Source organism: Cervus elaphus, chromosome 20 (assembly GCF_910594005.1).
Source record: "Cervus elaphus chromosome 20, mCerEla1.1, whole genome shotgun sequence".
Lineage (NCBI taxonomy): Eukaryota > Metazoa > Chordata > Mammalia > Artiodactyla > Cervidae > Cervus > Cervus elaphus.
In genome coordinates this window covers 118,937,949-119,043,794 of record NC_057834.1, presented here as the reverse complement: position 1 = coordinate 119,043,794, position 105,846 = coordinate 118,937,949, and the positions used below count along the sequence as shown (strand labels likewise).

The 105,846-nt window shown below is 46.8% G+C and overlaps 1 protein-coding gene across 2 annotated transcripts; it reads left to right on the top strand.

Annotated features, from left to right (window-relative positions):
- Positions 1-33,136: 33,136 nt before the first annotated feature.
- On the top strand, positions 33,137-81,829 carry LOC122677796 (myosin regulatory light chain 2, smooth muscle major isoform-like). 2 transcript variants are annotated; one of them, XM_043878057.1, is made up of 3 exons: positions 33,137-33,178; positions 60,860-60,944; positions 80,533-81,829. In XM_043878057.1, the coding sequence occupies exons 1-3, from the start codon at positions 33,152-33,154 to the stop codon at positions 81,162-81,164; spliced, it is 744 nt and encodes a 247-aa protein (XP_043733992.1). In that variant the 5' UTR covers positions 33,137-33,151; the 3' UTR covers positions 81,165-81,829. The 2 variants fall into 2 exon arrangements, with proteins under 2 accessions (XP_043733992.1, XP_043733991.1); XM_043878056.1 differs by lacking the exon at positions 33,137-33,178 and adding an exon at positions 59,733-59,831.
- The last annotated feature ends 24,017 nt before the right edge of the window (positions 81,830-105,846 follow it).

The window sequence follows — 105,846 nt, the reverse complement described above, 5'->3', positions numbered from 1 at the left end:
AGTAAGTGAAAGTCTATTTAGTGTTTTTCTGTTTACACTAATGCAGAGTTGAATGTGTTCATTATTTTCCCATGAACAATTACATAGGGAGGGCTTATTTCATGGAAATGGGTATGGGATGGGCATTACTAGCAGTCATGGAATATCCTCAGCCATTACCCTTGTAGTGTCTTGTGTGTTGATGACCACAGGGGTGTGAACTGGGTGTGTTGGGAATCTGTGACATGTGTCATGCGTGGGTTGGTGTGTCCTGAACAGTGAACTCAGATCACTTTGTGATGATAACTGTGCCTGTGAGGAAGCGTCTGTGTGTGATAGGGTATTTGGAATGTGTGTGTGTGTGTGTGTGTGTGTGTGTGTGTGTGCATGCCTGGGGCCTGCAGGAGAGGTGTGCAAGTGTCAGGAGAAGCTGAGAGGCAGCCAGCCTGGCTCTTGGGAGAGACACTCATTGTGAAGAGCTCAGCGCTCGAAAGCGGCTGTTTAACAGCTTGAGCATCAAATTATAGCCCACGTGTACAGAGGTGTCAGCGGTCGGTCGCTGGTTGCTGTAAATACTTCAGTGCAATTGACAACAGCTTGTGGAGGGCTAAGTGAGATGGGGAGTGGGGGGCCTCCTGCAGGGACCCTAGCCCTACAGTCCTGTCGCTGCTGGATGGACTGCCGGTGGGGAGAGGGTACCTGGCACAGAGCAGTGGGTCTGCAATGGGGTAGACTTCAGAGCTAGACTGATTCCAATAATCCATCATTTATAGCTGGGTAATCTTGGGCAAATGATTTACCTACTCTGTGCCTCTGTTTTTCTATCTGGGAAAAAAGAAAACAACCAACAGAGATCTTTGTGAGGAAGTATAAGAACTTTTTCATCTGAAAGCACTTGTAGTTATGCAGACATTAGCTTTTATCGCCTCGTGTAGGATAATGCACGGGAATTAACACAGAGGCTCTCCCATAGGAAGCTCTCAGTAAATGTTAACCAGTGCTGTTACCTTAGTGCTATTGTCTTCATAAGCCCGGATCCAGAGCTGGAGGTACCACAGTGCTTCCAAATATGCATGGAAAAAAGGCTTCCCAGAGGGCAGCCAGTGGGTCTTTGTGGGTTTTCAGAGAAGATGTTTTTTAGTTTCCTGTCTTTCAGAGAATCCTGCTGGACAGGATCTGAGAGATTCTGCCCAGGGACTCTCTCTGTAGATCTTCTTGCCTTCATTAGTGCCTTGGCTGCTGCGTTCTTGAAAAGTCCTGTGTAAATGGGTTTCTGCAAACTCAATCCCGTTTAAAATGCACTAGCAGGGCTAGGAGCTTAAAGGGACCCTGGGGTGAATTCTTTTGTAAAGCATAACATCTCCTGAATGTAACTATTTTATAAAGCACAAAGACTTACAAAGTAATAATAGCCAGGGTTCCTTGAGTGCCTACTATGTGTGGAATATTTAACATCTGTTATTTAATTATGGGCTCCCCTGATAGCTCAGTTGGTAAAGAATCTGCCTGCAATGCAGGAGACCCCGGTTTGATTCCTGGGTTGGGAAGATCCCCTGGAAAAGGGAAAGGCTACCCACTCCAGTATTCTGGCCTGGAGAATTCCATGGACTGTATAGTCCTTGGGGTCGCAAAGAGTCGGACATGACTGAGAAACTTTCACTTTACATTTAATTATTGCCCCAGAACAAGCCTATGGAGGACAGTATCCTAATTTTCAGGAAGAAGAAATAGATGCACAGAGAATACCACAAACCTACCTATGGTCACACATGGGAAGGTATGATGGGAACTTGGTCCTGCTCCTGTGGAAGCTCAGTCCTTTCAGCTGTGCCCTCCCCTGCTTCTTCCTGCCCTTCCCATCCCCCCCTCCCCTCTTCCTCCCTTTCCACAGCCTCTCTTCTTTCTTTTTTTCCTGCAATTACACAAGCATCTTTATTTTGTATGTACTACAAACAGGGTAGTTCTAAGAATCAACAGTCACCTGAACCACAAAGACTTCCACAGTGTTTAAGTGGTAGGACCAGTAGTTGTTACTTGTCTCTGAATTTTTGACAATTCTTGTTAAAAAAAAATTTTAATGCACATTTTCAGAGAGAAAAGTACAATGAACCTCCTACATACCCACCATTTAGATTCAACAATTATCAAGATTTTATTTCCTCTGTCCTCTACTTCTTTGAGATCCTGTTTTAATTTTGAGTCAGAGGAATTATTGCATCAGTTGTACTAGTTTCTGAGCATGCACTGAACTATGTATACCATTGGAGAGTTTTGTTTTTATTCAGAACAACTTGATATAATTATCATATACCATAGGCAATAGTGTTTCTATGTTATCACAATGACTGGGTAGCTTTTACTGTTGGGTTTCTCTTGCACCATGTTAGTTGTTTTCTGATGGAACCCCTCGAGGAAGGAGGTTCCCAGTGTGATGGAAGGGACCAGGCTCTCTAGCAGCCCATTCTCCATGGCTGAAGGCAGTTGATGGTCACCAGACTATTTGCTTTCTTTTGTAAGGATGCAGTGAAGCTCTCTCCTTCACCTCCTCCTCAAGTTAATAATTGTGATAATAATTAAAATAATAACTGTAATTTTCTACAGCTTTCCATTTTCCAGGACTGCTTTCTTTTTTAACTTTTTTTGAGGGGGAGAGCATGCTTTGTAGCTTTCGGGATCTTTTGTTCCCCCACCAGGAATTGAACCTTGGCTCTGACAGTGAAAGCTCTGAGAAGGACCACTTTCTTAATGCCCTGGTGAGTGGTCCTGCTTCTCTTCCAGTTTATTGGCTTTTGTGTGTTGAATTCACCCATGAGAGGTCCTGTCTGTGGTGATGGGGTCTTGGGCAGGTGTTTGACTGGAAGCAGCAGGAGAGAGTTCTTGCATCTTAGAGGAAGCCATGGCTTCCGTGTGTGTTCTACTCCACAGCATCTGGACTGTCAGTCACAGGTCTGTTGGATGAGTCTTGAACACTCTCTGCGTGTGGATGTGTATGTGGAGTGTTCCAAGGACGAGCTACTGAGGGAGGTGAGTCTTTGGACCATGAGACCTGTCCTTCTGATGTGGGATGCAGGTTTGCCACCTGGGACGGCGGCTTCTAAAGCAGTTGGCCGAGTAGAGCAGATCGTCCCCAGCGTGGCGGATGGCCGCCCGTGCACAGCCGCCCCGCGGCTGCCTGGGTGGTCATCTTGTGAGATCATCGTAGGAGAGTGTGGTGGGCTGGCAGCAACGCTGACACCACTTCACTCAGCAGCCAGGCCCCCCTGCTTTCCACCAGCTCACATTCCCATCCATCCTGTTTAACACAGGGCGGGGCACTGACATCCCCTGAGGAGCCAACACCCCAGGAAAGTGGAACACTTTCTCCAAGAATTTTGAGACGTGACTGCATCTCGGACTGGATTTTCATCACCTTTGTGAGAAACTGTTCCCTCTTCACTGCTTGTCTTAATTACAGAACTTGATTTAGTTTTTATCTCCTTTTACTTCACTATGAACACAGCCTTACCCTGATAAGGCCTTTTCCTCACTGAGTCTACCTTGTCCTACCAAATTATCTTTGGACAAGTCATTCATGAAAAGTTTTAATTGTTCCAATTCTGGAAAAATCTGGGGGACTGTCAATGGCAAGATGATTTTTGCTGGTTGATGCTGCCTCTGTTCGTCATATGGTGTTTTGTCTGTCAAGAGCCCCCTTACAAGCTATTGAAAAGATTTCAGAAAAACTACCCAAGATGATAATTTTGAGAAAAAATGAAAAAGACCATTAAATGATCTGACTTTAACCATAAGAATGGCACTGCTCGACACAGACTTCAATCTGGGCAGTCAGCATTAAAACGTTGTAGGCTTGCACGTTAGAGCATCAGATGGGCCTTATGAACATCCTGGCTTCACTGGATGCTTCCACACCTTGCCATGACATGGCACCCAGAGACTGTCCTCGTCTTTCTATGGCACACTGGTGTAAGTGGAAGGGGATTGTACTTGGTCAGAAGCCCCAGAGTGTAGGGTTCAGAGTTACACTCACTGTGTAAATGCAGTTGTCAGATTCAACACAGGGCTGCCCACAGAGGGGGGGCGGCGTCCACTGAAACCAACAAGGGGGTATGTTCTGAAGAGGAATGATTGCATCGACAGTGGGGTTTTCTGGAAGAGTCCCTGGAGGCAGTGGGCTTTGGTCAAAGGCCTTAAAGATTTAAGAGAATCTTTGTTAATTGCAGATGGTGGTGGAAGGAGACACTGATGTTATTTCTAAGCACTGCTAGGTGATGATGGCAGCACCCGGGGTGGAGGGGATGTGAGCACAGGTGTAGCAGTGAAGGCTTTTTACTATTTGCAATTAAATTGTACAGTTACTTTTTAATGACTGTCTTGAGAGCAGGGACCCTTCCTCCATTATTCATCTCTGTATCCCCAGCACAGCCTGGAAGGACGGTGGGTTTGGATATAGGGTGGGGAGAAGGGAGGGCATTCCTGGAGGGGAAGTAGTGTGGGCACAGGCACAGAGGTAGGAAAGCATGAAACATGGGTTGAGATCAATGAGGAATCTGGATCGGCTGGAAAAAAAAAAAAAAGACTGTGTGCTGGGGAGTTGTGGGCGATGAGGTTGGAAGGTGGGCAGGAATGCTACATTTTCCAAGTTGGGTCTGAGGCCACAGCAGTGATTCCCTGCGGAAGAGCAAGGGAAAGGATTGGACAGCAGTGGGGTTTGCTGTGTGGCCCATGGTGGGCTGGGGTGGGTGGCAAGAGGCTGCAACCGCCTCCTTGAGTTTCTGTCCAGCCCCTCGTCTCTTCCGGTGTTATGCAACTACAAGTTGAGGGAAGGGCCAAAAATGTCATTTTTCCTCTGTGGGCAGACACACAGACACACACACATCAATCCTGAGAATGATTTTTTTTTCCGTTTGTCAAGAGCCAGAAAAAGGCTGAAGGTATAAAGTTCAGAACTGGCAGGGCCGGAGGGCCGACAGGAGGGCCGAGGATCTTCAAGCTTCATAAGCTGCAGCAACTGTTGGGAGCTGGGGAGAAGAAAGGGATTTCCACGAAGCTTTGCGGTGGCCTGTGGGAGACCGTATGGAATGTCTGGAGAGGGCGGCGCTCTTTCCTGAGCCTGGGCTATGCTGGGGGTTGGCACCCATGCCCATCAAACACTTCTTTGGGCGTAGAGGGTAAGGCCTTACAGGTCGGGGCTGGAAGCACCTGGTCTCACTGCCAGAGCCATGCTGCCAGGATCCATATCCTGAGTCCCCAGCCTGCCAGCTCTGTGACCTTGAGGAAGTTACTCAACGTCTCAGTGCCTCCCTTTCTTTGTCTATAAAACAGATGTCACAGCATCCACCTTCTAGGGTTTGGACGATTATGTCAGTTCATGTTTACTTAGAACGGTGTATGTGGTAAGTGCCCAATAAATGTTAGTTGTTGTTGTTATTGAGCACATGGAGGTCAGAGAAGGGACATGATGAAGTTATTTATACTCCAGTCCCAGATGGGATTAGAATGGCTACCTTTAGCCTTTAAGAAAGGTTACATTACTTTCTGTATATGCTGATTAAGAAATCAGGGAAAGAGTACATATTTTTAGAGAACAGTTTCTAGAAATGATTAAAATTAAAAAGCAAAGTTGATGTTTAAATCTTTAGCTGTCTGAAAGCTTGGGTATCCGGAGAAATGCATTAATCAAAGGTTCTAGATAGCTGAATTTCACTGTATGTGTGTTTATTTTAATTCTATTTTTGTTTTCATATGTGAATTTAGATTTGTGGCAGCTAGACACACATGATATTTAAAAATTGAATGTAAGCATTGCCAACATTGGAAACAGGTCATGCAAAAATGTTTTGTGTTGTAATGTGAGGATCACTAGACATGGAGACCAAAGATCTGGATGTTGGCTCAGCCAGTAACTGACTATGTGTCTGGGCAACTAGTCTAGTCATCCTGAGACTCTGTTTCCTCATCTGCAAGATGAGGATAAAAATTAATTATTCATTCATTCATCAATGATGATGATGGAAACAATAACAATACCAATAAAAGAGAACAGTCACAAGAAACAGCAAAATAGGAAATGTCCCTGTATAATTTCAAAATGCTAAACTTTCCTCCACTTCTAAGTAGAATTTATTTTTTCAAACTTTAGTTTCCCCGAGTTATTAAATAAGTAATTTTTATTTACTGTAACAACATTAAAAACTACCATGAGCAGAGAGAAGGAAATTAAAAATCAGCCTAATATAATTATGTATTTGGTTTCTACTGAAACATTGAAAACCTGTGTATCTATAGCAGATGTTCAGTAGGTGACCATTTTCATTTCATTTCATTCTCAAAAGAGACCTGGGGGGGTGGGGCGCAGGCAAGGCTGGGAATTATTAATTTTGTTTTATAGGCAAAGAAATTGAGGCCCAGAGAGGTTTGTGATTGGATTAAAGTCACACAGCTAACCATGTTTCTTCTGGATGGAGGAGACAGGAATCCTTTCCAACTAAGTCGGAAGGGCTGGGCAATGTGGGTAGCTGGGCATATTGACAGGGAAAGAGAAAGAGGGGAAGGCGGCTGAGCTGCCCCAGACGTGCAGGAGGACATGTGAGCAGGCAGCAGCCGTGATGTGGGTGGAGATTACCCTTTCCAGCTGCGGGTTTGCTTTTCCAGGGCATCATTCCTGGTCACCCCCTTAACCAGGCCATCCTTACCCTTGGAATGCTCCAAGGCTGGGAATATTTTTAGGAGGATGGAGGACTTGGAAAGACGGAGACAGGGGTGGGCCTGTGATGTGGTAAGATCTGTGCAAGAGAAAGCACAGACAGAAAGACTTCAGGTCTCTAAACGAATTTATAATTTCCCAACTTTGTGTCCCTTTTCCAATCCACCAAACTGCTCCTCTTCTGGTGCCTGTGTCCCAGAAAAAGCCACTGTCTGTACCTTAGCTTAGGTGTTGCCTCCTCCAGGAAGCCTCCCCAGCTTGCTCTGCCCAGCTCCAGTCATGTCGGATTTACCAGGATTGTCATCTCTGAGTGGCCTTGATCTAGGGTGTGTGTGTGCTCCCATTTGCCCTGTCGTGTACCCTCATCACTCACTACCCTCCTTCCTTCTCCTACCACCTCCAGACCTAGAGAGTGCCTGTGGGTAGACCTTTGCTGTCATTGACCAGCTGTGAACTGGAACCACACTGACAGCCTCCACTACTCCCAGACTCCCCAGGATGATACCTATGTCACACATTCCATTCTGTTGTCGCTCTGTTCCTTAGAGGCTGGAGTTGGCCAGGTGTGCTGAATTTCAGTTCAGAAAATTCTGTCTCTGTGGTTGTACAATGTCACGAACCTCCGTCCATAGTTCTTCAGGCACTCTGTCTATCAGATCTATTCCCTTGAATCTATTTCTCACTTCCACTGTATAATCTTAAGGGATTTGATTTAGGTCATACCTGAATGGTCTAGTGGTTTTTGCTACTTTCTTCAATTTAAGTCTGAATTTGGCAATAACAAGCTCATGATATGAGCCACAGTCAGCTCCCGGTCTTGTTTTTGCTGACTGTATAGAGCTTCTCCATCTTCGCAAAGAATATATTGCAGAATATATTATATTCTGCAAAGAATATAATCAATCTGATTTCGGTATTGACCACGGGGTTGCAAAGAGTTGGACAAGACTGAGCGACTGAACTGAACTGAACTGAACTGATGGTTGTACAACCTCAGCTGACGGGGTCCTAAGGTATCAAACGTGAGCTTCATAGCTTTGAAAATTTTCAGTGACACAAAAATATGTAGGCATTCTTTTGCAAAATGAAGTATTGTTTTCAAAGGTAAACTTTCATAATCATTACTCAGCAGATATATCACTTTGCCGACAAAGGTCCATATAGTCAAAGCTATGGTTTTTTTTAGTAGGCATGTGTGGAGGTGAGAGTTGGACCATAAAGAAGTCTGAGCACTGAAAAATTGATGATTTTGAACTGTTTTGCTGGAGAAGACTCTTGAAAGTCACTTGGACAGCATGGAGATCAAGCCAGTCAATCCTAAAGGAAAGGAAATCAACCCTGAATATTCATTGGAAGTACTGATGCCGAAGCTCCAGTAATTTGGGCACCTAATGCGAAGAGTTGACTCATTGGAAAAGACCCTGATGCTGGTAAAGATTGAGGGCAAGAGGAGAAGAGGGCAACAGAGAATGCGATGGTTGGATGGCATCACTGACTCAATGGACATGAGTTTGAGCAAGCTCCGGGAGATAGTGAAGGACAGGGGAGCCTGGAGTGCTGCAGTTCATGGGGTCTCAAAGAGTTGGATATGACTTATTGACTGAAAAGATTACTAATAAGGTCTCTATATCTCTCTCAAGGGATAAATTACCTTCTCTACTACAATCTTCACTTTTCTCAGCTCTCTCTATGTATATACATCTCACAGTTTCTTTATCCATTTATCCATTCACTGATGAGCACTTAGATTGTTTCCATATCATGGTTATTATAAGTGTTACTACAATGAACATGGGGATGCAGATTTGTTAGTGTTGTTGTTTTCTTTGGGTAAATACCCAGAATTGAAACTGTGGGATCATACGGTAATTTTATGTTTAATTTTTTGAGGAACCTCCATACTGTTTTCCATTTACACCAATTTACATTCCCACCAACAGTGTAGGAGGGTCCCTTTTCTCCACATCCTCACCAACACTTGTTGTTTTCAGTCTTTTTGATAATGGGCATTCCAACAGGTATGGGGTGATATCTCGTTGTGATCCTGACCTGTGTTTTCCCAATGATGTAGGGCATCTTTTTATGTACCTGTCTTCCAAAGAAGCTATCTGTCTTCTTTGGAAAAATATCTATTCAGATCTTCTACCCAGTTTTTTTGTTTTCTGCCGAGTTTTTAGTCAGACTGGTTTTTTTTTTTTTTTTGCTGTTGAGTTGTATGAGTCCTTTATTATTTTGCATATTAGTCCCTTATCAGATATATGGTTTGCAAATATTTTCTCCTGTTTTGTAGGGTAGGTTGCCTTTTCATTTTGTTGATAGTTTCCTTTACTATGCAGAAGCTTTTAGTTTGGTGTAGTCCCACTTGTTTATTTTGCTTTTGGTATTGGATTAAAATAATCATCTCCAAGACCTCTTAATTCACCCACTGTTATAAAGATGGTATGCTAGATAATGAATTTAATTTTCCATCTATCCATCTATCCATCCTTCACCATTTTACTTACGTATCTTTTGTTTATTCATCTCAACTCCCTCAGTTCTCTGAGTAGCCTCCCCAGTATCTCAGCCTTCCAATTTAGAAATATCCCTTTGAAATCATAGATACCCTCTACAGAGTATCTATAACCACTTTTTCTAGCTCAAAGGGATTTTTCTGGAGACTCTTCAGTTGTCCTTCCACCAGGGACCTTCTTGGCCTGGTTTGTTTTCCAGAATTTCAGCCTATTGTCTCCTTCTTGAATTCTCCCCCTTTGCCTGGTCTTTTTGTAGTTTATCCAGACTTTCATGCCTTGCCTCTGATCGTTTCCTCTGCCTGGAATGCTTTTCCCTACATTGTCTCCTGTTGATGACTTTCTCTTTATCCTCCGGAACACTTAGTTCAAATGTCACTCTTTTGTGCCAGTCTCTCTTTCACATCTTTCGACATTACCTTTTCCAGCTGATTTAACAGTCCCCTCCCCTATGCTCCCTCAACAATTTGTACATCTCGCTAGCACAGCATTCACCACTCTGAATTTTAATTAATTGCTTGCTTCTCTGTCTCACCGGCTGGAGGGAGCATGCTTAACCCATCACTGCGCTTCTGGTACCTGGCTCAGAGCTGGGCTAGTAGTAGCATCTGTCTATCTATTTATTGATCTATCATGATCATCATCACCATCATCAACATCTATCCATCATTTATCATCTGTGTGTCTACTATCTGTCAATCATTTATCATCAATCGATCAGTCAGTCATTTACTTATTTTCTATCAATCATTTATCACCTATGTATTATCTATAGAAGAAGTTAGATGTGGTAGTCGCTTAGTTGTGTCTGATGCTTTGTGACCCCAGGGACTGGTCAGACTCCTCTGTTCACGGGATTCTCCGGGCATGAATACTGGAGTGGGTTGCCATTCCCTTCTCCAGGGGATCTTCCTGACCCAGGGATCAAAACTGGGTTTCCCACATTGCAGTCAGATTCTTTACCATCTGAGCCACCAGGGAAGCCCATCTCTGTTCATCTGTCACCTACCTATTTATCTATGTAGGGAATGAATAACTCACTCTGTGGATAAATGGGCTCTGTCCTTCACCACTGTGGTCTCCATTTACCTAACCACACTCTGCTCTTCCTTGAAAGCTTTGCTCATGTACTTGCTTCATGAAATCATCCTTGATTTCACTGCCCCAGTCAGAATTTCCACTCCCTATTCTAACTGTCCCAGCGCTTTGCTGAAGGGGAGATGGAGCGGGGAGTGGGAAGAGGTAGCATGTGGAGACTGATGACGCCTCTCCTCCCCTCCCGCTCCTCCTCTGCTTTAGCTGTGTGTCGTTATACAGGCCCCTGGCCAGCCTGGCATTCTTGATCCTTGAGAATCCAGCTTCCCCTCACCTCTACCCCAAGTCCCAGGTGACTTAGGCAGGCTGAGAGAGGAGCCTTCAGAGGTGCTAAGACAAAGCCAGCCCTTTCCAGGACGGGAGGGACATGTTCACCAAGAGAACTGTCTAAGAGGATGGGCCCATGCTAGGGGACTTATGTAAATCAGAAGGAAATTGAATGCAAATATTATGCAAATATACATGTGGTTCTCCTGATTGCTTCTTTCAGTGGGAGGGGTGTCCTTGGCAAGCCTCTTGCCTGGGTCACTGGGAACAGGATGAGCAGGGACCCTTCCCCCATCCATTTGTTCTCCTTCCCTCCTCCCACAAGGCCCATCATCTCTGTCTGTGACCATAGCTACAGCCAATGCTTCTGTCAGGAGTGTGTGGGGCTAGGATTTCCTATCACCCTCTCCTTAGGGGTGGGCTGGCTTGTGTCTCCCCTGTCAGACTGGGGAGTCCTGGAGGGAATGTGGTGGCAGGAATGCTGAGGTTGGCTTATCTCAAGCATGGCTAAATTCTGAGAGGATGAATATGGGAAAAGGTCCTTCTCCATGACTGTGTTAGCTTTACCTGAGTAATTCTGCCCCTCTGTCCCCGCTGTCCCCACAGACTAGGGACACCCGGGGAGAGGCTGGAATGAGACTTGACTTTCTTGGTTTGGAGTAAGGCAGAATCCTGTTTTGTTTACTCCACCAAAAAAGAAAAAAAAAGTTGTTTTTCCTGAGGGGAGAAAAGTTCCAGTCATTTCCATAAACAGGTCCACCTTCTTTCCTGAGCCAGAGAGTAGGCTCCTTAGCTGAGCCTGGCTCTTGGTCCGAGTGTGAATGAGTCAGTCCCCACAGGCTGCACCATGATCGAGGGCATGTCTTTAATTAAGGGGACAATTGCTTGGCTCAAGGATGGAGGCTTCTAGCCAACAGCCCGATCACTCCGTCCTGTGAATCTTCTCTCAGCCTGTCTGAGTCAAGCCTCTTTTTTTCTTACTAAAGAGACAAGATGTGGGCAAATTGGAATGAGAGATGGGGGAGCAGCCACCTTCTTTGATCATGTCTGGACTCTAGTGAGGGCTCCTCCAAGAATCTGGAGCCAGTAAGAGCAGAGACATGCTGGACCAGAGCCCTTGACATCTGTATCCTTCGGTATAGGGGGGTGAGAGCCAATCCCTCATTTTACAGGGGCCCAGGGATGGGAGACCTTTTTTAAGGTTATATAAAAAGGCAGTGGCAGAATTTGGATGCTAGAATCCTGAACTTGTGCTAAGTTTAGTTCACTGACTTCTTTATCCAGTGGGTATTGATCTGAGCAAGATGTGGACAAGTGAGATGATGGAGGCCTGAGTTGCTGGGTTCAGTACTTAGTAGGCTGTTTTCTCAGCAGTGATGTTTACACCTACAGATTAGCTTTTTTTTTTCCCCTTATTTTTTTAAACTGCTCCTTTTGTGGACAGAGCCTCTGTCTGCTGTTTGATTCCTTCAATTGGTCAAGTTCCTGAAAGAGTCCTAGAAATTCTTTGTCATTTACAAAGGTTGCTAGTGTTGGAGCTGCTGTGTTAAGTAAGGTTCCTGGGATGCTGAGGGTGGAGGGGAATGCTCTGAGGTGTGGATGCTGGAAGGATGGTGTGCTGGGCATTCCCTGGGCCTGCTTGGTTCTCAGAGTGTCCCTGGGAAAGAGGAATGGGGCCCAGACACTCAGGATCCGTGGGGAAAGGTGCAGGCTGAGAGGTTTGGAGTGCTTTTCTTTCCTCAAAGACAGCTGAAATCTGGAGATGTGTGCAGGGAGAGTTGTGGCCCCACACATCTGGTTCTCCAGCACCTCAGCCGGGACCGCCAAGTCCCCTCTAAAGGGTAACAGATGAACCGCAACTAGGGCTCTGGAAAGCAGCGCCAAGTCATCATATCAGAGCCCAGTCGGAGACCCATGGTATTTCATTAGTAGCAAGGCCTACAGGGAAGTGGGGCCCCGAGAGGATGGCTCCTTCCACAGTGGGCCTTGGGAACCTGGTGTCTTGAAACCGGGACGTGTACCTCTGTCCACAGATTCTTTATTTTATTTATTTTTTACTTTTTGCCCACATATTCTTATCTAAGGCATCCCCAATACAATGAAGTGGGAGGTGGGGTGGGGCCATAGGAGGTATGACCTGGATCACTGGGAATGCTATGTGTGTGTGTGTGTCTGTGTGTGTGTGTGTGTGTGTCTGTGTGTATCTGTGTGTGTGTGTGTCTGTGTGTGTGTCTGTGTCTGCGTGTGTCTGTGTGTGTGTCTGTGTGTATCTGTGTGTGTGTCTGTGTGTGTGTGTCTGTGTGTCTGTGTATGTGTGTGTGTGTCTATGTGTGTCTGTGTCTGTGTGTATGTGTGTGTGTGTCTGTGTATGTGTGTGTGTGTCTGTGTGTGTCTTTGTATGTGTGTGTGTGTCTGTGTATGTGTGTGTGTGTCTGTGTGTCTGTGTGTGTCTGTGTGTGACTGTGTGTGTCTCTCTGTGTCTGTGTCTGTGTGTGTCTGTGTGTGTGTGTGTGTCTGTGTGTCTGTGTGTGTCTGTGTGTGTATGTGTATATGGGGACATGTCTCATCTCTCAGTATCTCCTGTATTGTGTGTAGAAGTTAAGGTTAAGGGCACAAGGTCTGGAGCCAGTGTTCAGTTCAGTTCAGTTCAGTCACTCAGTCGTGTCTGACTCTTCACAACCCCATGAATCGCAGCATGCCAGGCCTCCCTGTCCATCACCAACTCCTGGAGTTCCCCCAGACTCATGTCCATTGAGTCGGTAATGCCATCCAGCCATCTCATCCTTTGTTGTCCCCTTCTCCTCCTGCCCTCAATCCCTCCCAGCATCAGGGTCTTTTCCAATGAGTCAGTGTACTCAGGTTCAAATACTGACTCTGTTGCTTACCAGTTGTATGATCTTGGGCAAGTCAATCCACCTCCCCGTGCCTCAGTTTCCCCATCAAGAAAATGGGGATAATGTAGGATTGCTGTGAGATTCACTTCATGAACACTGGCGTCTAGTAAGAGTTATTTGTATTATTTTGCACAACAACATTTCCAGTCAGTCTCTCTTATGAGTCTTAGGATTGGGGTTGGAGGCAGCTCAGCAGATGTTCACTGCTTTCTCTGTGTTTCAGAGGAGACCTGGGTCTGGAGGGCAGCATGGTTGATTAGAGCAAGTCCAGAGTTATATAGCTAGGTAGACTTGAGTTCAAAGCCATTTACAAGGTATGTGACCTTGGTTAGGAGACCTCGTGTCTTTGTACCTCAATTTTCCCATCTGTGAAATGGGGACAATTCTTATCTCATAGAGAAACTGTGAAAATTAGATGAGAAGACATATGAAATCTCTTAGCTCACTGCCTGCCAAGTGGTAGACTGTCAGTGATTAACGTGGTTTGTTCCTTTTTGCTGTTTAGAATGCCTACAACAGAACTGAACTTTTTTTTTTTTAATCAATAGCTTTATTTTTCCTCAATATACATTTAGAAAACCAGCCTGAGAAGAAGGTTCATGAGATAGACCAGAGGACTATATACAAACTCAGGAATTCCAGATCAGCAAGAAAAAGTACACAGACAACACACTCTTCCCCAGGGCCCTGGGGCCTAGGACTGTCCCAGCAGAGACGCGGCAGGCTTCTGGATGGCTTTTGAGTTCAGCTGAGGAATCGTACTGATCTTCAGGAGTTTGCTGCTTGCATACTTATTCTTGATGGCGTGAACTTGGTCATGCTCTCGATTCGCATGGCGTTTTTGGCCATGTGCCACATGACCACCAGCACCTCATTCTCTGTGTAGCTGGTGTAATACTGCTGCTTTAACAGAATTGAACTTTTTAAATAAGTTTATTTATTTATTTTTGGCTATGCTGGGTCTTCATTGCTGCACAAGCTTTTCTTTAGTTTTGGTGAGTGGGAGCTACTCTCTACTTGTGGTGCTTGGGCTTCTCATTGCAGAGGCTTCTCTTGTTGTGGAGCATGGGCTCTAGGGCATGTCGGCTCCAGTACTTGTGGTGTGTGGGCTCAGTAGTTGTGTCTCCCAGGCTGTAGAGCATGGGCTCAATAGTTGTGGTGCATGGGCCTTGCTGGTCCCCAGCATGTGGGTTCTTTCCAGATCAGGGATTGAACCCATTTCTCCTGCACTGGCAAGGGGATTCTTTACCACTGAGCCACCTGGGAAGCCCAGAACTGAACTTTTACACTATGTGTTTCTCTTTAATTGCAACAATTATTTGAATGGCAGTGATAAGGACATTCATAATAGTAATAACTCCCCTCCTCCTATATAGCTGTTTATTGATTTATACATTGTTCACATATATCATCACAGGTAATCATAACAACAGCCCAGTGAAGCATGTGGTATCATTATCCCCACTTAAAGATGAGGAAACTGAGGCACCTTGAGAAGGCAAGTAGCTTCCAAAAAGGCCCTGGCCAGGTTTTGCAGAGGGATCCCCTTTCCAGCTGTGCAGAGGCCAGGGCTCTCAGCTCTTGCTTGGGTCTAGGGAGCCCCTGTGCTTATGCAAATGGATGAGTGCTAATCGCTTTCCTAATGGGAAACACGCGGGGAGATAGGATCTGCAGCAAAGCGGAAAGGCCTTCCAGGAGAGCAGAGTTGCAAGAAATCCCAGAGAAATTTGGGAAGATAAGGCGCTGCCCTGGGAACTCGAGGGCGGGAGCCTGGCAGTGACTCCAAGGCAGGCTGGGATGTGTGTAGTTAACCGACTGCCTTGGGCCCAGAGCAGCTTGGAGAGCAGGGTCCCTCTCCCCACCAGGTCCACTTGCAGGGCAGCCGAGCACAGAATTCCTGGGCACCTTCTCCTCTTCACTTTGCTCTGTGATGGGTTCTGGTGTCATCCAGACACATCTAAACCCTGCCTCTTAGGAGAAGAGTTCAGCAGATTGAGCACCTGGACTCTAAAGCCAGATCCTCTGGGTTCAAATCGAATTTCTGCTAACTTACTTACTAGCTGTGTGACCTTGGGCGAATTACTCAACCTCTCTGTGCTGTAGTTTCCTCATCTGTGTACTGGGATACTATATGTTGGTGATGATCCTATACTGAGGATTAAGTGAATTAATCCATGTAGAATGATTAGAAGAGACATAACGAGTACCGGATAAATGGTAGATACTGTTGTTGTTGTCATTATTACTTTAGAAAGATAATAAAAATTCAGCCAAGGCCTTCCCTTGCTTGAAATATTTCCAGATTGTCCCACTGCCGTCAGGCTCCAGTGCATTCTCAGTGCTGTTGTCTGCGTGGAGCCCTTTCTCGTGTTCCGGCTTTATCACATTCCCTGACCCACTCCCCTGCAGCCACCCTGGATGACGTGTGTTTTCCTGAATGTTCCATACTCTTGCCGCTGGGCCTTTGCATATGCAAGTTTCTTGGCCTGGAGTTTTCCCCTCAAAGGATGTGCTGTCCTCCCATCTCCTGTGTTCGGCTCTTGCCAAGGAAGCTTTAAGTCTGATGCCCAGCAGATTTTTAAATGTATATATATATATATATATATATATATATATATATGTATGTATGTATGTATGTATGTATGTGCTCTGGGTCTTGGTTGTGGCATGTGGGATCTAGTTCCCTGCCCAGGGATCAAACCCGAGCCCCCTGCTCTGGGAGCACGGAGTCTTAGCCACTAGACCACCAAGCAAGTCCCTGCTTGTCAGATTTTGATGTCCATGCCTGCGTCCTCATGGCCTCTCGAGTCCCACTAACCCAGCACTTAACCACCGTGTCATGAATGCTCAAGATCTGTCCCCACACTGGGCTGGGTGGCCTCTCTGTCCCTAGTGCACAGAGCAAGCCCTGACCTGGAGGAGTTTCAAGTGTTTGTTGAACCAATCTGGAAGGGATCTCAGACAAGTACACCAAGCTAACTGCCCTGAGGTCCTACCTGGCTTCTGTAGACAGCACAACCTGAGAACATGACATCTTGATGGGTGGTGAGGCTGGTGGTTATAGAACAGGCTTTTGAAATAGACTGAGGTTTGAATCTTGATCCAGCTTCTTGTGAGCTGCGTGACTGTGGGCGAAATGTGTAACCTTTCTGACCTTCACTTTCTACCCTGGTAAATGGGAATAATAATAGAGACTGAGCATGAAGGGAAATCATGATGTAAAGTGCTTTACCCCATGTCTGGGACGTAGTCAAGGCTGTTAAATGGTGAGTGTATACTTCACCATCACCATGATCCATCCTAAAGCTGCCTATCCCACAGGCTGCCTTTACAGCTACTGCCTTTGACCTGGAGGCGGCAGCCGGGTGGGTGAAACTGCCTGGCAGTGGAAACTCTGGGCACTGCCTCTCACACTATCAGCAAGGAGAAACCACCTGGGAATCTAAGTGGAAAGAGGACTGGTTCGATGTTCAGACATCTGCCTGGTGGCCCTGCAGGACCCAGCCATTTCCAGAGATCTCCTCTGGCATTTGGATTCTAAGGTTTGGTCCCCTGGATTCTAGAATTTAAAATTGCCTTTCTCTACCTGGGGTTCTACTATATGAATAAAGCCACACTGTGTATGGTTGATGCTAGCATGCATTCATTTTTATTCATTCCACATTTACGGAGTACTTGCTCTGTGGTTGGAGTTGGCGATACCTAAGACTAGTATGGTATGGTGAACCTGCTCTCAAATCGCTCACAGCCTGGAGGGGCAAAAGTATAAATGAACAGTTAAAGACAAAGCTGTTAGGACTTCCCTGGTGGCCCAGTGGATAAGACTCTGCCCTTCCAAAGCAGGGGGTGCAGGTTTGATCCCTGGTTGGGAACTAACATCCCACGTGCCTTATGGTCTGTCCAAAAAATATGAAAAGGGGAAAAAAAAAACCAACAAGCTGTCAGGGACTGTGAAGGGATCAGGGGGCTATGGGAGCCCTAGTTCGGACACCTGACACTCCTGAGCCCGTTCTCTGTCCCAAGTGGTGTGCTAAGGGGTCTCCATGTGGAATGCTATTTGGTCTTTCAAGAGCCCAAAACTGAAGTTCCAATACTTTGGCCTCCTGATGCAAAGAACTGACTCATTGGAAAAGACCCTGATGCTGGGAAAGATTGAAGGCAGGAGGAGAAGGGGACGACAGAGGACGAAATGGTTGGATGGCATCACTGACTCAGTGGACATGAGTTTGAACAAGCTCTGAGGGATAGTGAAGGACAGGGAAGCCTGGTGCGCTGCAGTCCATGGGGTTGCAGAGTCGGACACGACTCAGTGACTAAACAACAGAGCCCAGCAGTTAGGCATGAATATTGTCTTTACCTGAATGTGTTTTCTGTTGCTGCTGTAACAGATTCCCACAAAACTGAGTGGTTTAAAACAACTCAAAACTACACTCTTATAATTCTGGAGACAGAAATCAGGAACCACTTTCACTGTTTTGGCAGGGCTGTTTTCTGCAGGCTGTTATGGCAAAATCCATTTCTCTGCCTTGTCAGCTTCCAGAGACTGCCTGTGTCCCTCAGCTCATGGCCCTTGCATCACTCCAGTCTCTGCTTCTGTCATCAAATTCCTTCCTCTTACTCGGACCCTCTGCCTCCCTAGGGTGGCAGGGACTCTTGTGGTTACACTGGGTCTGCCCAGATAATCCAGGATAATCTCCCCATTCTAAAACCCTCAACATAATCACACCTGCAATGCTCCTTTTACTACACAAGGTAACACATTCACAGGTTCCAGGGATTAGGATGTGGACATCTTTGGGAGGGGGTGTTATTTAGCCCACCCCACCATCTTCCAGATGAGAAAACTAGGGCGTCTGAATGTTAAGGAATTTCCGGAGTCATTTAGCCCCTAACTGGCCAATCCTGGGCTCCCTGGTCTTAGGCCTTGAGCTCTTGTCCTTGAAACAAGAAGACTGCTAGTGAACCAGGTTTTGAAGAATGAATTGGAGTTAACAAAAGGTGTGGCAGGTAGAGGAGCGGTGTGAGCCAAAGCATATTGGTGAATGTAAGCTTAGCTCCCGATGTGTTTTGGAGCCATAAATTGCTCAGAACGGCTGGAGTGTGACATGAGGGACAGGGAGCAGGTGGACAGGGTCTGGATGGTGGCGAGTCACAGAGTGTGGGCTGAGATGCCTGCCATTCAGCCTGAGAGATGTGAAGATCCCTGGGGTGGGGTTGGGGTTCCCTGTACGTCCTGGATCAAATCCCATTCTCTCTCTGAGCTCTGATTTCCAGGCAAGGGAAATGATGGGCCATGACTGGGTGAACCCACTGGCCTGCCCCCTCGTTGCCCCGCCTGGTCCCATCCATCTCTGGGCAGAAACGAGGGCTTGATGAACTGCCCCCTCCCCCCATACCAGGACAGTGACGGTTTCCAAATATCTGTCTGTTGAAATAATGTTCTCTGGGCGCTGGGCCTCCCTCCCGCCCTCACATTCCTGGGCGAGCCTGCCTGTTTGGCTTGCTCGGACAAATATTGACTTTCTCTGTCCTTCTCACTCTGGGTCTGTTTAAAAGGCATCAATCTTTGCCGGGGTGTGAGCTCCCTCTCCGTAACCTGTGGCCTCTGCGGTCCTGTCCGGGCAGGGAGTGGTGGGGAGGGGCTCGCAGGCCCCAGGGGACACCCCTTGGGCTGCCATAGAGAGGCTTTCATGGGATCGTCAAGTGCCTTCCATCCGGTCCCTGTAGCGTGGCATTCACGCGGAGACCCTCCGGTCACCTTCTTCCTAGCTTCATCACACCAAGCAGGGTAGCTGTGTGATCCTCTGTTAGAAAACCTTGCTGACACTACCTTCCAAGACCTACCCATGAGCCAACCACTTCTCAGCTTCCCCAACTACTGCCTGTGTCCAAGAACCATCATCTTGCTCTTGGGTTATTAAATTAGCCTCCTAACTGGTCTCTCTGCTCCTGCTCCTGCTCCCATCAGGCGGTTCTTAGTGTTGGAGCCAGACTGTAAATGGTCGTCAGATCCTGCCACTCCTGTGCCCCCAGGCCTCCAGTGACCTCCTGGTCACTCAGAGGAAAATGTCTTACAGTGACTTCAAATCCTCCATGGTCTGTCCCCGCCTTTCTTCCTTGAACTCCCTCCTCACTCACTCCTGGCCGCTCTGCTCCAGCCTCATTGGCCTCAGCCTGAGAAACTTTGCACTGACAGTTCCCTCTGCCAGCCTGGGGGGCTCGTCTCCCCGACGTCTGTATTGTTTTTGCTCAGATGTCACCTTTTCAGTGAGCCCTTTCCTGGACAGCACCCTCCTACCCTTCCCCGCCAGCACTCTGTCCCTACCTGCTTAATAGCGCTTCCTACATCTAACAGGCTATGTATTTTAATCACTGATTTTGTTTATCAGCTGTCTCTCCTGAGGGCAGGGATTTCTGTCTGTTTCATTTCACAGCTGCAGTGTCTGCACCTGGGATGGTGCTGTCCCACAGCAAAGAGCCTGACTGTCCGTGGAGTAAACGTGTGGCTTCCTGCTTTGTAGATGAGAGTTTGTGGGGTTGTTAGTGTAATAGCCAACGTTTATTATGTGCTTTCTGGGCACATCACGTACACAAGCTCACCAGATGCTCACAACAAGCAATCCATAAGCTGGGCACAGCTATTGACCCCTTTCGTGGGTGAAGGAAAAGAGGCATCAAGTAGCGTAGGGGTGGGGCGTGGCTGCCTCGCCCGGCTGTGTCCAGCCCTTGGTGCGTGCATGTGTGCATGTGCCGCAAAAGGCCAGCTGCGGGGTGAGCTGGTGTCCAAGCCTGTGATCCTCCATTCACCCCCTCCTGCCTTGGCCCTCCCACCTGTCATCAGGACACGAGTTTGCAGATTCATCTCAGTCCATCTCGCCCCATGGCACTTGGCCAGGCCCCTTCATTCAGCTCTGGCTTCCAGCCTCTCCCTCTATCTTTATCTGCCTCTCTGTTTCATGCGCCACCCAGCTTGCTGCCCACGCGCTGCCCTTAGACCTCATTCCCCTCTTCTCTTTGCCCTGAGCTCCGGGGGGACCAGTACTAACCCCCCTCCTGGATTTCTAAGCCCCATGGTATCTGGCTCAGGAAGCCCACCCCGACTCCCTCCCCTTCTCTAGTGATGAAGATCAGCCCCATGATTTTCCCCACCAGCCCTGCAGTCATGCACACCTCTGCTTTTGGGATGCCTTCTCCTGAATTTTGAAAAAAAAAAAAAAAAAATGAAGAACAGAGAAGTTGTAAGAATCATTCTAACAACATCGTACATCTCGAGTTACCTGTCTGAATACATTCTCCCCTTCCTCCCTCTGTCCAACTCACCTCTTTCCTCTCGGCCTCCCTCTCTTTCTCTTCCCCACCATCTGTCTCTCAGCATTTGTAAGTAAATAACAGCCCTCAGCCCTCAAACTTCAGTACATATCTCTCAAACAAGGATGTTTTCCTACATAACCACAATACGATTATTGCCCTGAGTTTAATTTGGATACTTTATTATTATCTAATACATAGTACCCATTCAAATTTTCCCAATTTTCTAAATAATGCCCTGTAAAACATTTATTTTAGTTGTCATGTCTCTGTAATCTCCTTTAATCTAGAGTAGTTTCCAAGTCTTTTTTGGTCATCTTTCATGACACTGACATTTTTGAAGGGTCTAGATTGGTCGTTCAGGGAGTTATCTCCTGACTTGGATTTGTCTCAATGGTTCCTCACGATTAGGTTCAGGTTAAGCATTTTTGGCAGGAGTACTCCCCTCCCTGCCCCCAGCCTCTCCCTCTCTCTCTGGATCTTCCCACCCACACTGCTGCCTCAGGCCTTGCCCTTGACCTCACCAAATCTTGCCAGTGCTTCTCCACCCATGCCTAGCCCCATTCCCAGCCCCAGCTGCCGGGTCAGAGAGAAGACCTGGCATCCAGGGACCGGAGTGGGAGGAGCAGAAAGGCCACCCTGCCCTGCTCACTCCGAAGACATGAGGGAGCTCAGGAGGTGAGGGCTTGCTCCTGAGATGGTTTTTAGCAGCTGAGTCTTCTGTTCAGATACATCGTACATGGGAAAGCAATGGAGACCGGCCCTGCCCCTGTTGAAGGATATGTGTGTGTAGGTGCATGTGTGTATGTACATCTGTGTGTGCATATCTGTGTGCACACACAGCTGTGTTCTTGGGCTTGGGTTCTGAAGCTTCAGCTCCAGGCCTTCCTTCTCTGCCCCAGGGAATTTTCATAGAGTCTTGGGGGTCCCACTGATCCAAGGAAGCTGAACCACACAAACGTCCATGAGATGTACTGTGCTGAGTCTGGTGCTAGGCCTGTTGAAGGTGGTGTGGCCCACTGGCTTTGGAATCACGTAGATCTGGCTTCCAAACCCTACCCTGTTTCATTTTGGTTCTGTGGTCCTGGGCAAGTTACTTAACCTCTTTAAGGTTTGGTTTCCTAATCTGTCAAATGGGATAATAATAGCATCTACCTCTGTATGACCCTGTGAAGTTGAAATACAGTAATGGCCTTGCAGGCCTGGCACATAATAGGTGGATGTCCCCAAGTGTAGTGAGGAGAGCAGGGAGGGGTCCACAGGCTGGGATGCTGAACCCCCTACCCGGCAGGCTGAGGCTCAGGAACTGATTGTCAGAACAGTTGTTTCTGATCCACAGAAGGCTCCTGACTTTCCGCTCTAAGCCTGTCATTCTGCGGTGGGTAATCAAGTGGGGCTTTGATGGTGGATGCAGTGGATTAGGGCTGGGAGGAGTTTCCAGGCCCAGCCCTTGGCAGTGACTGTGGGGAGGAGAGACCTTCAGAGCTGAGGGTGGGAGTGGGGAGGCGGGGAGCCCTAATTCACATCAGCCTCTGCTTGGCGCTTACCCCACCCTGTGCTTGGAGACCACTCCAGCTTGTCCAGATGTGGGAGAGGAATTGGTCCCCTGGCTCAGCAGATGGGGGTCTGAGTTCTAGTCCTGACTCAACCGCCTACTCTGTGTGGATCGGGGTGTCACTCCCTGATTCCCAGGCTATTTTCTTCATCTGTAAATTGTGCATGACCATGCATACGTGTGTGTGTGTGTGTGTGTGTGTGTATTGGATTCATTCACTAATTCATCAATATTAGTTGAACACTTACTGTGTACAAGATGTAAGGATATAGTGGTGAGCAATAAAGAACTGTGGTAAACGCTCAAGGAGAAGAGCAAAGTGCTCTAAGACTGATAGTGATGGTGGGGGGTAGTCAGGGAAGGCATTCCTGAGAAGGTGACATCTGAGTCAGGCATAGGGCAAGAGGGACCTCTAGAGGAAACAGTATTTGCAAAGGTCCTGGGGCAGAGAGAGCACAAATGCTCTACAAGGATTGTTTCAGCTCTGCCACCTGAGGGTACTTGACACGCACCTTCCTTCTCATTTGATTCATGCCTCCATTTGATTCATGCCTCTCACAGTAGATGGGATGTCCAGAACTGGCCTTCCTTCCCTCTGTTCTCTGTGGCCCCAAAGATTGGAGAAAACAGGGAGAAAACTGGAAAAGGGAAATTCTATTCCCTCTCCAAGCCTCATCAAGACATTCCTTGTATCTTGGGCCCGCTCTCCCATTTCCTCAATCTCAAAATGACATATGATGTTTGGGATTTTCGTATTTCTTATTTGCTCTCCTCTCCTGGTTTTTTCTCCACGCTTCCTATCAGTGTCTGCTCAGAGGAGAAAAACATGGAATTTTTGGTTTTGTTGTCAAAGTGACTCATTCTCCATGTAGGTGACCCAGATGAAGTATGAGTGTGAGAGAGTGTGTGTGTGTGCACACATGTGTGTGTGAGGCAGTGATAAGAGTGGGTGGTGGTGGTTGCTGTCAGGAGGCTCGAGGTTGGAGAACCCAGGCCTCAACCCTGCTCTGGCTTTGGGACTAATTAGTATGTGGGCAGCAGGAGAAGCGGGGTAAGAAGAGACTGTTCCAACCTCAAAGTCCCCTTGGCCAGACGTGGCTATGCTTTCGCTCAGGACTCTGCTGGGAGAGCAGCAGGTTGTTGTCTTGGGCCAGCTGCTTACAAGGCGCTGCTGCTGGTGCCCTGGAGTCACTGAGGGCAAACTGTTCTAGCAGGCCCCTGACAGCACTCGAGGTCTTGGGGGCTGCTGCCTGGAGCCCTCCTGTGTGCCTTACAAGGCCGAGGGGGCTGAGTGCACCCTGCGGCCAAGCCTCTCGAAGGCTCATGGCTACAGTCAAACAGTCTTCGGGGAGCTCCAGGGGAGGCTGAAGGGTAGGGAGGCATCTCTACTGTCTGCTAGTCTGTGAAAAGAGGATCCGGGTAGTGGAGGGTCCATGGATCTGTGTTCAGGGTTCTCCAGGAGACTGGTCTCAAATGCATGTATGAGAAAGTCGTCCGCATGGTTTCAGGTTGAGGGGCTGAAGGACTTGGCCTCCCCCAGCCTTGGGGGACAGCAGGTGGCCGTCGGAGGGCTATGGTGGGTTCCGGACATGCTGTGTGGAGAGAAGGAGTAACTTCTCCAGGCTGTCTGCATCTGTGATTTATTGGTGTCTGCATTATATTTTAGGTCCTGGCAGGCCCGGCAGCCTAACTTATCACTGGTCTGTTCAACCCTGGTTGGCTCAGCTGAGCCCAGCTTTGCATGCCTCCTCTCATCTGAGCTCCATCCAGGAGCTCAAGGAAACTGACTCAATATGACCCAACAACACAGCTTAGAAACTCAGCACAAGCCCTCTCCCTTCTCAATGAAGGCCTGTTTCATCCTACCTTACTCTGGACAATCCACCCCAACCACCAAAGTTAACTGAGCTCACCTATCTCACATTATTCAGCTAGGTGCTTGACTCAGTTCAGCATAAGAGCAAATGACATTTTCAACTTCTTTTTTTTTTGCTAGGTGTTCATTGTGGCTCGGTCTTTCTCTAGTTGGGGCACATGGACTCAGTTGCCCCATGGCATGTGGGATCTTCATTCCCTGATCAGGGATTGAACCCATGTCTTCTGCATTGAAAGGCAGATTCTTAACCCCTGGACCACCAGGGAAGTCCCTCAGCTTTTAAAAGACTTTTTATTTTATATTGGAGTCTAGCCAATTAACAATGTTTTGATAGTTTCAGGGGCACAGCAGAGTGACTCAGCATGTCAACATGCTGCAACATGTATCCATTCTCCCCCAAAGACACTTTCAACTTAGCTAGCTCCTTCTCCCCTCAGCTCAACCTAGCTTATATCAATACAACCCAACCTAATGCAGCCCGACAAAACTGAGTTTACCCTGGTGCAGGTTTATCCAGCCCAGTCCAAGCCAGCTGGGCCAAGACTAGCTGTGCACTGACCCATTATCCCAACCCGGTCTAAAACGACTTGGTCCAACTTGAATCAACCCAGTCTGACTCAAGTTCAACTAAAGTTTCCTTGCCTAGATTTGAGCTGATTGATCTCAACCCTTTAGCAACTCCTTCAGTAACTCAGACTATGAACTCCAAGGGCAGAGATTTTGTATTTTTTAGTCATCCAGGTATCCCAAAGAAGCAATATAGATACACAGTAGATGCTTGATAAATCTTTGTAAAATGAATTGTTGAATGAACCTTTTCTGGCCCAACTTAAATTGACTCCATTTAATTCCACTTTTAGCCTTAGTTTGAACTAGATTCTATAACCTCTTATATCAAACATCCAACTTATAAAAATTTCGTGTATTTATTCAATTATGTACTGGGAAGGGTTCCAGTGCTCTGAGTATCACGGTGACAAGGCTGTCAAAGTCTTTCCTTGAGTTTACATTAGCAGAGATGACAAGAATAAAATAAAAATATATAAACACATACATATGTGTGTGTGTGTGTTGTAATGCCACATAGTGAAAAGTGCAGTGAGGATGAACACAGCTGAGTAAAGGGGTAGAGGATGATGGGGGTGGAGCAGTGGTCTTCATGTGATGAAGAAATATGGTGGTCATAGAAAGCCTCTCTCAGATGATATTTGATCAGGGACCTGAACAAAAGAGCAAGCCCTTTGGTTATCTGGGGCATTTTCCAGGAATGGGATATAGCAAGTGCAAAGGCCCCGAGGCAGAAATGAACTAGGTTTTTCAAGAGACAGGAAGGCCAGGGCAACTAGAGCAGTGTGAGATCCAAGAGACTTCTATCCTGCTGGTCTCTTCGCTTCAAGTGTTGCGACTGACTTGTATGTGGCTGCATTCCCTGCTTCTGGCAAATGCTGACACAGAGAAGCCACTTAGAAAAACGTTTTTGATTGAATGGATTCAACTGAGCATAATGCCAATTGATTTAACCCTAATTAGTATATTTAACTCAAGGCACTTTATTTCAGTTGGACTCTGACAAGGCTTTTTTGGACCTTGGCAACCTTTGGAAAAGTGGGCTGCAATTCTAGGATTTGAAGAGTGAAAGAGTCTCTTTATTTTCCTAAGCCTCAATGAACTCGTCTATTAAAGAGGAACAGTAACATCTGCCTTGCCTCTTTTGTGGGTGTTTTGAGGATTAGTGAGATTGTGGGTGTGAAGGTGCTTTGCAGACAATCAAGCGCTCAGGTGACCTTCCTGACCTTGGAGGTATGTGAGTAAGGGGAGGGAGGGCGGACGTGTCATCTCTCTGGTCCCTTCTCTTTATAACATTCCACAAATCTCTTTTTCTATGACAGTATCTAAGACCCAGATTTGAGCAAATCCCTTCACAGTTTAAAACCCTCCCAGGGAACTTCCTAGTGGTCCAGTGCTTAAGAATCCACCTGCCAATGCAGGGGACATGGGTGCGATCCCTGGTCTGGAACGATCCCACATACGTTGGGGCAACTAAGGCTGTATGCCACAACTACTGAGCCCGTGCTCTAGGGCCCTTGAGCCACTACTTCTGAAGCCCTCGCACCTGGAGTCCTGGGCTCTGCAACAAGAGAAGTCACCGCAATGAGAAGCCTGCGAGCCACTACAAATAGAGAAAGCCAGTGATCAGCAGCAAAGAACCAACACAGCCAAAAATAAACAAAGGCAACAATAATAACAACAAAAATCTCTCCTAGGGATGCCTGTGAATGTGAGATGAAGTTCAAAGTCCTCACCATGGACCCACCACCTACCACAGCCTCCCCTGACCTGCCAGGCCTCTGCCTGAACACTTGCTCTCCTGTGTGTCCTTCCCCAGGCCTCTCTTCTTTCTCTGGGTCTCTGTACCTGTGGCTTTCTCTGCCTAACTCCAATTCCTTCCTGCCTTTTCTTTTTCTATTTAAATCTCAGGTAGGCAGAACAAGTTTAATTTGATGACCTTTCTCCACGTGGTAAAGCATCATTCTCATATATCCTGTTTTCCTACCCCTTCATCCCCAATTCCTCCTCCCATTTCACTCTTCCCAATAGGTCCCCACTCTAATGTATTTGGTGTATGAGCTGGGAAATGCACATTTCTTGAAAAAAAATGCATGGTGTTGTTTTCTTTGTGTATGTTTTTAATTTGTATAAATGGTATTTTGCTTTTGAGCACCTTCTGTTTCTTATTTTTGTGCTCTTAACGATGTTTCTAAGATCTATCCCTATCACTGTATGCCCCCCTGGAGTCTAGTTCCTTGCGTCTAACTGCCTACACACTGTATGCTTTCACTGCATTTTTCTTGCCTGCTGCCCTGTCACTCCTTGCTCCTCGGCACCACTAACAGTGCTCTCATGAACATCCTCGTACCTTCGTGCTCACGGACAGGGCGTGCGCTTATTTGTGGTGAATACCCAGGAGGAGCACTGCTGGGTGGGAGTGGAGGTGGGCGCTCAGACCTGGATTTAATTTCCCCGAGTCTTGCCCAATAGTACCCCGCAGTGCCCAGGGGTCAGTTTTCCCTAAGTCTTTGCCAGAATTTGGTATTATTCAACTTTCACACTTAGCATCTGATGGGTGTACAGTGGCGCCTCACTTGATTTGCATGCTTCTGACTAGGGTGAGGCTGGGTGTCGCTCCCACACCTGTCGCCTTTGGCTTTCCCCCTCCTTTTTACCTGCGCTGAGTCCTGCTGGCCCTCCTGGTGCTCCCTTGGGAAGCCTTCCCTGACTGCGCCCCCTCACTGCATTTCCTGTCTCTCCTTTGTTTCCTTAACCCGCTGTGCTGTCCTATCCAAGTACTAACCAGGCCCGACCCTGCTTTGCTTCACAGATCAGATGAGATTGGGCACATTCAGGGTAGTATGGCCGTAGGCGCCCCCGTGCTCTCCATTGCAATAAAACTTGTCCTCATCTGTGGTAATTGTTTCTGTCACCAGACTGTGGGGTCCTTGAGGGTCCCCTCCAGGTCTCACTCATCTTGTCTCTGGTGCTTGGTACAGGCCTGTCTGATGACAGTGCCAGGGAATGTTTGATGACTGACTGAGTGATGGAGAGAATCAAGGTGGTGGTTTTGAAAGGGTGAGAGGTCATGCTGGCAGGGGGCAGCGTGTGCCAGGCAGAAGGGCTGGGAGGCTTATAACTGGAAAGACACGGGAGAAGCTGAGGAGACTGCAAAACTAGATCAGAGTTCATAGACTGAGCCACAGGCTCAAGATCCTTCCAGAAAGTACCCCCACACTTAGGGGGCTTTCGTTTGCCTCTTGTTGGAGGGGCACTCCTGGGGTGGTCAGCCTGAGTGTGGGGCCATGGCTGGGAGCAGAGAGAGAGCAGAGAGAGTCTCCCACACTTGGTAGTTACTCCTTTGCTCACCATCCTGACTCATTATCAGCCTCCACCTAATGTAATCCTGGTTCTCTTGTGCCCCTGCTGAGGTTAGTTCAAGATGCATCTTCTTACTACTTTTTAACCTTTGTCTTGTGGCCACAGCTGCCGAGGGGGCTGCTGGCAGGGCTGTGGGCTTTGGCCAGCCTCGCATCAGAAGCCCCTGCAGTGACGTGCAGCTGCAGTCGTGGCTGTTCCAGCTGAAGGATTCTCTCCGCGGAGCCCACTGCCCTGTCCTGTGGCTGAGGTAATTCCCCACCAGAGCCTGCTCCCTTCTCCTCAGTGCCCTTCTTTTCTTTCCACATGGTTTGGCAGAGGCTGAAAGGCAGAAGATTATAAGCATGCAGTTCAGCCCCGCAAACCAGCGTGAAACCCCATGGTTGTCTTTTTCCACCCTCTGCCTCTACTTAGTTTTTCCTTTCTCTGAGGAACTGGGTTCCCAACATCTCCTTCCCCAGGATCAATCAGTTGGCAGGGTGTTGTGGGAAATAAATTTGCATTCAATCATGCCCATGGCAACCATCATAAGCAGGGCCCACGTTCCTGTCCTGGAGCCCAGACTCCTTTCTGTTTTAAAAGACTTGGGGTTTACAAAACTAAGTGGACTAGAACATAACTTTTAATAGCACATTTGAACAGAATTTAATGAGGTTTTAAGACAGAACTATAAAGTGGTTTTTCTGCAAGGACTATTATTAATCATAAGAATAATCATAGCAGTCTATTTCATTTGCCCAGCATGTTCCAGTATTCAAGACATTTTCACATTAGTCATCCCATCTGACACTCTTAACTCTCCTGGGAGGGCTGATATTATCTCCTTGTAGCTTAGAACTGTGTTTCTCAAATGTGAATGTGCACAGGGATCAACCAGGGATTTGTTTAACTATAGCCCCTAATTCGATAGGCCTAGGGTTGGCCCGAGATTTGGCATTTCTAACAAGATCCCATGTGATGCCCCTGCTGTAGAGCCATGGACCACCCTTGATTGTTGAGAACGAGTGACTCAAAGTTTGTATAGATAAATGGTGTGAGAGCCAGAATCAATCGTCTTCTTTTTTCCTTCAACAAATACCAGCAAGTGCTTACTATGTGCTAGATGTGGTTCTAGGTGCAGGAATGAGTGACATTTAAAATACCTGACAAGGGAAACTTCCCTGGTGGTCCAGTGGTTAACAATCTGCCTTGCAATGCAGGGGACACAGGTTCAATCCCTGGTCAGGGAATCAAGATCCCACATGCCAATGGGCAACGTAAGGCTGCAGGCTGCAATAACTGAGCCCGTGCTCTGCAACTAAGACACAATGCAGCCAAAATTAAATAAATATTTTAAATACCTGACCATGATATTTGAGCATTGGTCACAAGCACTGACCAGTCAGATCATCAGGTCACTGGCTATGTCACTGGGCATTGACCCTTCAGTGACGGATGGTGGCAGGTCCAGAGGATCTCAGAGGAGAGTGTGAGTGGCCAAGGGAGCTCAGGGGGCGGGCATTTGGGGGGGCGCTGACAGAAGCCTGTCAATATTCAGTACCAGTTACATAAGAGCCTTGGGCAATTATACAGAGAAGCATCAGGCAGAGCTTCTGGCCTTGCTGAGCACCCAGCGCACTGGAAGAGCAGACATGGCTCCATGAGGCTTGTAGAGCATTGTGTTTGTAAACTCCTTGAGCACAGACCACTGCATTCATCTGTCCCCTTCACTGTTATATCCCCAGTCCTTGGGCAGTGGATGTCCTGGTACATAGTGGACACCCTGTAAATATATATATTTTCTGGGAATGAAGACTGAATAGGACACAGTGGGTGCAGACAAGGGAGCGGTCAGTTCTACTTGGGGTGCACTGAGGTGGGGAGGAGCTATCAAGGAAGGCTTCCCAGAGGAGGTGATATTGGAGCCATCATAAAAATCAGTGGGTATTTGCCAAGGCAGATGGTGAAGGGGAGCAGGCAGGTTTGGATCAGGGGCTCCTGCTTAACCTCACAGCTACCTTAGTGCAGGGAGCTGGCGTGTCTGTCCTGCAATCAGGATGCTGGAGCACTCACCAGAAAGTCCCCTCCTCCAGGGTGTCTGGACATTTGGATGTGGTACCAGGGTTCCCCCAGCTCCCTAGGAAGTCGTCTTTTCACAAGGTGAAGGGGCTCCTCCTGGAGGACGATTCAGGCCTGCTTGAGCATACTGTGTTCAGAGTAGGCCCAGTCGGTGGAAGGGACCTCCCCTGTGCCGGATGCTGGGGCCTCAGGGATGAATCAGGTGGCCTTTCATGAACTCCCAGCAAGTCTTCCCTAGTTTAGCCCCAGGCTGGTTGACTTTCCTGGCTGAAAATGCTGGCCACCGAGTGCTCCCCACCTCTATACTCTGATCCCACGGCCTCGGGCCACAGCTCTTGCCACCTTCTCTCACTCTCTGTTCTACCTTTACATGTTTAATATTATTTAAATAATAATATAATAATAACTTAACATATTAAAGAATAATTTAATACATTAAAGAATTTAATAAATTTCTTGGTATGGGAATCAGAGCAGACAACATAAGCCCCATTTCCTGGATGTGGAAACTAAGACTAAAGCTTTTTGTGTATGTGTGTAGCAGAGTTTTATTAAAGTGAAAAAGGGACAGAGAAAGTGTCTGACATAGACATCGGAAGGGGACGGAGACGGCCCCTGATGAAATGTTTGACCAGTAATTCTTCCATAAGGGAGAATTAGACTTGAATTCTGTATTTTCATCCTGGGTCCAATGACTTGCCTAAGCGGCAGCGTTTTAATCAATCAATCAACAGACACTTCTTGACGGTGGGGGTAGTCAAGGACTACTTTCCTGAGAAGATGAGTTCTGAATAAAGACTTCAAGGAGATGATGGAGCCAGCTCTGCAGATATCTGGAGGAAGGACGTTCCAGGCAGAGAAACAACACAGGCCCAGAGGTGGAAGCGCGGGAGTCCCTGCTTCCCTTTCGATGTGAGTCTGGTCTTCTCAACCCCACAGGGACAGGATTCTTTGTTCATCTGCTCTCTCCATCTTCCCCTGGGGCTCCCAGCATGTGGCTTTAATAAGCCAAGGCACCTGGGAGCCGCTGCAGCTGCTGGCTGGGTGGTAAGAAGCCAAGAGAGGCTGCGCGAGCCCGCGCGGCTGGGGTGCCCACTCTGCCGCTGCCCTCTGATGTGTCTCTTGAGCAGCAGCGGTGGTATTGAAAGGTTGATCTCCCCATTAGAAGGGATTTGTCAGTACGAGCTGGGGGCTTAGCAGACTAAGCCGTGGGTCTGAAGGCTCAGACAGGTCCAGGGCCTGGAAGAGCTGACTCAGGCCTGGCTCCCCGGGGGACCAGAGAAGGCCAGCAGCTGAGACAGCCCAGGTCAGAGTCAGAAAGAATGACTTGGTGTCTCCAGTGGCACTACCAAAGCCACCGTCATCCCGATATTCTTCCTGGGATTCAGGAGAAGCCCGATGCTGTACCCGGCATGCAGAGCTGAGCAGAGTCTCTGGGCTCAGCTGGGTACTGTGCGGCTCACTTTGCTCTCTTCCCCAGGGACAGTGCCTCCTTATCCACGGCTTTGGATACACCTGTGCTACAGTAATTCCCTGACTTCCTTAGGCTGCATTCCTGACGTGCGGCAGTCTACCTGACGTCCCCACCAGGATGCCCATAAACCTCTCTGCCTGAATGCGACCGAAACTAGACCCCCAATCTTCTCCCAGATCTGCCTGTCAATCAGGCTACCTTTTGCTGTCCCACGCACTTCATGGTGTATCAACTCACCTATGTAATTTCAACAGTCTCAAGAGTAAGGTCCTCTTGTGCCGAGTCGCTTCAGTCGTGTCCGACTCTTTGCGACCCCTTGGACTGTAGTCCGCCAGGCTCTTCTGTCTGTGGGATTCTCTAGGCAAGAATGCTGGATTGAGTTGCCATGCCCGTCTCCAGGGGATCTTACAGACTTAGGGATCAAACCCACGTCTCTTATGTCTCCTGTAATGGCAGGCGTGTTCTTTACCACTAGTGCCACCACAGCCCCATTTTACAGATGAGAGAACTGAGGTAGGGGGAGATTACATAACTCTTGTGCTAAACTGCTTTGCTAAGTCAGTTTTACATCCGGAATCCACTTGGAAGCTTCACGTCCCTCCATCTCCCCTGCCATGACCCCATCCAGTTCAAATTATTCTAGTAGTTTGCTAACTGGCCTTCATTTGCCTTCGCCCTGAGTGATTGTCAAGAAAATACAGAGAGCTTCCCTGGTGGCTCAGTGATAGAGAATCTGCCTGCCAATGCTGGAGACATGGGTTTGACCTCCGTTCTGGGAAGATCCCACAATCCTTGGAGCCACTAAGCCTGTGCACCACAACTATTGAGCCTGTGCTCTAGAGGCAGAGAGCCACGACTACTGAAGCCCTTGTGCCCTGGAGTCCATGCTCTGCAACAAGAGAAGCCGCCACATTGAGAAGCCTGCACACCACAACTAGAGAGTAGCCCTTGCTTCCTGCAACTAGAGAAAAGCCTGTGCATCAGTGAAGACCCAGCACAGCCAAAAATAAATAAATAAGGAAAGGATTAAAATACAAAATACAGAGCTGATGATGTCACTTTCCATGGCTCTTGGATAAAATCCAAACTCCTTACCATGACCTGCCAGGCTGTGTCCAGTATGGCTCCTGGCCACCCCTCCTGGCTTTTCCCCCGGCCTTTGTGCAGCTCACACCAACACCACGACTTGCTCTTGGGTCCTTAAACATGACAAACGCCTTCCCACTCAGGGCCCTGCCACTTGCTGCTTCCCCTGCTGGGAGTGCTTGGCTTTGTGAACACTTTCTTCAGGTTTCAGTTTAAATGTCATGTCCTCAGGAAGCCTTCATTGTCTTCTTTTTCAGGTCTCATCACCCCCTTAGATGCTCAAGGCTCCCTGAACTTCACATTGGCCATCTCTTCATCAACTGCAATTACCTAATGGTCTGGGTCTTTCCAGGATGAGCATGTGGCTTCCCTGAGGGTCAGAAGACCAGGGGCAGGCCTGGGCCTGTGTGGTTCCCAGCATGCACCTGACGTGCTGCGGGCGCCCGGTGAGTACTAAAGAATGAGCCAATGACATTCTCAACCTTTCCTTCCAAGTTGGCCCTTGTTCCCTTTCATATGCGTCATGTTTCACCTAAGCTGCTTCATACTCGGTGCAGCCGCTGTGCCTCTGCTCCTTCTGGTGCTCCAGTCCAACACCCTGCCACTTCTTCCTTCCCGTCCATGACCTGTCAGTCACTCCAGGCTCTGCTCTGGCCTCCACTGGCCAGGAAGCCTCCCTTCTGCACGCTAAGAGTTGCAGAGCCCTTATTTTTTCTTGCCATCCTGTTCTATTTCTCCTCCAAGAGAGGAGGTCAAGAATCCTTGACCTTAGCTCCACGCAGGCAGAGACCAAGTCCTTTTTTTCCAGGACTCTCCCCAGAACTGATCAGCTCAGGGCACGAGAGATGCACATGAAGGTGTATTGAGTCAGCTGAAGCCCCATTCTGCCGTCTCTGTCTCTCCTGGTCTTTTAGGTTCTCCTGGGAGGCACCCCAACCCCCACCCATTCCTTACCACCTCTGCTTATACCACCCGAGAGCAGCTTCTCACCCACTAGAACCTATGAGTGAGTTTGCTTGTGAGAAAGCACAGGAAGTAGAAATAGCTTTGGAGTCAGAGAAATCTGGACTAAAATCCTATTTCTGTCAGGTTGACCCACATGAAATTGCCATGTCTCGATCCCAAACTATTGAAAACAACAGATCCATGGGTTCAACGTGATCGTTCAGGCAACTGGCCTGAACTTTTGGAGACGTAGTTTCTTCATCTGTGAAAAGGGAATCGAACCATATTTACAGGGTGGGGGGATAGGGTGGGGAGGAGAAAATGGAGTGTGGCATTGTGGGTAAGAGCTTGAGTTCTGCAGCGAAGTTTGAACCCTAGATCCCACTGTCTTATTGGGGTTTCTAATTGCAAACAACTAAGTTCATTATAGTTGGTTTAAGCAGAGAGGAATTTATTACAGGATGTCAGCCAACTTGCAGAATCTCTGGAGGGTCCCAGGAATGAGGCCTGACAAAACCATGAGTGCATTTTTAGTGAAAACATCACTACCCTGTCACTCAGTCCCTATGGCATTCTGGGCTGGAAGCCAGAGGCTCCGTCAGTTCTGTCCCTAAAGTCCTAGCTGCCTCTGCCACTGCCCTGGTCACATGACCAATCCTCTCTGAATCCAGGTTTCATATCAGTGTGCACCTGGGTCACATGCCTACTTTAGAGCCACAAAGCCGTCTGAGGATGAGACTCTTCTTCCTGGAGAATGTTGTATTCAAAATGCAGGAAACAGCCTAGATGTAGGGAGGGTCTTCAGCAATGGCAGCTATTTGCTACTGTTTTTTTTTTTTTTAAATTGGAGCTTTCTTGGTGGCTCAGGTGGTAAAGAATCCACCTGCGATGCAGGAGACCTGGGTTGGGAAGATCCCCTGGAGGAGGGCATGGCTATCCATTCCAGTATTCTTGCCTGGAGGATCCCTTGGACAGAGGAGCCTGATGGGCTGCAGTCCATGGAGCCACAAAGAGTAGGACCAGACTGAGCGACTAACATACACACGCACACAGTTGTTTTACAATGTTGTGTTAGTTTCCGCTGTAGAATGAAGTGAATCAGCAATATGTGTACGTATATGCCCTCTCTCCCTACCTCCCATCATCCCATCCATCTAGGTCACCGCAAAGCACTGACCTGAGCTCCCTCCACTATATAGCAGATTCCCAGTCGCTATCTGCGTTACACATGGCAGTGCCCATGCGGCAATTCCAGCTCATCCCATCCCTCTTCCCCACCCCGTGTCCACACATCCGTTCTTCACGTCTGCATCTCTATTCCTGCCCTGCAAATAGGTTCATCTATACCATTTTTCTAGGTTCCATATAAATGCATTAATATACGATATTCGTTTTTCTTTTCTGACTTCACTCTGTATGACACACTCTAGGTCTATCCATGTTTCTACAAGTGACCCAATTTCATTCCTTTTTATTGTTGAGTGATATTCCATTGTATATATGTACCACATCTTCTTGATCCATTCACCTGTCAATGGGCATTTAGGTGCTTCCGTGTCCTTGCTATTGTAAATGCATGCTAAGTTGCTTCAGTTGTGTCTGACTCTTTGTGACCCAATGGACCGTAGCCCGCCAGGCTCCTTTGTCCATGGGATTTTCCAGACAGGAATACTGGAGTGGTTGCCATTTCCTCCTCCATGGGGATCTTCCTGACCCAGAGATTGAACCCAAGTCTCTTATGTCTCCTGCATTGGCAGGCAGATTCTTTACCACTAGCGCCACCTGGGAAGCCTGCTATTGTAAATAGCTACACTAAATTTTGGGGTGCCTGTATCTTTTTGAATTATGATTTTCTCAGAGAATATGTCCAGGAATCAGATTGCTGGGTCATATGGTTGTTATTGTTCAGTCGCTAAATCATATGGACTGCAGCATGGCAGGCTTCCCTGTCCTTCACTATTTTCCAGAGTTTGCTCAAACTCATGTCCACTGATTTGGTGATGCCTTCCAACCATCTAATTCTCTGTCGCCCACTTCTCCTCCTGCCCTCAATCTTTCCCAGCATCAGGGTCTTTTCCAATGAGTCTCAGGTCATATGGTAGCTCTATTTTTATTCTTTTAGGGAATCTCCACACTGTTTTCCATAGTGGCTGCATCTGCTACTGCTTGTTACTAGCTTTGTGATCTCAGGCAGGTAACTCATTCTCTCTGAGCCTCAGGTTTTTTCTTCTGCAACGTGGTGATAGTAGTAATATGTACTTCATAGGGTTATTGCAAGGATTAAATGCACTGATTTCTAAAAAGAGTTCTTAGATGAAAACCTGGCATATAGTATACTCCTAGTAGATGAGAGCTAGAATTATTATTTTATTATTATTAATGGTTTGAGACTCTCATCATGGCCTAGTGTGGAAAAGGTACTCTTTAAATGTCTTTTCAGTGCAAAGCCTGGGCAGAGGTGCTGGTGTTCAGAATTCCCCCCGGCCAGCCCAGAGCACTGCAGACATGTAGGATCAATGGTGTGTTGGAACTGATCTGTACTAGCTGACTGTTAACTTTTTAGGAATTTTACACGCTGGTTAATGATAATACTGGTAGCTAGAAATTCACCACTGTGGGAGAATTTACACCATAGAAATTGGTAAAGTCTGCAAATTGGGGCTCTCTTTCCCCTAGAAAATGGCAATTTCATATTCACATGGTTAGCATTCATCAGCAGAGCACAGGCTAGAACACAGGGTAGGAGGTGTACAGAGTGCCTAGCACTGTGGCATCTCTACTGGTCCTTTTACATGATGTCCTTCTCCCGAGTTAGCAGATTCTTAGCATCAACTCTATTTTCCAGATACCAGGACGTGTAGATGAACCGAATCCCTGGATTCTTGGCTTTTTCAGGTTCCTAGCAGACAGTGAGTCCTTTGAGGATGGCCCCAGCACCCAGCACTAGCATGTGGTAGTGCAGGAGACATTTGCAGAATGGCTAAATGGATGAGATTCCCTTCCCCACACTGCTTAACAACATTTTTTCTTGCTTCCTGATGCTCTTAGAAATGCATCATCACTCCTGTTTTCCTTCTTGGTGCCCTTCTGCCAAGTGGATCATGGAAGAAGGACAAGTGGTGAGGTTTGGGGAGAGGGGAGGGCCACTCGAATGTTGGTGAACCTCCTAAACAGGGGAAGGTGGGGGACTGCCTCCCACTTTGGAAACATTCCGCTGATTGCTCTGCACAGCTCAGCAGGCTGCCTTGGCTTAGTAGGAAAAGGAGGGAGAGGCAAACACCCTTCATTTTAATTAAAGCCAACTTTACATTGTTATTCCATTTGCCTGTGTTATTGCACGAGCTTACAATAAAGTTATATGGCGCCCTCAGGGCGCCTTGAGCTGCGTGATAGAATGTATCCAAGTTCAGCACTCCAGGACTGTGCTTGGCTTCTCTGCAGGGTGAACCCGAGCCAGCCCCTGGTCCTCTCTGGGGCTCCAAGCCATTGTTTGAGCTCAGATCTGTCAGCAGTGCCTGTATTTATATTTCATTCATTTGAAAAACATTTATTGAGTACTTTCCATGCACCCAGCAATTGACTAGGTGCCGAATCTACCCCTGGCATATTGTTGCACACCCTGCCCCCGCCCCTCCGCAAGAGAATACATACTCAGTCTCCAGGACCTGGCCTGATCCATCCCTCTCCAGCATCACGGAGCTCCATGTGGTCACCCCCACCCTCACCCGTGAATGCTTATTCTGGTCTTTCTTCTTTTGCTCAGAGGAGGCATCAGAGACTGAGCTGAACAATCCTTCCTATTTAGCAGTTCCCTAAGTCCCTTCATATCTAGCATCTTGTCTGGTTCTCACGATACTCCTATTCAGATTCTTTAAGGCTCAGTGCAAATGCCACCTCCTCCCTGAAGCCTCCCCTCCTCACTCCTTTCCCTAGACCTTTTTGTTGCTCTCTTTGCCCTCCTTTCATGGATCTCATCACAAGTTTTTCAACTTTTAAAATTAAAGCTGATTTTAGATAGAGTGAGATGTATAGATATTAAGTGTGATTGGATGAGTAGGTATATACCTATGTAAACACCACCTGAATCAAGACATAGAACATTTCTATCATTCCCAGAAAGTTCCCTCAGGATTCTTCCCAATCAATTCCACCCTCCAGAGGCAACCAGTTTTCTGAATTTTAACACTACTGATGAGTTTTTGCCTGAATGTCATGTAAAGTGAGTTTAACAGTATGTATTCTTTTATGTCTGTTTTCTCTTGCTCAGCATAATGTTTTTAAGCTTCTTCCATGTTGTTGGTGGATTAGTTGTTTGTTCTTTGTGATTGCTGAGTTGTATTCCATTTTACAGAGATACCACTTTTTTGTTTATTCATTTTCTTGGATTGGCTATGGTTTGAAGCCATTATGAATACAACTGCTATAAACATTTCTTGTATAAGAAAAACGGGCACATGTCTTCATTTCTCTGGGATAAATACCTAAGGCTGGAATTGTCAGGTCATAGAGTGGATATGTTTTTAACTTTTTATGAAACTATCAAAGAGTTTTTCTACATGGTTGTATCATTTTACAGTCCCTCCAGCAATGTATGAGCATTTTAGTTGCTCCACATTCTTGCCAACATTTGCTATTGTCAGACTTTTTTCATTTTAGCTATTCTATGAGGTTTGTAGTTGTACCACTTTATAATTTTTAACTTGTGTTTACACATGCTTAAGATATTGAGTACTTTTTAATGCATTTATTGATTATTTGTATATCTTTCTTTATGAAGTGACTATTTAGCATATGCCAGTTTTTATTGGTTGGGCTTCCCTCGTGGCTCAGAGGGTAAAGCGTCTATCCGCCATATGGGAGACCTCAGTTTGACCCCTGGATCAGGAAGATCCCTTGGAGAAGGAAATGGTAACCTACTCAAGTATTCTTGCCTGGAGAATCCCGTGGATGGAGGAGCTTGGTAGGTTACAGTCCACGGGGTCACAAAGAGTTGGATACGACTGAGAAACTTGATTTTCTTTCTTTATTGGTTTGTCATTTTATTATTAAGAATTTCTTATATATACTGAATACAAGTAATAGGCAAGCTATATTGAGTTTCATAATATCTTTGATGAACAAAAGTCTAATTTGTCAATTTTTAATTTTATGGTTGGCGCTTTTTGTGTCTTGAGAAATTTTTTCCCAGTCCAAAGTCACAAATATATTCCATGTTTTCTTCTAAAAGTTTTGTAGTTTTAGCTTTTAAATTTAGGTCTATAATCAATTTTTAACTTTCCTTTTTTTTTGGTATGAAGTGAGGTAGTGGTTGAAGTTTGATTTTTCCCATATGTATATACAATTGTCCTAACTATTGTTGAAGAGACTTTCCTTTCCCTATTGGATTGACTTGGTCAAAAGTCAACTGATATGTATATGGATCTATTCTGGGTTCTATGCTGTTTCCAATCTATTTGTCTACTTATGCCTGTTCCAACTTTTCTTGATTACTGTAGTTTTTTGGTAACCTTTGAAGTCAAGTAGTCTTAAGTCTTCTGTGTTCTTCTTTTACAAAATTGTTTTGGCTGTTCTACATCATTGTTTTTCCTAAAAATTCTTCAAATAAGCTGTTGTTATTTTGATTGGCATTGTATTGAATATATCAGTTTACTTGGGGGACAGCTCAACAATATTAAGCCAACCAATCCATAAAAATGGTGGACCTCTCCATTTCTTTAGGACTTCTTAAATTTCTTTCAGGAACATATTTTAGTTTTCTGTGTAGAGGTCTTACACATGTTTTGCTAAATTTACCTGTTTTTTTAAATGTTATTTTAAATGAAATTAAAAATTTTTTATTTTCTAATTGTTCATCACATATATTACATATAATTGGTTTTTAATATTTACCTTGTATCTTGTGTTCTTGCTAAAGTCATTTGTTAGATCTAATACATTTTAATAGTCTTTATTATTTTTGATAATCAGAATTATGTCATCTGTAAATAAAGACAACTGTACTTTTGCTTTTGAAATATTTATGCCTTCTATTTCTTTTCTTCCCTATTGCACTAAGATCACAGTATAGTGTTGAAGAGCAATGCTGAGAATGGCATCCTTACCTTATTATTTTTTAAAAATTTATTTTAATGTATTTAAATTTTTAATTTTATATTGCAGTATAGTTGAATTTTTTTGCATTTGTTTTCCATGGGGATGGTCTTGATCCCTGTCTCCTGTACAATGTCATGAGCCTCTGTCCATAGTTCATCAGGCACTCTGTCTATCAGATCTAGTCCCTTAAATCTATTTCTCACTTCCACTATATAGTCATAAGGGATTTGATTTAGGTCATACCTGAATGGTCTAGTGGTTTTCCCTACTTTCTTCAATTTAAGTCTGAATTTGGCAATAAGGAGTTCATGATCTGAGCCACAGTCAGCTCCCAGTCTTGTTTTTGCTGACTGTATAGAGCTTTTCCATCTTTGGCTGCAAAGAATATAATCAATCTGATTTTGGTGTTGGTCATCTGGTGATGTCCATGTGTAGAGTCTTCTCTTGTGTTGTGGAAAGAGGGTGTTTGCTATGACCAGTGCGTTCTCTTGGCAAAACTCTGTTAGCCTTTGCCCTGCTTCATTCCGTACTCCAAGGCCAAATTGCCTGTTACTCCAGGTGTTTCTTGACTTCCTACTTTTGCATTCCAGTCCCCTATAATGAAAAGGACACCATTTTGGGGTGTTAGTTCTAAAAGATCTTGTAGGTTTTCATAGAACCATTCAACTTCAGCTTCTTTAGTGTTATTGGTTGGGGCATAGACTTGGATTACCGTGATATTGAATGGTTTGCCTTGGAAATGAACAGAGATCATTCTGTCATTTTTGAGATTGCATCCAAGTACTGCATTTCAGACTCTTTTGTTGACCATGATGGCTACTCCATTTCTTCTAAGGGATTAATGCCCGCAGTAGTAGATATAATGGTCATCTGAGTTAAATTCACCCATTCCAGTTCATTTTAGTTCGCTGATTCCTAAAATATTGACATTCACTCTTGCCATCTCCTGTTTGACCACTTCCCATTTGCCTTGATTCGTGGACCTAACATTCCAGGTTCCTATGCAAAATTGCTCTTTACAGCATCGGACCTTCCTTCTATTACCAGTCACATCCACAACTGGGTATTGTTTTTGCTTTGGCTCCTTCCCTTCATTCTTTCTGGAGTTATTTCTCCACTGATCTCCAGTAGCATATTGGGCACCTACTGACCTGTGGAGTTCCTCTTTCAGTGTCCTATCATTTTGCCTTTTCATACTGTTCATGGGGTTCTCAAGGCAAGAATACTGAAGTGGTTTGCCATTCCCTTCTCCAGTGGACCACATTCTGTCAGACCTCTCCACCATGACCAGTCCATCTTGGGTGGCCCCACACAGCATGGCTTAGTTTCATTGAGTTAGACAAGGCTGTGGTCCTGTGATCAGATTGGCTAGTTTTCTGTGATTATGGTTTCAGTGTGTCTGCCCTTTGATGCCCTCTTGCAACACCTACTGTCTTACTTGGATTTCTCTTAGCTTGGATGTGGGGTATCTCTTTATGGCTGCTCCTTACCTTGGATGAGGGGTATCTCCTCACGGCAGCCCCTCCTGACCTTGAAAGTGGAGTAGTTCCCCTCGGTCCTCCTGCGCCCGCACAGCAAAATGCAAAAAGGCAAAATGGTTGTCTGAGGAGGCCTTACAAACAGCTGTGAAAAGAAGAGAAGCGAAAAGCAAAGGAGAAAAGGAAAGATATTCCCATTTGAATGCAGAGTTCCAAAGAATAGCAAGGAGAAATAAGAAAGCCTTCCTCAGTGATCAATGCAAAGAAATAGAGGAAAACAACAGAATGGGAAAGACTAGAGATCTCTTCAAGAAAATTAGAGATACCAAGGGAATATTCCATGCAAAGATGGGTTCGATAAAGGATAGAAATGGTATGGACCTAACAGAAGCAGAAGATATTAAAAAGAGGCAGCAAGAATACACAGAAGAACTATACAAAAAAGATCTTCATGACCCAGATAATCACGATGGTGTGATCACTCACCTAGAACCAGACATCCTGGAATGTGAAGTCAAGTGGGCCTTAGAAAGCATCACTATGAACAAAGCTAGTGGAAGTGGTAGAACTCCAGTTGAGCTATTTCAAATCCTGAAAGATGATGCTGTGAAGGCGCTGCACTCAATATGCCAGCAAATCTGGAAAACTCGGCAGTGGCCACAGGACTGGAAGAGGTCAGTTTTCATTCCAATCCCAAAGAAAGGCAATGCCAAAGAATGCTCAAACTAATGCACAATTGCACTCATCTCACACGCTAGTAAAGTAATGCTCAAAATTCTCCAAGCTAGGCTTTAGCAATACGTGATCCATGAACTTTCAGATGTTCAAGCTGGTTTTAGAAAAGGCAGAGGAACCAGAGATCAAATTGCCAACATCCGCTGGATCCTCAAAAAAGCAAGAGAGTTCCAGAAAAACATCTATTTCTGCTTTATTGAGTATGCCAAAGTCTTTGACTGTGTGGATCACAATAAACTGTAGAAAATTCTAAAAGAGATGGGAATACCAGACCACCTGACCTTTCTCTTGAGAAACCTGTGTGCAGTTCAGGAAGCAACAGTTAGAACGGTACATGGAACAACAGACTGGTTCCAAATAAGAAAAGGAGTACATCAAGGCTGTATATTGTCACCCTGCTTGTTTTACTTATATGCAGAGTACATCATGAGAAACACTGGGCTGGAAGAAGCACAAGCTGGAATCAAGATTGCTGGGAGAAATATCAATCACCTCAGATATGCAGATGACACCACCCTTATGAAAGAAAGTGAAGAAGAGCTAAAGAGCCTCTGGCTGAAAGTGAAAGAGGAGAGTGAAAAAGTTGGCTTAAAGCTCAGCATTCAGAAAACTAAGATCATGGCATCCGGTCCCATCACTTCATGGGAAATAGATGGGGAGACAGTGGAAATAGTGTCAGACTTTATTTTTCTGAGCTCCAAAATCACTGCAGATGGTGATTGCAGCCATGAAATTAAAAGAGGCTCACTCCTTGGAAGGAAAGTTACAACCAACCTAGATAGCATATTAAAAAGCAGAGACATTACTTTGCCAGCAAAGATCCGTCTAGTCAAGGCTATGGTTTTTCCAGTGGTCATGTATGGATGTGAGAGTTGGACTGTGAAGAAAGCTGAGCACTGAAATTTGATGCTTTTGAACGGTGGTGTTGGAGAAGACTCTTGAGAGTCCCTTGGACTGCAAGGAGATCCAACCAGTCCATCCTAAAGGAGAGCAGTCCTGGGTGTTCATTGGAAGGACTGATGCTGAAGCTGAAACTCCAGTACTTTGGCCACCTCATGCAAAGAGTTGACTCATTGGAAAAGACCCTGATGTTTGGAGGGATTGGGGGGAGGAGGAGAAGGGGGCAACAGAGGATGTGGTGGCTGGATGGCATCACCAACTCGATGGGCATGAGTTTGAGTAAACTCTGGGAGTTGGTGATGGACAGGGAAGCCTGGTGTGCTGCAGTTGATGGGGTCGCAAAGAGTTGGACAGGACTGAGCGACTGAACTGAACTGAGCTGATGGTTGAATTACAAGGTTGTGTTAGTTTCAGGTGTACAACAGAGTGATTCAGTTATACACATACATGTATCTTTCTTTTTCAGATTTTTTTCCCTTTTAGATTATTCCAGAATATTGAATAGAGTTTCTTGTGCTATATACAGTAGGTTCCTATTGAATATCTATTTAATATATAGTATATGTTACTCCCAAACTCTTAATTTATCTCTCTCTCCCAGGTTCCCCCTCTGGTAATGTAAGTTTGTTTTCAAAGTCTGTGAGTCTATTTCTGTTTTGTAAATAAATTCATTTATATCTTTTTCTTCTTCTTTTTTTTTTTTAGATTCCACATATTAAGTGATATGATACAATATTTGTCTTTTTCTATCTGACTTTCAGTACTTCCCAGGTGGCGCTAATGGTGAAGAACCTGCCTGCCAATGCAGGAGACATAAGAGATGAGGATTCGATCCCTGGGTTGGAAAAATCTCTTGGAGAAGGGAAAGACTACTCACTCTAGTATTCTTGCCTGGAGAATCCCATGGACAGAGGAGCCTGGTGGGCTACAGTCCACAGTGTCACAGAGTCGGACATGACTGAAGCGACTTAGCATGCATGCATGCATCTGACTTACTTAACATTGTATGATAATCTCTTGGCCTATTCATGTTGCTGAAATAATGTTTGCCTTATTCTTGATCTCGGGGGAAAAGGACTTAATGTTTCATTATTAAGTATGATGTTAGTTGTCGATTTTTCACAGATGTCCTTTTATTAGATTGAGAAAGTTTTCTTCTATTTCTAGATTTCTGAATTTTTATTACAAATGAGTATTGAATTTCATCAAATGGCTTTTCAGCATTTATTGAGATGATTTTATGCTTTGTTGTGTTAATGTGGAGAACTGCCTCTGCCAACTTGATGTATATATATACATATATACATGAATTTGGTTGTTTGATTTGATAATGATTTGTTAAAGATTTTTGTGAGTGATATTGGTCTGTAATTTATTTTTCTTATAATGTCCTTGTCTTAAACCAGGTATCAGGATTATACTAATCTTATATAATGAATTCCTCCTACATTTTCAGGAAGAGTTTTGTTGTTCAGTCACTCAGTCATGTCCAACTCTTTGCGACCCCATCAACTGCAGCACACCAGGCTTCCCTGTCCATCACCATGTTCCAAAGTTTGCTCAAACTCATGTCCATTGAGTTGGTGATGCTCTCCAGCCATCTCATCCTCTGTCGTCCCCTTCTCCTCCTGTGTTCAATCTTTCCCAGCATCAGGGTCTTTTCTAATGAAGTATTGGAGCTTCAGCTTCAGCATCAGTTCTTCCAATGAATATTCAGGGCTGATTTCCTTTAGGATTGACTGGTTTGATCTCCTTGCATTCCAAGGGACTCTCTAGAGTCTTCTCCAACACCACAGTTCAAAAGTGTCAAATTGTTTATTCATTCATTGTTTAGGAGAATTTGCCATTGGAAACATCTGAAGCCATTTGTGAGAATTTTAAAAAATTATGAGTTCAATTTCTTTACGGCTATAAGGCTATCAAGATTTTCTGTTTCCTCTCGTGTCAGCACTGACAATTTGTGTCTTTTAAGGAATTTGTTTGTTTCATCTAAGTTGTTGGATTAATCAGCATTAAGTTGTTCATAGTATTCCCTTATATCATTTTAATGTCTGTAAGATCTCTAAGTGATATCTTTTATTTCTGATATTGGCAGTTTATGACTTCTATTCTTCTTGGTCAGTCTAGCTAGGGGCTCATCGATTTTATTAACCACTTCAAAGAGCAAGATTTTTATTTCAATGGTTTTTCTTTATTGTTTGTTTTCTGTTTCAATCTATTCCATTCTTATCTATACTATTTCTTTCCTCTACTTACTTTGCTCTTTTTCTGGATTCTCAAGATGGAAACTTAGATCATTGATTTTATTTTTCTATTTTGGCTGCCCTGGGTCTTTGTTGCAGCACACAGGCTTTCTCTAGCTTCGGAGCCGGGGCTCTAGTGCGCACGGGCTCAGTACTTGAGAAGAGGGGGATCATTAGTTGTGATGCTCAGGCTTAGTTGCCCTGCGGCATGTGGGGTCTTAGCTCCGGAACCAGGGATCGAACCTGCATCCCTGGCATTGGAAGGTGGATTCTCAACCACTGGACCACCAGGGATGTCCCAGATTATTGATTTTAAGTCATTCTTCTTTTAAAACGACATTTAAAAGGATAGAATTTTCTCTAAGCACTGATTTAGCCTCTTTCTACAAATTTTATGTTGTATTTTCATCATCATTCAGTGTTCATGCTTTCTTTCCACTCAGGTCTGTGCTTAATTATCAGTTTCTCAGAGTCTTTCACGATCAATTCATATAATCCATGTCACCCCTACCAGTCTTTTATCCATACCTTAAATTTTTTTCATTACATATGATATACTACAATATGTTAACATATTATATTACACATATGTATAATATATATGATATAATTTTATGTGATAGTTTATTTATTCACTTTTTTATTATCTGCCTTCTCTACTAAGCTTCTTCAAAGCAGGGGCTATTTATTTTGCTCCCTGATGTAGCCCAAGACTTTAAAAGAGATTCAAAAATATTTGTTGAATGAAGGAATAAATACATTATTTAAAACCCTGTACAAATATCCTCATCACAGAAGTCCTACTTGATAGCCTTCTCTAATTCTCAGGCAAGTTCACCTCACTTGTATGTAACCTTTTTATACTTGCTTACACTTTGTCACTGGTTATAACTGTAGCATTATTGTCTGTCTCTTCCACTGAACACCTGCCCAAGAGCCAGGACTATGTCTCTATTCACCACTGCCCAATATACGGCCTGAGACAGAAGAGATTAGCAAATGTTTAGAAATAAATAATGGAGTGTCATCAATCATTCCTGCCTTGCAAATGAGCACTGAGCTAGACTTGTTTGTTAGAGCAAAAACCTCCTCATGAATCTGGGTGATTTGAACTAGGGAAAGCTTTTCAGTCTGTAGGATGATGTTGCTTGTCTGTGATCTGGGCAATGAAGCAAGTCTGAATAGTTTTTAATATAAGTATGTCCATGCAATATTTGGCATATATAAATACAGAAAGCTATTTGTTTATCTGAAATTCAAGTTTAACTGGATATTCTATTTTATCTGGCAAACTTAATCCACGAGTTTGTAAGTATACATAGCTTTGAAGCCTTCTGGGAAAGGTGATGCTTTTGTTATGGCTTAGATTGGGCAAGGGCCTAGGGGCCTGGAAATGGAATTGGCCTGAGAGCCTACTAGTCGAGGGCCCCCACTTTACAGACCGCCGCCCGGAGACTGGAAGGATGTGGCCAAGTTCACACAGCGGGAGGCTGAGGGGGCGCCAAAGGGGAGGCTGGAACTCGGGCCCCCAGCTCCAGCCACGGCTCCCTCCTGGGCCAGCAGCTCTGTGCTCTGGGCTGATGGGGCGGCTCAGGTTCCCATTCCCCTGCCCCTGACCTGCCCTTGGCCAGCTTCAGAGGGGGGTCTGAGGACGAAATGTGATCCTGCCATAAAATCTATACCAAACCAACTCTTCTCACAGCCCACCCGCCCGCCTCAAAGGGGGGTACCTAATCCCCATTTATGGGGCCGAGCAGCTGGGCCTGGCCCGAGTCTTTGAACGTGAGCATGGGGTGCCCTGGGTCAGCCCAGCCTTGGCCAGGGGAACCTGAGAGTGAGGGCATCTAGGGAGGCCATGCAAGTTGAGGGGCCAGCCTGTCAAGTACGGGTGAGAATATAAAGTCAGAGGGCTAAAGATGGAGGGCCAACGTGGACACATCTTTCCAAGTGTGTGTGGGGAGCCTGGGCTCTTGTCCAACAGCTGAGAAGATACTGGGGGGTTTAAAGCAGAGAGCAATACGATCCTAATAGCAAGATGGCTTGGAGACCCCTTAGTTACAGATTCTGGAGGTTAATTCAGATGGAATGATGTCAGTTCTGACTCTGAGAGTGGTGGCCAGTGGAGAGATTGAAAGGATACCATTTAGATGTCAGGAAGTTGTAATGGGACAACTGGGCCATGGTGGGGGGTTCCTGAATGATGCCAGTTTTCTGGTTTGGGTGATGTGGTAGGTGGACGTACTGACACAAAAGAGGAGCCTTAGAGAAGGTGCAGGAAGAAGCTGAGTTCCCTTGGGTGTGCTGAGTAGGAGGGGCCTGTGTAGACCCCAGCAAAGATGCCAGAAGGTAGATGTGAGCCTGGGGTCTGGGAACAGAGCTGGGATGTGGAGATCAGGTTAGGCATCATCAGCCAAAGGACCTTGACACTATTACTGAGGGAAGAGTGAAAAGAGAGGCGATCCCAGGAATGCCAACAGGAAGACCTGGGTAGAAGCAGAGAAACCCACAGAGGAGATGGTAGGCCACACCATCGGGTAGAAGGAAAACCAGAGAAAGGAAGGTCGTGGGAGCCAAGGAGACAGTCAGTGCTCTGAGAGTCCTGCAGGTAGAGCCTTCGTTGGATTGAGCAGTGGACTCATGTTGGTTCTGGGGGGTGTGCTGATTTGCCAAGGAATGGGAGGCAAGGGCATGTAAACACTGAGTGTAGACAACTCTCCAAAGATGATTGGTTGTGAAGAGATCTGGGAGGTGTTTGGGCAGAAGGGTGTAGTCACTGCAGGAGAGTGTGGGCTTGAAGGAGAGATTGTTTCTGAGATTCTTAAGGATGTTCAACTGCTAATGGGAAGGCGGAAGTAGAAAAAGAGAGGCAGAAGGATGCCTTTCATTCTTTCCCAAATGTCAGACCTACATTATCTTCCAGACCTGGGACGCCTACACAGATACACACCAGAAGCAGTTTCATGTCATGTACTCAGCTTTACTGGATGTGACACTGCTATTTCCTCTCCTATCTTATCTTTTAAAATTGCTGGTCACAGCACCCCGAATTGAATTTGTGATCCTTGAATGGTTCACTGTGGTCAGTCTGAGAAATCCCGAAATAGAAGTTATGGGCAGAGAAGAGAGAATGGGGAGGGGTGATCTCTCTAGTGGCGAGGGCAAGGATCCAGAGGGGAGGCTGGGCTTCCCCTGGGGAGGGACTTAATCTGTTATTCTGGTAGGAGAAAAGGAGATGAAAGTGGGAGGAGGCACAGGTAAATATGCGGGTTTTCTGGCTGAAAGTTGATGGCTTTTGTTTTCTCCTCGAAGGTCACCTGTGGAAAGGGCAGGGGAAGGAAGAGAAAGGTTGGAGGTTCTGAGGAGAGGGGAAAGATTTGAACAGCTACTGGGGGAAGCAGAAGGACCAGGGCAACAGCTTTGAGTCCTGATGGAGGTGGGCAGCCAGGAATTTATAGTGGTACTGATTTTCTGGGAGTCTTAGTGAAGCCAATGCAAAAGAGTTCCTTCTTTGATTGGGGTCAGGTAAGTCTTGCCATGGAACAAGGGTGGAGATTTCTTAGCTGAGTGAATGAATGAGGAAATAGCTCAATGAACACATTTGTCAATTCAACAAATATGTGATGAGCACCCACTATGTGCCAGGTGAGTGCCAGTATGTCCTACTATGTTCTAGGAGGGGAATACAGAGGTGACAAGGCAGAATTCTTGCCCCATTGGAAGCAAAATGTGCACTGGACCCTTTAGACTTCATGAGACTTTCCTGAGGGTTTCCTCCTTTCCTTCCTTCCCTCTTTTTCTCTCTCTTTCTTAAGGTGGCAAGCCCAGTCCAGTGAAAAATGCGGAGAGATGGCCATCATCTTGCCATGTCCCTGTTTGTGTTCATTTCAGCCCAAGATGAAGGAGTCAGGAAGCCTGGTCCTCATTTTAAGCAGCTCAGAAATGCAAAGCCACTTCTTCCAGGTCACACAGCACATCAGCAGAGCAGCTAAGAAGGGGAAGGGCTGAATTTCCCACTCCCAGCGCTGATCTGCTCCTGCTGTCTGTGTGGCGCTGTCTCTACAAACCTTGATGTAGGTAGGATGGTGGGGTGGGAAGTGGCGGTTTGGATTTCAGTTTTCTGGAGGGAAACCTTAACAAGCTTTTCTTTTCTCGTTTCCCTGAAGTAGAGCAAACAGGGATTGCCTCAAAAGGAAGTAGGTCCAATGAGTATCAGTTGGAAGCATGGCCTTTCTTGGGGAATGTCTGCCATCAGTGGAAGGTTTTGGTGTGTGTTCAGGACCCAGAACCCCCACCCCCATACGGACACCAGAGAAGATATGGGAAGTGGTGAATCAGTATTCGTTAAAGACACACATTAAGAGGTACAGATGCTTGTGCAAACACGAATTTACAAGTTTTTATTCAGACTCACAAGTATGGACATATAGTTACATGTATAGGTATACTTGCAAATACACTCATATTCACATTTAAGTGCTTACCCATTCATTTATACACATACACACACTTCCAAGAGGACATACCCGTTTTAAACAAGCACACATATGCGCATATTTGGGGCATATTCAAATGCACATAGCTTAGGGGTATATTCTCATGTGTATACATGTGTTTGCACATGAATGCACACACACACACACACACACACACACAACAAAGAATCGAATCTAAAAGTTCTCAGTGAAGGTTGTGTGCTGTGAATTTACACTCCCCCAGCCCCTCTCCATCAGTCTCATTTCCATCTGGGCCTTCACCAGGGATCACATGCTCTCTCTTCCCTCCCCACCTTTGCAGGGGCTGTTTCTTCTCCTAGAATATCTCTCACTGCTGCCTCTGCCACTCCTCACCTTTCAGCCAAGTGTATCTATCCCTTCCTCTGGGACCCCTGCCTGGGCATCCACTTGGCATTTTCTATGCCTCCTTTCATAACACTCAGCCTCTTTTGTTCTAACTGCTCGCCTGTTTCCCCCAGACTGTCAGCTGTTTAGTTCATGACTGTACATAGGAAGGCCTTAACAAATATAGGTTGCCTGAATAATAACCACTGTATGGAGTGCTTAGCTATGCCAGGAACTGGAGTAGGTGGGTACAGGTATTAACTTTGTATTACTGATGGCATTTTATAGGGGAGAAAAGGGAGGCATCGTAAGTGTCAAAGCTGGGATTTGAACCCAGGGCGGACTCTTTCTACTCCCAAGTGTTTCTCTGATTCCTCTTTTCCCCAGAAGTCTGCACGTGGAGACCCACCCACTAGTTCATCCTTATCCTGCACTTCTTCCCAGGGACTTCCCACCTCCTTGGCCGAGGGCCTTGAGGTCCCTGTATTCATATCTCAGGGGTGCCAGCCCCGGTGTGGCATCGGGCTGGGGCTGAGCAAAGTCTTCCGGGGGAGGAGCAGAAGGGAACAGGTTTGCGGGGATGTGGAGGTGGGGGTGCAGCTGGGGGCGGAGTTATTTAGCCGATCCAAAGCGAACTCCCGTGGGGAGAAAGCTCTTTTAGAGCCCACGCCCGGCCGAAGCGCCTGGGGTCAGCGCTGTCCCCTGGGCTGGAAGCAGGGCGTGGGGTCCCCATGGGCAGTGCGCGCAGCTGGGCCGGGGGCGCCGGGGGATGAGCGGAACCGGCGGCGGGCCGAGATCAGGGCTCCCGGCGTGGGGCGGGCGGCTGGCCGGCCGGCCGGGTGGCGAAATGTCTTTTCCAGATTAGGGGCCCAGCCCGTGCTGTTGACACAGTCGTAAGTTTTAATGAGAAATTTTGAGTATTTGCGTGGGAGACGCCGCCTCTGTGTGCACAGATGCCGCGGGCTGGCGGCGCGGGGGGCCGGGCCTCCCGGGGGCGCCGCTGCCACAGGCCCGGCACGGATTCCTTTCAGGCAAAGGGGAAACATTTAAACTCTCTCACCTTTGAACTGCCAGGGACTCTGTTTACCTTGGCTGCCCGACTGGCAGTTTTACAGATATTAAATACCGTCCTGAGGGTGATCTGGGGCCTCCCTCCATCCCCACGCCCCGCCTGGGGCTGGCCTGGGCGCGGGGAGGTCCTGGGCACCCATCCTCACGGGGGTCACTGGGGTGGCTTCCCAGGCACACGGCTTTCCGAGGGGTTGCGAGCCCCTCTCTGCAGATGGCTTTCTGTATTTTGTGCTGGGGAGACGCCCCGGGGCTCTCCCTTCTCATCCACTCCCCAGCCCATTCATCTCTTAATTCGATTTTCTGTGTCAGGGCCAGAGCGATGTGGAGGAGACGCAGGGCTGTCTGGGGCCGGCTCACACTTTCTTGATCTCTGTGTCTAGAAAGGGGATGTCTCAAGTGTAGGCGCCTCCCAGGCAGGACCCAGGTTGCCTGGCTCTCATCTTCTCAGGGGACAGTGGAGACCCCTCTGCCTAAAGAGCCCTGCAGGACCGAGGAGGGCTCTGCTTGAGCCCCAGGCTTCAGCCCTGGCGGTCAGAGGGCTCCCTGCAGAGGAGCAAGCCATGTTGATTTTACGGAGAAGGCTGCTATGCACATTTCACTGCTGATTTATTGGTTTTTAACTAGATCCTTATGCTGGGCTAAAAAAGCCATCTTGCACTTTGCAAGGCTCTGCTGACTGCTGCCGAAAATGACACACAGGGGCTCCTCCTGCCCCCACCCACTCCACCAAAAGGGCGGTGGTGGAGGTGTGAGCCTGGAGTCCTGTTTTGAGCAGGGAGCCTCAGCCTCCAGCCACTGACCACCTGCGGTGTACGCTCGGGTGAGTGTGTTTGTGTGAAGAATTTATGGACTTGAAGGGAGGGACTGGGAGAGGCGGAGGTCCCAGATTGAGCCCTGGAACATACTGCCCGTCTCTTCTCCCCCAGGGCTCACAGAGCACTTGTCATACATTTTGATGAACTCCGGAGTCAGGTGAACCTAGGCTGACAGCTTGGTTATTGTCCCAGCTGTGTGATTTGGGAAAGTTAACTAACCTCTCTGACTCCTGATTCATCATCTTTGGAGTGTGTATAACTCTGATCTAGGATGTGGGGATCATGTGAAATATTGTATGAGTGGCATTAATCCAGCATCCAGCACACAGAGGGGACTTACTGATTAGATTCCCTCTTGAATTCTTCCTCTCAACCCTGGCTGGTCACTCCCAGTAAAGGGGAAATTCTTTAACACAGTGGGTGGGTGAGTCACACTGCTTCCCAGTACTATGTGCAGTTCTTCATGAGTCACATGGAAAATTATATACTAATGTAGACCACCAGTTTATAAATCATAAAGCACTTTTAACCTATTAGCTCATCAAATCCTCATAGACATTCTATGAAAGAAGAGATGGGATAAAAGGAAGTAGCAAAGTCATTTGACCCAGACAGATAAAGGGATTTTATCATAGAACCATAATTTGAACCCAGGGCAGACAACTTCTAGCCTAGAGTGCTTTCCTTGACAACAGCTGCCTCTCCTGTTACTCAACATTGCTTCTCTTCTTAGGGAGAATGGCTTCAGGAAAAGGAGGCTTTTATTAGGTAGAGGGATCTTAGGTACACAGATGGGATATTTACAGACTTGGGAGCAAAGGAGACCCACATGACACCCGCCTGTAGGAGAGGCCAGCCTTGGAAGAGCAACGAAAGCAGGGTGGGCACAGTGAAGACAGGTCTGATTGAGACCCCCAGAACTCAAGGAGCTGGAGGAGGACGCTGGCCGCATCTGCAGAATCCATCAGGCAGCTTGATGGGTCGCCGTTAAACAAAGATGGGATAAGGTTACATGTGTTTTCCGTGGGAGTCGGCTCCAATTTCAGCCTGATGATTTAGTCAGGTGTAAGCATGAAGTTTCCAATTTAGAGAAATAAATCTCCAGTGATTTTATTATCCCCTGTTTTACCCTGACACCCAACTTCACCCCGGCCCCCTGTCAAAGCCCTCATGATGTGTTTATATAGGGCGCACTGTAATTGATTGGCGTGCAATAGAACATGACACAGAAAATGTGGCCTTCCCCACCAGGCCCAACTCTGGGAGCTTCCATATTTCATCATCCCTCGGGCCTAATCTCAGGCCCCCACTCACAGTGGCCGCAAATTCCTGGGATTCTAAGTTGTCTGGGAATAGGAGGACAGGGCTAAGGAGTCCAGTCAGGCACCCCAAGGCGGGCTCAGAAGGAGTTTTGACTTGGAGATGTGGGATGAAGGACAAAGAAAGGGACATCTGCACTGGATAGAGGCTCTTTTGGGATGGTCTGTCTCCTGACCTCAGAGGTCCTGCCTTTTCTGAGAGCTGCTGAAATGAATCTTCTGTGACTCTGAGGCTTGGTAATTCTACAGTTCTATACTTCTGAGATGGTCAAATTCAGATAATCTTTTATTTCAGTCTATGACTCTGTGGTCTTAGATTTATGAGTCTATGACAATAATAAGTAATACATGTAAATACTATTGTATACTATGATAATATTTTCCATAAATATGAATACAAATGTAGATGTGGATTTGAACACTGATATCAGTGCTAAAACTAATAATTCCGGTGTTATTTATCATAGGGTTTCAATATGCCCGGCATATTAGGTACATTATGCATAAGGTACCTTATGCAATTCTTTTTTTTTTTTTTTTTTTATTAGTTGGAGGCTAATTACTTCACAACATTTCAGTGGGTTTTGTCATACATTGATATGAATCAGCCATAGAGTTACACGTATTCCCCATCCTGATCCCCCCTCCCACCTCCCTCTCCACCCGATTCCTCTGGGTCTTCCCAGTGCACCAGGCCCGAGCACTTGTCTCATGCATCCCACCTGGGCTGGTGATCTGTTTCACCATAGATAATATACATGCTGTTCTTTCGAAACATCCCACCCTCACCTTCTCCCACAGAGTTCAAAAGTCTGTTCTGTACTTCTGTGTCTCTTTTTCTGTTTTGCATATAGGGTTATTGTTACCATCTTTCTAAATTCCATATATATGTGTTAGTACACTGTAATGTTCTTTATCTTTCTGGCTTACTTCACTCTGTATAATGGGCTCCAGTTTCATCCATCTCATTAGAACTGGTTCAAATGAATTCTTTTTAACGGCTGAGTAATATTCCATGGTGTATATGTACCACAGCTTCCTTATCCATTCATCTGCTGATGGGCATCTAGGTTGCTTGCAATTCTTTCATTTAGTTTCCCCAGCAACTCTGTAGGAAGACATTGTGATCTCTGTCTTACACATGATGCCATTGAAGATCAGAGAGGATAATAAGTTGTTCAAGTCTATACTGTTGGTCTCTATTTTTTAAGATTCTGGGATTTTAGTATTCTTACCTACAAAGCAGCCAAGATAAGAGGAAAAGCAAACAGACATGGGGTGAGAAGCAATTCCAACCTCGTGGGTTGCTGTCAGATATGTGCCTTATAAGTGCCCAGTGTTCGCACAGCTGTCCCTGACGCTGTCTTCAGTCCTTGAAGAGGTATCAAGGTAGAGAATCCCCAAGATTTGGGATAGAGAATGAGGGCCCAACCTTCACCTAATCCAGATGATGGAGGAGTTCACTTCTGATTTCTCTAGAATCGTATCATTTCTGCATCTGAAGGAAAGAGTCATTAGCCCAGCCTCTCAACTAGGATCTAGGTTCTTCCCGTGATGGAGGTGGGGCGCCTATTTTCTATTTGTGCTTCTTTAGGATGGGAAGTTTCTACCTCTGAATGAGCTGAAACATGTTTTCCCGTAGCTTTGATTTAGGGATCCTAACTCCTGCCTGTAGCTCAGTTCAGTTCAGTCGATCAGTTGTGTCCAACTCTTTACGACCCCATGGACCACAGCATGCCAGGCCTCCCTGTCCATCACCAACTCTCAGAGTTTACTCAAACTCATGTTCACTGAGTCGGTGATACCATCCAACCATCTCATCCTCTGTCGTCCCCTTCTCCTCCTGCTTTCAATCTTTCCCAGCATCAGGGTCTTTTCAAATGAGTTGGTTCTTCACATCAGGTGGCCAAAGTATTGGAGTTTCAGCTTCAACATCTGTCCTTCCAATGAATCCCCAGGACTGATCTCCTTTAGGATGGACTGGTTGGATCTCCTTGCAGTCCAAGGGACTCTCAAGAGTCTTCTCCAACACCACAGTTCAAAAGCATCAATTCTTTGGCGCTCAGCTCTCTTTATAGTCCAACTTTCATGTCCATACATGACTACCAGGGAAACCATAGCCTTGACTAGATGGACCTTTGTTGGTAAAATAATGTCTCTGCTTTTTAATATGCTGTCTAGGTTGGTCATAACTTTCCTTCTAAAGAGTAAGGGTCTTTTACTTTCATGGCTGCAATCGCCATCTGCAGTGATTTTGGAGCCCCCCAAAATAAAGTTTGCCACTGTTTCCACTGTTTCCCCATCTATTTGCCATGAAGTGATGGGACCGGATGCCATGATCTTAGTTTTCTGAATGTTGAGCTTTAAGCCAACTTTTTCAGTCTCCTCTTTCACTTCCATCAAGAGGCTCTTTTAGTTCTTCTTCACTTTCTTCCATAAAGGTGGTGTCATCTGCATATCTGAGGTTATTGATATTTCTCCCGGCAATCTTGATTCCAGCTTGTGTGTGTAGGGCCACAAGTAAATCTACTTCTTCTACTCAATGACTTTGGAGATTTTGAAACATAGTAAGTGAAATCTGTCTACTGACTTATCTACTCATCCATCCATCCATCCCCCCATCATCTATTAATCATACACTTGACTATCTATCCATTTCTTCATCATTCACCTATTCACTCATTCATTTTTCACTCATCATGCATCCATCAATCAATACATTAATGCTTCCCTCTTTTTTTCTATTTCTTCATCTCTCTGTTCATCTACCACTACTGTAATAGCCATCCAATATTCATCTATTCATTTCTCCATTTACTTGACTCATTCATTCATTCATCCATTGAGGGACAATCACTCAAATGGCACTTCTCAGGCACTCTGGGGAGGACACAAAGATGAATATGCTCTCAGTAACCTTGCAAGAGAAACTAGGCTCTCATCTACAAAGTTTGCTCATTTCAAGGTATCAACAGTGTAGATGTTGATCAATAGTTTTAGCAGTTTATACATCAGCATTGTATAAATGCTGAGGGGTTCAGGCCCTAAGCACAACTAGGGGTCAGGTTAGAGAGGGACCAAAGTGAATGTGCTATTCAGATTTGGCTTCCTGCATATTATTTTCTTGACTTTATAAGCTGGTTTCTCAGATGGGATCCCTCCACTGGACCAACCCTGAAGTTTTGTAGTGATTCCATTCATTCATTCATTGGTTCAATAAATATTTTTTGAGCATTATTATCTATTTCTTCAGATATGGTGGTGAATAACAGATCTTTATATATCATTTAATATAGGAAGCAGATGATAAACAAGTAAACAAATAAGTGCCCAATATAATAATTTCAAATAGTAATAAGTGCCATTTTAAAAAAAAGAGCAGAAAAGGACAGAGCAGGAAGGAAGGTGCTATTTTAGATAGGAAGACTGGAAGACTTCTGTGAGAAGGTGACATTTGGGCAAAGATAGGAATTGTTGGGGATTCCTAGGGATGGAGGCCCCTGTTCTTGGCTTCCTGTTTCCACTGGAGAAAGGGAAATATATGCACCAGGACTGGAATCATGGGAGCCTTGGGCCCTTAGTTGGAGAAAGAAAGATGCAAGGAGCAGAGCTGGGACCTCCCTGGTGGTCCAGTGGTTAAGAATCCACCTGCCAGCACAGGGGACATAGGTTTGATCTCTGGTCCAGGAAAATTCCACCAGCCTTGGGGCAACTAACCCTGTGTGCCAGCGTCTGAGCCAGTGCTCTAGTTCGCAAAGCCACAACTACTGAAGCTCACATATCTAGATCCTATGTTTCACAACGAGAAGCTGCTGCAGAGAGAAGCCTGTGCACTGCAATGAAGAGTAGCCCCTACTCACCACAACTAAAGAAAGACCCAGTGCAGCCAAAAATAAACAAATAAATAAATCTTCCAAAAAAAAAAGATGAGTCTTAGAATCCCCAAGGGGCCAGGAGAGGGAGAGGGCCAAGGCAAAATCAGTGCCTTTTCTTTGGGCCGAGAAGAGAGAATGATGTACTCAGCATAAAATGAGAGATGAATGGAGACAGTTGTAGGCTCAGAGTCCAGACACCTGGTCTCTAACCCTAGTCTCTGGTTTGCTGTGGTACCTAGGAAAATCCCTTCCACTCTTGAGATCCTTACTGTAAATTGAGAAGTTTAAACTAGATGATGCTTGTGAATCCTTCTAGTTAGAACATGCTTGATTTGCACTGATATAAAATAGGCTGGAATTTCAGCAAGAGGGAAGCAGGTAAGATATCAAATGCAACTTCCACTAAAACAGTTTACCTACTTGTGGGAGTACAGTTTGCTTTCTAGAAACCTGGTAGCCAGACACACGGATCTGTTCTGGGCCCAGATGGGATTTAGGCCTCAGGGAATTAATTATATATGATCATTTATATCACCTGATGTGAACAGCCAATTCACTGGAAAAGACCCTGATGCTGGGAAGATTGAAGGCAGATGGAGAAGAGGACAACAGAGGATGATATGGCTGGATGGTATCACTGATGCAATGGACATGAACTTAGGCAAACTCTGGGAGATGGTGAGGGACAGGGAGGTCTGGCGTGCTGCATTCCATGGGGTCATAAAGAGTTGGACACGATTGGGCAACCAAACAACAACATGATCATTTATATCCAAAGATGGCCCCAGGTGAACCATGCTTCCTGGTATTCACATCCTGTGCATTCCCACTCACAATTACCTGGGCTGATCCCATGACTCTTCTGACCAATAGAGTGTGCTGGAAGTGATGCTGCACCAGTTCTGGCTGGAAGATCTCCTGCTGCGTATATAACAAATTACCACAAACTTGGAGGCTTAAGACAACACTCACTTATTAGGTCATAGTTCTGTAGGTCCAGGCATGGCATAGATGGGTCCTCTGCTCATGGTCTCACCAGGGTGAAATCAAAGGTGTTGGCTGGGGCTGTGACCTCATCTGAGGATTGGGGTTAGTCCTCTTTCTGAATTCTCTTGGCAGCACTGAAGTCTTTGTGGCTGTAGGATGGGGGTCCTCGCTGTCTTGCTGGCTCTCAGCCAAGGGCCTGTCTAAGGTCCTAGAGGTTGTTTTCACATACTAGCAGCATGGCCCTCTCTCAGCGTGGCAGTTCTGTTCTTCCAAGCCAGCAGAAGAATCTCTCTCCAGTTTGCTGTGATGGCATCTTACATAGTATTACATAATCTACACCACTGCCTTTGGCATATAATGTAACATAATCAACAGAGTCACTTTCCCATCATATTTTCAGGTCCTGCTCACACTTAAGGGGAAGGGATTATACAAAATGTGTGCACTTGTGGGTGGAAATCTTGAGAGTCATCTTAGGATTCTCCCTATCTCACTGACCCAAGATTTAGGAAGACCTGGCAACCTCCACTCAAGTCCGTTTGAGATCCCTGAGCTGTGATCTAAGAAGTCTGGCTGCCCTGATAGACCACATGGAGAAGCCACCTGGGGAGGGAGAGGCCTTGAAACTACATGGAATGAGAGAGGCCTAGGTGCCCAAGTGTCCCAACTGAGCCCAGCCGTCCAGCCATCCCTGCTGAAATGCCAGATGCACAAATGAACTCTCTTAGATATTCCAGCCCAGTTATGCCCGTTGAAGTCTGCAGCCCCAGCTGACATCATGTGGGGCAGAAGAACCACCCAGCTGAGCCCAGTCAACCCACTGAGAGTAGTAAATTATTCCACCTGCCAAATGCTCCTTGTTCTAGGAGGAAATATGGTTCTTCCCATTGTATTTTTGGGGTCATGTCAAACCTGTCTCTTGTGTGGAATTTCTCCACAGCAGAGTCTCTGTTGTGGGGGGTGGTGCCATCATTGAGGGATGTGTCTGGTCACAAGCCTGGTTCCTTCCTAGTTATCTTCAGAGGCAAGGTGGCTGAGTGGGGAAACTTCTAGAAGGGAAGGCCAGGGATCTGGACAGTAGCACCAACTGTTACCCTACAGTGTGATCTTAGAACTGTAGGCATCAATTCTATGGTGTTTATACATATTAACATATGACATAATAATATTAATTCAACACAATAAGCCTGGGAATAGATACAATTATTACTCCATTTTATAGATGAGGAAATGCAGGTAGAGAGATGTTAAGTAACTTGCCCAAAGTCACACAGATAGAAAGTGGTGGAAGCTGTCTCTTCCCTGGACAGAATAATTCTGACTCTCAGATTCTGGAATTTCATGATTCTAGGATGTCTAAGATTCTACAACTCTTAAGGTCCTGGTAGTCCCAAATTCCATTAGTTTGAAGAACTCAAAATTCGCAGATTCCAATTTGAAAAAGCAAATGCCTGGCATCTGTGGGAGTGGGGGCCCAGGCCGTGAGGGGGAATGACACAGCTTGAACCTTCAGCCCCCCTCAGCCCTCTGCTCCAGCAGTTAAAGACACCACTGCCCCTTTAGGCACTGCTTTCATTTCTCTGAAACCTGAAACCTCTCTTGCAGGCTTTGGTGGTAAGAGAGCAGGAGGGAGACCTCCTTGCCCCATAACGCCTGCAGCATCCACGGAGAGGGGCCAGAATAAGCAGTGAGAATGGGACTCGGAGTTCCCTGAGAATGATAACATTCTCCACATCCCGCAGACCCCAAATAAACCCACGTCGTCCTCAGGCACTGCCGAGGCCCGAGGAGGGGAGGGAGGTGAGTGTTTGCATAGGGCCCACCACCCTGGGTGTTGTGTTTCTGTTGGAGTGGGGGCCATAGGACTGGCGGCCCTAGAATAGCTATCCGCTTCTCAACCGCGGGGAGGCCGTCCAAGGCCCGGAAGCAGGGCAGAGATAAGAGCCAGGTCAGGGTTGACATGTGGAAGTGTTTAAGAGTCCAGGAGATCGGACACTGCAGAATGAGATGTCCTGGAGGGCCTGGGGGCCCAGAGGTGACTAACTCCGGCAGCCTCATTCTACAGATGGTGAAACTGAGGGGAAGAGAGTGGCTACCACACAACATTCAATGTGTAGCACAGAAAAACCTCCGGAATGGACCCTGCACTTCAGTTACCAGCCTAGTTAGTGCCCTTAACTCAAATACTGTCTCGTCTCCGGGCCTTTGTTCATGCTGTGCACTCTACCTGGAGTGCCTCCCACCTCTTCTTTGCCTGTCGAAATACTTAGCATTCAAGGCACAGCTCTGAATCTTCCTCCTCCAGGAAGGAAGATTCCTTCCTCCTCCTCCTCCTTCATCCTTCCCGTCTCTGATGTCCTTTCACCCCCTAGTCTGAGTACTGCCTCTCTCTTTTGTTACATGTCATTTTCCCCTTTCAAATAATAATAATAGTGAACTGACTGATAGCCAGGCAATTCACATGCATCCTCTTAAAAAAAAAAATCCTCATTTTACAAATGGGCAAAATGAGGAGCAGAGAAGTTAAGCAACTTACCCAAGGCTGCACAGCTCATGGCTAGCAGAGTCTGGGTATTGATTCAAACTTGGTGTGGCAGTATAGTCCACACTCCTATATTTCATTTTCATTTTAGGACCTAGCATAGTGTCTTACACTTAGTAAGTGTGGTGTTCAGTAAATATTTGCTTACTAAATGAGGGAGGTGCTTTAATAAGAAAATAAAATTTACTTGTTATCCTGCCACATAGAGATTCTGGGAATTCACCCTTTAGATTTTTTTATAATGCAGGGATAAACTGTTTGTTTGTTTGTTGTCCGAGCCATGCAGCATGCGAGATCTTCGTTTTCTGATCCGGGATTGAGCCCGTACCCCCTACAGTGGAAGTGCGGAGTCCTAACCACTGGACAACCAGGTAAGTCCAAGGATAAACATCTTATCGTCATTTGAAGATCATAGACCAGGCATCAATGTACAATATGTTTGACATTTTGTTGTGTTTTGTATATCTAATAAGTATTTATTGGATGAATGAAAATACATAAGCAATAGTCTGTGCATATTAAAGAGATTTGAAGAGTGTTGCAAGGCTTGTGAAAAACACCTCCTCTGCCTTGTGACAGTAGTCCTAGAAATTCCTATTGTTAGACTTGCTCCTCGGGATTAAGTTACTGCTTCCAAGGGGTTCTGGAAAATTAAATATTGTATATCAGTTACCTGAGAAAGACTAAGCCAATTAGCACTTGGGAATAGATCTGTTCGAACTCTTGATAGAATGATACGACATCTTTTTCAGGTTAAGGAAGTTCTTTTTTATTTCTAATTTGCTAAAAAGCCTTTTGCTTTTCAATTATGTATGGATGTTAAATTTCATCAATTATCTTTTCTGCATTTGAGATGAGCATACCATTTTTCTCCTTCAATCTGTTTATATGGAAAATTCATTAAACATTTTTGTATGTTAGATCATCTTTGCATGATGAAGATAAATCCAGCTTGCTCATTATGGGTTATCTTTTTTATATTTCTGCATTCAACTATTTAATATTGTTTAGAATTTTTGCCCCTGTGTTAAATTGGCCTATAATTATCCTTTCTCATACTTTTCAGGTTTTGATATTGTGTTTGTGATAGCTTCTTAGGATAAGTTGGGAATATGCCCTCTTTTTCTCTATTTTGAAATAGCTGTGTAAGACTGAAATTATTTGTTCCTTCAGTAAAAACCCTGGGTCTGGATTCTCTTTTAGAGAAAGAGAATTTTTAAACTACATATTTAAAATATTTTGTGACTATAGAACAATCTAGATGTTTTGTTTTTTTGGGTCAGTTTTGGCAAATTGTAATTTGCTTTTTTCATCCACAGTTTTATATTTATGTACAAAATTTGTCATAATATCCTTTTTTAATGTTTGCAGTGTATTTAGTTATAACTCCTTTCACTGCTAACTTTTTTCCCTTTCTTGTTGAGATATAATTGACATATAACATTATATTAATTTCATGTGTACAATATAATGATTTGGTATATGTAAATATTGAGAAGTGATCACCATCAACTGATCAGCACAGAGTCACAAATTTTCTCTTTCTTCTGATGAGAACTTTTCAGATCTCTCTTAGTCACTTTCAAATATACAATACAGTATTATTATTATTATTATAGTTGCTTTACACTGCTATGTCATTTTCTGCTGTGACAGTGAACTAGCCATATGTATACATGCATCCCCTCTTTTTCGGATTTCCTTCCCATTTAAGTCACCACAGAGCACTGAATAGAGGTGCTATACAGTAGGTTCTCATTAGTTACCTATTTTATACGTAGTAGTGAATATATGTCAATCCCAATCTCCCTATTCATCCCACTCCTTTCCCCCCCTTGGTATCTATACATTTGTTCTTTATGTTTGTGTCTCTATTTCTGCTTTGCAAAGAAGATCATCTATACCATTTTTCTAATTTCCACATATATACATCAATATACAGTAATTGTTTCTCTCTTTCTGACTTACTTTACACTGTACGAGTCTCTAGGTCCATCCACATCTCTGCAAGTGACACAATTTCATTCCTTTTTGTGGCTGAATAATATTCCATTGTTTATATGTACCACATCTTCTTTATCCTCCCTCTGTTGATGGACATTTAGGTTGCTTCCATGTCCTGGCTATTGTAAACAGTGTTGCAATTAACATTGAGGTGCATGTATCTTTTTGAATTATGGTTTTCTCTGGGTATATGCACAGGAGTGGAATTGCTGAGTCATATGGTAGTTCTATTTTTAGTTTAGTTTTTTTTTTTTTAAGGAAACTCCATTCTGTTCTCCATAGTGGCTGTAGTAATTGACATTCCCACCCACAGTATAAGAGGGTTCCCTATTCTCCACACCCTCTCCAGAATTTATTGTTTGTAGATTTTTTTGATGATGGTCATTCTGACCAATATGAAGTGATGTCATTGTAGTTTTGATTTGCATTTCTCTAATCGTCCTGTTGAGTATCTTTCCATGTGCCTGTTGGCCATCAGGATGTCCTTTTTGGAGAAATATCTATTTAGGTCTTCTGCCCATTTTTTAATTGGGTTGTTTGTTTTTCAAATATGCAGTACAGTGCTATTAAATATAGACACCATGCTGTACAGTAGCAGCCTCTTATTTAATTCTCACACTGTCCATCTTGATAGATAAGGAAGTCGAAACCCTGAGAGGGAAAGTTATCTGCCTGAGGAAATTCCAGAGAAGAGACATACACTTGGGTCTGACTGGCTTCACCATGCACTCAAACCACTGTATTCTCATTCTCCTAAATGTCACTCATCTTCAAGGACACGGCTCTTGGTCATGCTGCCTTTTCATTTTTCATCTACACCTCTGACCCCACTCTGTCAGCTGTTCAGGGGCAGAACTCCTACTAGCTTCACTGAACGATTCCCCAAAGAAAGTGCCCACCGAAAGTTGGGTGAATTTAGGGACTATGAGTCCATTAAGGTGGAATAATTTAAGGACCCAGGGAAGGGCCCAGATGGTGAACGTCCAGGGTGTTTTTGGTCTGTGTTGCTCCTAAACCATCAGGATAGTTTCTGGGTGTTGAGCTTGGTATAAGAGGAGGAATCAGAGGAAGCATTGAGGTGGGAAGAGGGAACCTACAGGAGCAAGAGAAGAGGCTCATTCAGCTGGAGTTGGAGCCCCTTGATGCTGAAAATTGGAATCCATAAGCCACAGAGGGAAACGCACTGAGACTTAGTGAGAGAGGCAGTGGGGATCCGGGGTGGGTTCTTGGGTGGCAGAATGATGGAGATTCCCAGGGCAGCCCAGGAAGGAACTTCACCAGGTGTGTCTCCAAGCCTCTCCCACTTGCTTTGCCTTCAGTGACAAGCCCTGGCCACCTCACTGGAGGATAATCCTGTGGTGTAGGGTAGAGGCACCTGGAGATGATGGAGGAATGGACGTGAGCTGCAGAAAGACCAGGGAAGCCATCCGGTGGCCACTTAGTCCCTCAGGGCAGACCGACTGGGGCACCATGTGCAAGGAGCATGGTGCTGAGGCCGGGTCTCCAGTTACCCTGTCTTCTGACCAATAGTGGACCATTGGGTTTCCAAGCTCAGACGTGCAGTGTGTACATAAGGGCCCAAGCTTTGGGATCCGGCAGGCTGAGGCTATATCCCAGCCTTACCACCTTACCAGCCAGGTGCCTTGACACAAATGGCTTAGTTCCTCCAAACCTCAGTTTCCGGTTTCCTTATGTGTAAAATAGGCACAAAACCCAGTATTTCTCAGGGATGTAAAATAATTGGCCCACAGGAATACTTGGAAGATGATGGCCATCCCTGCAATGCTATTTCATCTGCACCCCATCCTTGTACATCTGTCTGTCCATTGGGATTGTAGGGCCTTTAATAGTTCCAATTAGTTCCATGTGCCTCTAGATCTTTCTGGAGCTGCAGACAGCTGTCATCTGCTTTTTGGTCAGTGGCTCCTGGATTTGGGATCAGGAGCCTGGGCCAGCTCTCAAAGTTGTTTGATTCCCTGGGTTTCTGATTCCAAGGTTCTCAGGCCCCCTGCTTTCATCCCCAGCCTCTCTGTAAATAACCTCCCTCCCTCCTCCTCCCATCTCTGTCCCCTCAGTGTGACTCTGCTTGCTCTCTTGCCTCCAAACCTTTGTTCACACCTTCACTCTGTCTGGAGCACCTTCCCCTTCACTCTCCATTCAGCTTTCTCTAACTTTTCCTTTTAGTTTGGATGTTACCTCCTAAGACTCCAATGGGCTGGGTGCTATGGCTCTTCCCCAAGACTACAGGGTGGGTACTGGGTGAATGTCTTTAAGTGGCCTGGGATAGAAGAGACATTTCCAAATGTCAGGATGATAGGCAACTGTTCATCCATTCATTCAATCATCCAACCATCCATTTATTCATGAAGCTCATGCTCTAGCCAGGCCCTTTGCTGGTGCTAGAACACTGAGGGAAATGGCACAGCAAAGTCTTTAGAGCAGCAATTTTGGTGTTTGCCTGACCAAAGTATCAGTCTTGATTCTGCCACTTCCTAACTGTAGCCTTTGCAACTGATCTACCTGAAATTTACATTCCACATTTGTAAAAGGGATTGTTGTGAAGATGAATGGGGGTAATCCATTTATTGGTGGCTCAGTGGTAAAGAATCTGCCTGCATTGCAGGAGACATGGATTCCATCCATGGATCAAGAAGATCCCCTGGAGAAGGAAATGGCAACCCATTCCAGGACTCTTGCCTGGGAAATCCCAAGGACAGAGGAGCCTGGCAGGCTATAGTTCATAGGGTCACAATAGTTGGTCACGACTTAGTGACTAAACCACCACCACCAGTCTTCTTGGGCTGCAATAACAAAATTCCACATAGCGGGTAGCTTAAACAACAGAAATGTATTTTCTCTGTTCCAGAGACTGGAGGTCTGAGATCAAAGGTGCTAGCAGTGTTGATTTCTGGTGAGGCCTCCTTCCTTGGTTTGTAGATAACTCTGTTCTTGTTGTGTCCTCACATGGCCTTTCTTTGTGCATCAGTTTTTATCAGATTAGGGATCTGCCATTATGACCTCATCTAACCTGAGTTACCTCCTTAAAAGTCCTATCTCCAAATATAGTCACACTGGGGGTTAGGGCTTTAACATAAGATTTAGTGGGGACACAGTTCAGTCCACAGTATCATGTTAAGTGTTTAGTTGAACTTGGACAGTGCTTAGTGACTGCTCCCATGGAGTCTCAGCTTAACGGCTGCAGGATGTGATGACGGGGCCGAGCACCGGATCATGTACCTGAGAATGTGTGATGACTAACTGATAGCCGTATAGACCACAACTGGCTTTGAGGATTTATTGAGTTATTAAAATGATTTAGCTGGAGTGAAGCTCAGTAGATAATGAGCATAGCTTTTAGGTGCAGAAGTAGGATAAGCCCTGGATGGAGCTGAGGCTGCTGACCATGGCAGACCAGCCATCACCTGCTCAAGTCACATCCCTCCCTCCATCCTCCACAGGGCCAGGGTCAGTGTCTGGGGGAGACAGGACTGTCTGTCCAGCTGTGCAAGGAGCTACAGGAGCAAACAGAGTTGTCCACTGGTGACACTGCTTAATTAATTTCCCACTTCAACTTCCCTATAAGCCTTGGGAGGTAAAATAGGAGTTTTACAATCATATGTCAGAAGATGAAACCGAGACCCAGGGAGTGGGAGTGACTTGCCAAGGTCAGGAGCATGAGCAAGCCCAGGGCAGAGGTGGGACCAGGCCTCTCTTGTCCTGACTCTCACCCAGGCCTCTGTGACCTGCCTCCGTGGGTGGGGTCTGCATGGCTAAGCAGACACATGTGGTCACCTCCAGCTCCCTGGAGAGCCCCATGGCATTGGGCACACTGGATTCAGTGCCCTTTAGATTGATCCTCCACTCTTCCAAGGTCATCTTCCACTTTGAGGGTTTTCTCTGCTTCTCACATCAGCAGAGACCCAGGAAGGGGTTTGAAGGTGAGGTTTTGTGCAAGGAGAGCTGGGCTAAGTGGGGACTGCAAAGTCTCCTGCACACAGGATATAAATGAGAGATGGGTTGGGGGTTGAAGGAGGCTTAAAGGGGTTCTCTTTGCACAGAGGCCTCCTTGGGGGCACCAAGGAGGGGGAAGACCTGTCCCACCCCCTCAGGGAGGCCACATGTTGTCCTGGATCAGGCAGGCATTCTGGGGCCAAGCACATGAGCACCCACTCCTCCACCCTGTTCTGCAAGCAACTTACACCTCTGCACCTCAGTTTTCTCAGTTTGACATGGGCACACTCATAAGGATACCTAGCTCATTGTGTGGTTGAGAGGGTCAAATGAGGTAATGCACTGTGACACCCGGGAAGCATTAGATAAGACCATGATTTGCTTTCTCCTGGCCAGGAGTGAGGGAGACGTATGGTTTATATAGGGCTTTCCCTCTCCTGGGGGAGGTCCATAGCACAGGGGTCCACAGCTCAGGAGGAAGGGGGGCCAAGCCCATCTCCCCACATGCCTGAGCCGAGGAGGAGAGAGGCCAGGCTCCAAGGAGGCCCCTGCCCAGCCAATCCCCAGTGATAAATCATGAATATATTTTTAATGATTATTTAAAGCTCTTGGCTAAATGCCCATCCTGGAAGGGCCATCTTAGCCTTTGTCAGGCTGTGGTAGATCGGAGGGAAGCCTGCACATCCCTTATTGAGGGTGGCTTCTTTTATTCCTTTATTTTCATAATAGACTCACTGACACAATATTATTCTTGGCCCCAGCTCAGACCCTCTGAATATGTTCAGAGGCAACAGGCTGGCCTGGCCAGAGGACTGCAAGCTTCCCATCAAGGGGGTGGCAGGCACAAAGGCTCAGCGATTTCTTATCCAAGTTTCTGATAGAGTGAGTCTTGCACAGTTTGCAGGCCTGGGTCTGGGCTTCCTCTACTCAGGGTGAGGGGAGAAAGCTGAGGCAAAGGGGGAGAGGTAAGGGGGTGGATATCCTTCCCAGTTATCTTTTCATTCATTTAGCAGTCCCCACCATATACAGGACCAGAAGACCAGCTAGAACAATGATTTTCAAACTGAGCATCAAGGAACCCTAGGGTTCCTGAGATACTCAGAAGGAGCGATGGCTTCTCATGGCTCCTCAGCCCAAACAGCCCTGATTTTATTTTGCTTTGGGCTCCTTTGTAAGGTTTTACTTGAAGAAAGGATTCTGAGAGTTAAAAGAAAAATCTGAATATCACTGGCTTGTACCCTTATTGTATAGAAGGGGAAACTGAACCCCAGAGAGGGGACAGGCTTGCCTAAGGTCACACAGATGTCTGTCGAGTGAGGCTCCATCTCTTGGCCCCTAGTTGTGGGAGGAGCCCGAGCCAGTATGTGAAACAATCAGGGAACGAGAGACACTGGTCTGGAAGCAAGCGTGCAGATGGCGTCATGTGCGAGCATTCTGGCCAGGCGTGGGGGGGACCCCAGATGCCTGCACCCTCAGTGTTCTTCATGGTTTCCAATGGCATCCAGTGAGAGCATCACAGGCTCCCCTGTACAACCTTGAGGGTCAGCTTCTTCCAGAAACCACCACAGGAGGATAAGTCCGGGGTCAAGAACTTTGGAAGAAACAAGAACTTTGGAAGAAAACTCGGTAGGGGGAAGTATCTATCAGACAGGGTCCCTGGAGGAAACACAGCCACCCTCTGCGTGGTTAATGGAGATGAGGATTGTTTTTTTTTTAAATTGTGCTTATATATATACATACACACACACACACACATATATATATATATATATATATAAAACATAAAATTTGCCATCTTAGCCATATTTTGATGGTAATTAAAAGTTTTTTTTTTTACTGAAGTATAGTTGATTGGAGTACAAAACGAAGCAGGTCAAAGGCAAACAGAGTTTTGCCAAGAGAATGCACTGGTCATAGCAGATACCCTTTTCTCACAACACAAGAGAAGACTCTACACATGGACATTAGCAGGTGGTCAATACCGAAATCAGGTTGATTATATTCTTTGCAGCCAAAGATGGAGAAGCTCTACACAGTCAGCAAAAACAAGACCAGGAGCTGACTGTGGCTCAGATCATGAACTCCTTATTGCCAAATTCAGATTTAAACCAAAGTAGGGAAAACCACTAGACCATTCAGGTATGCCCTAAATCAAATCCCTTATGATTATACAGTGGAAGGGACAAGTGGATTCAAGGGATTAGATCTGATAGAGTGCCTGAAGAACTATGGATGGAGGTTCGTGACATTGTACAGGAGGCAGTGAGCTAGACCATCCCCAAGAAAAAGAAATGAAAAAAGGCAAGACAGTTGTCTGAGGAGGCCTTACAAATAGCTGAGAAAATAGATGTGAAAGGCAAAGGAGAAAAGGAAAGATAAACCCATCTGAATGCAGAGTTCCAAAGAACAGCAAGGAGAGATAAGAAAGCCTTCCTCAGTGATCAATGCAAAGAAATAGAGGAAAACAATAAATCTAGAAACACTAGAGATCTCTTCAAGAAAATCAGAGATACCAAGGGAACATTTCATGCAAAGATGGGCACAATAAAGGACAGAAATGGTATGGACCTAACAGAAGCAGAAGATATTAAGAAGAGGTGGCAAGAATACACAGAACTATACAAAAAATATCTTCATGACCCAGATAATCACGATGATATGATCACTCACCTAGAGCCAGATATCCTGGAATGTCAAGTCAAGTGGGCCTTAGAAAGCATCACTATGAACAGAGTTAGTGGAGGTGATGGAATTCCAGTTGAGTGATTTCAAATCCTAAAAGATGATGCTGTGAAAGTGCTGCACTCAGTATGCCAATAAATTTGGAAAACTTAACAGTGGCCACAGGACTGGAAGAGGTCAGTTTTCATTCCAATCCCAAAGAAAGGCAATGCCAAAGAACATTCAAACTACTGCACAATTGCACTCATCTCACATGCTAGCAAAGTAATGCTCAAAATTCTTCAAGTCAGGCTTCAACAGTATGTGAACTGTGAACTTCTAGATGTTCAAGCTGGATTTAGAAAAGGCAGAGGAACCAGAGAACAAATTGCCAACATCCACTGGATCATTGAAAAAGCAAGAGAATTTCAGAAAAACATCTACTTCTGCTTTATTGACTATGCCAAAGCCTTTGACTGTGGAAAAACTCCTTCACAACAAACTGTGGAAAATTCTGAAAGAGACGGGAATACCAGACCACCTGACCTGCCTCCTGAGAAATCTGTATTCAGGTCAAGAAGCAACAGTTAGAATCAGACATGGAACAACAGACTGGTTCCAAATCGGGAAAGAAGTATGTCAAGGCTGTGTATTGTCATCCTACTTATTTAACTTCTATGCAGAGTACATCATGAGAAATGCTGGGCTGGATGAAGCACAAGCTGGAATCAAGATTGCTGGGAGAAATATCAATAACCTCAGATATGCAGATGACACCACCCTTATGGCAGAAAGTGAAGAAGAGCTAAAGAGCCTCTGGATGAAAGTCAAAGAGGAGAGTGAAAAAGTTGGCTTAAAGCTCAACATTCAGAAAACTAAGATCATAGCATCTGGTTCCCATCACTTAATGACAAATAGATGGGGAAAGAGTGGAAACAGTGGCTGACTTTATTTTTGGGGGCTCCAAAATCACTGCAGATGGTGATTGCAGCCATGAAAGTAAAAGATGCTTGCTCCTTAGAAGAAAAGTTATGACCAACCTAGACAGCATATTAAAAGGCAGAGACATTACTTTGCTGACAAAGTAGTCAAAGCTATGTTTTTTCCAGTAGTCATGTGTGGATGTGAGAGTTGGACTATAAAGAAAGCTGAGCACTGAAGAATGATGCTTTTGAACTGTGGTGTTGGAGAAGACTCTTGAGAGTCCCTTGGATTGCAAGGAGATCCAACCAGTCCATCCTAAAGGAAATCAGTCCTGAATATTCACTGGAAGGACTGATGCTGAAGCTGAAGCTCCAATACTTTGGCCAGCTGATGGGAAGAACTGACTCACTTGGAAAGACCCTGATGCTGGGAAAGACTGAAGGTGGGAGGAGAAGGGGTGCAGAGAATGAGATGGTTGGATGACATCACCCACTTGATGGACATGAGTTTGAGTAAGCTCCGGGAGTTGGTGATGGACAGGGAGGCCTGGTGTGCTATAGTCCATGGGGTCACAAAGAGTTGGACATGATTGAGAGATTGAACTGAACTGATTGTAGATTTACAATGTTGTTAATTCCAATTGTACAGCAGAGTGATTTGGTTATACACATATGTGCATTCCTTTTTTAAAAATATTGTTTTCCATGATGGTTTATTGTAGATTTTTTTAAATTGGAGGATAATTTGCTCTATCAGATAATTTGCACCATCTGCAGATGGTGACTGCAGTCACGAAATTAAAAGACGCTTGCTCCTTGGAAGAAAAGCTTTGACAAACCTAGACAACATTAAAAAGCAGAGACATCACTTTGCTGACAAAGTCCATCTAGTCAAAGCTATGGTTTTTTCCAGTTGTAATGTATGGATGTGAGAGTTGTACCTTAAAGAAAGCTGAGCGCTGAAGAATTGATGCTTTTGAACTGTGGTGTTGGAGAAGAGTCTTGGGAGTCCCTTGGACTGCAAGGAGATCAAGCCAGTCAATCCTAAAGGAAATCAGTCCTGAATATTCATTGGAAGTACTGATGCTGAGGTTGAAGCTCCAATACTTTGGCCACTTGATGCAAAGAACTGACTCATTAGAAAAGACCCTGATGCTGGGAAAGATTGAGGGCAGGAGGAGAAGGGGACAACAGAGGATGAGATGGTTGGATGGCATCACCGACTCAATGGACATGAGTTTGAGCAAGCTCCGAGAGTTAGTGATGGATGGGGAAGCCTAGGGTGCTGCAGTCCATGGGGTCGCAGAGTTGGACACGACTGAGCGACTGAACTGAACTAATTTGCTTTATAATGTTGTGTTAGTTTCTGCTGTACAACAGTGTGAATCAGCACCGTTTTAGGCATTTTTAAAGGTACAGTTCAGTGACATCAGGCTTCCCTCCTGATTCAGGTGGTAAAGAATCTGCCTGCAATGCAGAAGACCTGGGTTGGGAGGATCCCCTGGGGAAGGAAATGGCAACCAATTCCAGTATTCTTGCCTGAAGAATTCCATGGACAGAGGAGCCTGGGGGGCTACAGTCCATGGGGTCACAAAGAGTTGGACACAACTGAGTGACTAACACCTTTCACATCAGTGACAGTAAGTATATTCACATTGTTGTACTTAATGTTGTGCTTAATTTTTGTACTATCACCACCATCCATCTCCAGAACTAAACAACTCCTAAAACACTAATGCCTCCTCCTGGCAACCCCCATTCTACTTTTTGTCTCTATGCATTTACTTATTCTATGTAAGGAGGTGAATGGTTTTTTTTTTAAGAGACTCTTTACAAGGTGTGGATAGGGTTTAGGAGAAGCAGTGAGGCATGGGCCATGACCTGGGACTGGTAAATCAAATACTGTTTTCTCTTTGAGAAGTGATGGCTGGAACTACCCTCAGGCGCTCAGGGAAAGGGTGGAGGGTGGAGGTGGAGGATCTATGCAAGATGCTGAACTCAAAGCCTGGGGAAAGCCTCCAAACTGTTCATAAAGACACTAAAATAAACCACAGAGGCAGTGGCTAAATCAAAAGGCTCTTGTGGAAGTTTGTATATTGTTGGAGATCGACAATGGGAAGGTATAATGAGCTCCCATTTCCTGCCCAATGCACCCTCTCCACTTCTGTCACTCAGTGATTTGCTGGCAATTTTATTTTGCTTTGTGGCAGATGATTTGCAGGATGAGAGGTGCTCCCCTGCCCTCCAGTGTCGGATACTTCACTCCAGTCGCCAGCGCCTCTCTGAATTCACAGCAGCAACTTTGCCAACTTCAGCCTGCCCCATCCTTCACCCTCCCAGAGATGCAGAGACACTGGGATGTTTGTGAAGAACAGGCAGAGCAGAGGAGGTATTTCCTAATTCCCCTCACTTATACTTGGGCTGTGGAGTCTTAGCTATGCCCACATGACTGACTCCTCGCTAAAACCTCAGCACCACCTCTGTATGTGTGTATGTGTATATATATATGTGTTTCTCTCTCCATCACCTCTGTGTGTGTATGTATATATATGTTTCTCCATCACCTCTGAATGTGTGTGTGTATGTATATATGTGTTTCTCTCTCCATCACCTCTGTATGTGTATGTATATATGTGTTTCTCCGTCACCTCTGAATGTGTGTGTGTGTATGTATATATGTGTTTCTCGCTCCATTACCTCTGTATGTGTATGTATATATATGTTTCTCCATCACCTCTGAATCTGTGTGTGTGTATATGTATATATGTGTTTCTCTCTCCATCATCTCTGTATGTGTATGTATATATATGTTTCTCCGTCACCTCTGAATGTGTGTGTGTAGGTATATATGTGTTCTTCTCTCCTCCTCTCTTTCTCCTCTCATTTTCTTCTTTCATCCTTCCATATTCTAGGCTCAGCACATCCATCAGTGAGCTCTCCTCCCCCTCGGACACTGTGTTGCCCAGTGCCTTCCCGCATCCACCCCTGAGCTGATGGGTGAACTCGGACTTCTTATGTCTGGGGAGAAACCTCAAGAAATCCTAATCCCTTGCACCCCTAACTGGGACATGGGAATGGGGGTGCTTAGGAGGGAAGCAGGCAGTGTCATAGGCAGGAATTCCTGTGTTCCATCCCGTTCTCGCTTTCTGCTTATGTAAAAAAAAAAAAACAAAAACAAACTGTCGTTGTGTTGATTACTCTCTGGGAATTTTGCACATATTTATAAACTCACTTAATTATCACAACAACCCTGCCCGGAGGTTTTATTCCCATTTTTCAGAGGAGAACTTTGAGGATTAGAGGTCAAATGACTTATCAAAGGTTGCCCAGTTGTCTGTCACAGAGACTTGAATGTAGGTAGATCTGTCTCCAAAATGCTTTTCAACCAGTTCAGGAGGTAGTGAGTTCCTGGTCTCTGGAAGCATGCAAGAAGTGTTGGAATTGCCCCCTGTCCTGGAGAGAGAACATCCAGGAGGGTTTTCCTTCCTGTCCTCAGACGCTGACTCTATGACTAGATTTAGGTTCTGACTTGGATTTCCTCTAATTGACACGTGTCTCTTGGGAAGCAATGTTGGGCCAGGCACCTCGGTGAGGTCTGGTCACAGAGGGAGACAGGCCTCCTGGGTTGAAAGGGGCAGGGAGAAGGGGCGGGAGGGCAGAGTGCTTGGGAGCAGTCACTGGGGTAATAAGTTCTCTCTCCTTCCTGTCCTTGCTTGTTGCCCTGGGCTGATTTTGGAGTCCAAAAGGGCACAATTTAGACATCTATTCAGTTCTGAACAGAAGTGTCACCAGGATTGCGATGTGCTCTTTATGTATTGCAAAGAAACAAGCCCAGGGCAGGGAGCAGAAGTGCTGGCTTTGATCCTGTTGCTGCTGCAGGTTTGTGGTGTGATTTTGGGCAAGCTTCCCATGTATTTAATGAGGACTTGGGGAGGCTGATGGCTGAGGACCCTCTGAATGCTGATGCTCAGTCCCCTGGGAGGGAAGCAGGCTTGCATGTGTGTTGAGCTGGGGCTGGACTGAGGGGCTCCATAGCATGCACAGTGTGGCCCGTGTTGACTTGGTTTCCCCTGCTCTTGCCAGCACCCAGATTCCCATTCCAGCTAAGGTCCTCAAAAACTGAGATGATAAATGTGGCTTTAAGCTTTTTTGGGGGTAACTTGTTATGCAGCAATAAACAACTGAAACACTCACACATCTGTAATCATATGGCAAAGATGGTCTTACTTACATGCCTGGTGGGTGGCTGGCTGGCTGGCTGATGGCCTGGGTTCTTCACGAGAGGCAGTCCCAGACTTCCCAGAGCAGTGACAGAGGCCAAGTCCCAATATGTAAGTGCTTTTTAAGCCTCTGCTTGCATCACATTTGTTAACAGCCATTGGCCAAAGCAGATCACTTGGCCAACTCATGTTCAGAGGGTGAGGAAACAGACTCCATCTCCTGAAGGCTGGGGAGGAACTTCTGGCCACTTTTTGAAATGACAGAACATGAAGCGCCTGTACTAAATATCCCTTCCTTCTCCACTTGCTCACTCTTGAACAGACTCCGTTTTGTAAGACTGAGTCTAAATCAACTCTTACTGAGCATCCGTGATGTGGCAGGTGTTTTCACCATCATGGCCTTAATTAATCCCAGACAAAAGCCCTTAAAAGGTAACCCACTGTGTGGGTGAGGAACGCAGGTTCAGAAAGGCAAGGTGGTGGCCTGCAAAAAGCTGGTTAACTGGCAGAGCCAGGATCCAGTCCACGTCTAGGAAGTCCAAGTTTGGCATTAGTTTTACTTTCTCTGTCAAGATGCCCAGAACTTTCCATTTAACTTGGTCTTTTCAGATATACACAGGCAAAATATGTGGAGACTGGTTTTGGCTGGGTTCTCCCCAGGAATCCCTGTTCTGGGACGACTGGTCAGGGCTGAAGGTGAAGAGTCTGTCTGGGGCAGGAAGTTTGGGCAAAATGAACAGACTCTAGGGGGCGACAAAGGCCAAGTCGCCTTCTCATTGCTACCCTATGTTCCATTCCTTCCAGGAGCGAGATGCTGGCAGTCAGGAGAGAAACCTGTCATCTTTAGGCTTTAAGAAACCATGAGAAGGATGGGAGAAGGGAGGAAAGGAGAGAAAAGAGAAGGAGGAGGAAGAAGGAGGAGGGAGAAGAGAGAGGTATAAGAAAGTAAAAATTAAGGGGAAATAATAAAAACACATAAAGAGATTGAGGCATAAGACAGAGACCTGGCGAAAAAGAGCAAAAAGAGAGGGGCAGATAGAAAAATAAACTCCTAAGACAGGGATGGAGAGAAACAGAGACAGGGAGACAGAGATGCATGGAGAGATAAGGGAAATAGATAGAGAAAGGCCAAAGGGAGAGAGAAAGGAAGTCGGCAGGGTGGTGGAAGAGGGAGGAGGCAGGAGAGGGGAGGAGAAGGCTTTAGTCATGCTGTGTGACCTTGGCCAGGTCAGGTCAGCTCTCCGAGTCCGATAAATAAGGACTGCCTGCAGAAGCAGTGGCGTGAATGACCTGAGCAAATACTCCTGAAGACTTCAGAAACTCTAAAGCACTGTACAAACCTACACTGCTCCTACTGGTAGTATTATCGTTCTCATGTTATGGTGGGAGATGCTAGAAAAGAGTCAAAACAGGGGACATGTTTCACGCCTCTTCTATATGAGAGGCCTAGTGTCAAGGGGAAGCTGGAGTTTCCTGATACTAAGACACTACTGCATGTAAGAGGCCAGATCGATTTAAGTCCACTTTAGGGTGGGGGGAGAGTTGCCACATTACAGGTACATAATTAAGAAAAATAACTGAGAGCACATAGTTGTTTGAGCACATAGTTGTTTGAGCACATAGTTTGAGTGGACACTGGGACTTCTATATGATACACCGTAGATCCCCTTTAGGTCATCAATAATTACACAGAATGTCATGGTGATGGTGCTGCCTTTTTGCTCATGTAAATAGGCTTAATTTTTTTTTTTAAAAGATTAACAGTATTGGGACTTCTTTGGTGGTCCAGTGGTTAAGATTTTGCCAAAGCAGGGGGTGCAGGTTAGATCCCTGGCTGAGGAGCCAAGATCCCGTGTGCTTCATGGCCAAAAAGCCAAAACATAAAACCGAAGCAATATTGTAACAAATTCAATAAAGACTTAAAAATGGTCCATATTAAAAAAAACTTTAAAAAAATGATTAACAGTATAATCTCAAGACATATTGAAGACCACGGGTGTTTCACATGAATTTCTGCTTTGGATGAATACACAGTGCCCCTCCCCTCTCCATGAACTGTGCTGCATATTGCTGGAGGTAAAACAGCTTTTTCTGAGAGTTAACTGGAAGCTTTTGACAGGTAGGTGTTTAGTGTCTACGTTATAGGACTTGATGGATCAATTTGTCAGACCCACCTCACGCCACTCAGAAAATGCTCTGATTTATTTGGGAAGACTGGGCAATTTTTATTGCTGGTAACTGCACTGACTGGTGGGTGGCAGGCCATTTCTTGCATAAACAGTAACTTAAAAAAAAAATCACCATGAAATCTTTTTGAGGACATTTAAAGCAGTATTTAGGGATCTAAATTTAAGTTAATAACCACTTCTTTCATTGTAAATTACACATCTGAAGTAACACTGCATAACTACCTGACTACTTATTCCTCCTCTTGAAGGCTGACCCATTATAACACACATTCTGATTTCAGAAATTCTAAAGTGTAAAGAAGAACAAATTTAGGAAATGCTAGTGGTTAAGAACAATGGAAATTACCTGATATAGCTTATTGATAAGAGAAAACCAAATGTTTTGAAAATGTCCTGATTATATCTAATATATTAATTCAAAATTGATAACTTGGCATACTTCTGCCTCTTTTGAGTGAATGAGATACTATGCCTGCAATACTCATTGCTGCCACTAGGTAGTGGTATTGTCTTCAATGGCCTAAGTATCTGAGCTTCCTCCATGCTGTCTATCAAGTGTCAAGAGATTTGTGGCACTTATCCAGCCAATCACCTCCCCCCCCACCAAAATAAGTCTGGTTTGAGTTATGGCACTAACTAGCCGTGTGGCCTTAGGTAAGTCAGCTTTATCACTGGAGAGGAGGGGGATAAAGTAGTGCCATCCAGGCCTCAGGCATTTTATATTTGTAGAGCACTTCTCATCTTACCAAGAACCCTCAGACCACGTCCCTTTAGGTGCCTTGACAACCTGGCATGAGGTTGATGTTCACAGCTGTGAGCTGTGTGGGGCAGGGAGCATAATTTATAACTGGACCAATCCCCTACATTGATACATGTATTGATTTGTACTTACACAATAGTAGTATCATGTACTCAGGGCCCATCTCAATACCAATTTTTTTAATCCTCACAGCAACCCTATGAGGTCAGTATCATTGTTATGCCCATTACATCGAGGAGGAAATCCCCAGGGTTGTAGGAAGATTAAATGACTTAATACATAAAACTTGCTAGCACAGTTCTAGGACACAGTGCTCAGAACTTACAGTGGTTACTACTAGTAGATGAGGGGATCAGGCTCATAAACTCAGGCATATAAAGCAACAACATACAAGGGGCTGTAGAAGCAGAGAGGAGGAGACAATTGATTCTTTTGGGGAAGGGATCCAGGAAGGTTTTGCTAAGGAGGCAACGTGCAAGCTGGATGGTTAAGGATAAGGAGGGATGGTAGAGTATGTTGCTTGTCCTCCCAGTTCTGTTTATCTCTTCTTCCTTTTGATAATAGAAATACCCTTCCTAGTGAAGGTGCTTCCCATGGCTGGAATGAGGATGTGGTGTAGATAGATGAGTTGGGCCATGAAGGGATGGCAGAGCAATAAAATAGAAGGAACCTGGGTCCCTAAAGCACAGCTGCCTCATTCACCTTGGATCACACACCTATCTCCAAACCATTGCATGAGAAAGACATGAACTTATATCTTGTTTGGACCGCTGTATTGTTGGTTCTTTTATCTAAGGCCTATTACTTTATCTGAAGCCTAAATTGTGCAGGTAAAAACAGAGGAATACTTACAAGGCAGAAGAAATAGCATGTGCCAAGACATGAAATATGAAAGAAGTTAGAAAACTTTAGGAAACTATCTCAGAATATTTCTGTGGCTCAAGCAAGATAAATGTATATAAAGTGCTTTGTAGAGTACATTCTAAGTGCTCACTAAGTCAAAGTTGTGTAATGATGTAAATGTACATCTGATGTAAATGACTTCTCAGGGCTTCAGCTATAAAATAGGGGTAATGTCACCTGTAGGATGAAAACAGAGGTCTGGACCTTTCTGTTCTAAGAGGGTATGAATAACATGGAGAAACTGTATTGGGAACAAGATTTGAAAGAAAAACAATTACTAAAGGGTAATGAGTACCCTGCGTTCCCACTGGTTTAAATAAGTTAACTAAATTAAACCTCTGATGTTCTCTCATCATTCTAGTTAACACCTGTCCTGCCTAGTGGGCCCTAAAAGCTATGAGCAGCTCCTTGAAGGAGTTCTGGATAGCCAGTGCTCCATCCTTTTCACAGGCTGGTTTCTCAGTTCTTTCTCCTCCCAGGTAACTCCTTTAATTTACTTCAGAAGACTCTGCACCAACATTACATCTGTTGAGACCTACCTTGACCTTCCCTTCTGGGAAGATCTGCCTGATTCTCTGCCTCAACATAATACACATCTCTATCACGGTTTTATTCTTTTATTATTGGTTCAGTTGCCACTTTCCCCTGCTGGGTAGTGAGCTCTCCCAGGGCAGAGAACATGAGTGTTTCATTTTTGTTTCCTCAACACCCAGCCAGAGTAGGAGCTCCATTCACATTCACCGAATGAATGAGGTGTTCTTGGGTAGATATGCAGGGTCAGTTGGGGGGGGGCATGATTTAAGGGATGTTAGAAAAGTCAGGTGTGAAAAAGAGAACAGGTTTCTCATCTACACAGTAACATATGAGTGTTGCTGTTTAGGCATTGTTATTGCTTTCGTGGTCTTCTTAAAATGCTGTTTACAGGTGGTGAGAAGTTTGCTGGGGGGCAGTGTGAGAGGTGGTTTGGAAGAGTGAGGGAACATTGACTTGGCCGTTAGATCTAGATTCTAACAACGGCTCTGCACTGACCTGCTGAATAAACTTGGGCAAGGGCCTTTACCTTCGGGGTTCAGCTTCCTCAGCTATAAAATGAGGCAATGAAACCTATCTCACAGGAGTGTTGAGAGAAGTAAATAAATGTGTAATAGCACTTCATAGGTTTTTGTAGGCATATTAGTGCTACTAATCACATCCCTTAAGTTGCCTTCATCCTTGCCTTCTCTCTGAATTCCAGATTGTATGGTGATTATCAGTAGTGTGGAGTTTTGAACCTAAACTGTCTAGGTTACCTGCCATTTCCTAGCCATTGACTTCAACAAATCAGTTCACTTCTCTGGGGTCCAGTTTCCTCATCTAAAAAATGATAAGCATGGACCTTAAAGAGTTCCTGTAAAGATTAAATGTGGCTTCCCAGATGGTACAGTAGTGAAGAATCTGCCTGCCAATGCAGGAGGTGCAAGAGACACAGGTTCAGTCTCTGGGTTGGGAAGATCCCCTGGAGGGGGAAATGGTTCCTACTCCAGTATTCTTGCCTGGAGAATCCCATGGAAAGAGAAGCCTGGCGGGCTACAGTCCCTGGGGTCGCAAAGAGTTGGACATGACTGAGCAACTGAGTGCACACATACATACACCCAAAGATCAAATAAGCATTATTTTATTTTATTTGTATTTCAAATAGTTCATTATTGGAGAAGGAAATAGCAACCCACTCCAGTACTCTTGCCTGGAAAATCCCATGGATGGAGGAGCCTGGTAGGCTGCAGTCCATGGGGTCGCTAAGAGTCGTACACCACTGAGCAACTTCACTTTCACGTTTCACTTTCAAGCATTGGAGAAGGAAATGGCAACCGACTTCAGTGTTCTTGCCTGGAGAATCCCAAGGATGGGGGAGCCTGGTGGGCCGCCATCTATGCGGTCGCACAGAGTTGGACATGACTGAAGTGAAATAGCAGCAGCAGTTCATTATTATCTATTAATATAGTTCATTACTATCTATTAATAGTGACTATATATTAATAGTTCATTATTATCTATTAATATACTATCTAATATATATATATATATATATATATATATATAACATGATAGTGCCTGGCATGAGGTAACCACTGCCTAAGTGTGTGTCAGTATTTTCTCTCCGCATAGAAGGCAGGAAGCTGCAGGCAGCTGAGAAGATGGGGGGAGGGGTTCAGCAGAGAGTGAGGCCAAATGGCAATTGGGGGCACTGAGCGCAAACTCCCTCCAACAGATCTTACTTTGGAATCTACATGTTGGACTCACCTGGAATCTGCAGCTAAAAACCAATGAAAGAATCAAAGTTCACAAACAGTTTTCCTTTTTCTTTTAAGAAACCCAGAGGAAGACCCCACCGACGGGCCGACGGCCTCGGCTCCGCAGCCGCTCCGCGCACCGCACCAGCACCTTCTCCGCACCAGGAAAGCCCCACATGCCTGCAGCCAAGATGTCCAGTAAACGGGCCAAGGCCAAGACCACCAAGAAGTGGCCACAGAGAGCCACGTCCAATGTGTTCGTGATGTTTGACCAGTCCCAGATCCAGGAGTTTAAGGAGGCCTTCAACATGATCGACCAGAACCGAGACGGCTTCATTGACAAGGAGGACCTGCATGACACGCTGGCCTCGATGGGGAAGAACCCCACGGACGAGTACCTGGAAGGCATGATGAGCGAGGCCCCGGGGCCCATCAACTTCACCATGTTCCTCACCATGTTTGGGGAGAAGCTGAACGGCACAGACTCCGAGGACGTGATCCGCAACGCCTTCGCCTGCTTCGACGAGGAGGCCTCAGGTTTCATCCATGAGGACCACCTTCGGGAGCTGCTCACCACCATGGGCGACCGCTTCACAGATGAGGAGGTGGACGAGATGTACCGAGAGGCGCCCATTGATAAGAAAGGCAATTTCAACTACGTGGAGTTCACTCGCATCCTCAAACACGGCGCCAAGGACAATGACAACTAGGCCATCCCAGTGCCCCCTGCCCAGGCCCCTGTCCCAGCCACCTGCTCCCACATATACCGTCTGCACCAGATCCGTGCCCATGAGCCCAGAGCCCCCTCTCAGAGGACTGTCCCTCTGAGGAGCCGGGGGCCCAGCTCTGAGTGAAGGAAACAGGCTGAGCACCGTACCAGGCCAGGGGCATAGCCAACGGGAGGCCGGTGACCCTCCGAGGAAACCCCATCTTCTTGGGAGCTGGGCCAGGGGGCTGGACTGGGAGGCCCCGAGGGGAGGCTCCTAGGAGAGCCCCAGCCTTGGCTGTTGCCTGCCCGCTTCCGGCTGCTCCCCACAGGAAGGGCCCTGTGTCCTGGTCTGGGACACCATGCCACTTGCACCCGCCCTGCAAGCCCTTCCCCAGCCACTGCCACAAACACACAGATTTCACCGAGGTCCCCTCTCAGAGGACAGGGTGCCACTCCCCTCCCTTCCACCTCGCCCGGCCACGAGAACACACCCCACCCCACCAGGAGTGTGCTCCGGAAGATGCAAGAGGGCGGACATTCGTCTCGGGGAGGCAGAGCCTTTAACAGAAGGTGGAGCACTGCTTTGGGTGTGTATGTCTGTGGTTGGGGTGAAATAAAGGCGCCCTGAGGCCGCCCCCCCCCCCCAAAAAAAAAAGAAAAAAGAAACCCAGAGGAATTCCAGGTCACCTCTCCAAAATAACGCTCTGCAACTCCCCGCCTTGTGCAATGCTTGCCTGGGCCTCAGGAACAGGCCTGGGGCCCTGAGTACACCCTAGCCATGCAGCCTGGGTTACCTGCTACAGCGCCTCACTCTGGACTCTCCTGAAGCAGTCAGCCATCGCTTTGTTTGTGCTGAGGGAGAAAAATGGCTGAGAATTCCTGGAATGGATAATGCAAATCCCCAGATAATCCCAAATTCCATATTAGCCAGTAATTTTACTTCCCTCTCTGCAGCTGAACCTTTACCAGAGCTTCCTGAAGGGGGTCGGATTACCTTGCTTGCCTTTTCCAGGCAAGGACATCAGCATGCACATTCCCTGGCACCAGGTGGGTACTCAGGAACCATTTGCTGGATGACTGACAGGACAAATTGACTGCCGCACTGAATCCTGCAGGTGTCATTGCGGACAGGACTACACCCTCTCTCTCCATGTTCTCGTTTCATCTGTACCATAACCCAAGGAGATGGAGATTGTTATCCCAGTTACACAGATAAGGAAACTGATTCTCAGAGAGGCTAGCAGTCTAGTCATGGCAGTGGCAGGCTCAGAAAACTCTGCAAGCTTGGAAAATACTGGGCCAATCAGGGCAGAGGACTTCAGGGATGTCAGAGTGTCAGATGCAAAAAAAGAAGTTTCTCATCCACAAAATGATGCCGGGACTTTGCCATTTAGGCATTATTAGAGGGAAAAGAAATGTCAGTTTGGTAAAATGGAAACTACCCAGTTTAGGAAACAGGAGGCCAGCCTCCCACCAATCTTGCCCAGGATGCATCTGTGTGACCCTCTTAAGTGTCTTTACCTCTCTGATCCTTAGTTTTGGCCATTCCCTTTCCCGTCTTCTTAGGAACCTGAGCCTTTCTAAGTCACTAAGCCTAAGTGACTAAGTCTTCTAAGTCTCAAGTCACTCTGAGATTCCTAGAGCCCCCAGTGGAAAACATAGGCTTGGCTCTCTCAGGGGCCCAAAGGATGCCTTGCTACCTTCCAATAGCCAGAGATGGCGCTGCCCACCGGCCACTGTCCCTCCCCTTCCTCTGTATTCCTCGTCTTCCTCCCACTCCTTCCTCACCACCCTCCCCTCTCCTTCCCCCGCTGTGCTCCCCTACTTCCGTACCTCTTCCCCCCTCCTCCCCTCGCTCCTCCCTCCCTCCTTCCCCGATCCGCGGCCGGGGCGCGGGCAGGGCGCGCGCTGGGTGGTCCGGCGGCCGGGGGCGGGCGGTAGCCTGCAGGCGTAATTGGCATGCACGCCGTTGTAGCTGAGACCGCTTAATAAAGCATTACATATCTCACCGCTTCCATATTTCATTACCTCACGCGGAGCCTGTGAGAGGGCCCTAATGGGAGTCAGCTGTGTTTTTACTTTCTGTTGTCGGCTGGGGGACGGGTTTCTCTGCGGATTCTTTGAAATGAAATAATGTGATGCACGCCGCGATAAGGGCCGGCCCTGTAATGAGGCCCAGGCCGCGGGGCGGCTGCTATTGCTCCAGGTGTCGCGTATTTGGGCTCCGAGGACAAGGAGGAGGAGGGGGCGGCGCCGAGGAGGAAGGGGAGGGGAAAACGGGGGGGGGGGTGGGGATGGAGAGGAAGGGAGGAGGGAGGAGAGGGGAGGGGGTTGGGGGCGGTGGGCCTGGGGCCCCCACTGGCGGAAGCCAGTGAAGGCGGAGACAGCAGCGGGATATGGGAGAACAGACTGATGCCGGGAGAGAGAGCGTGCTTTGAGGGCCCGGGTTCGAATCCTGATTGGCTTCTGGCCGTCAGTGCGAGACAGCCTTTTGCCCCGTAATGCTCATCTCACAGTGTTGTGCTGACACAAAGGAAAGGCATCTGTAAATTGCAAAGGGCAGTCTCACGTGGAAAAAGTGGAATTGTTTATTGAGAAAGGATCTGATGCCCTTTGAGCAGCTCCTCTGGGCATGGCACCTGCCAACAATTTCAGCAGCCTTGCTTGCTAAATACTGTTACCTCCCCTTCAGAGAGGAGGAGGCTGAGGGTCAGAGAGGTTAGGGACTGGCTCTAAGGCACCTAGTAAGAGGCTGCGGGCAGCCCTGGGCATGGAGCCAGAGGAGACAGGAAGAAAGGGGAAGGAGATAAAGCTGGAAGAAAGCTGGGCAACTGCCATATGATTTGTCTGAGCCCCTTCCCACCCAGGGAGCAGGGCTTTCTCCTCCATCTTGTCCTGTGGGTCTCCTTGCTGGGCCTGAGGCCTTTGCTTTCCTCACTGGGACGGAGAGGAGGGTGGGCAGGCTTATGGGAAGGGGGCCGGGGTGGAGAGCTTTGTAGTTGGGGCAGCAGCTGGGTGTGATGGGTGGGGCCTCAGGAAGCCCCTCTGTTCTGAGTGCCCTCCTCTGTTGAAAGTCCCGTAACTACAGTCCTTTGAGTTAAAGATGGCTCTTTGTGCTTTGGTCAGCCAGGTTTAAAATCATCAAAGCTGTCTAGTTCTTCTGGGTCCACTATGTCTTCATCTCCGTTTTCTCCTCTAGAAAGTGAATGCTCTTTGAAGAGTCTCCTCGGTGTCTCTCACATCCACCCACTTCTCCCTGTCCCTCCTGACATGGCCCTCAGTTTACCTGCACCTGGGTTAAGCCCACAGCCTGGCCTCTTGCCCTGTAGGACTCTTCCTAAAATGCTGACCCAATGCTGCTGCCCTGCAGGGCTCCCTACTATGTCAAGAGCTTCCCAGACACGCCCCATAGGTCCTCCCCTGCCTGATCTTGAAGACCTGCCTCCACCTTCCAGCTCCCTGTCTGCCGCACTCCAGCACAGACCCTGACAGACCAGGTGACTTGTCTTCTTCCACGTTCATCAGTGACATCTGGGCACTTGCTCATGCTGTCCCTCTGATCAACATGTCCTTCCCATCTGGACCCACTTTCGCAGTCCTGCTCACTCTCCAAGCAAGGCTTAGCACAATGGCTGGGCATTCCAGGAAGGCTTCTCTCCAAGAGCTCCCTCTGGCCTCTGCTTCCAAGCTGGTCATGATCTCTTCCTTCCTGAGCCTGCATTTCCCCATATGTATGATGATGGGCTAGGGGCCTGATCCCTGGGCCTCATGGTCTCATGAATTGACCCATATTGGGTGGTGAAAAGTGAAAAGAAAGTGAAAGCGGGTCAGTCGTGTCCAACTCTTTATGACCCCATGAACTGTAGCCTGCCAGGCGCCTCTGTCCATGAGATTCTCCAGGCAAGAGTAGTGGAGTGGGTATCATTCCCTTCTCCAGGGGATCTTCCCAACACAGAGATCGAATCCAGGTCTCCCTCATTGCAGGTGGAGTCTTTAGCGTCTGAGCCACCAGGGAAACCCAAGAATACTGGAGTAGTTAGCCAATTCCTTCTCCAGGGGATCTTCCCGACTCAGGAATTGAACCAGGGTCTCCTGCATTGCAGGCAGATTCCTTACCAGCTGAGCTACCAGGGAAGCCCCTGTTGGGTGGTAGTTGCTTCTTAAAGACAGCTTGAGTGTGTTGATGTGTTGGATGATGATAACTGTATTTTGTGTGTCTGCTACACTTTGTATGCAATAGGTACCTGCTTTGCTCAGGGTCCTGCAGCAGCAAATGGAATAGCTGGGGTCTGAAGCCAAGTTTCTCTGATCCCTGAACATGTGCACACTTGCACATATGCATGTGTCTGTGTACATGTAAAACAATGGCATGCAGTATTGGTGGAGTACTTTAACTTTCTCAAAAGTTTCTTACCTCTAGGAGGGACCCCTTGGAGGCAGCTAGGGAAGGGACGAGAGGGATATATAGACACACAGAGATGGGGCAACTGCCTGAGTTACACAACTGTTGGGAGGAGACCCAGGGAGCAGGAGGAGAGCTGCCCTGGCCCCAGGAACTGAGCTGGACCCTCTTGGGACAGGATGCTTCAAGCTTTGACTTCAACTTGACTTTGCCATTATTGTTTTCCAAATGTTTCTGTACATCCCACCTTTCTGCATACAGGACTTGCTTTGAAGCCTTTGCTCGAGCTGGTCTCTCCATCTGGAAAGCTTTTCCCTGGTGCCTGCCTATGGACATTTTATTCATCCTTCAAAACCTGGATTATATCTCTCCTCTCCACAGAAGCCACAGGAATCTCTGGGTAGGACCATCTCTCTCTCTGTGTGTCTGTTCCAGGCTGTGTACACACTTCTCTGGCCCAGCTTCTAGTCTCTCAGCTCAGAGCTTCTTCGTTTCAGGACCCTGAGTTCCTAGATCAGGGGTTGAGCCCTATTCTTGATCAAGAGGGAACTAACTGGAAATGAGCGCAGAGGACAGCCTGTGAATGGCTAAGCAGGGTGTGCTTTGAGGATGGCTGAGAATGTCTGCAAGTCTCCACTCATAGAAAACGCTTGATAATTGGCAGCTCATGATATTGTCATGATTTAGCCCTGGGCTCTTGCTTTGGGTCAGGTTTCACGTCACAATCTGTATTTTATTTAATTCTCACAGCATCTTGATGAGACTGCTGTTATAACCCCATTTTACCAACGAGAAAACCGAGGCTCAGTCAAGTTAAATAACTTACCCAAGACTATAGGGCTAACCAGGGTCAGAGCCACGGCTCATGTCCAGTTCCGAGTGCCTCCCATTCCATCCTTTCTGCATGCCTCACACACATTGTATTGTGAGCTGCTTGAGTTATCTGTGCCTGTCAGACAGGCTGCTCTCCTGATTAACATGCAAATGGTTTTTGGAGAGAGGGCTTAAGTGTAGTTGGTCCCAGCCAGCCACAACTGAGATTTGCAACCCAAGCTCCAGTCCTCACCAAGGGCTCTGCTATCAGGTTTTCATCTCTAGAGTGATTGACGGGTATTTTTTTCCTTCCATGACCCAGAACGCCAGGCCTCCAATACTACTGAAATGTTTGCACAATCTTGAAGCATTTATTTAAAAGTTGCTTTTCCCCAAAGGGCCCGGCCTCAGCCAGATCCTGAGCCAGATCCAAAAAAACAAACAAATCCTATCTTTACAAGCTCCTCAGCTGGTGTGCGTGGGGAGGGTGGGGGCGGGGGTCCCCTGGGTCCTACCTTTCCCTTGGCTGGCTGACAGACCCGCCTCAGGGGCAAGGAGCCCGCTCTGGCCTGTTTATAGCCCTTTCCAGTTCACAGGCCAAACAGGAAAGGGTGGGGACTTGGGGAGGGGGGCGAATGTCAGAAATTACAAATAACACAGTTGCTCCTCAAAGCAACAGGAGGTAGAGACGTGATGGGAACGTGACTGGGTGGCTTTTTTGAATGTTCATAGGGGCAGAATTAGATCCTGCCTGCACTTTGTAGGTCCCAGCTCCAAGTGCTCAGCTCCCCACCCCCACCCTGTCCCAGCATCATGGTCAGGGCAGGGGTCCTGAGTGGGGTGTCAGAGGACCTCAGTGGTCTGCCTGGCTGGGTCTGCATCACACTCTGTGGGCTTGGAAGAGCTCCCTTTTCTCTGGCTTCAACCATCCTGGGACTACATCTGGGATCAGAGGTGGCTGATCTGCAGCCCTGTACTCTCTGCTGCTGAATACTGCCCATCTGAGACTTTTCTCCTGGGCAGAGCAAGGGGAAGAGGACGGAACCCCCATTTACAGAGGGCATTTTGTGTGCCTGGCACTAGGCTTGGCACTTTTTAGAGATGGTCTCATTTACTTGTTACAACATCCCTGAGAGGTCTTTGCTGTTAACCCTTTCTGCAGGTGAGCACTCCAGGCCAGGATTGGAAAGCCAGGTCTGTCTCTGGCTCCCTCCTTTCAGCCTCTGGTACCTCCTGGCAGAGCACTGGCAGCAGGCTGGGTGGCAGGTGTTGTTTGTGCGGAGTGTGGTGGGGCGGCCTTTGTGCGCCCTGTGATGGGACCGAGGGGGAGGTAGTACTCTGCAGAAGGGCACACGGAGGTCTGGGGGAGTGGCGTCTCTCATCCAACTTCTCATCGTCATAGAGGGGCCCTCTGGCCACGGATGGTTACACTGAGGCCCATGACTGGGAGGGCTCAAGTCAGTCCGCTGAGGTTCTGTCAAAGAAGTGGGGCTCAAACATTTTGGTTGTTTTTTCCAAAGCCCCCCTAATGTGCAGTCCTCAGGGTGCCCAGTGGGTATTAACGACCCCTGAGATTGGCTCTCTCCTGCTGACTGGGAAAAAAACAACTCTTTAATGGCCTCCATGCACACCTCCTTGCCATAGCCAATGCCCACTACTTAAGCTTTGGGCCATTTCTCACATAGACTGGGCACTCCTATATTTCTGTTTCTGCTTTCTAGAATATTCCCTGTCTCCTCTTGGTCAAGTGACTTCAGTTTTCTCACCTTCAAAAGGGGGATCTTATGCAGGGGTGGATGTCAGAGTGCTTTGTGACCAGGAGTCCAGGCTCATGTCTGAGGGCTCGTGGTCACTCATGCTATTTTCAGTATGCTGTTCTAAGTCTGACCAGGAGCTGCTGTTGAATGACTGCTGAATTGATTGGCTTCTTCTCACTCCAGCCAGCCCCTTTGTGAGCAGTTTGTGCCTGAGTTTAGTCTTGAAAGATGCTCTGGAACAATTATGGGTACAGACTGGGTACTCTGGGAAGAGGAAAAACAAAGAAATATTTTGCTATCGTTTCCTGATAGCTGGTCCCCAAACCTCGCACGTGTGCCATGGGAGCATTCCAGAGGAGTGGAGTGAGCAGGCCAGGCTCCACCTCTCCCCAGCTGGCAACCCTGAAGGAGATGGAACCATTCTGATTTCTCCCTGTATCAGCAGAGTCCAGCACAGAACCTGAGACTGAGCAGGCATCCACTAGATACGGGTTTACAAATGAACAGAAACTCAGGCTAGTTAGTTCACTGAGCCTCAGTTTCCACATCTGTAAAGTGGGGATAATATTCTTATTTAACTCATAGTTTCGTTGTAAGGATTAAGAATAACAATCCATAAAAAGTGCTTAGGATATTGACTTGTGATCATAAGGATCTCAGGTGCATAGAGAAGGCAATTGTTTTGTTCAGTATTACACAGCTAGAAAGTGCGGATCTAGGAATAGAACTGAGGGTTGTCTGATTCTAGAATCTGAGATATTGGCCACTGTTGTATATCACCTGAGGTAGAGATTACTGGTTGACCCACAGCAGCCTTTCTTTCCCTATTTCCAATGATAGAACCTCCAAGTTTTAGTTGAGCACATGGCCAGCTAGCAGAGACTACATTTTCCAGTCTCCCTTGCAGAGACTGGGTTGTGTGATCAAGTTCTGTTCAGTTAACTGCAGTTACATGTGGAAGTTACCAAGAAGTGTCCTGAAAAGGGGTGGACATGTGCATCCCCTACCCTTCCTCCTCTTTGAAGCTTGGGATTATGACCTAGTAGCTGTAGCACCTGCCATCAGGCATCTCAGATTATGAAGTGACAGAGAGAACAAGTCATATGTGGTGGAAGGAAGGAACCTGGGTCCCTGACAATATAGGAGTCATCATTGCAGCCTGTTCTGTAAGTCAGAGAGAAACATTAATCTGTTTCAGCCACCATTATTTTGGGTAGGAAGATAATCCTAATTAATGCTTCTCCATGGTAGACCATCAATAACTGTGCCTTACCATCACATTGATCAGACTGCAGCATTTAAAATTTTTTTTGTCTTTGTCACAAGATTAAACTCTGTGATGAAAGGGACCCTGGTTTCTCTCTGCTGGATCTCTACTGACTGGTTCCCTGCCAGGCACTCGGCAGGTTTGGTGGTTTTTATCATGTCAGCTCAGCTAAACTGGAACCCTGTTTCCCAAAATGCCTTTCCCTCCATAGTTCTAGGTTAGCAAGGGTTGCTTGCAGAAGTCTTTTGCTTGAGATCTGGAACATGGCAGGGAAGCAGCAACCATGTTCCTTTCATGCTGGGAAATCAGGGATGGGCCTGAGGTCATGTTCTTTGTCATGTCTCTGCTGACTTACTGGTTGACTTGCGGCCACAGCCAGTGCCCCGAGCTCTTACTGCATCTCTTCCTTCACCTTCCCTGAGTTCTGGGCCCAGTGTGTATGCAGCTCCATAACAAAGGGGACCAGATTCTCCTAGAGAACATCCAGTCATCAAAGTTAGAGGCTTAGAGTGGTGAGAAGCCTTGGGGTTCCAGTTTGTCCTTCCTTCTGTACATTATCTTCTCTTCCTCACTGCCTGGCCTATGGACTTATAAGACCAGACACGGAAGCCTGAAGAATACCTCATCATTCTCACAGTTGCATAAAATCAAATCCCTATAATAAACCCGTCATTCTACATATCATCTGGTGGTTCCACTTCTCTGATCAAATCCTGATTGACCTAGAGATATTCTATGAATGCTTAGAAAAGGCATACACGGTTGGTCCTCTGGTAAGTGGTAACTGCCAATGGGCATCTAGCTCTACATGCTTGGAGGCTGGAGCAGGTGGGAGGAAGGACTTGGTGTCTACCTCTAAGACCGTAAGTTTCCCAGTCCTTGTGGACACAGCGTGTCCAAGTGGAGTTAGAGCGGGCAGAGAACTGTTGAGAGCTGGCGGAGAATGTAAGAGGGTATTTGGGGTAATTTCTTGGGAGGCCTGGATGCTGGCCCCAGTCACCAGACAATACTTACCTCTGTCCCGGAATGGGGACCTAAGGTCTTGGGAACCTTTTGTTTTCCTGATCAGCCTTTTCACAGCAGACAGGGAGGAATACCTAAGGTCAATACCCCTGACTCTTTCATCTCCTTTTCACTTAGATGACTCAAGATGTTGATGGTTTCTTTTGATGCCAGAGAACCCTCTACCCACTCTTTGTCAGGCTCATGATAAAGGTCAAACCTCTTAAATCTGTGTGCAAGACTCTCTGTGACCTGATTACTGCCAACTGGAGTTCTCCTAGAGCCCAGCCTGTATAATAATGTACCTCATCTGGCCTTTACCTCAGTGAAATTGAATGAGTCAAGATTTTCAGGTCTATGCACCTATAATTTATTGTCTGGGTCATCAAGAGCCTCAGTTTTTAAAATTGATTTTTTTTTCCATGTCAGAAGATTCTTCCTGGAGGTGGGGCGATCGAGTTCCAAAGTTTATTTTCCTTAAAAGAGAGATGCTGTTTGTCCATTCATCTGTCCATCCATCCATCCATCCATCCATCCATGTAACTACTTACCATTTGTCCATCCATCCAACCACTTATCTATCTTTCCAGAATGCTCTGATTCTACTCTAGACAAGGTCCTGTGATGAGAGCTAAGGATCCAGAGATGAATCAGACGTATTCCCTGCTCTCCCAACAGCCCACAAGAGGATAGACAGAGATGATGCAAATAGACCATAAAACAATAAACATCTGAGTGCCATCTTGAGAACACTCAGGAGCTGTAGGAGCACAGAGGAGGCCTTCTGAGTCCCAAGCCATGGAAGAAGTCTTTCTGGAGGAGAGGACACCAAAACTGACCTTCAAGGACAAGACAGTCTTAGCCAGTCAGATAAAGCATGAGAGTCATGCAGAAGGAAGAGCATGTGCAAAGGTCCACTGTGTGCAGTAGCAGTGGTGGAGGAGGGTAGGAGAGAGGTCAGAGCTACAACCAGTCCAGATCTCTGAACCTGTGAATCTGTTCCAGGTTCTTCTGGAAAAAGTGGGCAGCTGACAGGGAGGAGATGCAGATGGAGGCCCCACAGAGCTAGAGTGGCCAATACTTGGCAACTGAAACCAGATGTGAGTGAGTGCTCTCACAAAGGCTGGGGTCCTCGGGCCAGAGGGCTGAGGAGGCTCAGTTTCAGGCCATCTCACCAGCCAGATGTGCATGAGGCATAAACTGTAGAGACAGGCAGATGGGGCCTACTCTTGACTCTTCGCAGACAAGTAACCTTGGACAGATCTCTTTTCTTAGTCTCATTTTCCCATGACTTGTTGGGGTTATATCCTTAACCCATAGGGCTGCTGACACTCAATAAACATTGCTTTTCTTCCTTTCCTTTTCCTTTCAAGATGACTCCAAATTGTAGTTTTCTAGTTGAGCACCAGGCAGATCCCCTTTGGTACCCAGTTATTTTCCCCGGTTCATCTTGGTCAGAATGCTCGTTTAAAATACAGCTCTGCATGTGTCATCTGCTCCTCAAGGGCATTTCGGAGCTCCTCAGTCACACTGCTTGTGGAATAAAACATAAATTTCTTAGTAGGTCAATACAGAAATCCCAGACTTCTTAATAATCTGTCTCCTCTCACCCATCCATCCATCCATCCGTCTGTCTGTTCATCCATCCCTTCATCCAGCCACTTATTCACTTGGTAAATACCCATTTCTTGCCTTGCCCTCCTCAATTTATTTTGTCTCCTTATACTCAGTTTCTGAAAATGGTCAGCTTCTTTGGTATCATGCCTGTGTGGACAGGTTCTTGCCCCTGTTCAAGGGGTGGGGGCTGTTGATCCCTTTCTCTGCCTCTCACTTCATGCTTTTTCTTCAAGGCCAAACTCAAAGGTAACTTCCTCCATGAAGTCTCCTAGCCTGCCAGTGGTCCTCTCTCTGGGCCTCCACTTCTAATAGCTTGTCTTTTTATGGGACACGTGTTCATATCACTGTTTCTGGGTGTCTGTTACCCACTGGCTTGCACCCCACCTCAACCCTCTATGTACAGTTGTTTAGGTTGCACATTGCACAAGAACACCAGGGAGCTGCCTCTGCCCAGAGGAAAGAATGCTTTTTTTTCCTTTCTAATTTACACCAAGGCACCAACTCCAAGTGATAGGGTCAAGTGGCTGAACCCACCTGGAGGGGACACATTTTTTCCATTTTCAACACAGGAGTTATTAGAGCTAGTGGTGGCCCTGTCCTGATTCTAAGTTCTTGGAGGTCAGAACCATGTTGGGTTCATCCCTGTTCCCTCAGCTCCTAGCACAGCAGTACCAGAGACCTCTGTGAATGCCCTTGAGAAGAAAGCAGAGAAAGAAAGAGAAAGGAGAAGGCTATCAGTAGCAAATTTTATTTCTTTGGCCTCAGAGGGACAGGACTGATGCTTACCTCACTGAGAGAGGAGGCTTCTGGGCTGACACAGTGGAGGCGGCAGGTTTGTTTGGAAATTCCCCAGTAAGTGGAGTTCTTGGTCCCGTCACCCAGGGACACAAGAGCTCGTTGGAGGACCTGCAGACCAGGGCTCCTCCAAATATTGTTTTAAACTGATTGATACCATGCCAGGCAGGGAAGGGGTGGGCATTTTTCATACGTGAAAAACAATACATTCTAGGGCCAAAGTGAAATTATTTTACATTTATACAATCACAGGCAGGGAGACAAAGACGATGTGTGAGGACGTTTAAACCCTCAAAATCATTAGTCACTGTCCCGGCGGGCTACACAAATGAATGATCAATGCACAGAAAAACAAGACCCTCCGAGGTGTTTGCCCAAGACCACTTATGTGTCAAACAGACTTATTAGATGTGAAGGGAATGATTATTTGTACAAAGTGAAATGAACATGTGCAATAATATTGTAAAATGTTTATTAGTCTAGAGTGTGCTGAATGTTCCTAAAATATATCAGGTTCTCAGCTTGCATTTAATGTACTGTTATAAATGATATCACATCCTTCCAAGCCGATTTTCCGCTTAACGCTAAGCTTCTTTGCTGGGGAAATCGTGTTTTCAGATCTCAAGTATGAAAACATTGTGGGGTTAAACTCTTCCAACTACTCCCCACCCCCACCCCAATCAGTTCCCTCCCTATGAAACTTGTCCTGGGTCTGGCTGGGAGGGATGGGACAGTTGGTCAGGCCAGATGTCAGCTGGAAAAGGAAAAGGGGGTGAGTGAGCTTTCATGGCTGGAACAATGCCAGAGACTCAGATTTCAGGATCTGCTCACTAAGCCCCTGCTGTATGACCTTGGGAAAGTCCCTTTCTGTCTCTGGGCTCCCATCATCTCAACCAGAAAATGAGAATAATGTCTAAAGAGACTTCCAGAGCTAAACATTTGCATGTTCTAAATCCCCTGCTTGTTATGAGCCTAGAAGGCCAAATGAGACATGGAAGTGAATAAATAAAGAGCTATAGAAAACCTGTTAGTTTTTCTCTGATGTCGCCAAACTTCTACTCATCCTTCAAGGCCCTGCCCAAATGTCCCTCCTCTGACCCCTAAGAAGTCTATCAGTATGTCTCTTTTGCTCTTAACAGCACCTCATCCTCGTGTTCTCTATTGACTTCTCACCTCATCAGCCTGGGGTGTCTCCATATCTCTGCCACCCAGGCCAGGCATAGAGTCAATGCTCAGGGAATGATTCAGTTCAGTCCAGTCCAGTTCAGTCGCTCAGTCACGTCCGACTCTTTGTGACCCCATGAATCGCAGCACGCCAGGCCTCCCTGTCCATCACAAACTCCCGTGGATGCCAAACCAGGAGGAGCAGAGCTGGTGTGGCCTTTAGAGGTTATCCATCACCTGCCCTGCATTTTAAAGTAGGAGTTTCAGCCCCAGGTAGGGAGGGTATTGGCCCAGTTTGTCCCTCAGCACTATCAGAATTCTAGGGAGGGAGAGGGGCTGCATAGACTTTCTGGAGAAGAATCAGGCAGAACATTTCCTACAACTGTCACCTCCCCACCTGTTGTGGACTGCATGTCTGTGTCCCCCCAGATCACGTGTTGAAACCCTAATGCCCAGGGGGATGGTATTAAAGGTGGGGCCTTTGGGATGTGATGAGGTCGTGAGGGTGGAGCCCTCATGTTGGGATTAGTGCCCTTCTAAGACACCAGAGAGCTGGTTTCCCCACCCCATCCCAACCAGGTGAGGACACAGGGAGAAGGTCCTCCCTGCAAGCCAGGAAGAGGGTACTTGCAGGATCTGGTCAGGCAGGCACCCTTATCTTGGACTTCCCAGTCTCCAGAACTATAAGAGATACATTTCTGTTGTTTCAGCTCCCCAGTCTGTGGCAATCTGGCATAAGCCCAAGCTGACACGAGACTCCAAGAATGGGGGGCACAGAGGAGCCCCCACAAGGAACTGGAGTCCTCTGTACTTGGCCAGCTGATGGGGGCAGAGGTGTAGGGGAGAGAGTGAGGTGAGTTTCCTGGCACAGGCCTGTGGGATGCAAGAAGCAAATTAGCACCCTTATTTTGAAGGCTCAGAAAGGCTGCCCTCCTTGCCTAGGGTCACGCAGCAAGTGGGTGGCCCAAAACCTGTGTCTTGGCTTAGAGCCTATGCCTCCCAGCAGGAAGCAGCCCAGCTGTGTCAGCCTTACCCTCCATCCCTCTCCAGCCCAGGATTCCTTCAGGTCCTTCCAGTCTCCACCTGGTGTTACAGGTCACCAGGGACCTGCTTGTTGCTGTCAGACGGCGGTGTCTGGAGGGTGAAGCCAGGTCTGTGCATCTCTGCATCTACCTCAGTGGACAGGTGGGGCATGGTCTGGGCCTGGCATAGGGGACTGAGCAGGACCGGGTTTGTTGATCCTGTGAAGGCTGAGAGAAGGGGAGCAGAGGACGGAAGGAGTAAGTGAGTGAGTGCGTGAGTGCGTGACTGCATGCGGGCATCTCCTGAATGAAAGGATGACCTTCCCATGCCATTGCCAACTGAGCTCCAGAAAGAGTAGCCAGCCCCCACCATGCTCCTGATGATTCCCTCCAGTGGCCTCCCACTGCAGGCAGAATAAATCCCAGTTTGTTACCTCAGCCCAGACACACTGGCTGACTCTGACCACTAGGCTGGTCTTCTGTGCACGCCTCCAGATGCTCTCTGCACCTGAGGCTCACTGACCTGTGTGCAAGTCCATCAGTGCTTCCCTTTCAGTCTGGTCTCCAGCTGGCTTGGTCCCTGGGAGGCACCCGCAAGAGATCAGATGGAGTGAGCAGAGTGGGGTCTGGGGGTTTATTCCCGCAGCTGTCTCCCTGCAAGTGTCCTGGGCTGGTTGTATCCCTGACTGGAGGCCATCCCTTGTCTCAGGGACCTGCCTCTAAGTTCCAGCACCACTGCCCCTTCTTCCTCGTAGTGTGGTAACATCTTTGCTGCTCCTGGCCCTGGCTTCTGAACTCTGCTCTGCTCCTGTGTTTCCCTATATCCTCTCCTTTCATGGTAACTTCTCTGCAAAGAAAATCTCCTTGAATCCCGGCCCGCCCCTTTCGTGAATATTTATTTACTTGGTCACGCAGGGCCTTAGTTGTAACACTCGGGGTCTTTTAGTTGCAGCATGTGGGATCTAGTTCCCTGACCAGGCCCCCTGCATTGGGACCGTGGAGTCTTAGTCACTGAACCACCAGAGAAGTCCCTGAATCGCCCTGTTTTGTGTGTGCTACCGATTTCTTGTGGGGATGCTAATGGATGCAGCCCCCGTCTCAGGGCCTCTTTTTCTGCTGTTCCCACTGCCTCGTATGTTCTTTCCCCAGGTTTTACATGAGCAACTACAGTGCTTTTCTGACTGGTACCTTCTCAGAGAAGCTTTCCTTGAGAGGAGTCTCTTCCAGCCGAAGAGGCCTCCTCAACCTGGTCAACTTCAATCGCTTTACCCGGAGTACTTTTCTTCATTGAACTCACAGTGCTTGAAATGTTTGTCTGGCCTTCTCCTCCGGAATGGACACTCAGAGGGCAGAGGCTTTAGCCGCTTTATTTCTGTGTCCGACCCTGTGTCCCCTGAGCCTTAGACAGTGCCTAGCACATAGTAGGTGCTTGTTACAAATGTGTACTGAGTTTATAAATGAAATGGACTTAACGTTCAAATCAGTGAGTAGCATGAATGAATGAATGCATGGATTGGCAAGTAAATAATCTGAATTAATTTGAAGATGAATGAATTGGGCAAATGTGTGACCAATGAATGGATGTGTAGACATGTGAGGGAAGGAAGGAAGGAGTCAGTGAATGATACAAGAATGAGTGAGTGGATTTGTTTGGAGAGTCAGTGAGGAGCCCAGTGTATCTGTCCCCTTAGCAGCAGGACAGTGGCATTTTGGAACCCAGGAGGTGAGGTGGAGTCCTTGATATGTGTGTGTGTGGGGCGGAGCTCTGTGGGGACAGACCCCATCTTCCTGATGAAGGTCAGTGTGGATGACCTCCTGTGCCCCGTGAGCGGTGCCTACCAGTTTTAATTGGGGGCCCTTGCTGCCCTGCCTCAAAGTGGCTCCTTTTCCCGTTTCAGACCTTCTCATGGAGATAGGGTCTTTAAAAAAATTCTATTATTTTATTTTTAAAATATTTATTTATTTTTGCCATACTGCACAGCATGCAGGATCTTAGATCCCCAACCAGGGATCAAACCTGTGCCCGTTGCAGTGAAAGCACGATTCTTAACCACTGCACTGTCAGGGAAGTCCTGGAGATAGGGTCTCTATAGATGTAACTCAGTGAAAATGAAGTCTTTGGAGTGGGTCCTAATTCAACGTGACTGACATCCTTGTAAGAGGGAAACCTGGATATAGACACACACACACACACACACACACACACACACACACACACACACACACTGAATGTCACATGAAGGCGAAGGTGGAAATGGAGGATTGGCTTCTACAAGCCAAGGAATGTCCAAGGTTACCAGCAGACCCCCAGAAGCCAGGAGAGAGGCGAGGAACACATTCTTACTCACAGCCTTTGGAAGAATCAATCCTGTGACATCTTGACCTTGGACTTGCAGCCTCCACAAACTGTGAGACAATAAAGTTCTGTAGTTTAAGCTCTTCTCCCCGACCCCTCAGTTAATGGTATTCTATTATGGCAGCCCGAGGCAACTAATGAAGCATCTCTGGGCTGCAGGGTTCTAGTTTTAGAGGTGATATCCTACTATGTGTAGTCTTGGAGAGGCAGCGCCGTGTGGCGGAAAGAGTGAGTCGGGGCTGGGGACAAGGACTGAGCCCACATCTGCCATTGACTTGTTGGGCTCAGTCTTCCTGCCTATGAATCAAAGGTATTAGGGCCCCAAGATTTGTGGGGTCCCTCCTAGCCTTAACTTTCCTTCCTCGAGGAGTGGTGAAGAGGAGGCCTGGTGAGATCAGGGGCCCAACCAGGGTCTCCCAGTGTGTTAGCAGGGGGTGGGCCCAGGCACTCAGCCTTCGCCTCTTGCATGGTAATGGGTCCTTTGACCTCAATGCCTCTTAGCAGAGTCCCTGGCAAGCTGAACCTTCTCCTTGGAGCTCTCTTCTGAGACCCTGGGTAGCCTTCATGATGTGTGTGTGTGGTGAGGCCCTGGCTGTTGGGAAAGGCAGCCTCCTGCAGGAGGGGGCAGTGTGTAGGGCCCTGCTGGTACCCTGAATTCCAGCACTGCATCCCCATGCTGCCTGGATGTAAGGCCTGGGTGGGCTGCAACCCTTGAACTCACTGTGCAGAAGCATAATATATCTTTGTCTGGCCAGGGCTTCTGAGGACCACGGAGTCTGATCACATGCCCCCACCAATATTTTCTTGGGGTCCCTAGTGGGAGGCTCGATGCCCTGGCTGTCTTTCTGACTTCCCTTCCTGTCTGCCTCCAGTGTCTTCTGAGAGCCAAGCTTGGGACTCAAGCTACTCAGTGCCAAATGGACAGCAGCGTTCTAAACCCAGCAATTTGCAGTTGTCAGATCATTACACAGTGGTTCTCTGCCTCTTTGTCATTCAGGGCTTGAAAGGCTATATCCAAGAAAAGTCTCCAGTGAGGTCCTGCAGGTCCCTGCCCTTATCCAGGGCTGCTTAGTATACTCTCAGATGTTAATGTTAATTTCATGGAGCTGGAAAGGACAGTGGAGATGCTGGTTGGCAGAACGAGAATTTACAAAGGTTCAGTGTTTGAAAACATCGGTTTGAAAAGTGACAGCCTGAGTGTAGGGTAATGGGGTTTGTTTCAGAGTTCTTTGCATGAAAATAACCTGGAGGTCACAGTGGTACCCAAGTTCAGTATAAGTTGACAATGCCAAGCAAGGGAACACACTTGAGGCTATATTCATGAAGGTATGGCTTCCTGAGCAAGGAGGTAACAAGTCTGTTGTTTCTGACTCATCTGACTCCCTGTTCATTAAACATGGGAATTCTGCCTAGAAGCCTCCAATGAAAAGTTCTCTCTCTCTCCTGAGTTGGCTCTGTCTTTTAGGAAGTTTTTTTTTCCTATATTCTATCCCTTGGGATTTTATTCAGTAATATTTGTCAAGTACCTATTGGGTGCCATACTATTTTTATCTCTGTTCTCTGACACTCATTTAGCTTATCTGCTCTCTTATCCTCTGAAAGTCTTCTGCATTTTCCAGACATTAAGCCCACCTTTCATACCTTCTCTTCTCTGGGGAGGACAATCCTTCTTCCTTCATCAGTTTTTCTCAGGACACGGCTCTGAGAACCTTTTCTTCTTGATTGTGACCCACTTTATCATTTGCCCCTTAACCTTGATCTTGAACTCCTTGTGGAGCCTAGTGAGACCATCACTCCCTTGTTCTGATGATAATACTCCTACTGATGCAGCCAGGGATGGGAGGCCCTGTACTGCTCAGACTCAGTGACCAGAGCTTGTAACCCTGAATGTTTCTGCAGCAATGATTCACTCATCCTCTCCTGAAAGGACCTGCATTAAGTCACACAGTGAGTTCAAGAGCTGGACTCCTGTTTCAGCTGCATCCTGGCTGCAGACTTTCCTTTCCCTCCTCCCCTTGCTATCGCACCAGAATGGACATCTCCCCTAAACTCCCTGACCGGGGCTTTCCAATTTCAACCTGTCTACACTGAGAAGGGTTAATTACTTAGCATGCCCTATGGCCCAGCTCATAAAGTCCCTGTCTCTCTCTAGGACTCAGTTTACCCTGTGTGAAATGAGGAGATCAGTGCAGCTCCCTTCTAGAGGCACCCCCCTCGACTCGGCCCTGATATCCAGTGTGCTGAGTACATAATGTGGGCACTTCCGCGCCCGTGACCCACCAGCAAGATCAAGGCTTTGTTGGCGCCACTCACATCACACATGGCGTAGGCGGTTCAGCTGAAGCCTCCTTCAGGAAGCCAACGGGGAGAAAAGTCCTCCCTCAGTCATCCATGGATTTTAGGGAGAAGCCCCCACCCACTGGGAGAACAGACATTAGTATTCATGTGGTCACTACTTGGAGATACACAGATTAGGGCTAATCAAAGGCAGGGAGATGTGTGCTTTTGTCAGTGAATCCCCGTGGTCTGGGAGCAAATCTCCATCTTGGCAGGAGGGACTCTTACTTGATGGGGCTGAGTTCTACGAGCGACTGTAAATTCTCAGTAAAACAGCCCCATTGGGCCTAATTTCAACCACTTAACCCAGAGGTTGCATTCTTGAAGTGTTCTGCCAAATGCATCCATCTCCTGGCTCGGGAGAGCACAGCTCCTGAGCACTCTCGCACGCAGCAGCTGCGTTGCCACCAGCCTTTCTGTTCTCACCTGTCTGAGCCCAAGCTCGAGACTCGGGGTCCCCCAAGTCCCTTTCCTTCCCACTGCCACATGAGGGAGCCTTCCAGAGTGGCTCCTCTGAAAATGCAGGTCTATGTTGGCCGCTGCTGCTCCCATCTGTTTGAGACCAAACAGTTGGGGAGCTCAGTGAAAACCTGGTCAGCTTAGGAGACCCTGTCTGAATGCCTATTTCAGTGAGCCACAGAGTCAAGTTGGCCAAATGACAGCTGAAACGATCAAGAAGAGCCCAAATGCCTGGTCAACTCAGTTAAAATCAGTTGCTGGCCCCAACAATGCCAAACAAGCCATCATCGTGGCCCAGGAAATGGGTATCTTCAAAACAACTGGGTTAAACCTTAACAACACATTGCCTCAGTTTGAATAACGACTCAACTTGTTCAAATAATAGAAAAGCAATTGTTCAACTTAGCCAAACAAGCAATCAGCTTGATCAAACAATTCACAAACAACCTGTCTTTAGAGTTAAACAAAGCCAAAACACCGAACCAACTCAACAACTAGCCATTAGGTCAGACAATGCCAGAACAACGGGTCAGCTGGGTCAGATGATAGCAACACACCCAGTCTGTTGTAAACAGCCAATTGACTGCTTCAAACAATGTCAAAATATTTGGATTAATTCACTCAAACATCCAGTCAGTTCAATCAAACCCAGCCCGCCTGGTTAATGAATGCCAAAACACCCACCCAACTTAAAACAGCCAGTCAAATGGGTCTAACTGTGATGGAACAACTGGTCAACCTGGTGAAACCACCAATCACCACAGCCAAACAAGCAGTCAGCCCGATCAAACTAAGCAAAAGCCACAGGTCACCCTGGTCACCAAGCCGTAACAAAACACCCACTCCGTTCTGTCAAACAACCTCTCAAGCAGGAGAGGCTGTGTCTAAACATTCAGTCACTTCTATGAAGAGCCAGTTGCCTCGATAACCGTGAAACCAAAACAACCACTTAACTTGGTTGAATTAATGACAGGGCCAAGTACTTAGAGAACACCTCTGCTCTTCCCAGCCTTCCTAGGCAAGCGACGCCAGAAGAGGTGGTCGATACAGCCCAGAGAACTGTTTGCCTCTTTATACTCCACCAAATGCCCATCAGTTCAGTCTCAAACACCCAGAAAGAAATCAGACCTGCCACTCGATTGGATAAATAAACTCTCCAACTTGGAGATTGGGTTTCTTGGAGAGAGTGGCTGAGGGTGGAGGGGGAGAAGATTTGTGAGAGCTGTTTCTGTCCCTTCCCCCAGCCTGAGGTTGAGCGGGAGGAAGACCCCTCCAGTGTCCCTCATTGCAGAGTATTTGGGATGGAGATCCTTTACTCCAGAGGCCAGACTGTGAGGGGTGAGGCTGCTCATTGCCTGCAAGGACCTGGTGGTTAGCCTACTGAACCCAGTGTGTTGGGTTAGTTAATTCTTAGAGCAAGGCACTAGCCCCGCAGCACAAGCCTGATATCCAAGGCCTGAGCCCCTCACTGGAACTAGAACTCTCCTCAAGTGCAGGAGCTCTGGTTGTCATCACAGCACCATTGTTCAGAGCTTGATAGTGACAGTGACCTTACTGAACTTGTACTGTGTGCTAGGGACTGGGCTGAGAAGCCCTTTTCATACTTCATCACATGTTATCTTTCACAACTCGACGAGGTCAGCACTATTATTACCTCCATTTAATAGGTGAGGTTTATGGGGGCTCACAGAGGTGAAGAGAGTTGTCTAACGTCACAGAGGTATTAAGTAAGAGGCAGGGCCAGGGTTTGAAACCAGCTCTAACCTTAGGAGCCAGCTGTGTCTTCAAAATACTTATTGATAGAAAGGATGAAGGAATGAACTGGCCTGAGCTGCAGTGCACTGGTGCAAGGGTGCATAAGGAGCCTCTGTGTGTGTCTGATTTGTGGTGGCTTTGAGGGAAGAGGCACTTCATTCTGGTGGAGATTCAGGTGTAGACAGGTTGGAAGCCTGAATTTCAGTAAAGCACACTCTCAACCTAGATTTCACCTTGGTGCTAAGCCCTCTTGCCCAGGAATGCCAAACAGGCATTACTCATTCCCCCAGAAGCCAGTGGGCTCTGGGGTACCTGGACCGACAGGCCGCCTCGAGGTCTGACTTACAGGACAAGGGGACAGTCGACTTCCTGAGCTCTGCCCAATCCTCCCCACTAAAAGCCCCCTAGGCGCCTGCCTCCTGGACCGGCAGTGGGTCTGAGCCACCATTGACCACAGTCGACACCCTCCCTTCATTCAAGGAATGGTTGGTGTGGACTCACTCCCGACGTTCGGCACAGACCATTTTATTGAACGCTAATGCAAATCACCGGGGCAGGAAATGTCGTAAAGAGAAAAGTAATCTTCTGACGGAAAAATAAATTATCAGCCGTGTTCTGAAGGAAAAGAAACATTCTTAAATAATTTCTCTTGCTGTTGGTATTGGCTGGCAGTGTGGGCCAGCCAAGCAAATGGTAATTTCCAAATTAGATTATACATTATGTCATATTAGTTTTATGTTAGAAAAACAAACGGGATCAGAGAAGTGCCAAGGTTGGCGGGCCGTGCTTGCCACGTGACCGGCTGCGTTTCCACTGCAGAATGTTTAATGATTCTGGGGGAGGTTGGGAGAACAAACATTCGGACCAGAATGGGGCAGGCGCAGATTGGCTGCGAGGAGGGAAGGGACCTCTGTGAGTGTGGGTAGCAGCCGGGGTGGAAGGCAGGAAGTACCCTCAGAGCACATCCCCTACTCTCTGGGGATCTGGCCCCTCCCCAAGGGGCTGGCCCAGAGCACTGTCTTCCCAGGAGGGCACTGTGGCCAGTAAATGTTCATGGGAGGGGCAGGTGGAGGTGCCAGTGTGGGGTCCCAAAAGGGGAAGACCTGGTGGGGCCCTGTTGCTGTCCCCACTTTCCTATAGAGCTGTCCTTGGGCCAGAGGACAGATATGTCTGTGTCTCCCAGAGGCGGTGGACTTTGGCTTGGAGTTGACCTGTAGCTCACCTTCATGGGGACCTACTATGTACCGGGTGATTTACCTGTACTCACTTTACTCCTCACATACAGGTAGAAATGGAGAGCTGTAGAGGTCAAGTTGCCTGGAATTACATGACTGGGAAGTGGCAGAGCCTGCAGGGCCTGAAGCCCTAACCACCAACCACTGGGTGATGCTTTTGCCAACAAGAAACGTGATGCCTCCCTGACGGGAATGCCTGTGAGTGGTGGGGCGGGGGGATAACGACCTGGTCAAGGGTCCCTGAGGTGTTGAAGTGTCACACCCCTGACCTCTGAAGCCCCCTTTGTCCCTAAGACTGTAGCTCAGACTTCTCCAATCGTTTGCCTGTGAATTTGGGCAAGGGGCTTTCACCAAACTGTGAGCTTCTTGAGGGCAAGGATCTTGTTTGATTATCTAATGATACTTTGTACACAGCACAGAGCTTTGTACTGCTATCAGTGTTCACAGAAGAGGCAGGAAAAACAGGAAACTTAGATGGCTATAATGAGAAAGGAGTCAGGGGCTGTAGGAGCCTGGGTCCAGGTCTCTGACCTCTGCTGTCTCCCAGATTGCCTCCTGGCCTGTGACAAGCATCACTTATCAGTTACAGGTCTCCCGCCCTTATAGTTCTTCTCAAGCAGTCACTACCAGGTCATCAATGTTGGCACTGAGAGGAAGCCTGTTTGCCACTCTTGAAATAGCCCACCTTCTAGTTTGCAGTTGAGGATGCTGCCAGCATAGGAAGGGAGAGACAACACGGCCAGTCATGGACAGCAAGATCCGAGGCCACCATCCAGAGCATGCAACGAAGACTTAGAATGGATTAATTAGCAAGTATCTGACAAGTAAGAGCACATGGAGTCTGGGTGAAGAGATAAGACAGAATGTGGGGAACCAATCAGGCAGCAATGCAGTCCATCAGTTTGGACCCTCTCATTCTCAAAATATTTTCCATCTTCCTCAGGGCATCTGGGTTCTGCTTCCAGCTCTTTCCTTTGGCAGCCTACAGCTTGTCTCTGGACCTCAATTTTTCCATCTATTAAATAAGAGCAGGCATGGTGCTCAAGCTCCCTAAGATGTAAAATCTTTCTGGCTGTAACTTGCCAGGATTCTATACTCCCAAATCCAGCTCAGATTCTCCAATGACTTGCTTGAGATCAGTCAGGTCCACAGGAAGCTGCAGTAATTTGCTCAGACCACCAAGGGGAGAAGGAGTGTTCTGCATGATTCCTGCTTAACTTTGGTACTGACCCCCTGGTGGCCTGGAGGTTAACTGCAATTCCTGACTTGCCTCCTGTGTCTTCCTGGGGTTCTCAGTTCCTGAGGATCATCTGATGTAAAAACATGTGTATTTACTGATCAAATAGCATTTGAGTCTCTCCTCTGGACTGGGCTCCTTCTTACTGAGTGCTGGGGACCCCATCTCTGCCCTTGGAAGAGCTCACAGGCCAGTGGTGGAGCTGTGGTGGAAATGCATGGAGACCACCCAAAAGCACCATTTGCTGTGACTAGGGTATGTCTGTCCCATGGGAGTACAAAGGAACCTTCCTGGTAAGTCTTCCTGGAAGGAGGGGTGTCTGAGCCCAATTATGAGGGATGAGGCAGACTTTGGCAAGAAGGGTGGGGAGGAGGGGGACTGGAGGTGGGCTGTGCTCCCAGTAGGAGGAACAGCACAAGGGAAGGTCCAATTGTAGGAGGCAGAGTGAGTAACAGGTAGAAAATGGGGTGGTGCTGTGGACTGGAGGCCAGACCGTGGGTGTGAGCTGCAGGGGAGGTGAGCAGGGATAAGCATTCTTTTGCTCAAAAGCATTTATTGACTATCTACTGAACACCAGGTTAAATTGTGAAAGGCCTTGAATGACATTTCCCAATCCCAGATTTCCCTTCCTGGCCCCTGACCTGTGTGCCCACAACATTTATGATAAGAATTTGTTTCTAAATTTAGTTAATTATGTTTGGCTTCCTCTGTCTCCCCTTGGGGATAGATAGCTGCGCTAGAGGGAGTTGGGACAGGAAACTGGCCTCAAGACTGGGACCAGCACAGGGACAGTGCAGTCCAGGACAGGTGAGATAACAAGGGCGGGAGCCAAGGGCATACCCTGGCCAGCTGGCCTCTCCACCTACCCTTCGCTCTCTCTGTGGCTGCGCATGTCTCCCTAAGGGCACGAGATCCAGGAGCCTCACTCTTCTCAGAGCTGCCCTCTTCATCAGTCTCCGAGGTTGATGAGGCTTCACCACTCTCCCACATCTGGACATGTTTGTTCCTGAGGCAACAGTGTTCAGAGGTTTGGAGCCAGGGTTGTTCTCAGGAGTGCATGGGGTGGAGAGCAGGGGTTGGCTGAGTGCAGAGGCTGGAGGGGAGTGGCTGGAGGAGCTGGAGGGCAGAGAGGACCCTTGGGGCAAGAACTTTGTGAAGGGAAGTCCTAGAAGAGGAGGGAGGTGGTGTCTCAGCCAGGAGGCAGCCCCAGAAGTGCAGGGCCTGGACTTTGGGAGAAGCAGCCCTGGTGGAAGGGAAACAGGAGGGAGTCCTCATTAACAGGAAGATTCCAGTGGGCTGGGAGCTTTGCTCAACGTTCTCTCCTAAGATGCTCCGGTTACCTTGTGAGGGAGGGTCATGTCCGCATAGTGGGGTTGGATTTGGTAGTAATGGCATAAGCTCAGAGAGGTTAAGCAAGTTGCCCAAGGTCACACAGTCAGAAAGTGGTCCATTGGGATGAGAACTC

What these genes read in the sequence shown, in the direction of transcription:
- LOC122677796 (XM_043878056.1), top strand. Translation starts at nt 59,748, where the DNA reads ATGATAACATTCTCCACATCCCGCAGACCCCAAATAAACCCACGTCGT. An exon ending in GGCCCGAGGAGGGGAGGGAG is followed by an intron (nt 59,832 to 60,859) that starts GTGAGTGTTTGC and finishes CGAGCCATGCAG; the next exon opens with CATGCGAGATCTTCGTTTTC. An exon ending in CCTAACCACTGGACAACCAG is followed by an intron (nt 60,945 to 80,532) that starts GTAAGTCCAAGG and finishes TTTTCTTTTAAG; the next exon opens with AAACCCAGAGGAAGACCCCA.